Source organism: Sphaeramia orbicularis, chromosome 19, assembly GCF_902148855.1.
Source record: "Sphaeramia orbicularis chromosome 19, fSphaOr1.1, whole genome shotgun sequence".
NCBI lineage: Eukaryota > Metazoa > Chordata > Actinopteri > Kurtiformes > Apogonidae > Sphaeramia > Sphaeramia orbicularis.
Genome location: NC_043975.1, coordinates 3,298,146 through 3,442,324, shown reverse-complemented (window position 1 = coordinate 3,442,324; position 144,179 = coordinate 3,298,146). Strand labels below are relative to the sequence as shown.

At 36.6% G+C, this 144,179-nt stretch overlaps 2 protein-coding genes and 1 pseudogene across 2 annotated transcripts; all 3 read left to right on the top strand.

Moving 5' to 3' along the window:
* The window catches only part of LOC115410430 (ryanodine receptor 2-like), a 244,401-nt pseudogene extending 176,277 nt beyond the window's left edge, over nucleotides 1-68,124 (top strand).
* Nucleotides 68,125-80,066: 11,942 nt separating this feature from the next.
* On the top strand, nucleotides 80,067-102,586 carry chrm3b (cholinergic receptor, muscarinic 3b). Its single transcript, XM_030163097.1, has 6 exons — nucleotides 80,067-80,102; nucleotides 91,319-91,419; nucleotides 92,039-92,208; nucleotides 96,220-96,515; nucleotides 97,893-98,581; nucleotides 101,207-102,586. The coding sequence occupies exons 2-6, from the start codon at nucleotides 91,335-91,337 to the stop codon at nucleotides 101,737-101,739; spliced, it is 1,773 nt and encodes a 590-aa protein (XP_030018957.1). The 5' UTR covers nucleotides 80,067-80,102; nucleotides 91,319-91,334; the 3' UTR covers nucleotides 101,740-102,586.
* Nucleotides 102,587-106,864: 4,278 nt separating this feature from the next.
* On the top strand, nucleotides 106,865-137,312 carry LOC115439270 (formin-2-like). Its single transcript, XM_030163089.1, has 20 exons — nucleotides 106,865-108,882; nucleotides 111,240-111,490; nucleotides 116,487-116,674; nucleotides 119,428-119,563; nucleotides 121,019-121,030; nucleotides 121,883-121,938; nucleotides 124,181-125,118; nucleotides 126,485-126,638; nucleotides 128,628-128,715; nucleotides 129,014-129,075; nucleotides 129,193-129,284; nucleotides 129,364-129,493; nucleotides 130,704-130,850; nucleotides 132,579-132,638; nucleotides 132,812-132,932; nucleotides 134,000-134,092; nucleotides 134,768-134,819; nucleotides 135,070-135,219; nucleotides 136,490-136,571; nucleotides 136,686-137,312. The coding sequence occupies exons 1-20, from the start codon at nucleotides 107,219-107,221 to the stop codon at nucleotides 136,710-136,712; spliced, it is 4,503 nt and encodes a 1,500-aa protein (XP_030018949.1). The 5' UTR covers nucleotides 106,865-107,218; the 3' UTR covers nucleotides 136,713-137,312.
* Nucleotides 137,313-144,179: the final 6,867 nt, after the last annotated feature.

Here is a 144,179-nt window from a genome sequence, read left to right as displayed (position 1 = left end):
CCTTTTGGGATCAGTAAAGGCTTATCTTATCTTATCTTATTCATTTCCACTGTGTCCTTAAGTATAAGATAAGATAAGATAAGATAAGACAAGATTTTATCCCACTGTGGGGACATATCACAGGTAACAGCAGCAACATACAACAAAGAAATTAAGCGAATATTAGTAAAGATAATAAAACAAGCAAATACTAATATTATTATTATTATTTTATTATTATTTATGTCATTTTTAGTCTCTTTAGCCAGAAATGTGTGTATATAAATATAAATATAAATATATATATTATTAATATATATAATATATATATATATATATATATATAATATATATATAAATTGTTTTTTTTTTTTTTTTCAATCTTTCTATTGTATTTGAAGCATCTTATCTTACCTTATCTTACCTCACCTTATCCCAAGTCAGCTGTTTGCACACGGCACAGCACCTGTCCTTTTATGGTCTTTAGTGGGTGTGGTCACATATGCCAATTGACCACGCCCATTCTTTTTAAATAAAGACAGGTTCATCACACCAGGTAAAAATGTTTGGTTTATTCCTTTAATTTTTCTTTTAAATATAAGACTAATTTAGGAGAATGTTTGTACATGAGGCTCATTGTTATCTACCAGGATGTGATTGTAACTGTGGTTTTGCGTTGATGCTTCTTCCTAAATGTTTTATCCTTCTGTTAAAATATAATAATGCTGTTTTCATTGTTCTTCGTTCTTCCAGCTCTAGGTCTTCAGGGTCAGGTCAGCGAGGTTTGTCCTCTGATCCCAAACTTAGAGAAGTCTCTGGAGGAGATCATGGAGTTGGCAGAGTCCGGTATGAGGTACACCCAGATGCCCCACGTCATGGAGGTACGACCGCAACGAATCAGTCATTTATTAAAATATACACAACAATGACACCACAATAAACACATAATGAACACAGACTCATATTCAGGAGTTCAGTCTGTATACACTATTATTGACAACATCCAAACATCATCTAAATCTGAGTTTGGGTTTTTCTATTGGGCTGTAACACTAAGGGTAGAGGTCTGCATTGGCTGAGGGGGAGGGGTGGAAGTGGGTGGAGCATAGAGCAGCAGAGTGCAGTCGGTGAGAGAGAGATGGATGATTTGTATTACTTTTAGCAACGTTTTAGTGGTGTTTAAATAGTGAATTCATGTGAATAATTGTATATAATAGTGATAGTGTTGTTTTGGAGTGTTCTACTAGTGTGTTTTGACATGTTTTTGTCAAGTTCCCCTCCTTTTTTCACCTTTTTGACTTTTTTCCTGTATTTTTCCAGTTTGTGTAGTTATAACTGTGATATTGTTTATACACCTTATATTCAGTAATTGCACATATATCATACTGACACCCATACATTACATATTTATGTAATATTTTTTTTCTCTTGGTAATTGACTATTTTAACCTTTATTTAACCAGGAAGTCCCTTGAGATAAAATCTGAATTTCAAGGGTAATAGTAATTAGTAGTAATAGTAGTTTATATTTTATTTTCATTCTTCCTAGTTAAATTATTCTCTTTCTATTTTATACATCTTAAATTCCCTTCTCATTCAGTGTTGATGTCAAAGTAAGATTTTCATTGTAAAGGGAAACCTGTTCCTTTACTGTACACATAGTGTTAAAATGCTTTGAATCTTGAATCTTGCTGAATCAGCTGTACATATTATATAAATACATGTATATTTATATGCATTCAAATGACTGATTATTGACAAAATCCAAACATCATCTTTTATCCGAGATTGGGGTAGAGATCTGTATTGGCTGAGGAGAGGGGTGGAAGTGGACGGGGCTTAGAGCAGTACAGTGTAGTCGGTAAGAGGACATGGAAGATTTTATTACTTTTAGCAGCATTTTAGTGGTGAATTCTAGTTTTAAAAATGTGCCTTTTTTTCCACTGTTTTAATCTGTATTGTAGAACTAGACAGAAAGTGAACAGATACTATCGCACAGGATCAAAATGACTAGAAAAAATTAAAATTAATAAGAAGAACATGGACACAGAATAATCTAGATAGATAGATAAGCTTTATTTCAGACTCATGGTCCACATTAAACAGCAAACAGATACATACGAACACAATAAAATAAAATAAAAAAAAACTCAACAAAGATAAACTCAAATGTATGAAAACATGGAAAATAGTTAAAAGTTTATTTCTGTAATTCCATAAAGTTTCATTATAAACATTTACAGTAGTTTTATATAATAAATATGATTTTTTTTTAAAAAATCAAGTCAGTTTTTATTATTTACTGAAACACACTCCTCTAGTTCTTCTTCCTTCTTCTTCTCTCTCTACTACTTCTTCTAATAATGATAATTAATGGACAGATATTTAAAGTTAAGAGCTTCCTGAAAAAAGCTCAGAAGAAGTCCTTTTCTGACACTTTATTGCAGAAACACCCTAAATCGTCCTGTTCAAACGGTAGTCCTCATGGTGTTAACAGTGTACATATGTGTTTGTCTTTATTTCCTGCAGGTTGTGTTGCCCATGTTGTGTAACTACATGTCCCACTGGTGGGAACACGGACCTGAGAGTACCCCACAGAAGGCCACAGAAGGCTGCTGCACGTCCGTCACATCTGAACACATGAACACGCTGCTGGGGAACATCCTGAAGATCATCTACAACAACCTGGGCATCGACGAGGGTGCCTGGATGAAGAGACTGGCTGGTAAGTGTGTGTGTGTGTGTGTGTGTGTGTGATCTCTGTCAGACCTAAGTCTAACCGGCCAATCATGTGTCTGCTCTCAGTCTTCTCGCAGCCAATCATCAGTAAGGCCAAACCTGAGCTGCTCAAGACCCACTTCCTGCCTCTGATGGAGAAACTGAAGAAGGTAAAGAGTGTTTATGACTGAGTAGAAGGAAAACCTGTGATCTGTGTTTACTCTGTAGAGTCTGGTTAATGTTATGGTTGGTTTTGTTCTTCTTCTTCTTCTGATTCTTCTTCTACTTCTTCTTCTACTACTATGTTTCAGGTACAATATATTTTCCAATATTTATTATTTGTTAGTTGCATTTTCTACACTTTTAGGGAACAAAACAATTTGGTCAAATTTAGGAAAAAAAAGCATATTGGTTTAAAACAGGCAAATTTTTTTGATTATTTTGTAATTTTTTTTCATGTTGGTTATTTTGCTCTTTATGTTTATTATGTTGTTTATTTTGTTCTTTTTTGATTATGATGTTCTTTTGTGGGTTATTTTGTTTATTTTGTCATTTTTGTTCATTTTGTTGAATATTTTTGTGCCTTTCTTGCTTATTTGTTCATTTTGTTAATTATTTTGTTTCTTGTTGCTCATTATTTTGTTGATTTTGTTGATTTTTGTTCATTTTGGTGAATATATTTGTTCTTTTTGCTTGTTATTATGTTCATTTTGTTGATGACTACATTTTTATGATTGTTTTGGTTATTTGTTCATTTTGTTAATTATTTTGTTCTTGTTGGTCATTATTTTGTTGATTTTGTTGATTTTGTTCATTTTGTTGAATATTTCTGTTCTTTTTGCTTGTTATTATGCTCATTTTGTTGATGACTTCATTTTTATGATTGTTTTGGTTATTTGTTCATTTGTTAATTATTTTGTTCTTGTTGCTCATTATTTTATTTTGTTTATTATATTCATTTTTGTTCATTTTGCTGGTTATTTTGTTCATTTTTTGTTTTGTTGATCATTTTGTTCATTTTTGTTCATTTGGCGGGTTATTTGTTCATTTTTTGATTATTTAATTCATTTTTGTTCATTTTGTGATTATTGTGTTCATTTGTTGATTATTTTGTTCATTTTTGTTCATTTTGTTGATTATATTGTTCATTTTGTTAATGATTTCATTCATTTTTGTTCATTTAGTTTGATTATTTTGTTCATTTTTGTTCATTTTGTTGATGCTTTTTGGTTTTGTCGAGGTTCTTTTGAGGATAATTGTGTAATCGTACGTCTTCTGCTGATGTTGATGCAGTATTCGTCCTCTCTGAGCTGAATCCTTGCGTTTCCAGAAAGCCGCGTGGTTCTGATGGACGAGGAACACAGTAAAGCCGAGGGGAGGGGGGAGATGTCTGAGACCGAGCTGCTCATCATGGACCAGTTCACCATCCTGGTCCGAGACCTGTACGCATTCTACCCTCTGCTGATCCGCTTCGTGGACTACAACAGGTATGGATACCCCACCGAGGCCATTAGCTCCTCCCACTCCTTCCACCCACATGAACGCTGTGGTTTTATCTCCGACCGTCCAGGGCCCGATGGCTCAAAGAGTCCAACCCGGAGGCCGAGGAACTGTTCGGATGGTAGCCGAGGTCTTCATCTTCTGGGCCAAATCCCACGTGAGGAAAAACACCAACCTTCTATGGGTTTTAGAACCGGTTCACACCCACAGTCAGGGTTAGGAAAAGAAAACGTATCGGCTTAAAACAGACCGATAGGGATTATTTTGTTGTTTTGTTATTTTGTTTTTTTGTTCATTTGCCCATTATTTGGTTTATTTAGTTGATTCTATATTTCTTTCTGTTGTTATTTTGTTCATTTGTTGATTATTTTGTTCATTTTTAAAAATTATTTTGTTCAACATTTTGTTGTTTTGTTGATTATATTGTTCAGGTTTTGTTATTTTGTTGATTATTTGTTCATTTTGTTGATTATTTGTTCATTTTTGTTCATTTTGGGATTATTCTGTTCTTTTTGTTGGTTATTTTGTTCATTTTGTGCATTTTTTGTTTATTTAGTTGGCTATTTTTCTTTTTTTTGGGTTATTTTGTTAATTTTTAAATTTGTTCCTTTTGTGATTGTTTGGTCATTTTGTTCATTTAGTTGAGTATGTTTTTCTTATTGTTGATTTTTATTGATCATTTTGTTATTATTTATTGTTTTTTTGTTCATTTGTTGATTATTTTGGTAATTTGTTAATTATTTTGTTTATTTAGTTGACTATATTTTTCTTTTGTTGGTTATTTTGTTCATTTAGTTGATTATTTTAGTCATTTTTGTTCATTTTGTCAATTATTTTTATTTTGTGTATTATTTTGTTACTCAGCTATTCAGTTACACAGTGCCTCATAAAAACACAAAAACTAGTTAATATAAATGCAATAACATATGATTTATTAAACATTCATCTATAAACTCAGATCTAAAATGCGTTTACCTGTTTATTTCAATGTGCGGCTTTATTCTCAGAGAATATTCATTTTTCTTCTCATCATTAACTATTTAAGTCTTGAAAAAATGTAAGTTTTTTCTATGAATATTACCCCCTCCCCCTGATAATAAAAGGATTTTTTTTCCCCAAATTGACAGTGAATGTTAAACATATTTTCCTTCATGTCGTTTCTTGGCTGAATGTGTTGAATATTGAAGCCTACTGAGATAAATAAAACCCAGTCCATGTTTTTTTTTTCTTTTTGGTTTAATGGATGTTGTCTTGTTCCTGCAGAACTTCAAGAGAGAAGAGCAGAACTTCGTGGTCCAGAATGAAATCAACAACATGTCGTTCCTCATCACCGACCCTAAGTGTAAGATGTCGAAGGTAAGAGACAGAAACAGGTTTAAAGTTTATATTCAGAGGTTATTATCACGTTCTGTGTGTGTTTTTAATGTTCATTTCAAGAAGAAAACTAATATTACTATTTTGTTCATTTTTAAAATTTTTTCTTCATTTTGTTGGTTATTTAGTTTACTTTTTTTTATTATTTTGTTCATTTTGTTGTTGATTTTGTTAAATATTTTGTTCATTTTTGTTCATTTTATTGAGTCTTTGTTCTTTTTTCTTGGTTATTTTGTTCATTTGGTTGATTCTTTTGTTTATTTTATTGATTATTTTGAATATTTTATTGATTATTTTGTTATTTTTCTTGGTTATTTTGTTAATTTTTGTTGATTCTTTTGTTTATTTTGTTGATTGTTTTGTTCATTTTGTTGATTATTTAGTTATTTTTGTTATTTTGTTTATTTTTTTTATATTCATTTTTGTTCATTCGAAGTACAAACGATTATTACTATATACTGTTAAATATAAATGAGAACGTGGTAAATCCTGGTTCTTCTTCCATCCGTTCTCCGTCTCAGGGCATCGTCTCAGACCAGGAGAGAAAGAAGATGAAGCGAAAAGGCGACCGCTACTCAATGCAGACCAGTCTGATCGTAGCGACGCTGAAACGGCTGCTTCCTGTCGGACTGAACATCTGCGCCCCCGGAGAACAGGAGCTCATCACCCTGGCCAAGAACCGCTTCACCCAGGTAGAACACATCAGAACACCCTAGAATACACTAGGACACCGCTAGAACACACCAGAACACCTCTTCACTCAGATAGAACCTAACAGAACACCACTAGAATACACTAGGACACCGCTAGAACACACCAGAACACTGCTAGAACACACCAGAACACCACTTCACTCAGGTAGAACCCAAACAGAACACCACTAGAACACACTAGAACACACCAGAACACCGCTTCACTCAGGTAGAAACCCAACAGAACACCACTAGAACACACTAGAACACAACAGACACCGCTTCACTCAGGTAGAACACAACAGGACACTGTTAGAACCACACCAGAACACCACTTCACTCAGGTAGAACACACCAGAACATCGCTAAAACACAGCAGCAACAATGTCTCTAATAAATATTTATTTTGTGAACAGAAAGGACACAGAGGATGAAGTCCGGGAGATCATCAGGAACAACCTGCATCTGCAGGGAAAGGTAGGAGAACCATGAACCAAGGTCTGGGACTAGGTCTGGAACCATGTCTAAATCAAGTCTAGAACCAGTTTTAGAACAAGGTCTGGAACTAGGTTTAAAACCAGGTGTGCTGGAACCAGGTCTAGAACCAGGTCTGGAACTGACTCTAGAAACAGGTCAAAAAACAAGGTGTGGAACCAGGTCTAGAGTCAAGTCTAGAACCAGGTCTGGAATTAGGTCTAAAACCAGTTCTGGAACCAGGTCTAGAACCAGATCTGGAACTAGGTCTAAAAACGGGTCTGGAACCAGGTTTAGAACCGGGTGTGGAACCAGGTCTAGAACCATTTCTTGAGCTAGGTTAACACCGGGCCTGGAACCGGGTACAGAACTAGGTCTAGAAACAGGCCCAGAACCAGGTCTAGAACCAGGTTAATTCTCATTATTTCATATTATATAATTTCATAGACTGTCTCTGTGAAAATACCTCCAACGTTTAGACTGACTCTATATTTATTAGTGACTCAAACTCAGTAAAATTTTACACTTTTGTTCTGGAGGTTTTTTCTTGTTGAACCAGTGAAATGAAGGATAAAGACTGATCTGATCTTTGTACTATTTTACATTGTGACTCAGTGTTTCTAATCGGTTTGTGTGCCTTGTTGTGCGTTTGTCGTACAGTTGGAGGACCCGGCGATCCGCTGGCAGATGGCTCTGTACAGGGACCTCCCAAACCACTACGACGACTCGTCAGACCCAGAAAAGATAGTGGAGAGAGTCCTGGACATCGCCCACGTCCTCTTCCATTTAGATCAGGTGGGTTTAAGGAAAATGACAAGAGGTTTTGTAATATTTAATCTTTATTGTCATTATCATCAGAATATGAGGAAAAGAACAGTGATGAATTGTGTTAAAGATGTTAATGGTTTTCATTTAACATGCTAAGCAGCTAGCACTAGACCTGTAATACCACTTTGTACCAGTAGAGTGAGTAGAGAGTCAGTGTAGCATCGAGTCTGCCCTCACTTCAACACAAGAAGAAGAAGTTGGCTGTTTGTGACTGTGATGATTAAAGAACGTACAGTCCAATGGAAAAGTATTATTCCACCTTTATCTTTATTTTTTGGGTTTTATTTTTAGAAATATTTGACACAAGTTGAATAAAAACAGATTATTGTGGTAATTTTCAGTCATTTTGTTGATTATTTTGTTCAGTTTGCTGATTGGATTGTTCATTTTCTTTCAATAATCAATGTTCAATATTGTATAATTCAATAACCAATGTTTGTTTTGTTCATTTGTGTTCATTTTGTTTTGTCATTTGTTGCTGTTTTTTTGTGCATTTTTATTGACTATTTTGTTAATTTGTTCATTATTTTATTCATTTTGTTGGTATTTTGCTTATTTTGTTTAATTTGTTGATTTTTTTTCTTTGGTTCAAATGATTTTGTTCGGTTTTGCTTCATTTTGCTTATTTTATTCAATTGTTACTGATAAAAAACATCACAAAATTAAGACCATAGTCCCTATTTTTCCTCATGGTTTCGTTGTGTTTTCCAGGTTGAACATCCTCAGCGCAGTAAGAAGGCGGTGTGGCATAAACTTCTGTCCAAACAGAGGAAGCGAGCGGTGGTGGCGTGTTTCAGGATGGCGCCGCTCTACAACTTACCCAGGTACGACGTCTGTAGTTATAACAGACAGACACACACATGTAGAGGTTGATGGTTTGAGTCTGAACTGGACGGTTTGTGTTTGTGTTTCGTTTCCAGACACCGGGCTGTGAACCTGTTCCTACAGGGATACGAGAAGTCCTGGATCGAGGCTGAGGAGCACTACTTCGAGGATAACTCATCGAGGACCTGGCTGTGAGTTCAGATGTTCTACAGATGAGACGCAATAAAAATGTATCAGAATAAAAAGGAAAAAAATTTGATCTTCTGCAGTTGCTCATACACGGTGGCTCGTTTTTACCCTCAAGGCCCAAGCAACCCAAAACATCTACTGATGTAAATGTTTAATACCTGTTGATCCACTAATTCTATCAATACATGCCAATAATTCAACAGAAATGCACTTTCCCAGTGTCACCACACACATGGGCTTTGGTAGTCTCATTTCTTCTCTTCTAATGATTTGGCATAAATGTGGTGCGTGGTATTATTGGTGTAAAATACAGGTTCTTCATTTTTTCATGGTCATCAGATATGTCCCATTTGGACGTTCAGAGGCTACGTCGTTACCATGGAAACACTGTCATCTTGTACAACATTGATTCACCAGTAAAACCCATAGAGTTGGATCAATGACAGTGGATGGACACACTTGTTTTTATATATGTTATATAATAAACAAAATTAACAATAAAACATTTACAAAATAATACATGTGAAAAAAAAATCAAATGAAGTAAAAATGAATAAAATAAGCAACAAAATGAGCAAAAACCAGCCAAAGTAATCAATGAAATGAACTAAAATGAATAATAAATCACAGACTAAGTAAAACAAACAAAATAAGCCTCAAACTGAAAAAATGGAAGAATATATGGGAAATAGGCAACAAAACAAATAAAATAGAAAGTAAAATGAATAAGAAATAAGTGCCATAAACAAATATTGATGTAGACATTGTTTTTATGTTCAGTTAATATTTTGCTGAAAGGTCACTTTCTTTATTTTTTTCTGTTTTTACATCGTAACTTTTGATATTAATATTAAAATAAATGGTGATATTTCACTTAATAAAGGTTTAAATGTGGAGAAAAATTCCACCACAGGAATAGTTCTGGGTCTTGAATGTTTCATTTCAGTTCATGTAGATGTTAAAGGGCTGTTCCACCTGAAAACCACAGATCTAATCTAACAGAATTGTGTCTGAAGCTGTAATTTTCCTGTGAATGGGTTTGTGCTGATGTGAAACTGTGTTTTAATGGTAGAAACCAGGAGAACAGGAGCCGCCGGAGGAAGAGGAGAGTCTGAAACACATCGACCCCTTACATCAGCTCATTCAGCTGTTCAGCAGAACCGCCCTGACTGAGAAGTGGTGGGTACCGACCGAACCACACCTCTGGGTCCCAGGGGTCAGAGGTCAGAACCACACCTCTGGGTCCCAGGGGTCAGAGGTCAGAACTCCACCTCTGGATCCCAGGGGTCAGAGGTCAGAACCCGACCTTTGGATCCAGGGGTCAGAGGTCACACTCAACCTCTGGACAAAGACTGCATAAAATACAAGTAAAAAAAAAACAAACCCTGTAAAAAAAAAAAAATGCAAATATGTAAATGCATTAGTTTCTCATCGTCTCTTCTACATCACTTTTGTCTTGTATCTTTTATGTTGTTTTATATAGTTGCATTTTCTTGACTTTGTTTTGTGGTGTCTTTTGTTGATCACTTCGTTTTTGTTTGCTGTGTTTTATATTGTTTTTGTCTTGTGTCCTCATTGTAATTTTTTCTTGTCTCGTTTAGATTTTTTTTTTTCTTCGCTTTAGTGTATATGTTTATGTCTTTTGTTGCTTTAGTTTATATATTTTTGTCGTCTGACCTCTGTGCTTTTTTGTTTTGTAGTGTCTTCTACATATTTTTGTCTTTTTCCTTCTCCTGTGGAACTTCATCTTTTATAAACTCTGCTTCTGTCTTATTTCATAAAATAAATCCACACATTATTTGTGTATATTTTCTTTTGACAGTTGGCGACCCAATAAAAACAGCTCCATGACCTGTTTTGGGTCCCGACCCTGAATTTGGGCAACACATTAGCGACTTTTTTAGTTTTTCTTTATTCACTAAAACAGACAGTTTTAGTCACAAAAAAAAACCATAAAAACAGAAATCAGTGGTTTGTAAACATACATTGACCGGTTTCTGCTGTATTTTTCATCAAATTCACCTTTAACAGTCATTTATTTTATGTTAATGTCATATTTTCAGTCACTAGTAGATGTTTTGTGTCTGTTTTGTTACAGTAAACTGGATGAAGACAACCTGTACATGGCCTATGCAGACATCATGGCGAAGGTACGACCTGAAGAACCTTCTCAATTATTCATGATGAATGATGATGATGATGATGGTCGGTTCTTCTATATGTTTAATCTGTCTCTTGTTTTGTCAGAGTTGTCACGATGAAGAGGATGAAGATGGCGAGGAGGTGAAGAGTTTTGAGGTAGGTCTTTCTATCCGTCCATCTTCGTGCGGGTCTTATTTTCAGACTGACGTGTTGGGTGGTTTGGTGGGTTTTTTGGTTTGTTTGTTTTTTCTCGGTGAACAGGAGAAGGAGATGGAGAAGCAGAAACTGTTTGTATCAACAGGCTCGACTTCACGACCGCGGAGCTGCAGAGATGGTTTTACAAACCATCAGCGCCAGTAAAGGTGGAAGAAAAAATTACAAAAACAACACCGAACAGAAGAGAAAGAGATGCACTGAAGTCTGAAAGTGAAGCACTGACAGAAGGAAGGAAAGAAAGAAGGAACCAAGGGAAGGAGAAAGGATGGAAGGAAAGAAGGAAGGAAGGGGGGAGGAAGGATGTAAGAAAAGAAGAAAGGGCCTGGAGGAAGGATGGAAAGAAAGAAAGGAGGGGTGGAGGAGGGATGGAAGGGAAAGAAAAGAAAGAAAGAAAGAAAGAAAGAAAGAAAAGAAAGAAGAAGAAGAAAGTGCCGGAAAGGTACAGAAGGAAAGGGGTGGAGGAGGGATGAAAGGTGTGGAAGGAAGGAGGGAAGGGGTGGAAGGAAGGGGTTGGAAGGAAAGAGGAAAGAAAAAGGACGGGTGAGGAGGTGGAAGGGAAGGGGAGGAAAGAAAGAAAGAAGAAGAAAGAAAGAAAGAAAGAAAGAAAGAAAGAAAAAAGAAGAAGAAAGAAAGAAAAGATGCAAGGAAGGAAAGAGGCAAGGTAAGAAGGAAGGGGTAGATGAGGGATGGAAGGTAATAAAGAAGGGGTGAAAGGAAAGAGGGAAAGGAAGGAGGAGGATGGAAGGAAAGAAGGAAGGGGAGAAGGAGGGAGAGAAGGAAAGAAGGAAGGAGCAGAGGAGCGATGGAAGGAGGAAAGAAAGAAGGAAGGGAGGAAGATGGATGAAGGAAGGAAGGAGCAGAGGAGCGATGGAAGGAAAGAAGGAAGGGAAGGAGGAGGGATGGAAGGGGAGAAGGTAGGGAAGAAGGAAGGAAGAAAGAGGGAATGGAAGAAGGAAGGATGGAAAAAAAAAGAAAGGGGTGGATGAGGGATGGAAAGAACGAGGACAGAAGAACTGCATGTGTTTCCTGTTTTTTTTTTTCTGGTTCAGGTGAGATGGTCCGATGGTGGCGTCCACTCTGAAGCTGGGCATCGCCATCCTGACGGAGGGAACTCCACCGTCCAGCAGTACTGCACTCAGTAACACTGGAACTGACCTACAGTCTGTGTATGTGTGGGTGTAGTACCGCTGACGGCCACGAGAGGCGCCTCCCACAGACTGACACGGAACCTCTGTTTGGCAGAAAATGGCTGGATTATCTCAAGACAAGAAGGACGTGGGCTTCTTTCAGAGTCTGGCTGGGCTGATGCAGTCCTGCAGTAATTTACATACCTGTTACCACAACTGTTACACACCTGTTACACACTGTTACACAACTGTTAGACACCTGGTTACACAACTGTTACCACATCTCACACACACCTGTTACACAACTGTTACACACCTGTTACACAATGGTTACACAACTGTTACACACCCATTACACAATCTGTTACACACTGTTACACATCTGTTACACACCCATTACACATCTGTTACACAACTGTTACACATCTGTTACACACCCATTACACATCTGTTACACAACTGTTACACATCTGTTACACACCATACACATCGTTACACAACTGTTACACATCTGTTACACACCCATTAACACTGTTACACAACTGTTACAACGTCTCACGTATTGACTGTATGAAGATGAACTGAACAAACATTCAAAGGGGAAGGAGCGGTTATACAGATCGGTTGCTTTTACAGATCCCCGATCCAGCTAAAATTTTGATATTGGAGCCGATATCTGATCCTAATGTCGGATCAGTGCAACCTTAAAACAAATTGTGACAAATAGTATGAGTTTCTATAACATGAAGTGCTAAGTGTGCATAATATACTCACTTGGATACTGGAAGGGTTATGAAAGAGTAGATTATAGTCAGAACAGTGGCATGTAACAGGGAAAGATTAACATTATAACGCGAAAAATATTAGATTATAGTAGAATTACATTACAGTAGATGAGATTAGACTAGATTAGATTAGATCTGATTAGATTATTTTAGATGAGATTAGATAAACTAGATTAGATTAGACTATTTTGTATTACATTAGGTTAGATTATTTTAGATTAGATCAGACTAGATTAGATTAGACTAGATTATATTACATTAGATTAGATATTTTAGATTAGATCGAACTAATTACAGTAGATTAGACGAGATTCAATTAGAGTAGATTAGAGTAGACTAGATTAGATTCAGTTAGAGTAGATCTAGACTACATTAGATTAGATTAGATTAGATTAGATTAGACTAGATTAGATTATTTTAGATTAGATCAGACTGTTATTTAGATTAGATGAGACTAGATTAGATTATATTACAATTACTTTGATTTGTTTCAGTTGACTACATTAGATTATATTAAATTAGATTAGATTCGATTATTTTAGATTACATTAGACTATTATTTTAGATTAGACTAGATTATTTTAGACTAGATTACATTGATTCAATTCAATTAATATTAGATTAGACTAGATTAAATAGATTAGGCTAGATTATTTATTTTAGACAGATTAGATTAGGCTTGATCAGATTAGACAATATTATTTACATAGACTAGATAGAGTTGATTAGATTAGACTAGATATTTTAGATAAGATAGACTTGACTAGATTATGTTAGATTAGATTAGAGACTTGATTGATCCACAATGGGGAAATTCAGTGGTCGAAGCAACAATAGAATGAAATGCAAGGAAAAAATGTGTATAGATAGTGCAAAAGACAAACAATAAAACAATAATAATAATAATTGTACTAACTAGTAAAACTCTACAGATTATGTACATATTTACAACATATGTAGACATATCATTTAGTATGTTGATACAACTTGACTAGATTATGTTAGATTGTATTTTGGTACATGATACTGCTTATTTTTTTTTGTTTTCCCCAGCAGTAATACACCTCTGTAACTGTCAATAAACATAATTAATGTTTCCTATACAGTGGATTTATGGTCTTATTTGAACAGGTTTTTAGAGGAAACACACGTAACACATTGACGGTTCGGTTTTGTTGTAGCGTTCTGGATCTAAATGCGTTTTGAGCGTCAGAATAAAGCTGAAGGTCTGGGGGATGGTGACGGAGGAAGGCTCAGGTAAGATTCACCTTCTGTATAATATGAAATATACTCCCATCATCTGATTAAAGTCACACCGATAGAAACGTCCACTCAACACCACCCTTAAGAACCCAAACCAGGGGATTTGACCTGATTTTCCCGGAGCAGGTGAAACAGCTTGAATGTGTTCTAAATGAAATCAGTGGAAAAATGGCGGCTGGAATCCCAGATTTCAGCATGTTTTGGCTGATTAATGACGTAGAAAATCCTTTTATTCATCACTTTTTACTGTGTTTTTCACTCTTATTCCATGGAAGTTGTTTTTTTTTCTTTTTTTAGCCCTTCGTTATTCTGCGTTGTCTTATTTTCTATTTTTCTTCCATCTCTTTGGTTTATCGGTTGTAAGCAGTATCGACCTGCTGTTCAGTGCTTTATCATTTATTTCCTCATGTGTCTGTGCTTATGATTTGCCCGTTAAAACCTTCTGTATTTACACATTTATTACAAACGCTCACAGTTGAAATCAGTGACCCGGTTGTGGACTCTGTAGCCCAGAAGAGTCCAGGATGGTCTTTATCCCTTTAAAACCACATTTGAAAGTATTTCTGGATAATTATGAGGGGTTATTGACGCCTGTTTGGAGAATATTTGTAATTATTGCAGTCTGTTGAAAGGAATATTTAAAGAAAAGAAAGGAGAGCAGGGTTAGGACAAAAACAAAAACCACAATAAAAAGTTTAATAAGAGTCTGACATTTTCAAGATAAATGTCAAATAATTAGAAGTCATAAATAAAGGTTAGAGGATGAATTTTGGTCCAGAGTAAAAATGTGAAGTGAAGAAACTAGACTATTTTTTTTTTTAATTTTTATCTTTAAAAATGACACAGTAACAAAAAGTTAAACAAGTAAGTTAAAAAAAAGCCAAAAAATTACATAAAATAAAAGAAAAAAATGTAACAAGATGGAAATGCCTTAAAACAATGTACAATAAAAAAAACATTTAAAAAAAAACAAAAACCAATACATGAAAATGTTGGAAAAATTTAACAATACAAAACATAAAAGATGAAAATAATGTAAAACGTAAAAAAAAAGATGAAAGTGACTAAATGACAATATGTAATGAATACTATGCATAAAAAAAGAGTATTTTACTATTTGCAGCATCACCCACTAGATGTCACTAAATATTACGCATTGAACCTTTAAATATTCACTGTCAAAAGAGCATGAACCCGTCATGGAAAAAGTGGTTTAATTAAATGTACATTTAGTTGAAAATAATAACATTACAAGGTGGTAATAAGCAGATACGATCATAATAAAGTGATAATAAGGTGATAATAAAATGGTAAAGTGACAATAATAAGTTGATAAAGGGATAATAAATTGATAATAAGGTGATAATGTTAATAAAGTGATAATAAGGTGATACTAAGTGATAATAAGTTAATAAAGTGATAACTAGAAGCACTCGGAGAGCGCAGACCTCCGCCAAGGTTGATCAGTGGCCCCCCCTGTGGGCCCCCAAGGAGGTTATGTTTTTGCCAGGGTTTGTTTGTTTGTTTGTTTGTTTGTCTGTCGTCTGTCCGTTAGTGTGCAACATAACTCAAAAAGTTATGGACAGATTTTGATGAAATTTTCAGGGTTTGTTGGAAATGGGCCCCCCCCGTGGACCCCCCCACCCCCGATCACCACCAAAATTTAATCATTTCTTCCTTATCCCATTTCCAACAAACCCTGAAAATTTCATCAAAATCTGTCCATAATTTTTTGAGTTATGTTGCACACTAACGGACAGACAAACAACAGACAGACAAACAACAAAAACCCTGGCAAAAACATAACCTCCTGGCGGAGGTAAGGTGATAATAAAGTGATAATAAGTTAATAAAATGATAATAAGGTGATAATAAGTTAAAGTGATAATAAGGTGATAATAAGTTAATAAAGTGATAATAAGATGATAAAATGATAATAAATTGATAATAAGGTGATAATAAGTTAATGAAGTGATAATAAATTGATAATAAGGTGATAATAAAGTGGTAATAATGTGGTGACCCTAACGACCTCCTAATTATCTGTAAATAGTTTCGGGCTCTTCCTGCTACTCGTCCACATCCGTTTCCGATGTTATATTTTCGATACTACCACTCTTCACTCGTACAGGTTTTCTGTCAACACATGCTTTTGTTTAGTCTTTTTTCCATGTTGACCAAACAAATGAATTCGGAAGTTTTTGAAGCTCTTTTCCCTATATGTAATCTTTTTTTCTTTGTTTCTTTCTTTGTTTCTTACTTTCTTTCTCTCTTTCTTTCTTCCCCCTGTTTTTCTTTCCTTTTTTTCCTCATTTTGGTTTTTATACTGCACTTTTCTTCCTTCCTCAGTCATCACTCATGAAGCGTGGTAATTATGCCTTCTGCCATTTTCTTGTGTGTTGGTCGGTCTCTCCTCCTCTTCCTCTTCTTCTATGGTTGGTTTTAGTCGTTGTGTCAGTTCTGTCCAGGTCCTGAGTGTAGATCCTCCAAACCCTCGTCCTCGACTCGCTCTCTGCTTCTAGCTTCTTTTGTGCCCTTCCCTTCCCGATACTTTTGTTTGTTTCTTTTGTTTTGTTTCGTTTTTGTTTTCATTAGGGCAAATTCCTAAGCTGCTCTCTGGCTGGTTTTCGTAGTAGGTCTTTTCTAATACTGATACAAATGTCAAAACCTGAACATGTTTCTGGTGATGTTTTGGATTTTACCGAGGTTTTAGAAGTGTAGCTGTAGTAACAAAACCCCGCCATCTAAACCTGATACCCCCACCCCCCCACCCCCTCAGGATTTGTACAGCATCTGGGACATTGTAAATATTACTAATTATGAGTATTTATCCCTCCCCACCTCCATCGTCTACCTCCACCCTCTGTCATCCAGGTCAGCCTACAGTCAGATGGGTTGTTGTGTCTCGGTCATGAAGATGGTACTGTGTCGGTGATTTCTGTCGTGAAATGTGCGATGTGTTCTCAGCCACTTCTACTGTCTTCTCTTGACTCAATCTCTTCAAGCTGCAATGAAAAAAACGAAGAAGAAAATGTGCAAGAATAAAATGGGAGATGTCTATAAGAGCTAGATTAGCAGACTGCTAATTAGTAGCTAGCCAACTGAGCCTTACTGCTAACCTTATTTGTTCAAGTAACATGCGTTCTAGGTTTAGTTATCTTTCTCTTAACTAGTGGTTAAAATAGAAGATAAACTGAATTGGTTAGCTGCCGTAGCTAACATTTGCTGCAGTTATTTTGTTTGCTGAACTTAACTTACTAGCTACTAATGTTAGCTGATTTTGGCTACTTAAAAAAATACAAATTAAACTTTTATGTATTTGATCGTATAAATCTTGCATTTCTAACTACTAAAACCAGTGATAAAAAATGTTTATTTTCAAAGGTAATATTTAATATTTTGTCTGCTGTAAATTTTGGCGGATTTCTTGTGTTTAAATAAAATTGCTAAGAATTTTATAAGTTATAAAAGGTAAGATTCACACTTCTGTCTTCTCTCGACTCAATCCTCTATAAGATGCAATGGAAAAACTGAAGAAAACATGCAAGAATAAAATGGTAGATGTCTTTTAAGAGCTATGCTAACAGCTAGACATGCTAATTAGTATGCTAGCATCTGATCCATACCACAAATTTAGTCAAAATAAATCAAAATGTGTTCTCGATTTAGTTATCTTTTTTTACTAGCAGTGAAATAGAACTGGTAAGCTATTGTTAGCTAACATTAGCTGGTATTATTCTGTCACCTAAAGTTCGCTCACTAGCAAGGTAAAGTTAGCTAATATGGGTACTCAAAAAAATAGAAATTAAACTTGTATGTATTTGATCGTATGTCTTTAGCCCAGAATCTGCTGTAAATGTTGGCGGATTTCTTGGATTTGAATAAAATCACTAAGAAATTCACGCTTCTGTCTTCTCTTTGCCTCAGTCTCTTCAAGTGGCAAGCTAGACATGTAATAGTTAAATGCTAATTAGCATGCTAGCATCTAGCCCCTACTACAAACCTAATTTATTGAAGGTAAAACGTGGTCTAGATTTAGTTATCTAAAATAGAAGATGAACTGAATTGGTGAGCTGTCGTTAGCTAACATTAGCTGTTGTTATTTTGTTTGCTAAATTGGCTAACAAGCAAGCTACTGGTAGCCGATCTGGCTACTCAAAAAACATGATTAAATGGAGAAGTGTTTACGTAAATATATAAATAAAAGTAAAAAGTCACAACAATAATAAATAAATACTTAATAAATGCATCAGTCTGGATCAGGGATCTTTGTTAAACCTGTCAAATGCATCATAAATAGTGGTTGCAGCGCTGCTCCTGTCATTTTCACTTTATGTCTGTTCTGTCTTCATCCTGTCTTTACTTCTTCTTTTCTTTTCTCTTTCCCTGTTCATGTTTGGACTTTAAAGTGGTTGTTATTGGTCTGATGGAGGGTGAACTCTGATCTGTCTTCTAGTTCTTTTCCCTCTTCTTCTTGCTCTGTCTCCTTTTTCTTCTTTGTCTTTTTCTCCTTCCTCTTCTTCTTCTCTTTGTTTTTCTTCTTCCTTCTTCTCCCTCTTCCTCTTTTCCTTCTCCATCATCTTCCTCTTTGTCTCCTTTTTCTTTTTCTTCCTCTTTTTTGTTTCCTTCTTTTTCTTCATCTTTTTCGTCATCTTTTTCTTCTCCTTCTCCTCCTACTTCTCCTTCTTCATCTTCTTTGTCTTCTTTTCCTTCTTTTCCTCCTTTTTTCATCTCCTTCTTCTCTCCTTCTCCTGTTTGTCCTTCTCCTTTTCCTCCTTCCTCCTCCTCCTCTATCTTCTTCCTCTCTTTTGTCTCCCTCTTCTTCTCCTTCTTCTTCTCCTCCTGTTTGTCCTCCTCCTTCTTCTCCTTTTTCTTCTTCTTCTTATTTTTTTCTTTGTCTTCTTCCTGTCCTTCTCCTTCTTCTTCTTCCTCTTCTTCTTCTCCTCCCCCTTTTCCTTCTTCTCCTTCTTCATCTTTGTCTTCTTTTCCTTCCTCTCCTCCATCTTCTTCTTCTTCTTCTTCTTCTTCTTCTTCTGTGTTTACCGGCTGAGCTGTGTTCTGTAGTCAGTGCTCTTGTCCTCCATGATTGTTTTACTTCCGTGAAAACCTTTCTTTCAATAACCTGTTCCATTTTCTGATGAGTTTTGTTTTGATATACTTTCACTTAAATACAATGTTGGATTGTAGTCACATTATAAAGTATAATCCATTCGTAGGTTTTTGATAGACCAGAGGATATTCTTTCTGTGCTGTCACATACCATTAGTTTGTCATTTACATCCATAGACACAAACTTTCAAATAAGTTAATCTGTTCTCATTGTTTTGTTTCAGTTGTGAACAATGAACACCCTTCATCTGGTTTATCACTGTGTTGAAAAGAAGCCTCAAAGTGCCTAAATACGATCACACCACATGAACGGAATTACTCGTTAAATCTCTTTCACTAAAAAAAAAAAAAGCATTATAAAGTGGCAGACGTTAGGGAGCATCTCACCCAGCAGGATTTTGGGTAGGGGGGGTGGTTTTGGCTCTAGGTTGAGGGGAAAAGTAAAGGTTTAAGGACTTGAAATGTTGTGGAACATCTTTGGGGTAAGTCGGCAAGTTTGTTCAAAGAATTGGGAAATATTGATATTTGAAATTTTTAGGATTTTTGAAATTTTAAAAATCCCCATTGGTTTATAATGAGAATAAAGTGAAAACAGTGGAAGGTATTGATATAATTCCTATAAGTAATAGGTAGGAAGTCACATATGGGCTTTCATTTGGTGCCATGACCTTTGACCTTGAGTGACCTTGAAATTTCTAGAAGGAAATCTGGATATAGATGACCTTGGGTCGACCTTTCTTCTCCAAAACCATCAGCCACAATCAATTGAAATCACAGCAGAGGTTCCATGGGGTAAGGTCTACCACGCTTGTTCAAAGAATTGAGGAATGTTGATTTTTGATTTTTTTTTTTTTTTTTTAATGAATTTTTTAAATCTTAAAAAACCCCATTGGTTTATAATGGGAAAAATTCAAAGTGCTATAACTTAAACAGTTGAAGATATTGATATAATTACTATTGGCAATAGCATAGGTAGTCACATATGGGCTTTCATTTGGTGCCATGACCTTTGACCTTGAGTGACCTTGAACCTTCTAGAAATCTGGATATAGATGACCTTGGTGTCTGACCTTTCATCTCAAAAACTATCAGCCACAATCAATTGAATTCACAACAGAGGTTCCATGGGGTAAGGTCTTGCCAGTTTGTTGAAAGAATTACTGGTACATACCAATTTTTTGATTTTTTTTTTTCTTTTGGAATTTTGACATTTAAAAATCCTCATTGGTTTATAATGAGAAAAATTCAAAGTGCTATAACTTAAACAGTTGAGATATTGATATAATTACTGTTGACAATAGATTGGAAATCGCATTGGGCTTTCATTTTGGTGCCATGACCTTTGACCTTGAAAGGTCATATGAATGTTAATTAATGTCTTTAAATATGCCGTTGCACTACAAGACCCTTGGTCCTATTTTTTTTTACCAACTTAAGATCAAATTGGTCTGGATGTGGAACCTGAACTTAAACATATTGAACACCCTTGGCTTACTATGTCTTCAGTGTAATTTTTGCACTTTGAAATAGGCTCAAATGGATTTGAAAACAGACATGATGAGATGTTATCACTAACAAAATTATACTTAAATATTGTTAAAGTATTAAAGACTTTACTAATTTCCATTATCACCAGCATTGATGAGCTTCACCACCTTCACTTTGCACCTTAAACCATGTTTTACTGTGTGACATCACTTTAATGGTTAATAAAACTGTAACTGAATCCTGGGGTGGGGTCTTACTGCTGCTCTCCATGCTTTAGGCTTTAAATTTTATGCACATACAAGAACAGGGATGTCAAACAGTGCATTTCGACTACTCCCCTTTTCTAAGTAGTTATGAGTATGACTCGTACAGCAGATGCGTTTAATTCGACCCGTAGTTCAATAATATTCTACTAAAAGTAGTTAAAAGTGCACTTTGAGCCTGTTTCCGACATCAGATTTCTCTCCCTCAGCCCAGTCAGTTCGTTGTCATCCCTCTATGAATGTACTCAGCTGTGGTTTCTATAGTGTGTCACTTCCGGTGCAGTGTCTCATCCTCCTCTATGACCCTGTTTTGTTCTGTTCTATTTCTTGTTGGCATTTTACGGTTCAAAGCAGCATTTTAGCACAGTCGCTCCTCCATAACTCCCACCAAAGAAAGCAGTATAATCAGAGGCCCCTACCACCATGTTAAATGCTCTGAGAAGAGCTCCGCCCTATGTTCCATTCCTATCACAGGTACCAGGGAACATAGGTACTGGGGAACATAGATACTGGGGAATATAGGTACCTGGGAACATAGGCACTAGGGAACATAGGCACCAGAGAACATAGGCACTAGGGAACATAGGCACTGGGGAACATAAGTACCGGGGAATATAGGTACTGGGGAACATAGGTATGGGGAATATAGGCACTGGGGAACATAGGCACCTGGGAGCATAGGTACCAAGGATAGGTACCGGGAACATAGGCACTAGGGAACATAGGCACCAGAGAACATAGGCACTAGGGAACATAGGCACCGGGGAACATGGGCACCTGGGAACATAGGCAGTAGGGAACATAGGCACCAGGGAACATAGGCTTTAGGGAACATAAACACTGGGGAACATAGATTTTAGGGAGCATAGATACCGGAGAGCATAGGCACCAGGGTACATAGGCACCAATGAATATAGGCCAGGGGAACATAGGCACCAGGGAACATAAGCACTAGGGAACATAGGCACCAGGGAACATAGATACCAGGGAGCATAGATACCAGGGAGCATAGGTACTGGGGAACATAGGCACTAGAGAACATAGGCACCTGGGAACATAAGTTCTAGGGAACATAGGCACCAGGGAACATAGATACCAGGGAGCATAGATACCAGGGAGCATAGGTACCGGGGAACATAGGCACTAGAGAACATAGGCACCTGGGAACATAAGTTCTAGGGAACATAGGCACCGGGGAACATAGCTAGGCTACCAGGGAACCTAGGTGGGCCTCCCTGCGTCCATGCTGAAAGTGCAGACCTGAGTGTAAAATGCTGCGGTTGTCGACCTCCACCGCCCATCCACAGCCTGTGTTGGTTTGTGTGTTGGTCTGGGATCAGAGCGCTGTTCCTCTGGTCGTACACCGTTCACTGACTGAAAGACGACGCTGGGGGTTTTCCTCCCATTAACACTTCTTCACTCTCCATCTTCTTGTGTGTCTATCCTTGTCCTACTTGTGGTCTTCCGTGTTCCCTGACTCTCTTTATGTGTCCGTGTGTCTGTCTATATGAATGTGTGTGCATCCATGCCGTGTTGTGGCGTTGCTTGTGCCTACGTGTGCGTCTGCATGGGCGTCTGTCTGTCCGTCTGTCTGTCTGTGTGTTGGTGTGTGTTTGTGTGCGTGTGCATGTATGTGCGTGTGGATGTGTGTTTCTTCTCTCTGGCCAGGTGAGAAGGTCATGCAGGATGATGAGTTCACCTGTGACCTTTTCCGCTTCCTGCAGCTGCTCTGTGAAGGACACAACTCAGGTGTGTTCACGCGGAACCGGGACGCAATGATTCTGGAGGTTTGAGAGGAAATATACAGGAGAGGAGTAGAGTTCGCAATAGTCGCTTTTCCATTGGACATCTGTGCAAAACTTTACCGATATTTACTAAATGTTGAAAAAACAGAAGTGCGTAATGTCGGTTTTTCCATTAAATCACAAATGCAATGATTTGTTTATTTATTATTGCGAGATGACAAGAGAGGTCATTCCGTAAACATGGCGACAAATGTAAATATGGTGTTGATTTACAGATATATTCATTATTATTATATATTACCCCTCTATCTCGTACTAACTTAAAAAATGATTGGGTTCCTGGTGTGTCCATGTTTCTTTTAAAACTCTTCACTTGTTGTAACATCAGTCAGCTTTTTGTTTTTTTTTTTATTCACGACTCTACTTGTGGAAAAAGGTCTTTCCATCGCAGTTTTGAGTGATAAACCAATTGCGCACGCCCAAAAAAACGCCTCTTACAAAAACTATTTATCAGAAAACAGGAGTTTTGGTGAAATTGTTGTTTATCCATTAGGTAAATTTTTATGCGCAAGTTATATTCACGCAATCTGAGGGTCAATGGAAAAGCGACTAATGACAGGAAAGGATTTATCAAGAATTAAGTCATAATATTTAGAGGAAAGAGTTTCAGTCTTATGCAGATAAAGTCAGGTGATTTTAAGAAAATGGCAAGAATATGTTTTTTTTCCTGGAATTATTTTTATAAATTGTTACTATATTTTATTATTTTATTTTATTTATTACTATAAATAAACATTTTTTTTTATTCTTTAACCCATTATAGTTCCCTCATAGAAATACTCTGAAATCCAAAATCAACCTTAGTGTGTATTGGTGGACATAACAAGACTTTATTACTTTTGTGAAATTGTTCAAAATATTTTATTGTTGTAGAAAATCAAGGTCAGTGAAGTTACCATATTTGGTCCCTTACCGTAAGTGGCCAAAATAAAGAAATCAAATGTGAACATAAAAAAATACAGGAAAAACACATGTAATATAAAAGGAACATGTATTTTAGAACCTTAGACTCCCATGTGTGCTGGTCCAGACCCCTGTCCACATCCACGTGACCCCTTTGAACATCATTCCTTACATTAGTACCTTTACTTCATGGTACTGAACATGGCAGGTCCACTCACTGTTCATGCACAGGTGGACCTTACAGACCCTGGAGACCACTTTGGACCTGAGATTGGTGACTTACTCTAACTGTTGATGTCACAGTCTGTAATGTGTGGAAATTACCAAAAAGGTCACTTGATTAAAGGTTAAGGTTAAATGTTAAAGGGTAACACACTCTACACTCCCCATAACACACAGAACATAGCATTAGCATTAGCACATTAGTAGCACTGAGCTGATAATGAAGATCTATGATGGGGGCCGACTCCAGATCTTCATCGGCAAAGATTTAACTGTGTTTGATGACTTTTGTAATATTGTGACATTTTTCCAGAACATTAATACTTTTACAGCTTTATTCTTTTAATATTACCATTGAAATTGTGACTTTTCATGAATTAACTTTTTTTTGCGAAATGTTACAATTTTATTTCCAGGATACTGCAACTTTTTACCCATATAATTCAGACTTTTTTCTGTTAATGCCAAAGCTTGATATTTGCATTATTGTGACTTTTTCCTCATAATATATGTTATATTTAATATAATTATATTATGGTGCTATCAGGCAGCTCATCTGTCAACCTATCAGTCTGCAGTTAACCCCATTAACATCCTGCAAAAGAATAAGGAAAACACAGAAAAGGATACTTTGGTCACAACAAAAGTAATTGAAGTAATTATTTCAGATACAGAATGTGGTTGACAGGTACGGAAGAGGATTAGGGCCACCGGGAAAAAAACAATTAAGGTCAAATATGTTTTTGTATTATTATTATTTTATTATATTATTATTATTATTGTGAGAAAAAAGTCAGAATTCTGAGGAAAAAGTCAGAATTCCAAGATTAAAGCCAAAATTCTGACTTTTTTCTCATAATAATAATAATTTAAAATTAAAAATATGTTGGACCTTATTTTCGATTTATTTTTTTCCAAGTGGCCCTAATCCTCCTCCTTGGACAGGTGCCTTCATAATGGTCATATTTTAAAAAGTCTTCAGAAGAGCGTCCGCTTTTATTAATTTTATTTATTTAACTTTTAGTCTATGAAGACATGCAGACCGACTAAATCACCCAGTTCATTCTAATAATTAAGATAGAATTAAGTCAACTGCTGACATTTCTGTATTTTTACACATTTTAATACATATCACAGAAAAAAAATGACTTGTATTTGCTATGTTTAAAGGTGTTTTTGCCATTATTAGCACTCGTTTCTGACCCCTTGTTACCCTGTTAATTTTCAGTCTAATATTACTCACATATATCCATTGTTAAAATAAAATAGACACTAACTGGAGAAAAAAGTCAGAATTCTGAGAAAAAAGTCAGAATTCCGAGATTAAACCCAGAATTCTGACTTTTAAATTTAATAATAATAATAATGATAATAATGATCATAATAAAGATATTGGACCTTAATTTTTTGGGGTTATTTTTTCACAGGCCCTAATCCTCCTCCATGGACAGATGCCTTCATAATGGTCATATTAAAAAAAAGTCTTCAGAAGAGTGTCTGCTTTTATTAATTTTATTTTATTTAACTTTTACCGTCTATGAAGACATGCAGACCGACTAAATCACCCACTTCATTCTAAGAAATAAAATATAATTAAGTCAACTGCTGACATTTCTGTATTTTTACCCATTTTAATACATATCAGAGAAAAAAATGACTTGTATTTACCATGTTTAAATGTGTTTTCCCATTATATGCACTTGTGTTATTTAATTTTCAGTCTAATATTACTCACATATATCCATTGTTCAAGTAAAATAGATGCTAAATATGGCTCCTCTCCATTTAATAGCAGATGTTATCCAGTATTCAGGTGCATTACAGTTAGGTCCTATGTTTGTTAATATCCCCTTAACTAAAAAAAAAAAAAGCCTAGACAGACAAATAACACAGACTGTAATGAGGGATTTTTTTATGGGGAAGTTTAGTTGCAATCTCCAACTTCACCACTAGACGTCACTAAAAATCACATATTCTGATAAAAATAGCAGCCGACAATTTTCCACAGTTTGTATGTTTGATAAAATTTAACAACACAAGTCAGAATCCTGGAAATGATTATGAGTCATAATATAACAATCCTGTTGTAGATTTCCAGAACTACTTGAGGACGCAAACAGGAAACAATACGACGGTCAACATCATCATCTCCACCGTCGACTACCTCCTCAGAGTCCAGGTTATTGTTATGATTATATATTATTTAACACTTAATTTTACGATGGAATTTAGGTTTTATTCATTGTTTTTCGAAGGAGTGTTGAAAATATTGTGTTTTGTGCAAATAAAGTCACACTTCGGAGGTTGAAACTGTATTTCCATTAGAGATGTACCTTATGTACTTATATATTCGCTGATTGATGTTTATAACCATCATATCTGATTATTTTCTTCTTTTTTTCTAACATCCTCCTCTGACTCTGCTCCAGGAGTCGATCAGTGACTTCTACTGGTATTATTCTGGAAAAGATGTCATAGATGAACAGGGCCAGAGGAATTTCTCCAAGGCAATAAACGTGGCCAAGCAAGTTTTCACACCCTCACAGAGTACATCCAGGTACAGCAATGAAAAGTGTAACAGTAAAAGAACGAACAGCTTAAATATATGAACTCAAGTTTTTTAACCCATAAAGACCCAAACAACCACTGACAAACAAAGTCATTTACCATTAATCCTATCAAAACATTTAAATAATTGGTGTAAAATACAGTTCTTCATCTTTTCATGGTTATCAGATATGACCCATTTGGACGTCCAGAGGCTCCGTAGTTACCGTGCAAACACCGTCATCTTCTACAGCATTGATTCACCAGTAAAACCCAAGGAGTTGAATCAATGACAGTGGATGGACACACAAAATGAAAAGAAAACAAAATAAATAAAATTACAAATAAAATGAACAAACAACTATGAAAATTTACAATATAGCAATTAACATGGAGAAAATAAGCAAAAAATGAACAAAAAACCAATGAAATAAGAAATAAAATGAATAAAAATGAACCAAATTAATTAAGAATGTACAAAACAGAGGCTCCGTAGTTACCATGGAAACACTGTCATCTTCTACAGCATTGATTCACCAGTAAACCCATGGAGTTGGATCAATGACAGTGGATGGACACACACAAAATGAAAAGAAAACAAAAATAATAAAATAACTAATAAAATGAACAAAAACAAGTATGAAAAATTACAATATAATCATTAACGTGGAGAAAATAAGCAAAAAAAATGAACAAAAAAATCAATGAAATAAGAAATAAAATGAATTAAAAATCAACAAAATATGGTTGCAAATGCAGTTTCTATATCCAGTTAATGATATATTTTGAAACACCGTCATCTTCTACAGCATTGATTCACCAGTAAAACCCATGACAGTGGATGGACACACTTGGTTTACGTTCAGTTAATGATAAATTTTGTTGAAAAAGTCACATTTTCTTCATTTTTCTCTGTTTCTATTATTCTGATAATTAACTTTAATCTGAGCTTTTATGAATATCTACATGATCAATGAATTAAATCTGGGAAAATACCTGATTTTTATTGAAGAAATGCAAAATGCAGAGGATAATATTATAAATGGTGATAAATTGCGTAAGAAATGTTAAACAGAGAGAAAAATTCATTTGGGAACTGCCAGAAAAGTAACACTGGGTCTTTATGGGTTAAATCAGGTTATTCAGTTATTAAAGCTGTTTTATGTCCTGATTTATTCCTTATTCCTCAATAGTCAAATACATCTTATTTAAACTTTAAGATGCTGTTAGTGTGTACAATATTCGTCCAGTTCTGATTCCTCAACCTGATGTGTATGTGATACTGGTTGTTTTCTGCTGTTTCAGGGTCCTTGTACTGGGAACCAGCAGAGTTTAGCTCACAGTCGTTTATGGGACGCTGTGGTCGGTTTCTTACATGTCTTTGCTCACATGCAAATGAAACTGTCCCAGGTGAGTTATTGTGTTAAAAGTGCAACAACCCCAAACACTTCCTTGTCCTGTGTGTGACTGTTAGAAAAGCCTTAAAAAATATCTACTCTTTGTCAAGCTTCAGCCAGTCTCATTTAGATTGAATCAGAGGATCTGGGAAATTCTCGCCAACAGTCATGTGGACAGTTCCACAAATATTCCACTGCTTTAGCGGATACAAAACCATTGCAAATGAGACCAAATATAGCATGAAATTCACAAAGAACCTGCACAAAGTGGTAGTGTGAGTACGGCATGATCATAAATGATGTAAAATCCCAGACATATGAGACAAACTCATGAGATTTTATACAAATCCCTGTTTACTGATGTAAATGAAGTTGGTGCCTTTGCCTTGTAAATGCATGAATGAGCACAGCCTCTGTTGGAGTTTGGAGACGCTGTAACACAAATTCAACTATGACACCAAACAGAATGTCAGAACTGATGTTTTTGTGAAATCCTACATAAGTTCAGCGACACTTGACATTATTTTAAGAGTGAGAATTTAGTCAAACCCGTCTCAGACCTGCCTGGATTGGAGTTTATCTGTCGAACGTCAAGTAAAGGACAAGCGTAAAGCAGCTGAAAAAGATGTCAACAGGTAATCAAAAGAAATATTTAGAAAGTGATTTTTCCTCCTGTATTTTTTTTTTTTTTTCAAATGAAGGATTCCAGTCAGATTGAGTTGCTGAAAGAACTGATGGATCTGCAGAAAGACATGGTGGTGATGCTGCTGTCGATGCTGGAGGGTGAGTTACAGTCCTTTAATTTAAAAAGAAAACAAGACCTGAGACCAGGGGTGTGAAATATAGGGATAGTCAGGTGGAAGTTAATCCTCTCCTGTTAATCAGACCTGAGCACAGCCTCTAGACAGCAGAACACTTCAGAAATACAGATTTACAATAGAAAAACATATAAAATGCATCAAAATGTATGGATTAGTTTCTTTAAATACAATTAATTTGTAGGTCACTCATTGAAATACTCTGAAATTCAAAATTTCAACCATTGTATGTTATTGGACATCGTCATCTCACTCTTTTTACCATAAAACATCTGAGCGGCACTTGCTAAAAAGTAAACACATGCAATAAAACATCTGTTTTAAGGTCATAAACTGACAAAAATCACTCATATTCACTATTTACAGCTTCAAAATTTCAATAAAATCTCTCAGAATTACTCTATAGTTTTATCAAAACCAACATGATTCTGGACCTCACTGAGGTATGGGATTGGCCTCGTATTTAATGTTTGTGGAAATTACCAAAATAGTCACTTGCCTGATAAAGGGTTAATGGGTGGTTTGTCTCTTAGTCCTGTGAAATGCTATGTAAAGTGCTGCTCTAAAATTAAATTAATTGGGTAACTTAATTGCTATTTCATAACTGTAGCCAAAATTATCATTACTATTAGATTGTGTCTATTATCTGTTGCTGATTGTTACCTCCGCCAAGGAGGTTATGTTTTTGCCAGGGTTTGTTTGTTTGTTTGTCTGTCAGTTAGTGTGCACATAACTCAATAAGTTATGGACAGATTTGGATGAAATTTTCAGGGTTTGTTGGAAATGGGATAAGGAAGAAATGATTAAATTTTGGTGGTGATCGGGGGTGGGGGGGCCCACGGGGGGGGCCACTGATCAGCCTTGGCGGGGGTCTGCACTCTCCGAGTGCTTCTAGTTGTTTATGTTGTGTATGACAAAATGATGAATAACTAATAAAAACTTAGTGTAAAAAAAAAAAATCCATCAAAATGTGTAGAAGTGAATCAGTGTTTTAGCTGATAACACAGACCAGAGGTGTCGAACTCACTTTAGTTCAGGTTCCACATCCAAACCAATAGAGCTGAACTGGGCCAGACCAGTAAAAATAACTTAATAGCTTCTAAATAATGACAACTCCAATATTTCTCTGTGTTTTAGAGTGAAAAAAGTGAAATTACCTTCAGGAAAATGTTTACATCTACATGCTAACCTTTAAGAAAATGTGAATAGTATGAACAACCTTAAATTTCTTCAGAAAAATCAGTGCAATTTTAATGATATTCTGCCTCAGTTTATCATTTACACATATATATTATAACTTACAGATCCCAGTGGATCTACAAATACACAGCACTGTTAATAACAGGCAGAATATTGGTACAATTGCACTTCTCTTAAGTCATTTCATGTTGTTCATGTTTGTACAATTTATTCTCTTTTGTTTGTATGGAAACATTTTCATGTAATTTTTTTACAGTAAAACGAAGAGACACATTTGTAGTTTGTAGTTGTCATTATTTATATATTTTATCATATATTATCTTTGAAACTGGAGCCTTTATTGGTCCTTCTGAACAACCAAAAATGTTTTTTCAAATATCAGTTTCTATGTATGAGTTTCAGTTTTGTATCATATTTGATCCATCGGGTCTCAGTGCTTAAATATTATTATTTTTAAACAAACAAAACATAATATAACCAGACATGTCTGACAAATTGGTCATTCCTTTTCTAAATGGTCCCAGTTCTTCCTCCTTCCTCATTAATGACAGTCTTGTAGTGTCACTGGAAAGGTGTCTGGTGAATGAACTCCTCCCCCTGGTGGATTATCTGTGTATTACATGTATCTATTGTATACATCAGTTTTTTCAAGAAAAATATCACACTGATCATGTAGAGGGCTTCAAAATCATGTTTATCAATCGTATATGTTTGGTGTTACAGGGTTAACTGGTCGTGACCCACTTTAGATCATATTTGTTTGTTTGTAGAACCTGGATTAAAATCACTTTTTAGTATGTTCAGTGTAGTTTTTTGCTTTCCATAAATTCATCCCACAGGCTGGACTGGGCTCTTTGGCGACCCAGTTTGGTCCCCAGGCCGTATGTTTGACAAACCTGTGGTATAGACAACATACACTCAGTCCATTTTGTGCTGTTTTTTACCAGGAAATGTGTGTGAATGGAACCATTGTGAAGCAGATGGTGGACCTGTTGGGGAATCCTCCAACAATGTGGAGATGATCCTCAAGTTCTTCGACTGTTTCCTCAAACTCAAAGACCTCACCTCGTCAGCACCCTTCAAGGAGTACGACCCGACGGAAAAAGGAAGGATGGGCTTTGATTGATCTGATTAAACACTGGAAGAACCAGCAACATAAATGCAGATAATGAAAACCAGGGTGTTTGAGCAGGACTGGAAAGTCCTTAAAAAAGTATGGAATTTTGAAACATGTCTGGAAAATTCTTAGACCACCCCTTGTTTTCTTCAGTTTCTTGTTCATTTTAATGCCTAGTACAACTAAAGGTCCATTATTTGGACAAATATAATGATAACAAAACTAGCTCATCGTAGTTTATTTCAGAGCTGATATCTATCCATTTACAATGTTTTCTTTCATAATAACCAAAATCACTTCAGTTCTTCCATCAATATAACGTCAATGTACTGACAAAACAGTGCTTTTAGACATTCCATGTTTTCTTTTCTGTCTGTTTTAGTCACATGACACACACAGGAGTTAGGACTGGATTGCATAACCATGGTTTTTCGTAACTTTGATGGTCTAATAATTTCTTCTGCGACTGTACATGAGGAAAACATATAAAAACCCTAATATGATTTAATTTACCAGTTGATACTGGAATGATTCTGGTGAAACTTGTTTGGGTGATATTCATGCACTTTTTTGATTTTCAGTTTTAAAAACGTTTCTGTCAGTAAAACATCATTTATTGTGAATTATGCATCCATTCATTCCTATATTTTAACGTGAACTGTTCTACTACACACAACAGGTACAATCTCAACCCAAAAAGAAGTAATGCAAATATAAAATACATAAAGTCGAGGTCTGGGGGATAAAAATAGCAGTTTTGAAAAAGTCTGGAATTTTTATTTGGATAAAGAGCGAACACCATATAAAAGCAGGAAGATCTGGCTAATGTCCAACTGTGACCCGACAGGCGTCATCTCTAAGAGGGACTTCCACAAGGCCATGGAGAGTCATAAACACTACACCCAGTCTGAGACGGAGTTCCTCCTGTCCTGTGCAGAGACCGATGAGAATGAGCTGCTGGACTATGAAGAGTTTGTGGAGAGATTTCATGAACCAGCAAAGGTATGACGTTATTGTCACAGGATTTATTACCTCCGCCAAGGAGGTTATGTTTTTGCCAGGGTTTGTTTGTCTGTCTGTCTGTTTGTCTGTCCGATAGTGTGCAACATAACTCAAAAAGTTATGGACAGATTTTGAAATTTTCAGGGTTTGTTGGAAATGGGATAAGGAAGAAATGATTAAATTTTGGTGGTGATTGGGGGTGGGGGGGCCACGGGGGGGCCCATTTCCAACAAACCCTGAAAATTTCATCCAAATCTGTCCATAACTTTTTGAGTTATGTTGCACACTAACGGACAGACAACAGACAAAGACAAACAAACAAACAAACCCTGGCAAAAACATAACCTCCTTGGCGTGGGGGGGCCCACGGGGGGGGGGCACTGATCAGCCTTGGCGGAGGTCTTCTAGTTTATTTATTTATTTATGAACCTTCATTTAACCAGGAAAAAATCCCATTGAGATTAAGAGCATGGGCATGTGGGAAACAGCTGGACTAGTGAACTCCTGCCAACATGAGGAAATTAGTGTAGACCTGGAGTTGATCACATCCAAGTCTGTCCAACTACACATGCCTGCACTCTAAACTGATCATCTCAAGTACAATAAAATAATAACATAATAATAATAATAATAATAATAATAATAATATAATAATAATAAACAAAGTGCTTGACACAAAAACTTGGTCAACAATTTTATGTAAATTATTTTCTGGAGGTAAATCGCTGTAAAATGTGTTAGTAATGTTTGAGGATAATAGGAGGATTAAGCACAAATAAATGACACCTTTAACACTAAATAGTTGGTAAAAAAAAAAAAAAAAAAAAACCTTTCCAAGCTTGAACTTAAACACTGTGACTGAAATAAAACCTCCAGTGGATCCTGACCTAGTGTTTGTTCATCAGTACACCTCGCAGAAACACTTACACACTGGTGACATGTTTTATTGTGGTGTCATGGATCTGACTTCAGCTACGTAGACGTCTGTGTGATGCTGTAAAAGTCCAACTCTGTGTTTTGAAGGACATCGGCTTCAACGTGGCAGTCCTGCTCACCAACCTGTCGGAGCACATGCCTCATGACACCCTCTGCAGACCTTCCTGGAGCTGGCGGAGAGCGTCCTCAACTACTTCCAGCCGTACCTGGGCCGGATCGAGATCATGGGCAGCGCCAAACGCATCGAGAGGGTCTACTTCGAAATCAGCGAATCCAGTCGGACGCAGTGGGAGAAACCTCAGGTAAAGACGCGTCCCTTAAACCGACCGGTTGGGTGAGTTCCCAGCGGCTTTTCTGAACCTCATGACCTCTGTGTCCAGGTCAAAGAGTCCAAGCGCCAGTTCATATTCGACGTGGTCAACGAAGGAGGGGAGAAGGAGAATGGAGCTGTTCGTCAACTTCTGCGAGGATACCATCTTTGAGATGCAGCTGGCGGCGCAGATGTCAGACGCCGGCGAACGCTCGGCCGTGAAGGAGGAAAGTGAGCGCGAGAAACCAGATGAGGAAAACCCAGAGATGGGCTTCTTCTCACTCACCACGGTCCGCATGGCGCTGCTGGCACTGAGATACAACGTCCTCCTGCTCATCAAGGTGAAAGAGCACAGAGTAGAGAAAAAAAAAAGACACTTTTATGATTTCCATCAACAGCATGGAACCCTTCATTGAAGTGCACTATCAGCTTATTTTTTTATGTTTTGGTTTTTCAGTAATTGTTTTTGAGTTTTTTACAGCAGTAGTGCAAAAAACATATCTAAACAATAGGAATTGTTGTTTTTATACAGAAGAGAACGTGTACAAAACACACATTCAACAAAAAAAAAAAACATCACAAAGCAAGCCACCTATCGTCCTGAACAAATGTAACGCAGTTTGTGAGACGCAAACTTATATTTAAACATAAGTACAAAATATCACTGAGAGAGGAGAGAAAAAAAGGGAGGTATTATACATCTACATACATACATACATATATCTATACGTGCATACACACATATACATACACCTACGAGGGCTGTTCAATAAGTTCATGGCCTCACCCAGAAATACTGGTTGTTATATACAGGATGTTACATTCTTTCATGATGGAATAGTGATGCTTGAACATCGATGGACCAAGTGCATTGCTGTAAATGGAGATTATGTTGAAAATAAAATATAAATTATCAGTCTGTGTTGTTCTGTTCTGGGTGAGGCCATGAACTTATTGAACGGCCCTCGTAAGTACAAATGCATACACACACATATGAAATGCGTCATGATGTATATGTATCCCCCATGAACATATGTACATGTAAGCACATATATATACATACACACATAATATACATTCAGGTTCATAAGTATTTGGACACCAGTGTTATAATGTTGTTCACCACCACAATGGATCTGAAATGGCACAATCTACATGTGATTGAAGTGTGTACGTTCAGCTTTAACTAAAGGGTTTAACAAAACACTGCATTAACCGTTTAGGAATTACAACTGTTTTAAATGTAGTCTTTCCATTTTCAGAGGCTCAGAAGTTACTAGAACACTGTCCACATGTGTCCTGTTCCCTGGATGTTCTATGACAAATGAAGCAGATAAAAAGTCTGGAGTAAAACTTAGTGTCCATGTACTAATGGGCCTGACTGGACTTATGTAGGACTTCTGTTTTAGACTAAACTTCAGAACATCTAAACCTGTGTAAATACTGTTAGTTATAGTGCAGAATGAAAACTACTCATACACTCATACACTTATAGTATTTTCCTTTTACACTTTAAATAAACTTAAGTCCATACATTTAAGAGCCTCTTTTTTGGATGTTGGGTTGTGTGACAGACTGTGTAAATGTTGGGGTTCCATTTGCAGGTGCTGTCCATGAAGAGTCTGAAGAAGCAGATGAAGAGGATCAAGAACGACGTGAAGGACATGGTGACCACGCTGGTGTCCTTCTACTGGTCTGTGCTGCTGGGACTGCTCCATGTGGCCTTCAGCGTCGCCAGAGGGTTCTGCAGGATCTTCTACAACACCTTCATGGGTGGAAACCTGGTGGAGGGCGCCAAGACAATCAAGGTGATTAGATTAGGTTAGGTTAGATTAGATTAGATTATGTTATGTTATGTTATGTTATGTTTATGTTATGTTATGTTATGTTATGTTATGTTATGTTATGTTATGTTATGTTATTAGATTAGATTCGATTCAATTTGATTAGGTTATGTTAGATTAGATTAGTTTAGTTTAGATTAGATTAGATTAGATTAGATTAGATTACATTAGATTATTTAGATTAGATTAGGTTAGATTACATTAGATTAGATTAGGTTAGATTACATTAGATTATGTTACATTAGTTTAGATTAGATTAAATTAGGTTAGATTAGATTGGATATTACGTTACATTAGATTACATTACATTACATTAGGTTAGATTAGATTAGATTACATTAAATTTGATTTGTTTTGATTAGATTATGTTACATTAGGTTAGATTAGATTACGTTACATTAGATTAGATTATGCTACATTAGGTTAGATTAGATTTGATTAGATACATTAAATTAAATTAGATTAGATTACGTTACATTAGATTAGATTACGTTACATTAGATTAGATAGAATTTGTGTAGATCCATCAGGAAATTAAGGCTCTAGTCACAGCACAACACCAAATGGTGTGTGTGTGTGTGTGTGTGTGTGTGTGTGTGTGTGTGTGTGTGTATATATATATATAAGAAATATTACAAGACAACAAGGAAAGAAAATAGTAATATCAATAGATATATAAATATAGTATATATCTATTGATATAGTAATATCAATAGATATATAAAAAAGAAAATAGGCAATTGCACATTAAAAAGTAATAGTGGAAAAAAATAGAAATAATAATAAAAAAGTAATTAAGTGATATAATAATATGCATAGTTTGTATGTATGTATGTGTTTGTATATTTTAATAATAGCAGAACTACTAATAATTATCATAAAGTGATGATAATGATAATAATACTAAGAGAACTAAATTACCAGCAACAACAAACAACATTGCACACTAGAATACAACTTAAACAACACTGCAGATATCTCATTATCGGAGGTGTTTGTAAAGTCCTGATCCGATGAACTCCATCCATCCCCAGGTGTCTGAGCTGTTGGCCAACATGCCCGATCCGACCCAGGACGAAGTCCGGGGCGAGGGGACGACCGAGACAAGAGAGCCTCGGACCGGAGCTCTGCCAAAGAGGACCTGGCCGACCTGGCGGTGAACACCAGCGAGACGGAGCTGCTGTCGGACATCTTCGGTCTGGATTTGAGGAGGGAGGGGGCCAGTATAAGATCACCCCGCACAATCCCAACGCAAGTCTGACCGAACTCCTCAACTCCCCGGTCCCTCCTCCAAACCCTCCGACACCGGCCACAGCGGCCCCGCCCGAGCTCCGACGGAGGCACCAGGTGATTGACCGAATCCAATGTCATCTTTTAGCTGAGATTGGGTTCTTTCTATTGGTCGATAACACATAAGGGTGGGCGGGGCTTAGAGGAGCAGAGTGCAGTCAGTGAGAGAGGGATGGAAGATTTTATTACTTTTAGCAACGTTTTAGCAAGGTTTTAACAGTGAATTCTTGTAAATAATTGTATATAATAGTAAGTTGTTTGGAGTGTCCTACTTGTGTTTTGACGTGTTTTTGTCGAGTTTCACTGTTTTTTTTTTTACTGTTTTTATCGGTATTTTTCTGGACAGACAAACAAATCAATGCCGGCAAAAACATAACCTCCTTGGCAGAGGTAATAATTAAATAATCTAAATGCTATTGCAGGGTATAAAACCATAGGAGTTAATAATTTAATATCTTTTTTAATCATTTGTTTTAGCACCTTACCAACGTTTGCAAAACTCAGAAATCAGCTTCCTTTTTCATGTAATTCATTATTCATTTAGATAGATGAAAATGAAGAAACAAGCAGTCACTTTTTCAAGAGACATTCTTGTGCGAGAAGTCAATGAACAACTTCGTATTTGTACGGCATAAACACAATGGATGAAAGTTTATTCTGTAATCTCATAAAGTTTCATTATGAACATTTATAGTTTTTCATAATGAATATGATAAAAAAATTAAAGTTTTTTTTTTTTTTTTTTGCTGTTTTAAACATTTATTACATGTAATAATGATAATTAATCTCCAGATGTTGCAAGTTAAGTTCTTCCTGAAAAAAAGAGTTGTCGAAAAAAGACATTATCTGACACTTTTATTGTAAAAACAACATAAATAAATGTTCTAACGATAGTCCTTATAGGGTTAACCACTGATCAGTCTCAGCATAAGGTCTACTTCTGTGTAATTAAACTCTTAGACAGAACCAGTTTGCTAATGTCACCTGTAAATACCCGTAAAAATCTGTTGAAATCTGTGTTTTTTTCATTAATTCTTCCATTTTCCTTTCAGTCGAAGAGTTCTACATCAGAGGAGAAGGAAGCAACGCCTGCGACTGAATGTGAACCAGAGAAAAAATCTGAGTATGTTCAACTTTTCCTTATGTAATTTTACTGTTAAACTATTGAAAAAGACAAGCAGATGTTGGACTCGTTATTTCTGCCACAATTAAATCAGACAAAGGGAGAAAAAAGCATAGCATCCTCCAGTTTTGGTCCCTGATAAACACATTCACACTGAAGTGGAAGGTGGTGATGCTGAGTAATGCATTACGTTTATCATGTGGTCATTTGTGATTGTAGTGAAGGACACGTAGAAAAACAAGAGAAACCACAAACTGTGAAGACAGAGAAGCTGAAGCCAAAGTAAGACGGCATCATAAAGAAGTCTGATGAACCGGATCAGCAGGAGTCTGCCTTCTGGAAGAAGATCATCGCCTACCAGAGGAAGCTACTGGTACACACCACTTCTCTGTTATTATTATTAGTATTGTTGAAGTTGTTTTTTTCATAAGGTTTCATGCAAGCCCCAGTGTCTTGTAACATTTTGCCTATGAAGTGGCATGAATAGAAAATTTAAAGGACACAAGAACGGAACCCTGTGGAACTCCTAATGTTACTGCTCTAGTGCTGTTTGATAATGCCCATTGATAACCTCTGTAAGAGAAAACAAAATGATACAGATTTAAACAAATTTGCGAATCTTCTTTGTGTTTTTTTTTTTTTTTTTTTTTTTGCAGACTACTTTGCCAGGAACTTCTACACCATGAGGATGCTAGCTCTGTTTGTCGCCTTTGCCATCAATCTTCATCCTCTTGTTCTATAAGGTAACGTCAGTACAAAGCTAACAATTTTATAATCATAGAAACAAAGAAATGAATAGTTTTAAAGCGTAGTGTGTTGCTCGATGCAGGTTTCTACAGCCTCCTCGGTGGGTTGAGGGAACGTGAAGTGGTCTACAGCCCAGAGGACAGCAGCGTTCAGTGGGATCCTCTGGGTGAGAACAGAGTGGTGGAGGTGAAGGAGGAGTGTGACGGATGAGGCCGGGGAGCCGCTGAAGCCCGGTCACAGTGCGCTTCGTCCTGGAGGAGAGCAGCGGGTACATGGAGCCCATGCTGCGGATCCTGGCCATCCTGCACAACCGTCATCTCCTTCTTCTGCATCATCGGATACTACTGTCTGAAGCACGCCGCTGCTACTGCACAGAAAAACAGAAAATAATAATAATAATAATAATGATAATAATAATAATAATAATAATAATAATAATAATAATAATAATATAATAATAATAATAATAATGGCTTAGATTTCTGTAGCGCTTTTCAAGGCCACCAAAGCGCTTTACATTATTGATCCATTAATTCATTCGCTACTCCATCTTCATTTCACTTTCACAGTCACCACTTTCTCGTGACCCCCAAACAAATAGGTAAACTCATGATGTAATTTCAGTATGTAAATCCAACTGCTGTTTAGGGATGGAAATCGATAAGATATTAAACGATTCCAATTCCATTATCGATTTTGCTTATCATCTGATTCTTATCAATTCTCATTGGGTGAGGGAATAAAAGAGTACAAACAGTGTATTTGCATTAACTGTCTTTTATATTCATCTGCCAGAAAATATAGCATATACAGTATGGACAAATAATAATAACAGATGATGCCGGGCCTGGTTTGGGGGGGGGGTCTGTTGTGCACCTCATTTCCTTTCCCCTACCTTCAGAAAATTGTATTTGAGGGGATACGACATGTTTGCCGGAACTGGGCCCAGATGACGGCCTGGTGTTCATTCTGCCGCTAGATTCACAAGCGCCGCTAAGTAGCAAATCAAATACGTGACATTCCTATAAATTAATCACATGCTGTTGGCAAATGTTTGGAACATATTCCACCCTTTTGAAGACATGGGAGCTTTGACAGTGTTCCAGTGGACCTCGTGTCATCATTTAGACATTTCTGCCTCAACACCATGTTGGCTACGTTCTGACCAAACAATGCAGTGTACGCGTGACGTCATCGTGCATGCTCAATGAAGGCGTAATCGATAAGGAGAATCTCTAAGCAGGCAGGCAAACGATTCCAAGGAATCAGCTACTGGGATCCAGTTCTCAAAAAGAACCGTTCTCAATTCCCATCCCTACTGCTATTGTAATTTTTTTGTATCATAGAAAATAGTACAGGCACAAGAATGGATCCCTGTGGAACTCCAAGGTTTATGTTCTCAGGAGCTGATCGATAATTACTAGTTCCTCAGAGAATCTTCTCTTGAGTAAAAGAATAAAGTAATTGTTACTTATAACAATATCAATTTCTGTAAAATCATGAGGAATTTATCAGATTGAAATCACAAGATTTTGTAGTTTAACAATCAAGATGCTAGTTGAAGTCTAGTCATTGATGTTGTCCTGTTTTCTGTCACTGACTGTACATTTGTGTTTGGTTTTAAGGTACCGTTGGTGATCTTTAAACGGGAGAAGGAGGTGGCCAGGAAACTGGAGTTTGATGGTCTTTACATCACAGAACAACCGTCTGAGGACGATATTAAAGGACAGGTGGGACAGACTGGTAATCACACACAGTGAGTAAAACCTGTGGATGGGATGGAATTAATACAGTCCTGTTGAAAGCAGGATGTTCAACTGTACAATTAAGCACCATCATTCATCCTAATACACACAACACCTAGCGTTAGCATTAGCATTAACATTGAGCTGCCATTGAAAGCACTCAACCACATTAGATCTAGAGAATTAAGCTTTATAGACCTGCTGTGTTTCCAAAACTCTGGTGGAAATGCAACAAAAGGAATGCAGTTAAAACTAAATATAACTAGATATAACCACAGAATTTTTAATACAATAATGTTTTTAGTTCAGTTTATTTTCAGTCATATATTCATTTCAAAACAGCAGAAGAACAGAGAAATAATAGAATTTAACTGAAAAAAAGGCTCAGGCAGAAGCAAAGCTTATTAATGTCACCTACTTTACAGCTTAAGATACACAATACATTTATTTAATTATTTGTTTATTTATTATTTATTTATTTGTAATTACAGCCATAACTCTCAAATATAGATGCATGTAATGCTTTTTTGAATTTCTGCACACTTAATTATGTATATTTCTTTGATTATCACATTGATAATATATTGTCTGGTACATATTGTACACATTTCTGTTCTAATTGTGTCTTATAGAGTGTTTAAATGTGTATATTTAGTATGTTTTGGGGTTTTTTTGGGTTTTTTTGTATTGATCATTTTTTCCCTGCTACTTTTATTAAACTTGAATGGACTGTAACACACAATAATTTCCCCTTGGGCTGAATAAAATTTATGATTCTGATAATTCTGACAGTATGACTTCAGTTTGCAGGTGAATGTTAATTATTTTCAGGTATTGATGCTTCATTAAGGTCTTTGTCCTTTGATTTCCAGATCGTTCCCGAATAACTACTGGGATAAGTTTGTAAAGAGGAAGGTATGTGCAACTAATTATTTAACCAAACTCCTGTTACTGTGTATCTGCTTTTAATGATCATAGTTTGAGTGATTAAGTAATTTATTTAATTGGAAAACTTCCACCATGGTGTTAGGTTTTTAGACATTGTTATCATCTGTAACTGGTGTTTGATAAAATGATGGTTAAATGGATTTTATCAATGTTGCCGTTTCTCTGTGTTTTTCTTGCAGGTGAATGGATAAATATGGGGAGTTTTACGGCCATGATCGTATCAGTGAGCTGCTGGGAATGGACAAGGCTGCTCTGGATTTCAGCGACGCTCACAAGAAGAGGAAGCCCAGGAGAGACAGTTCACTGGCCGCCGTGTGAGTATTTTGATCCTCAAATTGCACGAGTATAACTTACCTAATGGAAAAATGACAATTTCGCCAAAACTCTTGTTTTTCATTTGAAAGTTTTTGTGCTGGCAAGAGGTGGTTTTTCAGGCATAGCGCAAATGGTATATCACGCAAAACTGCAATGGAAAGACCGTAACTAGAGTCATGTGAATAAAAAAAACTGTTGACAGACGTTACAACCAGAGAAGAAGAACAATTTTAATAGAACAGGGTGCGGTATGTGTGGACAAACCAGGAAACCGAGACATTTTTTAATTTAGTTCGGGATAGAGGGCTAATTTATAATAATAATGACATGTTTATGGAATGACTTCTCGCGTCATCTCACGATAATAAATAAAAAAAAATCATCACATTTATGATTTAATGGAAAAACTGACATCACGCACTTCTGTTTTTTTGACATTTAGTAAATATCAGTAAAGTTTTGCGCAGACGTCCAGTGGAAAAGTGACTAGTGTTTATCATCAAACACAATATGATTTTTGATGAATAAACAAACCTCAAATACAAATACAGTCACATAGTCTAACCCAAATGGACAGAATGGGCTCTGTGCACAGCCCCACTACTTCCTGACTTCAGGTGGGTCCTTTATTTCCTGTCTTTAATTATTGGACACACTGATTAATCCAGGTTGTGCCTAATTAATCAGTAGTCACAACAAGAAGTAGCAGACACACCTGGATTAATCACTGTGTCCAATAATTAAAGACAGGAAATAAAGGACCCACCTGAAGTTCAGGAAGTAGTGGGGCTGTGCATAGAGTTCATTCATTATATCATTATATAAAGAATGAACCAGTTATTTCTCATGGAATCAAACAGTTAACTCACTCCCAACGAAGAAAAGAACCTGCTGTCAGCCAGGTTTATTTATCCAGAAGGAGCTGTTAGATGACATTTATAGACTAAAGGCTAAAAAGGTTAAAGGTTAACTCACATGGTCAATGCTTTTTATCCATAATACATACACTGTAGCTAGCATTAGCATTAGCATTTGCACAAAATCCTCATTTAGAATTAATCTAGAATTAATTTATTGGGTAAAAGGGCCCCTTGAGGTCCTTACAGAACATGGTTTATTCATATCGTTATGTGGTATTAATTCTTTTATGTATTTTGTTCATTAGTTTGAGGGTTTATGAGCACCTTAGTAAAGCTGAGGTCAGTCCAGGCTGATGTTATTGATCATTTTCTCACCATAGACTCAACTCCATCGATGTCAAGTACCAGATATGGAAGCTGGGCGTCGTATTCACCGACAATGTGAGTGTCAGCGTCTTCATCATCATCATCATCATTAGTGGAATCACTGCAGAATATCATGTTCATTAAACATAAGAACAACTGTTTACTGTGAAATAAAAACACTTTTTCTTTCACTGTTGTTGAAAATACCTTTAATCCATTAAATATGAGCGGAAATAATTTTCTAGGTATGATTTTGTAAAGTATAAAACAGGAAAAACCAGTTAGATGAGATAAAACTCTTGACTCCAACATATGATCTCACTGTTTATTCTAATTCCATTAAAACAAACTGACAAATTGCTTATATGTTAACGTACACTATATGGACAAAAATATGTGGACGCGTTGAATTCAGGTGTTTCTTTTCTAACAGGGGTCTGGGATACAAAACATAATGACGAATGTCAGAATATAGTTTTATATTATGGATAAATATCATTGCATTGGTTAGTTTGGTTTAAATTCTTTTCTTTGTCTCCAGAATAGTAATTAAGTAAAGTTTATTTATAAAGCGTTTTTTACAGATAAAAATCACACAGTGCTGAGCATTAAAATGGATGCAATAAAACAACATCAGAATAATTTCATAAACAGATAAAAAGGATAAATTCGTCAACCAAAAGCTTTCCTAAATAAAAACGTCTTGCCTCAGAGATGGTTTTTACGTAATTTCTCTCAACATTTTTTTTTTCATTATCAGTGACTATGATTTTAAATGTTCTTCCTCTAAATTTCTAAAATATTTTTCCCGCTCTGACTGTAAATAATAATTTTCTACCACATCTAACCATCTACTTTCATCACATCTGACTGAGGAAGAAAAACCTAACATTGAACTATAAGGAATATTGATGTTTTTATCTGTAATCCTTATGAACAGGACATCTGACAGCTGCAGGCATGATGTGTAACAATAACCAATGCAATGATATTTATCCCATAATATAAAACTCTAGTCTGACATTATTGTTGTCATTATTGTTTTGTATCCCAGACCCCTGTTAGAAAAGAAACACCTGAATTCAATGTGTCTACATACTTTGTCCATATATTGTACTAATGTGTTGTAATGGTTCATGGTTTGTCATGTTTTAGGGTTTTCTTTCTGTTTCTGTTGTTGAAAGGCCTCATGTTTAATTCAGGCCTCGATGAGAAACAAAAAACACAACCACAGTTTGTTGTTTGTTTGTTTATTTATTTATTTATTACTTTTATTGAAGCTAGAACAATGACAAGATAAAAAAAAGTCCTATAGAGTATCCAATATATGTGGGGGGGGCTGCCTACTTAATATTAAAGTAATCTGTGAAGGGCTGCCAAATTGAATAAAATAACTTTCCATTATCTTTTGGTGAAAAAACACAGTTTCTTTTTATGTCCCGGTGGTCGACATTAAACGGTTCTGTGTTGAACTCCAGTGTAAACACTGAGTCCGTAACCGTCCTGGTGTCTCGTCCTTCCAGTCCTTCCTGTATCTGGCCTGGTACATGACCATGTCCATCCTCGGTCACTACAACAACTTCTTCTTCGCTGCTCATCTTCTGGACATTGCCATGGGCTTCAAGACGCTGCGCACCATCCTGTCCTCGGTCACACACAACGGAAAACAGGTAAAAGGAACAAGTATGGAGCGTGCACATGGGGTACTTTTGTGTCCACAGCTTTACATCCTTTTCACAGACAGTTTTTTTTTTTAACCCTTTCATGCATAGTGGTCACTCCAGTGCTATTCTACAGCAGTTCTCTTATCATATTTTCAAGGATTTTATTATTTTAGTTCCATATCAACCAACACAGTGGACACTTAAGCATCATCCCATACACTGCAATCCATGCCATTACTGTAACTTTGCTGTTCTTGATAAACCTGATCTGCACTAACATGTTGAGTGTAAATCAGGTGATTGTTATTGTTGTTAGACTGTCATTAATGTTCATTATTGTTTTTTGGGGGGTTTTTTTGCATATAATCCCCATAAAGTATGTTAAAATGTGACAAAACATCAGATTAACAACATTTTAAAAAATGTTTCCCAGTTTTCAAACAGTGTATCGGTAAAAACATGTTTCTTTGCTTCAAAAATTAAACACATGGTGTCCAGCTGAGTAGACATTTTGCTACTCCATTAAAAATAGGTTTATAAAAAACTATTTCAATCACGTTTTTTTTTTTTTTTTTTCATGTCTAAAGAGGCATAAAAACACGCAGGAAAAAACAAATCTCAATTAAGGTTCTCACAATTCATGCATGAAAGGGTTAATAGAATTTTATTTTTCAAAAATGTTTTGTGCAGAAATAAAAGTAAAATAGCAAGAACATTTAAAGAGGGGTTTACATAATCAAATAAATTACAAAAACAATATACAGGGAGATACAGTTTCCTAAAGAAAAGAGAATGTATAAATTAAAAAAAAAAAAAAAAAGATTTACGCGATGTCCAGTCGTCTTAATATTCACATACAGTTTTTAACATTGTTTCTGTCCAGGTTATGAAACATCTGTGATAAACTGAAGGATGAAGTGTTTAATTTATGGTTTTAGTTCTGAATAATCCTCCTTCATTTAACCAAAAATACATCAATAGGTCAAAATGACATTTTCCTGAATTTATTACAACCCTCATGAGCTGAAAAAAACATGAATGAACAGAAAAAGCAAAAAATAAATAAGTAAATAAAAAGACTGTCGCAAACAATCAATGATCAATGCTGAAAAAAAAAAGTAATTGGTGATTAAAATACAATCAGAATCAGAATACTTTTTTAATACCAGGAGAATTAATGTGTGTTACAGTAGTTCCATTCAAATATAATGAAAGTAGCAGGGAAGAGATGATGAAAAAAGAAAAATAGACAAAAAATACATATATACATACATATATGAAGCTCTAAACATGCAATCGTATATATAGCTCTGAATATATATACCTATTTATTTTTAATGACATGACTTTTATACCGTTGATATTTGCAGAATCTGCCTCTGATATCAAACATAAAGCTTCTAAATTATAAAACAAGGACATGCCTGATGTTCAGTTCACATTTATTGATTTATTCCTTCAGATTTAGTAATTTATGTATTTATTACTTCGACTCAGATACTCTTTCTGCATTTAAATGAATCCATTCTCTGAGACCATAGACCTGTTGGTTTGACTGTAAACAATAGTTGTAGTTGTAAAGTGATGTGGTTGTACTGCCCCCAAGTGGCCAAAATATAAACTGCACTGACTGTTTACTGTCCTGTTTTATGCTGTTATTTTAACCCATAACGACCCAGATACTTTTGTGACAGTTCCCAAATGAATGTTTGAAGTGAATGTTTAACATTTCTTAAGTGATTAATCACTATTATTTATAATATTATTCTCTATATTTTGTGTTTTTTCAGTGTGAATCAGGTTTTTTCTTAGATTTAATTCACTGATCATGTAGATGTTCATAAGAGGTCAGATTAAAGTTGAGGGTTATTATATCAGAAACAGACAAAACTGAAGAAAAAGTGACTTTTAACCCAGTTTGTCCATCCACTGGCATTGATCCAACTCTATGGGTTTTGCTGGTGAATCAATGTTCACATTTTTTATTTATTTTGTTGCTTGTTTTCTTCATGTTATGTATTATTTTGTACATTTTTGTATTCGCTTTGTTCATTTTATTAATTTAATTTCTTATTTTACTTGTTTTTGTTCATTTTGTAGCCATTTTTAGAAAAAAAAAATCTTCAAATTTATTCAGTTTGTGGCTCATTTTGTTTGTGTTAGTTATTATTCTGTCGATTTAGTTTCCATTTTTGGCTGTTTTATTGATCTTTTCAGCTGTTTCTGGTCATTTTGTTGCTTATCCTTTTTAAATTTATTTTAGCAAATTTTGTGCTTATTTTCTCCTCATTTATTTATCATTTTGTTGGTTTTTTTTATGTGTTTTTGTTCATTTTATTTATCAATTTATGCATAAACCCAGTGTGTCCATCCACTGTCATTGATCCAACTCCATGGGTTTTACTGTTGAATCAATGTTGTAGAAGATGACGGTGTTTCCATGGTAACTACAGAGCCTCTGAACGTCCACATGGATCATATCTGATGACCATGAAAAGATGAAGAACTGTATTTTACACCAATTATTTTCATGCAGTGATAGAATTAATGGATCAACAGGTATTAAACATTTTGGATCAGTAGGTGGTTCCGGTCGGTGGTGGTGGTTTGGGTCTTTAAGGGTTAATCTGTGTGTATTTGTTGGGTTTCAGCTGGTGTTGACGGTGGGTCTGCTGGCCGTGGTGGTTTACCTCTACACTGTAGTGGCCTTCAACTTCTTCAGGAAGTTCTACAACAAGAGTGAAGACGGAGAGCTGCCAGACATGAAGTGTGACGACATGTTGACCGTAAGTGCATCGACTGTTGGTTTCACAGTTTGACGGAGCGCTGTCGTGGTTTTAAGTTTGTTATTGTTCAGTTTGGTGCCGCTGGATCAGGTTCCACATTCAGACCAATGTGATCTCCAGTGGATCAGACCAGTAAAATACTAGCATAATAAGGTATAAATAATGACAAACTACCCATTTTCTCTTTGTTTAGTGCAAAATATTCAGTTCAGTTTATCTTGAATATGCAACAAAACAAAAGTAATCCTTAGTTCATGAATGAGGGGTGGTTTTACTAGTTTAGCATTTTTTACAGATGGAGGTAAACTCTGGATTTTTTTTATTTATTTTTTTTATTATTATTATTAGTCTTAATCTATTATTATTAATCTAAAATCACAACAACAAGAAACTATAAGTCACCAGAAATACTAAATAAATAAATAAATAAATAAAAACAATAAGCAAAAATGAGGGAAAAACAAACCCTGATAGATGACAACAGACAAGAACCAAGACAATAGACAAAAATCACAAGAGAAAAAAAAGAAAAAAGATAATAGATAAAATATCAGTTTATCATTTCTACATGTGCATTACAGGTTAGATCTACAAAGGCACAAAACATTTAGCACCAGGCAGAATATTGTTGATATTGCACTTAATTTTCTTAAGATGAACCTACATTTAGAGGTTATTCACATTTTAGTTTTAAAGGACAGTTTGTAAATGTAAATATTTTCATAATTTAATGTTATTTTGTTCATGAAAACAAAAGGGAAAATTTAGAGTCATTATTTCTAGGTTATTATGCTGTTATTTTATTTATGATCATATTGGTCTGAGCTGGGGCGCTGCAAAGGGGGGAGCAGTGGAGGGGGTCCAGTGGATACAGGTTAGAAGTTGTGAAAATTTCATCCAAGATCCACTGAATAATAGACGAACAGAAGCTGGGAGTCGGACGTTGAAAGCATGTTAAGTTTCAGTTTCGCTTCACGCCAGCGTTAGTTACATTAGTTATGGAGCGCACCCCCACGTATGTAACTGCCCCCCCACACCGCCCACTGCTCCAACTAATCAACAAGATACTGAATTTTCTAAAGTGCCCAGAACATTTAGCTTTCATGGGGCCCACAGCGGGCCGGTTTTGGCCCACGGACCATATGTTTGTGGTTTTTTTTAACTAAACTTTCTTTATTGGAAGCAATGTCACAGGCAACAGCATGACAGTACAATGTGATAGAAAGGACTTCCATTCTTTTTTTTTCTCCTTTTTTTTCCTGTTTTTTTCTTTTTCTTTTTTTCTATTTTTTAAATTTTTTTCCCTTTTTTTTTTTTTTCTTTTTCCTAAAAAAAAAAAAGAACTTCCATTCTTTCATTTTTCTATTTATCCCTCCCACAATCCCACCTTACCTGAAAGAAGACAGTTCTCAGTGCAATCCAGTACCGACATGTGATCAGTGCAGAATACATACGACAATTGTCTAATTAAGAAAATAAGCAGCTTTCATAGCTTGAATTAATGGTGCTAATGAAGCACTCTCCATACCTGGTGTAGCACTGCCGACTCTGAAAAACATACTTTAAGTTAATTTTGCCACTGGCTCTGTCACCTTAGTGCCTCCAAATGTCAGGTCCCCTCTGTTTTGTCTATATATGTTTGTGTGTCTGTATGTTTTGTGTGTTCATGTGTGTATTTATGCGTAATTAACCTTTTTTTGTTTTTTTCCTTTTATTACACTGGGTTACAAAAAAATGTTTTTTGCAAGTTGTCTAGGTTTTTTCAACTGAATTAGGACCATTTTGCACCGCTGAATCCAAAAATGACATCTGTTTTTCTCAATCAGGTCAGGTTTTTTTGCTAATTTGATTTTTATTTTATTTATTTTTATTTTATTTTATTGAATTTTTATTTTGGTCACCAAGTTTAATACCAAAATAAGATTGGTAAGCACACTTTATGAAACTTGTGACTTGATTCCTGTTCGGTACAATGGTGTATTCACCGCAGATGGAGCAGAATACGTCAGGCTTATTTTTGCAAGATCTTCTAGTTGAAGCCATTTCATTCACCTGTAATATTAAAAAAACCATTAATCATAAATTGGCAAAAGTAAAATCTTCAGAACTCGTTTATTGCAAGAAATATGAAAGAATTTTGTATCATATGATGTGAAAATGCCCATAAATGTAAGCAAAAATGTTCAAAAGCCAATATGTAGCATAGTTCAGAAAGTTGACCTGATTGAGCAAAATTAATGTGATTTTCGGATTCAGCACACCAAAATTATCCTAAATCAGCTCCAAAAACTTAAACAATACATTTGTTGTTGACCAGTGTTATCATCATACTATCACTGTGTTCTTTGGTGTATCCCATGACACGTTCTTATGTCTTGGGCCCACTGTTGGTATTCTGGTTCTGAGACTCCATTCCAGTTATATTGTGTCCCCTGAAATACCTCTGTTGGACTTGATTTGTTAAATAATATGAAAATGAAAATTAAAAAAACTGATTGCAAAAAAGAAAAATAAGTAGCTAAAATAAAATAGAAAAAAAAAAAAAATTTAAAGGGTGGGGGGGGTGTCAGTCCTCACAGTCCAGGGTCCGTTTGTTTCTGTTTGCCCCCCTGCAGCAGACGCTGGCCTGTGTGGTGTCCTTGTTCAGAGTCAGTGGAAGTCAGTCCCATTTATGGACAGACGGACATGGATCACAGCCTTCACCCACAGGCGCAGATTCCATTGTCTTTTCTGTCCGTTCACGTCTGGAAGCCTTTAGTTTCCTCTGAAAACGCCAAATACAGCGTCCTCACAACCTTACCTTTCAGCCTCACTTTGGATCAGAATGGGAGTTAACCCTTTAAGAACCAAAGTCATAATATTGTGACACGTAACATCCACTATATGGACAAAAGTATGTGGACACGTTGAGTTCAGGTGTTTTTTTTTCTAACAGGGTCTGGGATACAAAACAATTATGACTAATGTCAGAATATAGTTTTATATTATGGGATAAACATCATTACAATGCTCTGACTGTAAATGATACTTTTCTACCACATCTAAACATCTACTTTCTTCACATCTCACTGAAGAAGAAATATCTCCCATTAAACTTTATGGAAATATTGATGTTTATAAACTCTATCACTGCACGTTTGTCCAGTCAGGTTCATACTGTCCACTGAAGATACAAAGACGTCCTTTTCTTTTTTTTGTCAGACAGATAAACAGAGGTTGATTTGTACCTTTTACATGTTTCAGCTCCAGCCTGTAGCTCTCCTCAGAAGGGTCATGTGATTATTAGAAGAGTGGAAGTCTTATTTTCAAATGTGGGTCAATGATATGTTGTCATTGATACAGATGGAAAAGCTCAGGTCTTTGAGAACATGTTCTGTGGACACTTTTTCAAGTGCTTGGACTCTGTTTCTCACATACTTAGAGGAAGTTAAGTTGGACTAAGGATTACACTGGTCAACAACAAATGTATTGTTTAAGTTTTTGGAGCTGATTTAGGATAATTTTGGTGTGCTGAATCCAAAAATCACATTAATTTTGCTCAATCAGATCAACTTTCTGAACTATGCTACATATTGGCTTTTGAACATTTTTGCTTACATTTATGGGCATTTTCACATCATATGATACAAAATTCTTTCATATTTCTTGCAATAAACGAGTTCTGAAGATTTTACTTTTACCAATTTATGATTAATGTTTTTTATAATATTACAGGTGAATGAAATGGCTTCGACTAGAAGATCTTGCAAAAATAAGCCTGACGTATTCTGCTACATCTGCGGTGAATACACCATCGTACCTAACAGGAATCAAGTGATCAAATGATTTTTTTTCTCTTAAAACCTATTTTGGGTGAGAACTACGAGGGCCGTTCAATAAGTTCATGGCCTCACCCAGAACAGAACAACACAGACTGATAATTTATATTTTATTTTTCAACATAATCTCCATTTACAGCAATGCACTTGGTCCATCGATGTTCAAGCATCACTATCCCATCACGAAAGAATGTAACATCCTGTATTATAACAACCAGTATTTCTGGGTGAGGCCATGAACTTATTGAACAGCTCTCGTATGTAAAAAATCAACTGATAAAGTCACAAAAATGTAATCAATTTTGTGAGAAGATCAAATTTTTCAAAATCAAATTAGCAAAAATACCTGACCTGATTGAGAAAAACAGATGTCATTTTTGGATTTAGAGGTGCAAAATGGTCCGAATTCAGTTGAAAAAACCTAGACAACTTGCAAAAAAACATTTTTTTTCACCCAGTGTTTTATGTGTCTACCAGTGACCGTCCTCTGCCTCTGCCCCTCTGTCTTTAAGTGAGGACTAGGGATTATCTGATCTACAGGTTGGTATCGGCTGCTAGTGGCAGCTGCTACAGACACGAGGCGGAAACGGCAGGAGCTACCTTCCCTCTATGCATATTCCTCCAGCTGTTTCCGCGTTTCAGACGTTTCCACATGTTTTTTTCATCCATTTAATATCATATAGATGAAAAAAACATGCGCGGAAACGTCCATATAATATCATATGGATAAACAAAAAACATGCCACCGCCTGACAGCAGCAGCGGCAGCCTTTGCTTCCCGCAATGCACGTCACAACAAAATTCCAAAGATGCCCGAGTTACCTCCCAGCTCTGTTTGTAAGCACATGGTTTGCTTACGGTGGCTGGCACTTCAAAATTGTTCAGCGTAATGCAAGAGATTCAGGTGAGTAATGACAGTAAGACTTACAGATTCATGATACTGAGGATATGACTGAGGTTTGACAGATCTGAGGAAAAGTTGGTCACGAAAATCTCCCACACCTTTAATTTCTCTGATCAATAAAAGTGTCTAATCTGATCTGATCTAATCTAATCTGATCTGATATAAGGTAGATATTTCCATAACTCCTCACGTTAGCGGCGGCAGTAGGTCAAAGGTCGTCAGTTACCGTATCATATGAGTGACATGAATATAAAATAATCCGATTCCATAGACGGCGACAAGAGGAGGAAGAGTTGGACCAAACAGGTGAAGAAGTGAGGAATCACAGCCCAGACCTTTAACAGAAAGACTATATAAGGCCTTTACAGTCCCTGTGTGTGTGTGTGTGTGTGTGTGTGTGTGTGTGTGTGTGTGTGTGTGTGTGTGTGTGTGTGTGTGTGTGTGTGGGTGTGTGTGTGTTCTGGGGGTGGGAAGGAGTCACCCGGAAATTTGAGGACACACACTCTAATCCCCTCAGTCATCCACCCGGAGCATTCCACCGACTGCAGTGTTTCCTATTAAGGGTCTGGGTGGCACACATGATGGTCCTGTTCACATGGAGGTTAAAGGGGGGTGGGGGGGTTTGGACCGGCCTGTTTTTATGTGTAGAAATCCCTTAGAATAACACCGAGCTGATCCGGCCTCTTCTGTTCACTCAGGTTTTCTCTTCACACTTTAACGTTCGCTTCATTTGTCTTATTCTCCGTTTCCTTGACGACCGATCCGATCAATCCCCCAGACTCTGTACTCCCACTAATTCCATTCATTCTCTGGATTATTTTCAGAATCAGTTTGTTCATTTTTGGTATAGTTTTTTCATTTTTTTGTTCGTTTTCATAATAGTTTTGTTCATTTTCAGAATAGTTTTGTTTATTTTCATAATTTTGCCAATTTTTTGTTCATTTTTGTGTTGATTACCTCCGCCAAGGAGGTTATGTTTTTGCCAGGGTTTGTTTGTTTGTGTGTTTGTCTGTTTGTTTGTCTGTCCGTTAGTGTGCAACATAACTCAAAAAGTTATGGACAGATTTTGATGAAATTTTCAGGGTTTGTTGGAAATGGGATAAGGAAGAAATGATTAAATTTTGGTGGTGATCGGGGGTGGGGGGGCCCACGGGGGGGCCCATTTCCAACAAACCCTGAAAATTTCATCAAAATCTGTCCATAACTTTTTGAGTTATGTTGCACACTAACGGACAGACAAACAAACAGACAAACAAACAAACAAACCCTGGCAAAAACATAACCTCCTTGGCGTGGGGGGGGGGCCCACAGGGGGGGCCACTGATCAGCCTTGGCGGAGGTCTGCGCTCTCCCAGTGCTTCTAGTTTTCATATGAATTTTGTTCGTCTTCATTATAATTTCTTGTCAGGTTTTGTTTATTTTCAGAATAATTTTGTTCCCTTTTTTGTTCATTTTAATAGAAATTATTTCCAATTTTTTGTTCATTTTCATAATTTGTCCATTTTTGTGTTTACTTCGATATTAATTTTGTTCATTTTAGGTATAGTTTCTTTTCACTTTTTTGTTCATTTTCATAATGATTTTCCTCATTTTTTGTTCATTTTCAGAATAGTTTTGTTTATTTTCATAATTTTGCAAAGTTTTAGTTCATTTTCATAATTTTGTTCATTGTTGTGTTGATTTTCATAATAATTAATTAATTAATTAATTAATTAATTAATTAATTAAAATAATAATTAATAAATTCTTTTCAGGTTTTTGTTTATTTTCAGAATAATTTTGTTCCTTTTTTGTTCATTTTTAAAATAATGTTATTCATTTTAATATAATTTTGTTCCTTTTTTTGTTCATTTTCATTATAAATTTGTCCATTTTTGCGTTTACTTTGACATTAATTTCGTTAATTTTCATTAGAATTGTTTTAGTTTTTTGTTCATTTTCATAAGTTTGATTATTTTGGGTTTGGTTTTACCAAAGTTGTAGCATCCCAAAAGTAGTGGAATATATGAATAAAATAACAGGTATGTGTAGAAACATGTCTATAATAAAAAATTTTAATACCATCTTTTGATCCTAAATGTTTTGTCTTCTATTTTCACCAAATGTTTGTAATGTGAATAAATTAGGCTGAATAATGACATTATATCACAGATCAACAGTTACTAGATATGTGAAAATGACACAGGACTATTATATTATATTAGATATATTTACTAAAAACATAATATTTAATATTTTCCTACTGTGTATTATTTTTTTTTTAGTTTTTTTTATTCCATGCAGTAAAACGTCGGGGCTCATCTCACTGTGGACAGGTTTAAAGTTCCAGCTGTGGGAGTTAGTTCTGTTCACACTTTGATGTTCGGTTGATTTGTCTTATTCTCCGTTTCCTTGACGACCAACCCTATCAATAACCCCGACTCTGTACTCCCATGTTATTTAGTATTTTAGACAGATTCAGTCCCGGTGCATTCCACAAATACCAGGATGTTCATGCAGACGGAAAGCAGCCATTTTCAGCCTGTTCTACTTTATTTTATGGTTGTTGTTTTTTTAATTTGTATTTGTTTATTTTCCATCACTTTGGATTGTGATAATGGGTGAGAAAAGAGGGAGGGTGCTCATAAAAAAGTAAAAGAAGTATGTGATTTATCATCTGTTTTTTTTTTTCTTCTTATGTCAGTTTTTCTGTTTCTATTTGTTCATTTCGTTGTGTTAATGCGTTAAATGTGTGTTTCTGTGTCAATGGAGCTGGGGTTTTTTTTTCCCTCATATTAACTCTCTCCGTTCTCCCTCCTTTTTCCACAGTGTTATATGTTCCACATGTACGTGGGCGTGCGAGCGGGCGGCGGCATCGGCGACCAGATTGAAGACCCGGCGGGCGACGAGTACGAGATCTACCGCATCATCTTCGACATCACCTTCTTCTTCTTCGTCATCGTCATTCTCCTGGCCATCATCCAGGGTGAGAGGTCACAAACAAACGCACACCAACATGTTTTCAGGTGTCGTCTTTTTATTTAACCCTTAGTTGTACGAGTGTCCGGACCCCCCTTATGGTAGTAAAACAAAAACTAAAGTTCCATCGTTGGAGTTTTTGTAAGCTGCATCGACCCCGGTGAATTAGTGCTGATGTTTCTTGATGTGGAGGACGTATTTAAACCTCCCACAGCTCTTTATGAGTCATTTTCAAGCAGCCGTTAATTCTGACAGATCAGACCACATATTCAAACAGATAATAGTTTATTTTGGTCACACTGTTAGGATAATGTTAGGTGTTCCAGCTTCAGCTTTAACGTGCAGTTGGTTTCCTTGAACTGCTGACATGAATAGCTAAACTGTGTACAAACCTCAAGCTCAACCCCAAATTCTGACACATAGAAATTTAACCCTTTAAACACCAAAGTTGCAATATTGTAACAACTAACATAACTGACTGAAACAGACCATAATAACACCAGATAGTAACCAAATGTTGTTACCACCTCCCACCAACAGATGGCGGACATGTGCTCCTTCAATCCTAACACCATTTCAGGGCATATTTCTATTCAAAGTGAAGAAGAAAATCCAGTTTAAAGGCGTTTTTATCCCAGGGCCATAATTACACTGAATAGTACTGGACTTTTATTAAATGTGTGGAATGTTGTCCAGAGTATATGATGATGTTTTATAGAGCTGCAACTGATTAATTGGTTAGGTGCTTGAAGTGAATGCAAAAATTCACGATTCGATTAATCGACTCGAATTGGTTGAAGGGAAATATTCTATTGCAGTTTTCCTGAACTGAAGCTTCTTTGTGCGTCACAATAAGAAACACAACAGTGGAACCAATGTTTAGCAGCAGAGAAATGAAGGAAACAAAGCTTTGAGTCAGGAGAACTGTGATTGAATGATTTTTATGGATCACTTTGAGTCGATTTTTTTTATTAGATCTTTATGCCGTCAGGGTTTTTCTTTTATATTTTGGTTTTCATACTCTTTTATATACGTTATTTATACCCTGTGATGTCATACTATGCAAATTAGATTAGTACATTTACTCCCATCATAAACTTTGGGTCATAATCAATATTTTTCTCGTTTACAGTATAAGTTTATCTGTAAACACTTCCAAGATACAGCTTTTTGAACTCTTCATATCAAACTTCAATGTTTTTGTTTTTTTTAACTCCAGGTTAAATGTCATATTATCAATAACATGTTTTTTGAGGAATATCTGGAATATGAAATAATAACTTGATTTTGTAGATAGATGATCTAAGAAAACCACCTCCGCGGGTCATTTTGACTCATTTATGCAGCTAAGGGTTAAAACCATGAGAATAATGAATGTTCAGTGCTGATTCTCCAGGCTTTTCTCCTCTTTTTCTTCTTCTTTCCTGTCCTTATTCCACCTCTTTAACACAAAAAACCATCATCCAGACAGGAAACAGATGGTATTCAACAGCAGGAACTAATAATTCTCAACCCAAACTGTGCATTCACATTTGAAGTTAAAGCCGTTGACCCGTTTATGGTCCAGTGTGGAGGTTGTACGTACTGTCCATATATGGGCGTCAGTGCTTCCTTCCATTTTAGTCCGATCATTAATATCATTCTAACAGAGCACACTGAACACTATCATGTTCTCTTCAAACTCTAGTTGCCATTTGTTGAAGTCGCTCCAAAAATGGACGTGGTTTAGTGGAGTTTTATATATGTTTGACTGAAGGTGACGGATGGACGTTAGAGGAGACAGTCGATCTGTCTTTGTCCACGTATTTCACATGGAAACCTAGTAACACACTAAAACACACTGACTGATGCATGTTCATACGAGGGTTTTTTAACCCATAAAGACCCAAACATTCACCAGGAACTAAAACCGTCTACTGATCTAAACTGTTGATCCACCAGTTCTACAAATACTGTCAATAATTGGTGTAAAATACAGTTCTTCATCTTTTCACGGTCATCAGATATGACCCATTTGGATGTTCAGAGGCTCCGTAGTTACCGTGGAAACACCGTCGTCTTCTACAACATTGATTCACCAGTAAAACCCATGGATTTGGATCAATGACAGTAGATGGACACAGTGGGTTTATGTTGAGTTTATGAGAGATTTTATTGGAAAACTCACTTTTTCTTCAGTTTCCTTTGTTTCTGTTATAATAACCCTCAACTTTAATCTGAGCTTTAATGACCTTGTACATGATCAGTGAATTAAATATAAGAAAATACCTGATTTACACTTAAAATATGCAAAATACAGAGGGTAATTTTAAAATAAATGGTATAACTGCATTTTACGCCAGTTATTTACAGGGCGACATAGTGGTGCAGTGAAAGTCCTGGGTTCGATTCCAACACCAGTCGACCTTTCTGTGTGGAGTTTACATGTTCTCCTCGTGTCTGCATAGGTTCTCTCCGGGTCCTCAGGCTCCTCCCACCATCCATACACATGCACTGATAGGTTAATTGGTTAATCTAAATTGCCCATAGGTGTGAATGTGACAGTGATAGTTTGTCTCTGTATGTTCAGCCCTGTGATGAACTGGTCACATGTCCAGGGTGAACCCCACCTTCACCCATAAGTAGCTGGGATAGGCTCCAAGCGACCCCCATGACCCTAGTGAGGATAAAGCAGGTTCAGAAAATGAATGAAAGAATATTTACATGTATTGATAGGATTAGTGGATCAACAGGTATTAAACAGCTCCATCAGCAGATGGTTTTGGTCGACGTTTTGGTGGATGTTTGGGTCTTCAACCTTAGTGTGTCATTGGACATCATCATCTAACTCCTTGTCGGTTGCCATGACAACAGTCTCCCTCTTGCCATAAAACATTTGATCAGCACTTTCTAAAAAGTAAACACATGCAATAAAACAACTGTTATAAGATCATAAACAGACAAAAATCACTCAGATTCACTAGTTACATTGTCAACATGTGTATAAATCTGTCTGAATCACTGTATGTTGTTATAAAAACCAACATGCTTCTGGACCTCAATGAGGCATGGGATTAGCCCCATGTACTGTGTGTGTGTGTGTGTGTGTATATATATATATATATATATATATATATATATATATATATATATATATATATATTTTTTTTTTTTTTTTTTTTTTTTTTTTTTTTTTTTAAATTTATTTATTTTTTTTTTTTTATTTTCACCCATTAAACATTTTACAGTGATACAACAGGATAGAATTTTTTTTATTATTATTATTAACTTTATTGAAAGTAATTTCACAGGCATGACAGTGCAATGTGATAAAAAGGGCTTCCATTCTTTCGTTTTTCTTTTTGTCCACAATCCCACTCTACTCAAAAGAGGACAATCCTTAATGTAAATCCAATGTTGACAATTAATCAGTATAGAATAGATAAAACAACTGTCTAATTAACAAAACAAAATAAGTAGCTAAAATAGAACAAAACGAACAAAAAACAAACAAAACAAAAAAAAGAATGTATATGTGTGTGTGTGTGTGTGTATATATATGTGTAAAATCTTTTTGTCTTTTTTGTAACTCACTTTTTATTGCTTTTTTTCTTTTCACCCATGAAACATTTTACAATGATACAACAGGATAGAATGCTAAGAAAATATATCAATAAAAATATGAAAATCAAATGTAAAAAACACAAAAAACACACACAAAAAAAAACAAGGATTGGCCCCATATTTAATGTTTGCGAAAATCACCAAATATAGTCACTTGTTCGATAAAGGGTTAACTTAGACACAGTGTCAGCAAAAAACCAACACAAACATCACATATTCATCACATACTTCCACCAACATATGCAAATCTTACATGTTGAAGCTTTAACAATGAATTAAAACTCACCTTGACGCCAGAACCATAAAATAATACTAAAACCAGATGAAAAATGCTCTGCTGTCAGAGCCCTGTGTTCTATAGACAAAACATGTCTTTGTAGTCGTGTGAAATACGTCCTGACATCACGGAGGTCAAATGTGAGTCTGGAGTCAAGTGATCTATTTAACACCGTCTTCACGAACCCACGAAGACGAACAGCACATGTAAAAATAGTCCAAAAAATGACTGATGGTGCGTTACATAACCCAGTCCACCATCGCTCTTATTTCTGAACCGTCATTTGTACTTTCAGTTCGAACACTTAAAAAAAACCAAAAAAAACAAGGCGTTCAGCTGCCAGTGTTTACATACGAACCAACCTCCTGATTTACTCTGGAAAGTTCTTACAGGAAAAACAGGTTTTATTGAAGCCAAAAGCAAAGAAACATGGATCCTGTTTTGAGAATACACGTTCTGAAATGAGTAAAAAGACAGCGTTTGTGTTTTCAGTGCAGGTTTACATCCACAACCTCAGCGTTTTAACAGAAGGAAAACATGAAGCAAAACAAACACCAGAGGTTCAGCTTTGTTTAAAGTACTTACAGTCACAGAAAAGAATTATTAGACCACCCCTTATTTTCTTCAGTTTCTTGTTCATTTTAAGGCCTGGTCCAACTAAAGGTCCATTTGTTTGGAGAAATATAACGATACCAACAAAAATAGCTCATAGTAGTTTAATTTAACATCTGATATCTATGCATTTAACATGTTTTCTTAATAAAAACCAAAATCACTTCAGTTCTTCCATCAATATCTATGGCATCGTACTGACAAAAACAGTGCTTTTATTCATTCCATGTTTTCTTTTCTGTCTGTTTTAGTCACAGGATACACACAGGAGTTAGGACTGGATTGCATAACCATTGCTTTTGATGACTTTTTTTTTTAACTCCTTTATTCATCATTTCTCCATAATGACATTGACATCATTAAAGCAATTCTTACAAAACTGATGAACTTGCCCCCCCACCCCCCATCCAGGTGGCATCCTCACACATGTATCAAATGGGCAAACAGAACACCAAAACAAAAGAAAATAAGAAATATACACAAGTACAAAAAAAGACAAAAAAAACTCAAACCAATCTGTGTTGATCATTCTGGTCGTACCACCAACATTCTGCACCTCTAGCATAAGCCAAACCAAAAACAATACCGCAAAACACAATTAAAGTAAAAGGGAAAGAAGAAACAGGTGGAAAATTAGCATTAAATGTCCGATTTTAAGATAATATGACAAATGAAGTTTAGAAAATACACAAAAATAAACAAACTATGTAGAAAAAGTAGTTTCCAATTGTCCCGATTCAGCCATTATCCCTGCAAATGAAATGTTTTTGGGATTTTCCAAGTGTTTTATCATCATCAACAAAAATCATTAAATTGATAAAAATCATTTCCACAACAAAACTCTGCGACATATGATAGAAAATCATCCAATTTAGTGGAAAATCTTATTTTAAAGATAAGTTTACTCATTAGTAGTAATAATACTAATAATGATGATCATCATGATAATAATAATACTTGCCCAAACAGTTAAATGTGACAAAATTCATTAGAACTATACTGAAGTAAATACTGTGCCCTTGTGTATATACTTTATTTTTTCTTATATTATTTTCTTAATTTTTTTTTATCGTATCTTGTATTTATAATTTACTAGAGACAACATCTGCCAGCAAAGAATTCCCTGTGTTTATTTACATACCTGGTGAATAAAGATGGAAGGGGGGGGTAATGAATACAATTACAGACAAATAAACACAGACAAAACTGAAAGAAAAAAGACTAATTATTGAGGAAGAAAAAGAACAAACCATCTAAAACCATGTAACACACACATATATATAACATGTATGTGAATGAAGGAGTGAATGAACAGTCTGAGTTTAGACGACTGCAGGTTCATTAAAGATGACATATTATCTGTAGTTTGTGTTTTTTCATGTAACTCCCAGACGTTGGCAGGAAAAGAAGTGAAGCCATAATTCTGTGTGAAATCAGTTGACGGGTCCGTTCATCATCACAGACGGATGTTTGAAATACACCGAAATAGAGTCTATAGAATAACATCTGACAGGAAATGTCAGGCAAATAAGTCATATTCATAACAGAAGAAGAAATGAATGAAAAACAGAAGGGTTTTTATTCATATATTAAACTGAGGTGAAGTGAAAAATTCTGCACCTACATGGAAAAAAAGGTGGGAAAACAGGAAAGATTCAGCCTAAAATTAAAACAAATCACAGAGTTAATACAGTTGTCCAATGCCATGACAAGAATGAAAGAAAAGAGGTACCTGATGTAAAGTTAACAGAAGGGTTTATTATAAAGGAACGATTGAAATGATAACAAAGACAAGAGTATGGGGTGTGAGTGTCAGTAAGTGCATGTTGTGGGTCTGAAAGCGAGGTGTATGTGTGTGAAAGTGTTAGAATGCATTAACTAAAGAATAACTAACATCATTGGACTGGTGCGTCTGCAGGGAACACAGGGCTGAAAGGAACCGCAACTAACACGAGTCTGACACTGTTGTTTTAATCTGAAAGAAATTAATCACATTTACAAACTGTCTTTTCACAAAAATGTGAATAACCTGAACAAATATGAACATTTTTTTAATTTTAACATTTATTATTATTATTATTATTATTATTATTATTATTATTATTTTATTTTCTCTGTCAACTCAACATATATTTTTATTAGTAAGTCTTGTTTTTGTTTTTGTTTTGTTTTTTATCAATTACTAGAAATTTCAGGTGACCCCAAGGTTGAAAAACACTGTTTTAAAGGGTAGTTTGTACATGTGAACATTTTCATTATTGTGTTCATTACCTCCACCAAGTCTGTCTGTCTGTCTGTCTGTCCATGTGCAAGATAACTCAAAAAGTTATGGACGGATTTAGATGAAAATTTCAGGAAATGTTGATACTGGCACAAGGAACAAATGATTAAATTTTGGTGGTGCTCAAAGGGGGGGGGTACTGATCTGCCTTGGCGGAGGTCTGCACTCTCCAAGTGCTTTTCTAGTTTTGTTGCTTATTTGATTCTTTTTTTTACCCTATAACTGCTTTATGGAGTTAAACAGGTGTCAAAAAGCAGCTGCACTGATTTAGAAAAGAAAGAGCCCAAAACTAAAACTACTGGCACCAAATTCAAATACTGGATGATTATTTTGTTTATTTTTTTTTACTTCATGTTCATTTTTACCTCCGCCATGGAACGGCGAAGGTTATGTTTTCATCAGGGTCTGTCTGTCTGTCTGTTTGTTACTAAAAAACTTATGGAAGGATTTTGATGAAATTTTCAGGAAATGTTGATACTGGCACAAGGAACAAATGACACAATTTTGGTGGTGATGGGGGGGGGGGGGCTGATCTGCACTCTCCAAGTGCTTATCTAGTTTATTATTACTTTTTTCACTCTAAAACATAGAGAAAAGTTTGGAGATGACATTATTCCTAGGTTATTTTCTTGACCTGAACTGTCCTAAACTGAGTCCCACACCCCTGGACTAATGGGATCTGGACGTGCATTTGTACAGTTTCATCTGTCAGCAACATCCTGACCTTTGACCCTCGTTGCTGATCCGTGCATTTGCTTCTTAATCGTTCCAGGTTTGATCATCGATGCGTTTGGTGAACTGAGGGACCAGCAGGAACAAGTCAAAGAAGACATGGAGGTGAACATACGCTCAGAAACGTTAGCGTCCAGACGCTTCTGTTAGCGCTGCCTCGTCCGTGCACGCCAACCCACACCCAGAAAGAAAGGCTTTTTTCCCAGTTTGGTGTGGAAAAACCTGAAGTGGCCCCAGTACGGAGCCCTGACCTCCACCCCATCCATCACCATTGGAGATGAACTGGAATGCAGAGTGGGAGCCAGGCCTCATCAGCCGGATCCTGAGGGCTGAACGGGTCCACATCCCTGAGGCTGCTTCTTCTCTGTTCTTTTAATTGATAATTAGGCTCATTTTATGGAGATTATATTGTTTTTATGTTCATTTTATTAATTACTGTGTTCATTTTTGTCCCTTTTCTGCATTATTTTGTTCATTTTTGTTCAAATTCTTCATTATGTTGTTCATTTCTGTTCCTTTAATTGATCAGTTTACCAATTTTTGCTTATTTTATGGATTATTTTGTTTATTTTTTATCCTTTAATTGATAATTTTGTTAATTTTTGTCCATTTTCTGCATTATTTTGGGGGGCTCACATTCTTGATTATTTTGTTCTTTTCTGTTCTTTTAATTGACAATTTTGCTCAATTTTGCACATTTTCCAGATTATTTTGTTTTTGTGTTCATTTAATTGATTATTTTGTTTATTTATGTCCATTTTCTGCATTATTTTGTTCATTTTTGTTCAAATTCTTGGTAATATTGTTAATTTCTCTTCTTTTAATTGACCAATTTTTGCTCATTTTCTGGATCATTTTGTTTATTTTCTGACCTTTTTATTGATTGTTTTGTTCATTTTTGCGCACTTCCTGCATTGTTTTGTTTATTTATTGTTCAATTTATTCATTATTCTGTTTATTTATGTTCCTTCAGTTGCTCATTTCTGCTCATTTTCTGGATTATTTTGTTTATTTTTTGATCCTGTCATTACCTCCACCAGGAGGTATTGTGATCACTTTGCTCTGTGTGCGTGCATGCGTACGTGTTTGCATGTTTGTTTGTTTGATTGTTAGCAAGGTAACTCAAAAAGTTATGGATGGATTTTCATGAAATTTTCAGGAAATGATAGTGGCACAAGGAAGAAATGATTAAATTTTGGTGGTGATCAGGGGAGCAGATCTGTCTTGGCAGAGGTCTGCGCTCTCTGAGTGCTTTTCCTGTTGATTATTTTGTTCATTTTTGTCCATTATCAGCATAATTTTGTTCTTTTTTGTTCAAATTCTCGATTATTTTTGTTCATTTATGTTCTTTTAATTGATAATTTTGCTTATTTTTGCTCATTTTCTGGCTTATGTTGTTTATATGTTCATTTTATTGATTATTTTGTTCATTTTTGTCCATGCTCTGCATTATTTTGTTCATTTTTGTTCAAACTATTGATTATTTTGTTAAAAGCTATTCCTTTTATTGATTATTTTGTCAGTTTTCTGCATGATTTTGTCTTTTTGTTGGTTATGTTTCTATTTATGATCATATATTGTACATGAATTCATTTATGTTTATGGAATGTGACATATTTTTTAACATCAGATTCTTGTCACAGATGTGATTTTCTATCAGTATCATTTTATTAACTTTAGTAATAACAGTCTGTATGAAAACGCCGGTGGTCATTTATAAATGCTGTTGCACTTTTCTGATATTGTAAGAAAAATGAATTGATTTCACTCAGTTTCATCTGTGTTTCTGTTTCAGACCAAATGTTTTATCTGTGGAATCGGAAACGACTACTTCGACACCGTTCCACACGGATTTGAAACGCACACGCTACAGGAGCACAACTTAGCCAACTACCTGTGAGTATGTGGACCCTCCAGGACCAGGACCTGGACCTGGACCTGGACCATAAACAGTCCATGAGGAGTATCGTCTCAGATCGAAATCGAAATCTGTTTCCTTCTTATGGACGTTAGCATAGATGTAGCATTAGACAAAGTCAAACTAAAGCTGCAGGTGGCTATAACTGGGCACCAGAGTGTTCAACAAAAAACATTTTTATTAGTTTTTACTTTAGGTCTCACGGTTAAAATGGCTAACATTAACATTCAAACAGTTCTACATATAATTTTAACCCATAAAGACCCAAACATCTACTGGAAACCAAATCCATCTGCTGATCTAAACTGTTTAATACCTGTTGATCCGCTAATCTTATCAATACATGTAAATAATTGGTGTAAAATACAGTTTGTCGTCTTTTCATGGTCATCAGATATGACCCATTTGGATGTTAGTTACCGTGGAAACACTGTCATCTTCTACAACATTGATTCACCAGTAAAACCCATGGAGTTGGATCAATGACAGTGGATGGACACACTGGGTTTATGTTCGGTTAATGAGAGATTTGCTGAAAAAGTCACTTTTTCTTCAGTTTTCTCTTTTTTTATGTAATAACCATTGAATTTACTCTGATATTTTACCTGATCATTAAGTTACATACAGGGAAATACCTTTACAAAGCAAAATACAGAGGATCATACGATGATAAATGCTGATAAACCACATTGGAAACGTTCAATGTAGAGAGAAATTTTTGTCAGAAAATAGTTACGGGACAGCAGGTAGAAATGCTATAAATGTGCCAGTCTGTGGGGGCGCTGTTGAGTCAACCATCAACAAAATCTGTGGAACTGAGTTTGTTTGGTCATTTCTGAGTTAACGAGTGTGTTTAGTTTCTCAAAAAACTCACAGGAAAAAAAAAGTGGTACAACCAGGTTTAAGGGTAAAGTTTAGGTTAAAATAAACACTTGAAAAGTTAAATATTGGATGATAAAATGAAAGTAAAAATGGAATTAAATTTTAGATCAGATGTTTAAGTTGTTTAGATGTTTTGTTGTTGTTGTTGTTGTTGAATGTGTTTCTGTCTGTTTTTTGTTGCAGATTCTTTGTGATGTATCTCATCAACAAAGATGAAACAGAGCACACAGGCCAGGTAAACCCCCTGCCCCCTCCAACCACCGTCAATGGACACCGGTCTGGAGCTGGTCCTGTTCAACCAGGTTAAACCGGCTCCTGTTCAACCGGGTTAAACCAGCTCCTGTTGAACTGGGTTAAACCGGCTCCTGTTGAACCGGGTTAAACTGGCTCATGTTAAACCAGGTCATGTTGAACTGGGTTAAACCAGGTCATGTTAGACCAGGTTAAACCAGGTCATCTGTTAAAGCATCAGTATGGGTCAAACCGGTTCTACTCAGTGTTTCCACTGGTTTCATTAATTTACACATGAAGGACAAGACCTGATCCTGATCCTGATCTGGTCTTAATGTTGGACATAAACATCTCTGAACCTTTACCTCAAACACTTCAACTTTAATCTGTGTCATTTTGTTCTTTTTTTCGATCATTTTCTCTCTTCATCTTTTTTTTTCACTTCTTGATATAATTTTGTTCACATTGACTCATTTCCTTCTTTTTTTTATATTTGCGAGATTATTTAGCTTTTCCTTTTCGTTTTCTAAACTATTGTTTCTAATAATTAATTTTGTAAATTTTCATTTTCTGGATTACTTTGCATGTGTTTGTTCACATTAATATTGTTTCCCATTTTCTTCGATTTATTAAGTATTTTGTTCATTTGTGTTCCTTTTATTGATCATTTTGCAATTTTTTTCTCATTCTCTGAATTATTTTGTTTAAATTTTTTGTACGTTACACTCAAACACACGTCTCCTTATTCCAAATAAATATTGATGAAGTAGTACAGAATGAAAAACCAGGAAAGATTATATCAACTTCATTTATTGAATTATTAGAGTGACAGGAGACAGAACTTTTTAGTTTAGATTAGATTAGATTAGATTAGATTAGATTAGATTAGATTAGATTAGATTAGATTAGATTAGATTAGATAGAACTTTACTGATCTGGGAAATTAATGTACCAGTATCAACATAACGCCATATTTAGATAGAGGAAGAATTATAAGGCAAGTTTATTTGTATAGCACTATTCACACACAGGGAAACTCCAAGTGCATTACAAAGGCATAAAAAAAAATCACAGAAGAAAAAAAAAGCAAGACATTGAAATTACATTAAAATCAAAAAAGGGAAAAAACATTAAAATCATCAGAGATAAAACATTATTTTAAAATGCATTCACAGAATAAAAGAGAAACATTAATTTTATTAAAATCATGTATTAAAATTAACATTAAAATTAAAATAGAGTAACGCAAGACATTAAAATCAAAAAAGTGCCTTTAAATGACAACATTGATTGATATCTTTATTTCGATTGTGTAAATGACAATTTAAAAACAGAAATACAAATAAATGATAATCAAAAGAATGAGAACAAAACAAAATGGTAACTTAAATATGCAATATCTTAAGCCTCAAACGGAGGAAGAAGTCGAAAGAAGATTGAAAAGAGTTTACTGATAAGCACAAGATAAAAAGGAAAAGACAATAATAATAATAATATCTATAAAAACAGTAGTAAAAACAGGCAGGTACACATTAGAAGTACTAGTAATAATAAATATTAAAAGTAGCAATAATGATAAATAACAACACTATTTTATATAATGTAGTATAATTAATATTGTATTATAATAGAAACAATAAAGTAATCATAGTAATAGTAGTTGTAACAATATATATAACTAACTAATAAGTAATATAAGTATGTAAATAATAATGTTTGTCTTTTAAACTTCTTTCAGTTTTTACTTATGATTGATTCACCTTTGTTCCAGCCTCTAGTGGCCATTGGAGGAACTGCAGCCTGGTCCTTTATTATTTTTTCAGCCTGTTTGACACATACTGACGCCTTTAACTGCCCAGTATCTGAGGTTTACGGTTCTGTTTGTGGTCCCAGTGTCATTAAACGTACATGAAGTGTGTAAACGTGCGCTTAAACCCTCTTTCCGTCCATGTGTGTCTTTGAAGGAGTCTTACGTTTGGAAGATGTACCAGGAGCGCTGCTGGGAGTTCTTCCCCGCCGGCGACTGTTTCCGGAAACAGTACGAGGATCAGCTCAACTGACGGGTTTGGGAGCAGCGGACTCTTCCCTTTCAGACTAAAACCTGATCCAGATCCATCCGGTCCCCATGCTTCTTCTTCTACTCCTTCTCCTTCTTCTTCTTCTCCAAAACCTTTGTTAAGGCTTTCTATCGAGTCCCCGACCGACCAAACAGCGGGTTCAACGTTCAGAGGATCCTCACCTGTAGGCTCCTCCGTTAGCTGGCCCATTAGCCTCCCTCCCTCCTCCTCTTCCTCCTCTTCCTCCTCATCCTCCGACCTCCAGCACACTTTGTTTGGAATGCTTCGAAGACTCTGTACATAGAAAATATCAGATCCTATACTGTATCATATGTGACTGGTGGCACGTACAGGTTTCAGGCTCAGATGATGACTTCTGTGCTTCATCTTATTCTACATTTACAAGCAAAAAAAAAAATCCAAAAAAGGAGCAAAAGAAACGGGACCGAGGCAAGGAGATCCTGAAACGCTACAGACTTTCAGGAGAACGACTGAATAAACAAAGCGCGGACAATGTTAGTATGATGATGTTTACGACTTTTCATGTGTATAATGCACGTTGCATGTAGGTACAGGAGGTGGACGCTCAAGAAACACCTACGAAAACCGACTGAAATCCAATAAAACAGCCTCCGATGAGCCGAAAAACCGTCGCCTCCGGGGCTGTTGTGCTGGATTCGGTCCAGTCCGGATGTTCTTACCGTGTCCACACTCTGTACACGCCAACACTGTGTGTGAAGGGCTCCTTAACTAAATGTTGACATCGCTCGCAACACGATCGACCAGTCAGTGGCGGGTCGGTTTGGTCCGATAAACGTCCGGCGACCCCCAAGCCTTCAGCCACAGATCGAACGGAACCGAGTCCTCCATCAGCTTGCCACTTACCTCCATCTTTTGTTTGGAAGAAGAAATAAATAAAAAGTCCCAAAATGTTTGCTTGGAAAGTGAATCCATTTTTGAGGTTTTTTGGTCAACACCCTTATGTTTTGGTTTGATTTTTGATTTTTCGTCTAAGGATGGGGGTGTGGTGTAAACATCGGCTGCCATTTAATAGAAGGGAAAACACGGATTAGTCCTTAATTGCGATGGGTTGCACCAGATATGAGTAAGTTCCAACGTGACCTTGTATGAACTAGTACTACAGACAGTTAAAGGTTGTTGAACCGGCATAAAGTACAGCTAAACCCTTTCGTAGACTGATCTCATGAAATCGCGTTGTATGTCACGCCAGTTCTTATTGCATTTGGCGTGCTATACGTACGTATTTTCATCCTTTGTTTGTTATGTCCGTGTTATTTAACGCCATTTGATCGTGTGTCAATGTACACCAAGATCTCCGGTTTACATATCCATAACCGTTAAACCTAACCGCTAATCGCACTAGCCACCAATCGCGTGTTATTTTATGTGGCGTGAACATACACACAGAAAGCTTATAACGCATACAGATAACACGCCACTTTTAATTGGTGTGTATGCTATTCATAATATCACGTTGGCCTTTAGTATAATGGAACTCCTCTTTAATGCGATGCTAATGCTAACGAAATTCTTGGAATTGTTTTGCATCTACGAACTTCTTCTCCATGATCAATGAGAATGTTAAACCCCCGAATCTGTATTGACTTTATTTATTTGTCAAGTTAATGGTGAGTAATTTTCAATTTGCGACCGTAGACAATCATGCGTTTGTCAAAATGCTGCAGTTTCCAGAATGACCAGCAGATATCACTGCGCCTGAATATTTTGGGTTCCCAGTTATCACCTGACATTCAATGACTTTTCTTAGAAATTAGAGGAACCAACAGAAATGGAAAAAATGGGAAGCTTCCACGAAAATTGAGACCCATTTATGTTTGGCGCCACGTTACTTTAGTTACGTGTTAGCGGAGAAACATGGTTGAAAGTTTTAACAGACAACAAGACTTTGAAGTTCTTAAACTGTTCAGTTCAACCAGGAGTCTCTAAAATGGAAACATTAAGCAGCAGACACGTCCAAAATTTGTGCGGAAATTTTCAAGTGCACATTTTGTTGTTATTTGCATTTAATAGCGGTTTTAGCAGTTAGCTTCCAACGACTAATGGCGTAAACATCCAGTCCAAATGGATCAACTTCCATATCAAGTCCCTTAGCCGTTAGCCATTGGAGGCTAATGGTTGTTCTCGTCACTGAATGGCCACAGGAAGAAAAAACCTTAACACCTTTAGCTCCTCAGTAGCTAGTTTTAGCATCATTTAACTTCGATTTATTGAGAGAACTTACGTATACCTGGTGCAACAGGCCACTGACATCTTGTACTGAATGTCAACTTTGCACACATGATCTCATTTTCTGATCAAAGACTGCCATGAATCACAGCTCTTTACTGACCATACAGCCTCTGGTCTAAGGCTAGCGTCCGGACAAACGCTAAAATTAGCTAAACATGCTCTAGTCAGCTGTTCTGTACGTTATAATGTAGGAAACATCAGTCTGTAGGTGCCACTAGTGAGGTTTACGCTCTTTAGGAAAACACAACGTAAATACTAGGGCTTGATGGTATATTTGTCGGGTTAATGATTTCATGAAAAGCAATACCAAAGCAGCAAAAAGACCGTGAGTGATCTACTCCAGACGCACTAGCGAGGTCATGTTAGCAGAGATGAATAAACGTTGACCGCAAAAGGAATGCAGATCTGCAAAGACAGATGATCACTGGAAGAAGAAGAAAGGAGGATTCAGTGCCTTAATAAGTCAGGGACGAGCTATGCAAGATGAAGGATGAGAGTGGATGAAAGAGCTTCGCAACGAGGAGAACATCTGCCGTCGATGTCCTAGAGTTAGCCAATAAGACGGACGAGGACGGCGGCCAAGGAGGCCAAGCCCCGCCCCTCCTCATAGACCACCGCAGGACCTTATCCAGGAAACAGTGTAGTCCGAAGGAGAACGCAGGAATTGTGCCATTATTTACACATATGTTTGTTTATGCGTTCAGACACGTTTCAAGTCGAGGAATTCCCCAGTTTGTCAGAAAGTTCTTAAAGATTCTGAAAAGGTTGAACAAGTAAGACGACACATTCAAAAGTCCAATCACCGTAACTTTACTTTTCACCACTTTCTTGTAAGCTCAACGGCATCTTCGTCTTTGTTAGCAATTTCTTCACGTTCTCAGATAAAAGCACTGGTCGGACTCGTCTCACATTTTATGTGTACCTTCCTTGGGACAAATTCCACAAAGTTTGTTCAGTTTCAAGAAATTTTGATTTTTAAGTTTTTGACAAATTTTTTTTTTAAATTTGCCTTTCCTTCTAATAGTCCATATTTTGATGGTTTATAACATGCCAATAGTTACAGATATGAAAATAGTTTCTACTGATCACTGATAGAAGTCATAAATGGACTTTCATTTGAATCCATGACCTTTGACCTTGAAGGGTCAAACTCAAGGTCACTAATGTCTAGATTTCAACAACCTTCTCTGAATCTTCTGGTCGAATTCATTTAAAATTCTTTATGTAGTTTCCTTGAGACATTGTCTACACAATGTTTGTACAGTTTTCAGAAATTGTGATGAATTTCTGAAATATTCAAAAATTTCCTTTCCTTATAATGATCCATATTTAACATGTAAATGGTCTCAGATATCAGTTTAGTTTCTATCGATTAGTAGTCGCTTTTCCATTGGACATCTGCGCAAAACTTTACCGATATTTACTAAATGTAAAAAAAAAACAAGTGCGTCATGTCCGTTTTTCCATTAAATCACAAATGCAATGATTTGTTTATTTATTGTCACGAGATGACACGAGAAGTCATTCCATAAACATGGCAACGAACGTAAATATGGTGTTGATTTACAGATATTTTTATTATTATTATATATTACCCCTCTATTTCATACTAAGTTAAAAATAATTCCATTTCCTGGTGTGTCCACACATACCACCACGTTTCTATTTAAACTCTTCTTCTTCTCGTGTTGTAACGTTCATCAACATCTGGGTTTTTTTTGTTTTTTTTTATTCATGTGACTCTAGTTGCAGAAAAAGGTCTTTTAATTGTAGTTTTGCGTGATATACCAATTTCGCTACACCCCAAAAACCCACCTCTTGCCAGCACAAAAACTTTTACTTTGGCGAAATTGTTGTTTTTCCATTAGGTACATTTTTATGCGAAAGTTATATTCACGCAATTTGAGGGTCAGTGGAAAAGTGACTTCTGATAGAAGTCATATATGGACTGTGATTGGATGAGTTGAGTTCTCCAGTGAAAGTCCCGCCCACTTCTATTGTTAGATTGATCAGTTGACCTATTTTTTTTTATCCAGAAGGAGGTGAAAAGTAAAAGTGACGCAAAAAGTAGACGGTAAACTTATTTGTTTTGTAGAGGGTTAGGGTTAGCATTACCTTCGAACCATATTTGAACGTTTGAACTGTTTTGTTAATAAAAGTAGCAGATGTTTCCTTTTAATTAAATTCGAACACATGCATTCTGGTCTTCGACGTCGTCTGAGACTAAGGCCCAATCCCATTTCTCCCCTTGGCCCCTCCCCTTTACCCCTCCGACTCGCCAACAATCGGGACACCCCTACCCCTTCATATGAATGGACAAAATGGAAGGGGAGGGGTAAAGGGGAGGGGCCAAGGGGTGAAATGGGATTGGACCTAACACTAACCCTGTTAAAGGTTAAACTGATTTGTATCTTATGTCTAAGTGATCGCACAATTCCGACTCAGAACATGTCGCACTGTTGGCTACTCTACAAAAACAACAACTTGAATCACCTGAAAATCTTCAGTTATTGCTTCGTTTACAGTTGAATATGGTGCACATAGTATTTACAACAGCTGTTTTTACTGTTCTGTTCTTTAGATGTGATCACAGAGAGCAAAGCATGATGGTTAATTTTGACGAAGAAGAAACGAACCAGTTAATACAGTTATGGTTATAGTTTTGTGGTTTTAGCCTAATGCTAACATTTAGCAGCGAAAACCACTGCGGTCTAATCCAACAGCCCTACGATAAATTCTCCACTGGTATATTTAGCGTAGCATTAGCTTTACATTTATGGTTTTCATGCTGTTAATCAGTACGTTTACACGCATGGTAATATCTCCTAAATTTTCATCGATTTCATACATAGATTAGGCCTTTTTCGAAACTAAGACATGGGATAATATTATCATGATGATGATAATATTAGTTAAATGAAGTGTAAGATTGTTTAATTTGTCGGTTAAGTAGCTCATTAGAAATAGAATATGACTTAAACCTATATGTAGTGCATGGAGACAATCAGTTCTGCTTTAGGTTCTTTCTATACCAGCTCCCAGTAAATAGCCGTTTTCTCTGACAAACTAAAATTGATAATTTTGGAGCCTGTAGAGTTTTTCTGACTGATCTGAGAATTTTTATTGTAGCGCTCTGAGATTCACTGAATGAAAAGTGTGTTATAAATAAAATTTATTATTATTATTATTATTATTATTATTATTATTATTATTATTATTATTATTATTATTATTATTAGAGGAGTTTTAGCGCCTCTGTGTCCAAAGGCCTCAGAAAGAGGGAGGGGCCTGAAATATAAATTTCCAGTTGTCATGTAAATAGCTAATTAGGATTTTTTTTTTGTCTTAGGAGTAAGAGTAAAAGCCGATATTTTGTGAATGTAAACAATCAATGTCATATTGTCATTGAGAACAGTGGCGGTCTTGCTGCTGCTCTCCCTGCTTTAGGCTTTACAAACCCAAGAAAACAGTCGTCCTGCCAAATATAGTCAAGTGCAAATAAAACAAGGCCAGTACTTTGTGCAACTGTACACTGGTAATCATTGTTGCCACTGGTGCCATCTTACTGCTGCTCTCCCTGCTTTATGTTTTACCCAGAAAATACAGCCATTTGAAAATATATAATCATCTGCAAATTAAATAATAATTTGAAGCAGTAAGTTCTTTAATTTTATTATGTACTTTGTTATCTATGTGGATCTCACTGATGCTCTCCCTGCTTTATGATTTACACAGAAAATACAACCATTTAAAATATATATATATATATATATATATATATATATATATATATATATATATATATATATATATAAATATATATATATATCAAACTGAAAATTAAATTATAATTTGAAGCGGGAAGTTCTTTGACAATTTTATTATGTACCTGGTTATCAGTGGAGATCTTGCTGTTGCTCTCCCCACTTTATGCTTTACACAAAGTCCCAGAAAATACAGCCCTTTGAAAAAATATATTAAACTGAAAATTAATTTATAATTTGAAGCCGTAAGTTCTTTGGCAATTTTATTACATATTCTGTGCTCTATGGCGGTCTTGCTGCTGCTCTCCCTGCTTTATGCTTTACCCAGAAAATACAGCCATTTAAAAATATAAAATCATCTGCAAATTAAATAATAATTTGAAGCAGTAATTTCTTTGACAACTTTAATTACGTGCTGTGTTCTCTTTGGGGGATCTTGCTGCTGCTCTCCCGGCTTTAGGTTCCACATCTAGATCAAAATGAACTAGGTTTCTTTGGATTCGATGATCCGACAATCGCTTTCTTGTCGAATTCATCACAGGGCTGTTGGGTTAGTGAGGAGGGTTGACCTTCAGCCGAGTGGATGCTGCGATACTTTGATTTCCAAATAACGCTAACTACTGCTTTATCCAACATCCATGACCCATATTCAGTCACCATAACAGTTTATATTTTTGTATTTTTAATGTAATTCATCCACTCCTCACTGGAAGCAGGAAGATGTTCAGGCGAACTGGAAGAAAAGTGCAATCGTTCAGTTTCGGTCACTTTCATGAGGGCTTTGGTACTGATAATTCAAAATATCAGCGACAAAAAAAAAAAAAACGCTTAAACCTTCATTAGTATCGACTCATTTATTTATTTTCCAGATTTCTGTTTCCATGACGTGTGTTGAATGCGAATCTTTCTAACTAAGGTTTGTTCATCCGTATTGTTTTTTTTTTTTTTTTTTTGGTATTTCGCTGCTTTTACGCAAAAACAGCACTTTCTTTTTTTGGTTTCTCCAAAAAAACACTGACAGAAATATAACATCATTGCATGTTTATTATGCAGGTTAAATGAAAAAGTATATCGAAGACACTAAAATCACCCATAAATTGTTTAATAAGAAATATTTAAGATGAATTAAGATTTATGTAATATTGTATTTAAGTGTCGTGGGCTTCATTGTAAATTTAAGCCATTTTCGCCACAAATGCATCCTGTTGAAAAGAACGGGGCTTCTGCTTTTTTCGTCACTGAACCCATCGGTGTTTTTAACGTAGAATAAAAGTTTGTTTAAGTATCATTTGGTTTTTTAAGCGCTGGCAATAGCCCGTCAGGAGCCAATGGGACGCGATGACCACTGTAAACCGCAAAAAACCAATAAAAGCTTTGCTTAACTTTTGTCAAGATTAAAATGAAATTATGCATTTATTCATTTACAGTTTACTTATTTTATTTATCTATTAAACGGATAATAAATTGAAAATGAGGTAGTTCTGTTAAATTTCTTCGCCACTCTGTCTTAAAGGTGCAATTTATATTATACAAGTTACATATTTAATTGGCTCTTTGGAGAAAATATATGTTTACTGAGCTTCTTAACATCGCAAGTATTTTATATGTTTGTCTGTTTCTTCTTAAATAAAATTTAAAAAAAAAATGACAGCTTTAGACTCTTTAGACCCAAAATGTTTAATAAAAAACAAACAAACCATGAGCTGCAAAAAAAAAAAAAAAAAACATGTTTGTATATTTGTCTATTTATTATATTAACGCGATAAATGCTGTTCATATTTTCTTCGATATCATCCGTTTTGGGTCTCCACCACTTTAGCCACGTAGGCCGACTTGCTAATATTGTCAGAACCAGAAGAAAAACCAGCTTTGGACGGGCGAACATTTGCTAATAATTGTTTGGGAAGTGTCCGCTGTAAAACTACTGTAGATTCATGACGCTGCTCAAGAGCCATTTTTACTGATTGCACCTTTAATGTTGAGTGAGGATGCATGAGTCATTTAGACGCAAACAGCACGACGGATATGACCCACATATTCACACGTGCTCGTTTCCACCGTCACGCCTACGTTTACCGAATGGTTTTCTTTTGTTTATTTATTTATTATTATTATTCTCATTATTATTATTATTATTATTATTATTATTATTATTGCAATACCACACCAGAGCGAATCCTGTCATCCCACCGTGGTATTTTGCTGATGTAAACTGAACTAAATAAATAACTCTTTTCCATGTTTACCACCGGGGGAGCATGTTTAGTTTGCCACACAGTAGTGCATTATGTAGACTTATGTGACTGTTGTTATTTCTGAGAGCGATGTGTGTAAAGAGGGAGTTTCTGAGTTCAATGGATGGATGTGCATGACTTTGAACAATAAAACTGTATTTCTTAAACTGGTGTACAGGAGAACCTTCTTATTCCTGTTGGAGACTGAGCTCATGAAACGGACAGTTCTGATGACATTTGGGGTGTTATATGTACGCATTTTGACCTTTTGCGTGTTATTCAGCACCATTTGATCGAATGTCAATTTTACACCAAGATGTCCAGTTTACATAACCCTAACCCAGTGTTTTTAGCCTTGGGGTCAGGACCCCACATGGGGTCACCTGGAATTCACATGGGGTTACCTGAAATTTCTAGAAATTGATAAAAAATTAAAACTTACTTATAAAAATTTACATTATCTAGTCTAAATGTTGCCTAAAATTAACATTTATTTGCAACATATTATAGCAAACTATTACACAATCAAAAACAAATTAATTTTAGCAAATAAAATGTCTCCGTTTTGAATGTCTGGGGTCACCTGAAATTTCTAATAATTTCTAAAAATAAAAAAAAATAATTAAAACTTACTAATAAAAATGTACATTATATAGTCTAAATGTCGTCTAAAACTAACGTTCATTTGCAACATAGTATAGCAAACTATTACACAATCAAAAATAAATTAATTTTAGTAAAAAAAAAAGTAAAATGTTCACATCTACAAACTATCCTTTAAAAAATGTGAATATCATGAACAACCTGAAATTTCTCAAGATAAATAAGTACAATTTTAACAATATTCTGTCTGTTTATCATTTACACATGTTCATTATAATGTACAGATCACAGTGGATCTACAAACACAAAACATTTAATAACAGAATATTGGTACAATAGAGGTTTTTTCATGTATGACCCAGAAACAGTTTGAAACGACTCACTGTGTTTGTCGTTTCCTCCGGTTTACTTTTCAACAGTGGCTGAGGACACATCCAAGTGTCGCTGCTGTGTGTCCTAATGAACATCCAATAAACAAAGGACACTATATTCAAGTTTTTATGGTTTTCCTTCAGATGTAGTTGAGAAGAAGAAATGAGTCGTAGCAACTCATGGAGATGAGGGGATGAACTTCAGAATCCAATCAGGAAGTAAGTTCGTATGTAACAGGTGTCCTGAACACTGGCGTTTATGAGAAGAGGGTTACCATGGAAACATCAGTGATACTGTGAAGGGAATAAAGAGGTTTAAAGTAGGAGAAACACCAGAGCCCTCTGACCGGTAACCTGCAAAAACATGCAGGGACGTATGGGCTCTATTTTAGTCTGTTCTAGGTCTGCTCCATCCTACCTTCAGACCTACATCAGTCGGAGAACCACAGACTCTTATAATCTGCGTTCTCAGGATCTTTTCTTGTTGTCTGTTCCTAAAGTTAGAACTGAACGGGGGAAAAAGGCCTTCAGGTATACGGCCCCATTCACCTGGAATGAACGACAAAAAGACCTGAAACTGAAGGATCTGGTTTGGTTGGACACTTAAGAGGATGCTGTGTGACTTAGAGAGGGAGACATCTGTCTGCAGATGTTTTACCTGACGCACTTTTGTCTACATTTCATGAGCACTTTTGAGTTGACTTTGGAAGGTTTGACTTGTCTGTGTGCTTTTTATGTATTTGTTTTATGTTTGGAAGTCTGTAACTATGTAATGTACTGCTGCCCGTCTGGGCCAGGACACTCTTGAAAAAGAGATTCTTAATCTCAGTGAGGTTTTCCTGGTTAAATAAAGGTTAAAAAAAAAAAAAAAAAGGGCTCTATGCACAGCCCCACTACTTCCTGAACTTCAGCTGGCTCCTTTATTTCCTGTCTTTCATTACTGGACACACTGATTAATCCAGGTGTGTCTAATTAATCAGTCGTCACAACGAGAAGCAGCAGACACACCTGGATTAATCAGTGTGTCCAGTAATGAAAGAGGAAATAAAGGAGCCAGCTGAAGTTCAGGAAGTAGTGGAGCTGTGCATAGAGTCCATGAAAAAAAAAAAAAAAAAAGAGTTTTTGCAGATGAAGTTAAAGGAAACATGGGTGGGTAGCAGAAAAGGAAGTGTAAAAACTGAAAAAAAAGATTGATGGATGAAAATAATTGTCAGGACATTTAATGATGGTGATCATCTAATGTGACTGTGGTTGATCCACAGCTGGATCTGAACACATGTGGTTCTCAGCTCTGTGGGTTAGGCTGGTTTTCCTATTTGAACCTCTTCATTCCTTTCACAGTATCACTGCTGTTTCCCTGGTAACCCTCTGCTCATAAACGCTGGAGTTCAGGACTCCTGTTCCACACAAACGTACTTGAATATAAAACATTCAAACTAAACCCAGTGAAGCTCAGGTTCTCTGTGATGACGAAGTGGAATCTTACAGTCGTCTCAGAACATGTCTTTTCTCTCAATTTTGTTTGTGTTTGTATGTTTCAGTGCTGCGTAAAGATCAGATTATTCTCTATTTGTTGAATTTTTTTCATACAAAATGTGCAAAATAAATAAAATCTGACTGAAGCGATGTTTAAAAGCCATCATCTGAAACGTACAAACTGAAGCTGACTGGACTGAACCATGAAAACAAACTCATTATGATGTAAAATAACATGAACCACAGCGTCGGTTCTAAACGGTTCTAATGGGTCGCAGACGAACGTCGGACTGAAACTGTCGATTCATGGAAAATGGAGCAGAACGTTATACAACAGGTCGTCACGACAACGTCCACAGACCACAGACCAGCCTACGTGGTCACAGTGGACGCTGGACAGTCGTGGACATTTTAGAATAAAGGTAGAAACAGGAAGTCGTAAAAAAACCCGACCTCTGTTTCCTGTTTGACGGTTTTACTTCCTGTTTCTGCTTCTGAAAAGTCCAAAACAAACCACGTATCTACGTTACTACATGTGTTCTGTGGCTCAGGTGGATCATGGAGGTGAGAACAGATGTTTTTTTTTTTTATAAGAACAGATGTTTTTAACCCTTTGGAGACGGTCGTGTCTCCGGTGTCACATGTTTACGTCTTTCTAATGTTCGTAACTCCTGAACTATGGACACAATCCGGATTCTTTCTATTGGTCAATGACACGTTAGAGCAGAGGTCTGCATTGGCTGAGGGGGAGGGGAGGAAGTGGGCGGGGCTTAGAGCAGCACAGTGCAGTCTGTGAGAGAGACATGGAGGATTTTTATTAGTTTTAGCAGCGTTTTAGTGGTGAATTCTAGTAAATAACTGCATATAATAGTGATGTTGAGTGGTGTTTTAGTGTGTTCTACTGGTGTGTTTTACTGTGATTTTGTCAAATTTCACAGTTTTTTTGTTTGTTTTTTTGGTGCCTTTTTTTCAGTGTTTTTATGTGTATTTTTCTGGTTTGAATAGTTCATCAATAGTTGTACTTCAGCTGTAAAAATTGTATAGATAGCTAGATAGATAGATAGATAGATAGACATTTTACTCCAACAGGTGTGAAAAGTATTAAACACTAATCTACCGTTTATCACTATTTATTACAGTATTATCATCTACATTTTTTATTTTTAAATGTAAACAGGTATTTTCTTATATTTAATTCACTGATCATGTAAATGTTCATTAAAGCTAATTTATCAAAACAGAAAAATGAAGAAAAAGTGACTTTTTTCGTCTTTAAAACAACATCTACAACCAGGGTCTGTTTCTCTCTCTCTCTCTCTCTCTTACCTTCATCACCATTTATTATAAAATTATCCTCTGCATTTTGCATTTTTGGTGACTTTTAATAATGTTTTAAATTATCTTTAGCTTTTATCAACATTTATATGATCAGTGAATTAAATATTGGAAAATTTATAGTCTATATTTTGCTGAAAAAGTCACGTTTTCTTCAGTTTTCTCAGTGTTTACTCTGAGCTTTGGTGAATATTTACATGATCGGTGAATTGAAAATAAGAAAATACAGGATTCTTACTGAAACATGTCAGATACAGAGGATGATATTAGAATAAAAGGTGAGAAATCAGTTGTTAAAGTTAAATGTCAGTAAAGGTTGATTTGGAAGTTTCCTCTTTAAGGTTTAACTTCATAAAACACGTTTCTGTTTATTTTCCTGCTTCATCAGGACTTTTTTCTTTCATTCTTCCTTTATTTTTTTGGATAATAACCTGATTTTTTCATCATTCTGCTCTTTGTCAGTTTGACTAAACTCTCCTGAATCCTTTTTTCTGTGTTTTCCTTTCTTGACCCTCCCTTCTACCCATAATCCTCTGCTGCGTCCACTCGTCTGTTTGTGCGTCCGCTGTCGGGGGCGGAGCCACAGGTTGAGAAACAGCCGAGCAGTGACAGTCTGAACAGAAGAGAGACGTTAGAGGAGCTGATGTGGACTGAGGACCAGAATCCAGGAGGCAGAGTCTGACCAGGACCAGGACCCAGAGCAGGAGCAGGACCAGGACCCAGAGCAGGACCAGGACCCAGAGCAGGACCAGGACCCAGAGCAGCACCAGGACCAGGACCCAGAGCAGCACCAGGACCAGGACCCAGAGCAGGACCAGGACCAGGACCCAGAGCAGGACCAGGACCAGGACCAGACCGGTGAGTGCACATGAACTCATGTTTCTTTGGTTTGATGTTTAATTCATTCATGCGTGGTGGTCACCACAGTGGACGGCTGTTCTCTTCTACATTCATGGATTGTTTTTTAGTTTCATATCAGCCGACACACTGAACACTTATGCACCATCCTAAACACTGACATGAATACCATTACTGAAACTTCACTGTTCTTCATAAACCTGACCTGCACTCACATGTTGGAGTGGAAATCAGTTGCTTGTTATTGTTATTAGACTGGAATTATCAACGAAAAGTGTTGTTTTTTTTGCATATTATCTCCATGAAGTGAGTAATAACTAGTGTTAGAGGATGTTCAAATGTGACAAAACATCAGATTAGCTGTGTTAAAATGTTTTTATTCCATAGCTTTCACATAATATATCAGTAAATACATGTTTCTTTGCTTCAAAAATTAGACACATGGTGTCCAGCTGAGAGGACGTTTTTGCAACTCCAAGAAAAATAGCTTCATAAATTTAAAAAAATTCAATCACATTGTTTTTTTAATGCCTAAAGAGGAATAAAAACACTCAGGAAAAAACAAAAATCTTGATTAAGGTTCTAATAATTCATGCATAAAAGGGTTAATTCATTGTTTTTTTTGTTTTTTCATTCACTTTGTTGCAGCTTTTTGTATGACAGGACTTTTCTGTTTAGTTCTAGTTCCTCCTCAGACTCAGCCATGCATTTGAACCTCTGTAGTGGACAAGAGGTTTTCACAGCTTTACTTAAAAAACATAAAAACATGTCATGAAAAGAACATTATAGAAAAAAATAAAAAATGTGTCTGAAAAAACTGTTGCATCATTCTGTTTCCAATTATTATTATTATTATTATTATTATTATTATTATTATTATTATTATTATTATTATTAATAGCTTTCTTTATATAGAACCTTTAAAAACAAAGTTTACAAAGTGCTTTTGACAGACAAAGCAGAGGGCACAACAGCAGGATACAAGATGCAAGTAAAAACACTGAAACAGAAGCAACACAATAAGAGAGATGTGGACAACAAATGCAAAAAAATAACACTTTGAATAAATGAAGTCAGTCAGAGTACAGAGGGCAGGGAGAACATGACATGATGCTGTCAAATCAAAGCAAAAATGAAGAAATGACATAAAACCACATCATGTATGAGAATATAAATTAATAATCAAACAGGATAAAATTCAAATTTAAAAAATTAAAATTAAGAATTAAAAAGGGACAGACATCACGTAAAAGCAAGTCTATAAAAATGTGTTTTAAGAAGTGATTTAAAAGAATTAATTAAGGCCATTATTTCATGTAAAATGGTGAAAATATTTACTTACTGGGTCTCAGGAGGATCTTTGAAATCCAGTGTCTTTTACTGTATTTTAAACTCCCATGATGCATTTCGCCCCTCTGGTTACCTTAGTGGCAAAAATGGACACGTACTGAAAAAAAACAAAAACAAAAACATCCTCATACATCAGTATATTTTTCATAAATCTCTTAAACAACTTCAGTTCTGCTCAAAACTATCAAACATTCACCAGTTTTCAGGGTTTGAACTCTTTAAATGTCAGTTTAATGATTAGAATTCTGAATTATTTATTACAAAACCCACAAAAATGTGATATTTTTATGTGCACTAAGTCAAACAAAATCCTCTGTTCTCAGTGGAATATTTATTCAGTATTTATTCAAATACAAATGCACTATTTTTTCTGTACGTGTCACAGAAATACATATTGTTAATATTGCGTCTTTTCGTATTTTATGTCTATTTTTATTTGATTCTAATTTAGTTCTACTCTTATTTTACTTTTTGTTGAATTTTATAATTCTATTTTAGTTTTTTTTTATTTAAATTTGCCGTATTCTTATTTTCTGACATATTGTTTTTTATTTATTCATATTGTTGCACTGACAGGAGTAGCTCTAATAATGTTATTGTCCACATTAATTCTATTAATACATGTAAATAATTGGTGTAAAATACAGTTCTTCGTCTTTTCATGGTCATCATATCGGGTGGATTGTCCTAATGTGGGACATTTTCGTATTTCAGACTTTTGTATTATATTACAATGTTAAGACAACATCATAATGTAGTAATAATAACATATAATGTAAAGCTTAAATGTCCCACATTAGGACACTTCACCCTCAGAGGCTCTGTAGTTACCATGGAAACACCGTCATCTTCTACAACATGGATTCACCAGTAAAACCCATGGAGTTGGATCAATGATAATGTAGAAAAATAAGCTAATAAGATAAAGTAAAAACTGACAAAACAAGCCACAAAATGGACAAAAACAGCCAAAATAATGAATAAAAGGAACAATAAATCAGTATAATAATAAGTAACACGAACAAAATAAGCCACAAACTGAAGTAAAAATAAATGAAATTAACAAAATGAACACAGTCAAAATAGAAAAATGTACAAAATAATAAATAACACGGAGAAAATATGCCACAAAATGAATAAAAAAACAAAAACATTGATTCATGTTTGTTCAGTTAATGATAGATTTTGATAAAAAGTCACTTTTTCTTCAGTTTTCTCTGTTTTTGATAAAATAACCTTTGAATTTACTTTAATGAACATCTACATAATCAGTGAATAAAATATAAGAAAATACCTGTGGTAAAATATTTGTAGCAGTGATGTAAAAACATTTCTGCCAATGATGAAATAAGTTAATATGTTATTGACTTTTTTTAATCCTTAGTAAATCCTGTTGAATTCCTCACTTTCTTTTCCCAAAATGCTTCATAAAGGTGTTTTTATTGGAGTCACCAACTGACAAAATAAAACATATGACAAAATAGGACATATTGTGTAGAAACTAATAATATAATAAAGCCACTAACAGAATAACTTGACAATAATGTAATAATATTTTCCTAATAATGTCATAAATTGTGATATTACTGGTCTTGCTTTAAAAAAATCCTTAGAAAATGTCAGAACTGCAGCTGATAATGTAATAATACGTAAATAAGATTTATGCATTTCATTGAAATAAAAGATTTTTGTGCAGTTTTCTGATTAAAAATAGATAAAATGGATGGAAATAGTCGTCTTGTTCATTTATCACAGATACATACGATGCAGTTCTCTATTATTAATTATAGTTTTAATGACTTTTTACACTATGGTTCAAACTTTATTTCCTTATTAGTTTTATTTCATCTAAATCTAAAATGGCCAAAATGGGACATTATTGGTTGTTACAGAACCTTCCTATTATCACTAGTTTTTTCTTGACAACACCAATTTTTCCCTTTGATTTAGTGCAAAAAACATTAAATTCTGAAAATATGTGCATTCACAAACGATCCTTTAACAATAAAATGTGAAAAACCCAAACAAATATGAACAACCTGAAATGTCTAAAGAAAATTAACTGCAATTTTAGCAATTTTCTGCCTGTTACTGAAAGTGTTGTGCCTTTGTAGATCTGACCTATAACACTGGGTTACAAAAAAATGTTTTTTGTAAGTTCTCTAGGTTTTTTCACCTGAATTAGGACCATTTTGCACCGCTAAATCCAAAAATGACATCTGTTTTTCTCAATCAGGTCAGGTTTTTTTGCTAATTTGATTTTGAAAAATTTGATCTTCTCACGAAATATAATAATTAATACCAAAATCAGATTGGTAAGCACACTTTATGAAACATGTGACTTGATTCCTGTTAGGTACAATGGTGTATTCACCGCAGATGTAGCAGAATACGTCAGGCTTATTTTTGCAAGATCTTCTAGTCGAAGCCATTTCATTCACCTGTAATATTAAAAAAAACATTAATCATAAATTGGCAAAAGTCAAATCTTCAGAACTCGTTTATTGCAAGAAATATGAAAGAATTTTGTATCATATGATGTGAAAATGCCCATAAATGTAAGCAAAAATGTTCAAAAGCCAATATGTAGCATAGTTCAGAAAGTTGACCTGATTGAGCAAAATTAATGTGATTTTCGGATTCAGCACACCAAAATGATCCTAAATCAGCTCCAAAAACTTAATAAATTTGTTGTTGACCAGTGTAATGCGTATGTATAAACGTTAAGTCGAGGCAGAATATTGATCAAATTGTACTTCTGTTTCTGAACACATTTCATTTTTGTCAGGTTATTCACATCCTTTTTGTTTGGATCATTTGTAAATGTAAATATTGGCATCATTTAATGTCATTTTTTGCACTAAAACAATTTGGAGTTGTCATTATTTATTGGCTGTCATGCTATTATTTGACTGGTCCGGCCCACTGCAGATTAACCCTTTCATGCATGATTTATGAGAACCTTAGTGGAGGGTTATTTTTGTTTGTTTTTTTTGGGGGGGTTTTTTTTTGGTTTTTTTGGAGTGTTTTTATTCCTTCTTAGGCATGACAAAACAATGAAATTGAGGGTTTTTTTCATAGATTTGCAAAAATGTCCACTCAGCTACACCATGAATTTTATTCTTCAAGCAAAGAAACATGTATTTCAAACCCAATATCATACAGTGATATGAAAACAGTGAAATGAAACCATGTTTAATGCAGCTAATCTGATGTTCTCTCACATTTTAACATATTCTAATACTAGTTATTACTCACTTCATGGAGATAATATGCAAAAAATAACAATTAACAATTGATTTCCACTCGAGAACCAATCAAGAACAGCACAGTTACAGTAATGGTCTGAATGTCAGTTTGTGAGATGGTGCATAAGTGTCCACTGTGTTGGCTGATATGGAACTAAAACAACTAAACCCATGAATATACAAGAGAACAGCTGGAGAAGAACTGTCCACTGCAGTGACCAGTATGTATGAAAGGGTTAAACTGGGCTGAATGTGCCCCCCCTCCCGGAAGAAAATGAGTTTGTCAGCCCTGATGTAGAGGACTTCAAAACTCATGGCTCAAATATGATACATTTGGTGTTATAGGGTTAAATATGAGTTAAAAATAAACCCTGGAATGGGAACAATTGTGTGAAAATGGACACAAACTGACTAACAGCCCAACATGGAAAGAGTTTATTTGGAAAGTGAACGTTAGATATTTTAAAACCCCATTTATTATTTCTAAGTTTGACAAAACTAAAACAAATTTATGCTGGAGACATTGTGGACAAATTGGAGATCACACACACATTTTTTGGGATTGTCCAAAACTTAAATCTTTCTGGGAGGGAATTAGGGGGGAACTTTCTAAAACACTACACACTTACATTGAATTTGACCCACTGATTTTTATCTTTGGAGTGCTCCCTGCTAATTTTTTAAATAAGGATAAAGAATATCTTTTGAAAATTCTTGTCTTGGTAGCAAAAAAAATGATAACTGTATAAACCACTTCCTCCAACAATAAATCAGTGGAAGGAAAGAATTGTGTGGGTCTATACAATGGAAAAAATAACAGCAAACCTAAACCTTACCACTGATTTGTTCAAGAAGAGGTGGAATACTTTGATAATCCATTTGGATTTGATATTGTAGCATTTGAGAGTCTGACGCTGGGGGGATATTATTTGTATTTTTGTGTAATTATTAAAATAATTGTAGGCAGATATATCAGGTATGCAAATAAGACCTTGTAACAGTACACTGATTTGAGGTACCAGTTTGCCGAGAAGTTATGTTTATTTGTTTATTTATTTTGTTCTTTTTATGTTATAAAAGATATGTAGCTTTCTACATTAAGAATATGTAAGGATTGTACATATTGTAAAGCTTGAAATATAAATATGAATAAAATTTTGTTCAAAAAAAAAAAAAAAAAAAACCTGATGGTGACCCCCCCAGACCTGAACCGGGCTCTCCTCTGTGCCCCTTTAATCCAGTTTCATGGTCGGACCCTCAGAGGAAACCCCCCTAAAGTCTCCTTCATGTTCCTTCTGCAGATACCATCAGACTTTATTCCATCTGACATTAAGTCGACTTAAGGTTTGCAGCGCTGTGTTTAGACTTTCAGCTCAAAGAATAACTGTCGGAGAAAGCCCACAACACGTGGATACGAACGCTTTAATGACGCGATATTGATCAGAAAATGAACTGCACATCCTCCTCCTGTTGGTTTTACTTTTATCTTCTTCTTAAATCCGTCTAATCTGAGCGAAAGTATGTTTTTCTACCAGATGGAAGGTGTTAGAGTCTGAAAAGAGCCTCAGTCTGATTTAAACCAAACACATGTTCAGTAAAACAGACCCATTTTCACTGTATTTGACTGAAAATACTCAACTTTAGATTAGAAAAGAGGAGTTTTATCGCCTTATTTCAGTTTATTTCATTCTTTTCCATCTGCACATGTGTAAAAGAAAAAATAAAAATAAGGAAATTGTAGAAAATAGAAGTGACATAGACAAACTTTTAGCTAACTGTATTATTAAGCTAACAGTAGCTAGCATTGCTAATAAAACATATGACAAAAATAGAGTATGTTGTGTAAAAACCTATAATATAATAAAGCCAATAACAGAATAACTTCACAATAATGTAAAAATATTTTCCTAATAATGTCATAAATTGTTATATTATTGGTCTAGCTTTAAAAAAAATCCTTTGTGGATGGACGCACAAAAATAAAAATAAAACAACAACAAATTATGAATAAAAAGAACAAAATGAACAAAAATAAGTAATAAAATTTACAATATAATAAATAACATGGAGAAAATAAGCAAAAAATTAACAAAAAAACAAATGAATTAAAAATCAACCAAATAAGGTTGTAAATGCTGTTTTTATGTTCAGTCAATAATATATTTTGTAACACTATCATCTTCTACATTTATTCAGCTGTAAAATTAGTGGAGTTTGATAAAGGACAGTGGATGGACTCACAAAAATGAAAAGAAAACAACAACAAATAATAAATAAAATGAACAAAATGAACAAAAACAAGTACGAAAATTTATAATTCAATAAATAACATGGACAGAATATGCAAAAAATGAACAAAAAACAAAAATAAAAGAAAATACCTCTAATAAAATATTTGTTTCAATAACATAATAACATTTTTGCTAATAATGGAAAAAGTTATGTTATTGACTTTGCTTTTTTTCCTTAGAAATTCTTAATATATTCCTCACTTTCTTTTCCCAAAATGCTTCATAAAGGTGTTTTTACTGGAGTCGCCAACTGACAAAATAAAACACATGACAAAAATAGAGTATGTTGTGTAAAAACCTATAATATAATAAAGCCAATAACAGAATAACTCGATAATAATGTAAAAATATTTTCCTAATAATGTCATAAATTGTGATATTATTGGTCTAGCTTTAAAAATCCTTAGAAAATGTCAGACCTGCAGCTGATAATGTAATAATACGTAAATAAGATTTATGCATTTCATTGAAATAAAAGATTTTTGTGCAGTTTTCTGATAAAAAAAATAGATAAAATGGATGGAAATAGTCGTCCTGTTCATTTGTCACAGATACATACGATGCAGTTCACTATTATTAATTATTAATTATAGTTTTAATGACTTTTTACACTATGCTTCAAACTTTATTTCCTTATTAGTTTTATTTCATCTAAATCTAAAATGGCCAAAATGTGACATTATTGGTTGTTTTTCAGTATATTTAACAGAAAACACTCAACTTTAGATTAGAAAAGAGGAGTTTTAAGGCTTTATTTCAGATTATTTCATTCTTTTACATCTGCACATGTGTAAAAGAAAAAAAAAAGAAAAAGAAAGGAAATTGTCAAAAACAGAAGTGACATAGACAAACTTTTAGCTAACTGTATTATTAAGCTAACAGTAGCTAGCACTGCACATGATAGCTGCTTCACTGAGCTCGTTTACATTCACACCAATACTGCGATCATTATCCGATTATTCCAGTGATCGTGTAAACAGAATAATCTGATCGGCTTTATCTGATAACAGCAGTAATCTGATTATGAGAAATCGAATTAACACGCCTAGATTTCTCCCCAATACTCCGATGTCTTCACACATGTACATGTAAACAGGCTCATCTGATTTATTTTTCTTTTTTTAACATCTGCACATGTCATCATCATCATCATCATCATCGTCATCATCATCTTTATTTCCAGACTCAGGAGTCTATTTAAAAAAACAGACAAACAAGCAACAAAATAAAAATAAATAAGAAACAGAGGTGTAAAAAAAAAAAAATATATATATATATATAAACGGAAGTTATGTAGCGACACCAAGAGTCGAAGGCAAAAACGTAAACAAACAATGAAATGAAATGAAGGATAGCAGCAACATGTGACCTATTTTGTCATCTTATTAGCTCCTCCCACATTAGGACAGCTAACGTTGACACTGTAGGCGTTGCCATGGTAACAAGACAAGACCGGATGTTTTGAAAATGACAGGAAATATGCGTCTTGTGTCATAACAAATAATGGACTGAAACATGTAAACCAGGGTTTTTCAATTATCGCATTTATGAAGTGTTTGTAAATTCGTCACATCTGATTACGGCACTTATCAGATTACTCCCAGTTATCGGATTTTTCAGACTGATCTCATGAAATTGTACATCACGCCAGTTCTTATGGCATTTGGCATCCTATACGTACGCATTTTCATCCTTTCGCATGTTATTAAAGGCCATTTGATCGCACATCAATGTACGCCAAGATCTCCAGTTCACATATCTGTAACTGCTAACCTTTACCCTAATCGCTAATCACATGGTATTTGATGTGGAATGAACATACACGCCGAAAGCTTATAATGCATAAAGATAATACACTAATTAAAAGTGGTATTTTATCGGTACGCAGTTCATATCATGTTGGATTTTTATGGTCATGTAAACAGGCTCAGTGACTCGGTGTATAGGCCGTTAGCTTAGACAGTTAGCTAAAAAATGGAGTTAGCTAACATCAGTGTATAGGCCGTTAGCTTAGACAGTTAGCTAAAAAATGGAGTTAGCTAACATCAGTGTATAGGCCATTAGCTTAGACAGTTAGCTAAAAAAATGGAGTCAGCTAACATTACCAAAAACAACAACAAAATGTATATAAGCATGAGAACCTTTGACCTTCACCAAAAATGTCAACAAACCAACCTAACATTAGTTGTTCGCAGAACTGTAAATGTGTAAACCCGCAGCTAGAGGTGGCTAAATATCCCCCGCTGAGCCTTTGTGTTTGTTTATTGTTCGTTCGGCTGTTCCTGTGGATGTTTCATGTGCTTAAACGTGGCCTTCTGAGTCTCTAGGATGGACGTTTGACAAACGAGCTGATGGTTCTGGCTTTAATTAGTACAGCCTGTATTAGTAATATCAGCTATTCTTTACAGGCTATGCTAATCTATGCCAGAATCAGCAATGCAAAGGACGACGGACGGCTGAACGGACGCTGCTGGACCCGTTTTGAACAGAACATGAAACCAAACGCTGAGCTTGTTTGGGTCGTTTTCATCGGTCAGTATTTTCCCAGAATGCATTTAGGCTAACCAATGCTGGACTGAATCAGCGCTTTAGTCACCTGACCCCGTCAACAAAAACACTAATTAAACCTCATAAAGACTTTAGCTACCATCGTATTTTTGTTTTTTTTAATTATTATTATTTCTTGGTGTTTTAATACATTCAGACCCAAAATAAGAGAATAAGGCGCTGATAAACCTGTAAAATCCCATGTTTTTAAGGAAAACTACAGGTTTTGATGAAGACTCTGATATAGTTGTTTTTTTTTAAGCTCAGTTTTTTAGCAATAAATTATTTTTGCAGTCATTACAAAACCATTTTCAATGCTATAAAACACATATTTCAGTCTGAATAAGGTAAATATCTGTGGATGCACTGTTGTACTAAACAATGCTAGAAAAAGCCATTGTCTTTATTTTGTTTTTGGTTTTTATCTATTGTTTTGTTGTTGTTATTATTATTATTATTATTATTATTATTATTATTATTATTATTATTATTATTATTATTATTATTATTATTTCTGGTGACTTGTAGTTTGTTGTTGTGATTTTGTAAGTAAAAATAAAAACGATTAATGAAATTTTAAAAAATTAAATAACAAAAAAAAGTGATGCTAAACATGGCTAACGTACTGGTATGCTAACAGTCTTGGCACATATTTTGGTGTAGTTGCAGTAAATTAACAAAACGCAGCCTCATAGCAACACAACTGAGTATTTATGTTATTGTGCTTTTTTATAAATATATAAGCCACATACAAATTAACAAAATGAACAAAATCAAATAAGAAAAATGAACAAAGTAATAAATAACATGGAGAAAATACGCAACAAAATGACTAAAAAAATGTAAACATTGATTCACATTTGTTCAGTTAATTATGTATTTTGACAAAAAGTCACATTTTCTTCAGTTTTCTCTGTTTCTGATAAAATAACCCGTGAATTTATGAATCCATGGAGTTGAATCAATGACAGTGGATGGAGATGCTTGTTTTTTTAATGGTATATTTTACTGAGAAAGTTGATATAAAGTTGATAAAATAACCCTCAACTTTAATTTGTGCTTTTATGGACTTCAGTCATAATCAGTAAATTAAATGTCGGGAAATACCTGATTTTCACTTAAGAATGGACATTACACAACATAATATTAGAATAAAGGTGATGAATGACTGAAGAAAAGTTAAAAAAATAGAGAAAAAAGTCATTTGGGAACTGCCACAAAAGTAGCACTGTGTCTTTATGGGTTAAAAAACACACATATTTATCATATTTCATATAAAAGGATCAGTCTCTTATAATGTAAAAGTGTAAAGAAGAAGCGGTCGAATAAAAACAGAACAAATGACCCATCGAACATCATTCATTCAGACGGATGTGGAGCTGATATTATTTCAGCTGTGGATGGAATCTGTACGCTCACCTCACAAATACATACTCATCTGTTCCTCTGCTAAAAATAGAAACTCCATTTTAGGTTTGAATCACTTTTTGGACCAAATAAAAATCCCCCACGCCAATGAAACTCCCTTTTTTTTAGGATTTATTGAAAGTGTGACATTTAAAGCACAATCGCTCTCCTTCAGACTCACAGTCATAAATAACAGGTGGATGTGCAGGGTTTTAGATGTGAGTTTATTTTCTCCACATGCATTTCCTTTGTCTTCATTTTTCAGCTGAAGTTGGACGTCAGTGTGAATATGACTCCGTCTGTGTTTGCTTTCAGGTCTTCACTAAATAAATCTCCAGTTTCTGTATTTGTGTTGGGTTTTTTTTTCTTCCAGATGTCCATCGGTCATCATGAACCGGACCAGTTCAGATCCAGTCCACTTCATTATGACCAGTCCTCCTGTGATCAGAGACCAGTCCGACGCCGCCATGTTAGGTACCAACCACACCAGTTTAGTTCAGGGTCCACGTTCAGACCAGTAAGATCTGAGCTGGATCAGTAAAAGAATAACCGAGAAATAATGACAATATTAGAATAATAAGATAAATAATAAATAACCTAGAAATAATGTAAATAAAAGAATAATAATAAAATTAGTAAATAACCCATAAATAATGTAAATAATAGAATCATAATATAAATAATAAATAATGTAAATAATAGAATAATAATATAAATAATAAATAACCTATAAATAATGTAAATTATAGAATAATAATATAAATAGTAAATAACCTAGAAAGAATGACAACACTAAACTTTTCTCTGTTTTGGTGTGAAAAAATTAAAATTACATGATCAAAATGTTTACATCTACAAACTGTCCTTTAAAAAATGTGAATAACATGAACAACCTTTTCTTTTTTATTTATTTTCATTGTGCATCTCCAAAAGTACAACACAAAAAAAAGAAAGAAATTCACATTTTATGATACAGGATTTTGTGACACACAATTATATACATAAATATATCTATATATAGATATATATAGATATAACTGATACGGTGCAAAAGTGTAAAATTCCATTTTTCTGTTTGTTTTTCCGTGTTCAGGCGGCTCCTACCGTGAGTTGGTCATGTTATCAGACATGTCCAGTGGATGGAAGCAACAGAATGTCAGTTATGTGTCAAGATCAGGAGGAAATGTCACCGATTCACCGCTGAACCTGACGTTAAAGCCAGAAGAAGAGTTCGATCCACTGGGAGGACACACCGTCTTTCAGGTAAGAGTCCCTTAACTACACTTTACCTTAAATATGAGCATCAGTTAAGAATAAAAATTGAGTTCAGGCTTCTCTCTCTGCATCAGTCCCACATCCCCTTCCCATGCGGTATCGGATTTCTTCAGTGTCATTATCATTAGTCGCTTTTCCATTGACCCTCAAACTGTGCATAAAAATTTCCCTAATGGAAAAACGACAATTTTGCCAAAACTCACTTTTCAATTAAATTTTTTTGTGCTGGCAAGAGGTGATTTTTTGGGGGTAGCACAAATGGTATATCACGCAAAACTGCAATGGAAAGACCTTTTTCCGCAACTAGAGTCACATGAATTTAAAAAAACGGATGTTGACGGACGTTACAACAAGAGAAGAAGAAGAGTTTTAATAGAAATGTGTGGACACACCAGGAAACCCAATCATTTTTTAATTTAGTACGAGATAGAGGGATAATATATAATAATAATGAATATATCTGTAAATCAACACCATGTTTACGTTCATCACCATGTTTATGGAATGACTTCTCGTGTCATCTTGCGATAATAAATAAACAAATCATCGCATTTGTGATTTAATGGAAAAACGGACATTACGCACTCCTGTTTTTTTGGACATTTAGTAAATATCGGTAAAGTTTTGCGCAGATGTCCAATGGAAAAGGAACTACTGATTCCTGCTGCTGCTCTCCCTGCTTTAGGTTTTCCATTTATTCACATGGAAAGACTCAGAACAGAACCAGACTCCAAATAATAACTTTCTGCAAAACAAATATGTTTTCTATTAATAAAATTGGTCCTGACTGAACTGACCTTAACACTAAAAAACAAACAAACATGTCCTATGGTGAGTTGAACGACAGTGAATGAAAACATGTCACCAGTGACACAGTCGTCTTAAAAGGGTAAATTCACTCTGGTCTGTTTCTCTATTATTTATCAGAATAATTATTTAAAATGATGGTTTCAGCCTCTTTTTCCATCAAGAGTACATGTTTACTAAAAAAAAACCTTTAACAGGTTGCAAATGTGAAAAGCTGTTTAATAAACATGTGCTTAAAGGCGTTTACAGACCTCCTGTCTGTTTTTAAATCCCTTCTTCAAACCCATCTTTTCTCTTTGGCTTTTGAAACCATGTGAGATGTTTGAAGGTACTATCTTTATTCTATTGTTTTTATTTGGTTGTGGTTTGTTGTTCTTATTTATCTATTTATTTTATTAATTTTGTTTTTTAATTGTGTGGCTTTTTATGTTTTTTAATCTATTCATTGTATTTTATTCTTTTCTTTGGGTTTTGTTTATTCTTCTGTACAGCACTGTTTTCTTTTTTGTACAGTTTCTGTGTCTTTAAATCTATTCTGTGTTTTATTCTTCTGTTTTTGGTTTTATTTATTCTTCTGTACAGTACTTTGGTCCACTGCGGTTGTTTTAAAGTGTTTTACAAATAAAGTTGGATTGGATTGGTTTTAAAGTTTAAACGAAGTTAAGTGTTGGAGTTCGTATTAATCCAAATTTTGACGCTAATATTTTCACTTGAATATCGGCTCCAAATATCGGTTACCGGCCTCCTTGACTAGTAACAACTGGTATCGTATCAACCCTGGAAAAAACCATATCGGTCAATTTCTAATTTACACACCATAGCAGAGTACCGTCCATCCGTCTGTCTGAGCATGCTGGGTAATTATGTGGCGTCGCACAATGAGTTCCATGAATTCAGTAGCAGGGAATCGTACTGGTCAGACAAACAGTGGGCTGCACGCTTCACATGGCCTCCCACCTCTGGGGACTTTAAGGCTCATTACAGATGATTCCTGAGGCCCCGTGGTCCAAGATCAACTGTGAGAGCTGTCTGAGGGAATTAAAGGATCAGTCTGGAGGGTTTGAATCCTATGGAAAAACTAACACAACTAATGAATTCAGGATCCAAACACACAGCAGAGTCAAATACCTGCACTTAGTTCCAATGAGCGGATTAAGCTCCATGTATGATCCTAAAAAGGACACATTCAGGACATTAGCGCTGACAGAAACAGGACGTTCTGATTGTTTAGTCGAAGGTCTGTGGTTAGTTTTTTTAAGCTCTGGTATTCAAACTGTTCTGATTATGTTTAAAGTTCATTTTCACTGAATACAGTCGTGGAAAAAATTATTAGACCACCCTTTTTTACTTCAGTTTCATGTTCATTTTAATGCCTGGTCCAACTACAGGTTATTATCGTTGACGAAAACTAAGGAAATGACGAAAACTAGAATTGAAAAACATTTTCATTAACTGAAATAAATAAAAACTAGAATTAAAAGAACTGAAACTGTGTTGTGTGCTTCCAAAACTAACTAAAACGGATAAAAGTTATGAATAAAATTCCCTTCGTTTTCAATTTTGTCAATGTCAGATTGAAAATCGATTTATTTCGCTCAAGCAATTTTATCTATTGGCACTGTACGACACTTCGCGGTCCGTCACTTGTGGTTTCCAGTCGTCTTCTGGTCCCCACTCTACCTGGAAACATGGAGACTAAAGTTGGGAGAAAGCAGCAGAGTCCTGTCTGGGATTTATTTGAATACGACGACAGAGAAGAAGAGAAAAGAGACGACTAAACTACACTTAAAACTGAAACTAAACTAAAACTAAGCATTTAGAAAAAAAATGAAAACTAATAAAAACTACCAAACCTGCTCTAAAAGCGAATTAAAACTAACTGAATTAGAGAAAAAAAAAGTCAAAACTAAACTAAACTATAATGAAAAATCCAAAACTATTAGAACCTTGGTCCAACTAAATGTACATTTGTTTGGACAAATATAATGATATGAACAAAAATAGCTCATAGTAGTTTAATTTCACAGCTGATATTTAACATGTTTTGTTGATAAAAAACCAAAATCACTTGAGTTCTTCCATCATCATCTGTGTCATTGTACTGACAAAAACAGCGCTTTTATTCATTCCATGTTTTCTTTTCTGTCTGTTTTAGTCACATGATACACACAGGAGTTAGGACTGGATTACATAACCACTGTTTTTGACGACTTTTCATGGTCTAATAATTTTTTTCGTCACTGTATGTGTTTTGATATGTCATAGAATTACAGATAATTCAATGATGATTTGGCCAAGCATTTAAGTGACATCTGCCACTATAACAGAAATAACATCCCAAGCTGCAGGCTTTTTGGGTGTTTTGTTCTTTCAGTATCTTAAAGATGCTAACACGTTTCAGATGTTGATGTAAATTACTTGGCATATTTCCTACTCAATTCTGTAATTTTCTAAAACTTTTTATCAATTCTATAACTCTTTTTGTTCAGAGTTGATGTTTTGGAGGTTGAGACTGTTTTCAAGACCAAAAACAAGTTGGAGTTAAAGGAAGTTAATCACTGTATGCACTTAAAGGTACAATTTGTAACATTTATAATTACATGCTAACACCAGAGGGGGCAGCATTTTACCGTAAAGGTGTGGTATTAGAGTTCATGACCAAACTGCCAAACCCAAACAATGTGGCTACGCTCAGACTACAGGCAAATGTGGCCCAAATCGGATTTTTTTGCCCATATGTGACCTGTATCCGATCTGTTAAAGACAGTTTGCATCATTTTGCAGCATTTTCGCGACATATTAGCATGTTTACTTTATTTATCTGCTGTTAAATGTCTCAATACAGATGTTCATTAATATGCGCTGTCCCACTGTCCCTACCAAATAAACTAATAAAACTGCAGAATAAGTCTCCGTTAGGGGTGGGTCATGTTGTCACGTCTGCTTCTAGTTTTATTGTGGTTTTCTTGTGCATTGTCCTCTTGTATTGTTGCATTTTCTTGAGTTGTATCTATCGTAAAAGCTAGGAATCGATGTTTCAAATTAGCTTCAGCTCTAAATGCTTTAGTCTGTGGTTAAATCTATGCTAATAAACACTAAATAAAAAACATTCTACTGAATAAACAACTTTTATCAGAGGTTTGACTGTTTTAAAGGTGTTTTTTAATGCTAATGTCTGCCTTTATTTGGCAGGTCCTTATAATAGTCTTCCTCACCGGATCGCTGTCTCTCGTCACCGTTGTTGGAAACATCCTGGTGATGGTGTCGTTCAAGATCAACAAGGCGTTAAAAACAGTCAACAACTACTACCTGCTCAGCCTGGCGTTCGCTGACCTGACCATCGGAACCCTGTCCATGAACCTGTACACCACCTACATCATCATGGACCAGTGGGCTCTGGGGCCGGTGGTCTGCGATCTTTGGCTCGCTATAGACTACGTGGCCAGTAACGCCTCGGTCATGAACCTGCTGGTCATCAGCTTTGACAGGCAAGAAAACACACCTCCTGCTTTTCATTTCATCAAATGTTCATGTTCAGAATGAAGCCTTTAGGTTTGTCCTGTAAACGGATAATAGTTCAGGTTTTGGGGAAAATACAGTGATCCCTTATTTTTCGCGGTTAATGGGGACCAGCACCCCCCGCGAAAATCGAAAATCCGTGAACTGGAGCCGGAGCCCCCCCCCCAAGCCTATCCTAGAACTCTCTCTCTCTCTCTCTTTTAACATTTTTATATAAAATAACACTTACATTAGACTCCAGCGGCTCCTTCCTTGACTGATGATGAGGCCCATGATGATGATGATGATGATGAAACACCTGTGCACTTCGATGAAGACGATGAAGATGACACAATGCACAGGTGTCAAGGGAGCCTTATAGCTCTTCTCGGGGCGCCTCGTTGTCAGATGTTACTTGAGGCGCTGGATCGTCTAGTAATGCAGCTTCTTCGGAGGGAGTTGGCGAAGCAGCTGCAGACGGGGAGGCTGGCGGGGGAGCTGAGGGTTCGGCTGATGGCTTCTGAGGGACAAGGAACATGGTGATGGGGAGCTGTTGCCGTGAATAAAATCCGCGAATAACTAAAACCACGGAACTTAAAGCGCGAATTGGCAAGGGATCAAACCAGTCAGGAACCAAACCACAGCCTTGGGGCACCTCAGGTCCATTTAGTTTATATACACTGGGGGAAATAACTATTTGGTCTCCTGCTGATTTTAGAAGTTCACCCCCTTACGAAGACATGAACAGTCCATGATTTTTATGGTAGATATCAACAAAAAAAACTACAGAAAAAAAACAACAACAACAACAACATTACATAAAGGTAACATATTTATTTGTATTTGTCGAGTAAAAGAAATAGTTGATCCTCAAGTAAAATCCTTGTTGGTAAACATATATTTCAGTTGATTTTATGTGAAGCAATTTAGAACTCCTATTTAATTATTTTTTTTCTGGCCTTTCAAGTTGAAATTCTGTCTGTGTTTAAATAAACCAACCATAAAAACCATGAAATGTTCATGTCTTAATAATCCTGTTAGGTTCATACTGTCTACTAGAACTTATGAAGGTTTCTTTGTTGTGGCCGTAACATGTCAAGATAAAAAAAACTATATATATATTTTTTTCCTTCTGTCTGACAAAAAAGAAAAAGAAATCGCCATATGTTCATGTCTATGTAAGGAGTTAACTCCTCCAAACTACAGAACCTGCTCTGCTGTTGCTGCTTATTGTAGACCAGAGCACTGACGCAGATACATGTGACAGTTTATCGTGCATCGAGTCTTTATTTCACCTGAAAAGTAACATTTAGCATTTATTTGATGGTGACCAGTCAGAGTGACCTACGCTGTTTCCTCGTCCTCAGGTATTTCTCTGTGACCAGACCTCTGACCTACCGGGCGAAGCGTACGACCAAACGGGCCATGACTATGATCGGATTAGCCTGGTCCATCTCCTTCATCCTCTGGGCTCCGGCCATCCTGTTCTGGCAGTACATTGTCGGTGAGCGGACCGTGCAGCCCAATGAGTGCTACATCCAGTTCCTGTCCGAACCCATTATCACATTTTGCACCGCTATTGCCGCTTTCTACTTGCCAGTGACAATTATGACGATCTTGTTTTGGAAGATTTACCAGGAGACAGAGAAGCGAGCTAAAGAAGTTCAAGGTCTCAAAGGATCTGGGGCCGGAAACAGCCCAAGTCAAGCTCAGGGTCAAGGCGGAAGTGTTAGCGGAAGAGACGGTTCGACCAAGAATTCGTCAGCCGTGATCCGCCAGATGAGCTCCCAAAGCTGCAGCAGCTGCGAACTAAATCAGGTAGCGTCGGACAAGGAGAACAAGGAGAACGGAAGCACCCCAGGAGCGGTGGGAGGCAGAGGGAGGTGCGCGGCATTTTTCCTCCGGTTTAAGTCACTGCTGCCGGGTCGACGCTCGTCCAAGTCTGTCACCAAAAGTCCAGAAGGTGACGCAGAGCAGAGCAGCACTGACAGCTTCAACAACAACGATGGAGCAGAAGAAGACGCTGATGGTCCCGACCCTTCGAGAACTCCGACAGGTATCTACGAACCTTGTCCTGTCGGTCTACCAATGCTATGTTTGTGGCCTCAGAGCAGTTTGTGGGGTAACATGAGGGGTTCACAGACCGAACCTTAATATGACTCATCTGGGCTGATTAGTTTTTATTTCTGTTTATTTATTCATTTATTTATTAAGGACAATGCAGTGAAACTTAGTGTCTGATGTTCTGCACTAAGAGAATTTAGCATTTAGCTAATGTGCACCTCCCATCCCTGATTGGCTTCTCAACAGAGAACATGTTTAATAATCGAGTGAAAATCTGGATGAGTCAGACCTCCACAGCCAGTGACCAGGATGGTAGTGGTGTTAGCAAGCTATCGTAGCCAGGGAAGATCTGACTCAAAGGAGGGAGGAGTTTCCGAACTCAGCCATTTCCCCACAGATGAAAATGTGACTAATAAAACTTTTGTCTCATGTATCACTTCGAGCCAAAGGTATCAGTGTTCTAAGATTTACAAAAGTCTTGTGACGCAGCAGAGCAAATTTTAATCTTGGTTTGCAAGATTCCCGATGTGTTTAGTAAGTTTAGTTGGATTTGACGTAGATTTTAACTAGGGCTGTGTATCGGCAAGAATCTGGTGATACAATACAAATCACAATACTAGGATCACAATACAATGTATCATGATATATCATGATACTGTTAAAAAGGCAATTTTTTGTTTCTTTTTTTTAATGATTATTTCCTTGAAGAATTTAATTACACCAGAAATCTACATAAATACTAAATGCATTTTTATTTAATCCCAACAGGATCTAATGCTATATCACAAAATGTTCCTGTGTTCAAACTGAAATTCTGTTTTACAGACATTACAGTTTCAGATCCTGTTCAAATGTTCAGATTCTATTAGTTCAGAACTAACATCAGAACAGGATTTTTGTGCGATAACAACAAAGGAATGAACATTATTTAATAAAAGAGTGCTAAATAAGAAAAATAAAATAAAAAAAAAACAAAAATGAACCTCCACAATATCTGCATTTGAATAAATACCTAATAATATTGATACAGTACTTTTTAATATCAGTACAGTACTGTGAAATGAAATATTGCGATACACTGCAGAACCGATATTTTCTGACACCCCTAATTTTAACAAAAGTCATTAAAGTACATGTGTTTCCAGTTACATGACTGTAGAGCTGCTGTAAATACAACCTTCCTGTTACGAAACAATTATTTTTTTGCTGTAGATCTGATCAGGTGGTGTCATTTGCTAACAGGTTTATTCAGGACTTCTTCAAGAATCTACAGTGAAACGACCTCTTTAGCCGTTATCGCTAACCCTTCAAGCTAATAAGACTAATGTTTGCTAGCATACCTTCTGAGTAAAAATCTCACCTCCTCCTAAATTTTTAGCATTTTTTGTCACAATTGACCCACTGAGATTCCAAACTCTGCTGTTTCTCCAATGGCGAAAATTAAAATTAACAAACTGAACCTACTGCCACATGTATCCTGTACAGCTAATGGTATCACTGTCTCCAACGTCACCAGTGTTCTCCTAATATTTGTCAGGCATCTTGTGGAGCAGCACAACAGATTTTTAGACTTATTGGGAGAGATTCCTGACGTGATTAGTAGGTGGTAGGAAGGTTTTAAAATGTTCTAGTTTCTTGTCTATGGATAAGATGTTAATATAAACAAATGTGTTTGTTGAGGAATCTGAGCTGCTTCTTAAATCAACTCTATTGAAGACATCACATTAGAACCTTCCCTTTAACCATTACCTTTAACTGTTGAAGCTAACAAAGCTAACAATCATTAGCATATGTTTTTTAACAGATATCAACAGGCAGTAAAAATAAAAAATAATAATAATAATAAACTTTATTGCAGACACAAGTCCATATACCACAAGCACACAAAATACAGAATAAATAGAATAAAAAAGGAGATACAGAAATTAAAAATCGCATGTCCAGTTAAGACAGATGTTTCCAACCTTTTTTGGCTCGTGACCCCATTTTAACTTCACAAATTTCTGGCGACCCCAGACATTCAAAACAGAGACTTTTTTTTTTTTTTTGTTAAAATGAATTTGTTTTTGATCATGTAATAGTTTGCTATACTATGTTGCAAATAAATGTTAATTTTAAACAACATTTAGACTATATAATGTAAATTTTTATTAGTAAGTTTTAATTTTTACATTTTTTTTTTATAAATTATTAGAAATTTCAGGCGACCCCAGACATTCAAAATGGAGACATTTTATTTGCTAAAATTGATTTGTTTTTGATTGTGTAATAGTTTACTATGTTGCAAATAAACATTAATTTTAGGCGACATTTAGGCTATATAATGTAAATTTTTATGTGTAAGTTTTAATTTTTTATCAATTTCTAGAAATTTCAGGCAACCCCATTTGAATTCCGGGTGACCCCACATGGGGTCCCGACCCCAAGGTTGAAAATCACTGAGTTAAGAGTTAAAAGCTATAAGTGAAGAACATCTGAAGATTTTCCTTCTGTGTGACCCAACCCAACAAAATCAGCTAAAATTTGAGAGTTTCAGCCTGGACTACATGTGTTACATACAAAAAGGATGCAAATATAACATGCATTAGTGTATTTTCTGTCTATCTTATTTATTTAGATGGACAGAAGCCACCGAAACCGAAGAACCAGGATAAACAACCATCGTCGTCCACCAGAAGTCAAAAAGGTCAACCACCCAGTCCTACCACGTCATCACCTGCAGACCAGTCACCGGCATCCATCACCATGAAAGACGCAGCCATGGCTAAACGTTTCGCCTCGAAGGCCAAGACGGAGATCAACAAGCGCAAAAACGAGAAGAAGGCCAACGAGAAGAAGGCCAACGAGAAGAAAGCTGCCCGGACTCTGAGCGCCATCCTCCTGGCCTTCGTCACCACCTGGTTACCCTACAACATCATGGTGCTGGTCAACACCTTCTGCCAGGACTGTATCCCTGAAACCCTGTGGGCGCTGGGCTACTGGTTGTGTTACGTGAACAGCACCGTCAACCCCATGTGTTACGCGTTGTGCAACAAGACCTTCAGAACCACTTTCAGGGATATTTTAATGTGCCAGTGGAACCAGAGGAAGAACAAGGCACAGATTCACCAGAGGAAGGCGGTGGCTTTCAGGAAATCAGACCCAATGTAGACGACGACGACGGCGGCGGCAAAATTCAAAGGGTCTGGTTTTAAGAATGCAGTTCCAGTAACTATGTTCAGAGTTGGAACGCGTGGAGCAGTGATCATCCAGTGGTCATTTTCAGGGAGAAGACGCAGGACTGAACAAAAACGAAAAGGAGACTAAGTTCAAGATACCATGACCGCTACTGGCTAAAATTGAAATGATCCCCAGAGGAGGATCATCCCTTGTAACTTGGTGACTCTTTGAGCACTAGGACCACCACCCCACAGATCTTCAATGTGGTCAGTGACACCATTAGAATTCTAAAACCAGCTGCTGGACTAATGTGGATTGTCTTGATACAAAGGGAAAACCATACTCTGGACTTTTTTGGGGCAAAGAACCTGTTAATCTCTTCGACGTCAACCCATATCTGAGGACCACCACCAATTTGACCATCACCCTAAAGCTGTTTTATCAACTGTGGAGACATCTCGCATCAAATTTTGTCTGAAATTTGGGAGGAAACCCTCTCCAAACCCATTTCTCCATGGGGGATGAAGCCATTACACTTTGATAAAAACCTTTACTCTGATTCCACCCTCAGGATTTTTACCCTCGTACCGATGAAAATGTCGTACTCTGGGGTTTAATGAACGTTGAGGACTTGTTCGTAAGTGTGCAGTGCATTAGTGCAGAATGATAGACGCACAATATTATATAGTTTGTGAAGAAAAACAATAGGTTTGGTTTGGTTTGTTGAATGTATTCTTAGACGTTTAATGAAATTTGAAGTTGTGGCAAAAGCACTAGTTTAGTAAAATGCTAAGTCGGAGCCGATTATAAAAACCCACTATGTCAGTGGAGACCGGTTTAATGATCGTATTGTTTATCCATAATTTAAGCAGGTGAAATTGTTTTTATTTTATTTAACCTTTATTTAACCAGTAAAAACAATCCCATTGAGATTAAGAGCCTCTTTTCCAAGGGAGTCCGGTCCAAGAGGCAGCATCAAATACAACATAGGGTCATTCCATCCCAAATCAACCAGATTTCAGAAAGTGCCCCACATGACCCCCTCAGAAAATTCTGAAAAAGTTCACACTTGTTCACCTACCAGATAAACGAACACATCCAAAATTTGAATGTAATAATTTATATAAAATAATTTAATCTGTAATAGTTTAGGAGATACAGCCCTTTGAAAATTAATGTTTTGTTTTTTTTTAATTTTGCAAATTTGCTTTTGGGCCAACTTTGAGGAGCTGTATCTCCTTAGGTATTCAAACCACACTGCTGAAACTGACTGTCTGGGCTCAAATCCCCCTGAAAAGACCATATCTGGCATCAAAATAATTGTAGGTGCCTTCATATTTGGTCCATGAGGCCTTGAAATCAGGCCAAAAGGCTCATTCTTCCAAATGTCCTCTCTCTTCAGGCTTGCACTGTTTCAGCAGTGTGGATGGAATACCTACGGAGATACAGCTCCTCAAAGTTGGCCCAAAAGCACATTTGCAAAATTTAAAAAAAAATTAATTTTCAAAGGGCTGTATCTCCTAAACTATTACAGATATGACATTAAAATTTTGGATGTGTTCGTTTATCTGCTAGGTGAACAAGTGTGAATTTTTTCAGAATTTTCTGAGTGGGTCATGTGGGGACCGTTGGTTGGATTGCCATGGAATGACCCCATACAATAATTTACAGGACAAGTCAAACTATGAAAAACTAGTGGAAGTCATTGAGTTCGTCTCTAGCTCTTTGGAATCCTCACTGAAGTCAAAAATATTTTATTCAAGAGCGAGTGCAACCAACAGAGAAGCATCAACGTTCTTATAATAATGAATGAAAAAAAACAAACATTGCAAATAAATAAATAAATAAAAGCAATGTAGTTATATATATATAAAAAAAGGTCAAGATTCGTAAAAAACAACTACAGGAATTATTTAGACGACTATTATCAGTATTAACAGGGTTTTCTTTGAGCCAAACGGAGATTAAGTTGTGTTTTAGCCGAATGTTAAACAGAAACTACAAATATTCCCTTTCATATTCAGTCTTTCATTACACTTTGAAATAAATTTTTATCTTCATCTAACCTAGGGCTGGATGATATGGAGAAAATCATATCACAATCATTTTTTCATATCAGATGAAATCGATATGTATCATGATATAAATCAAACCACTGTTTTTGTCCAGCTTAAATTCTCTGTTACTCATAAGTTAGCTGTGAAGACATTAGACGGTTATTTTTGATTTAAATATGATTTATTATCTCGGACAGATGTGCTGAAGAACATTATCCAACTGTTTCAGAGAAATAAAACAGGTGTATTTATTTAAAACTAAACTAAAAGTCTGACCAGCAGGAAAAAGCTTTAAAAAAAGAACAGACCATCTTCCCAGGGGTTGTGTTCCATAACTACTGGAACTAGCGTTTCGCTTTAAGGTTCGTGTGGAAAGGAGAGTGTTTGTGTTCTTCACATAGGCTCCATGTATTTGTTCGGTACACCTTCGTATTGTATTGAAAGCCTGAACCCAGACAGTTCACACCCTACTTATCAGTAACCCAGTCACCTGAGTTCTCCTTCATATTTTCTCCTGAGGGAACACTCTTTACCTCCCGCTGCAATCCAAACATTAGCATGTGTGCTGTGGGCGTCAACTGAACTGTACGTGGCTCTAGTGTGATTGGTTCGGTGAAGCACTGCTTAATTATCATTGGCTGTTCTTATTTCTGTCAAAACATGGACGAATGAATTCTATCGATCGAGCATGTCTCATATTTCTGTCGAGAAAAAGTTTTATCACAATATATATCATTATTGTTTTATCGCCCAGCCCTAATCTAACCTTTCATAAGCAAGTTACAGCCATTTATTGAGTCAAATGAATCAATTATAATGAATGGATGCTAATGCTGAAACACATTCACTACAGAACCTCAGTGGGCCGATATAAGACACATGTGGTACACCTGGAAAACTGAGAAACTACACTTTACTTTTTAGAGTTTATGAGTAGGATTAACACTTATAAAATAATCCACAGAAGTCACAGTTTCTCAGGGTTAATAGAAAGTAATGTACATGCTGTGGTCACCACTACCCATAATGCATTGTGGGATACTTTGGGCCAGCTGTAGAAGGTATAAAGAAAGCACTAAATTATTTTTAAATTGGTTAACACTCTTGCATGTGTTCAGAGGTTTGGACGCTGACAGTGAATAAAATCAACAATAGGAGACTGAACCCACATAAACCCTGGATGAGTCCTTCTGAAATACTTTAAGAAACTCCCTTAAATCCCCAATTTTAACTAAAATATGCTAAAAATGACCTGCATTTCCTGTTTTTACAGATCTGTGACCAAATGACAGATTTACATGTTTCCAAGACTTCAATATTGTATCTGGTGTTAAATCTAAAAGTGAAAACTGTGCACTTTTGTATTTATTATTAATGTTTACTTGAGTGTTTCTGCAATAATGTCAGTTTTCACTTTTAATGCTCACATATTTCTATATATTATGAGGTGAACAAGAATAAAACATGGATAAACTTTCATGTTTATTGACTGTAGTTCCTGTTCCGTGACGGTTCCTCTGGATCCATTGTTTGGTTCAGTAGCTCCATCAAGTGGCTTTAGTGTGAAAGTGCAGCCTGTAGTTTTAACATATGAGAGTATCAGTCAGATATGGTGTCATATGTGGTTAGTTTCACATCAGTTTATTATTTGTAAGTCAATACAAATAAATGCTATGGTGTTATATGAGGTTCTTAAATAGGTTATTTTTTAAGCTAAAAAGCCTTTTTGTGCTGCTGATGGTTTTTCCTTTTCAGAAGAAATGAAATATATTTACAAACAGAAGTGAATATTCTGCTCTAGAGTTTTGTTAGTCTGAACTGTGATGCTTTTTTTTTTAGATAGATAGATAGATTGATTGATTGATTGATTGATTGATTTACTTTATTAATCCCCAAGGGGAAATTCAAAATATGGTCACCGCTCGACAGGAACAATAAATAAATAAAATGCAGAGCGTAAATAGCTAAAAATAAATTAGATTATGCTACCGATCACATTACACCTAAAAACCTAAAAACAGAACATAACATTGTTCTGGTTTTCTGAACATAATGATGTGAATATACAGGGTGACACAAAAAAACCGGAACTCATGTCTGCCAATACGCACTTCAAGAATTCCCATTTTTTTGGGTCACCCTGTATATTCAGGCTGAAAATCACATCAGACCCAAAACTTGCAGAAATATTACCAGGATAATATATATATGTGTGTGTGTGTGTGTGTGTGTGTGTACGTGTATGATTGTGATAAATATACTGTGTGTGTGTGTGTGTATATATATATATATATATATATATATATATATATATATATATATATATATTAATCACAATCAGATTTATCACACAGTCAATGTTATGAAATTCAGATGCACAATAATTTATTTCTGTGTTAGTGTGACAATAATTTCAGATTTTGGGGAATATAACTGCAGAAATTAGTAGAAGAATCCAAATTCTATTTGAATTCTATATATATATATATATATATATATATATATATATATATATATATATATATATATGTACAGCAATTCCCGTGTAGCCAATATTTGATCTACGTACTCCTTCTTCTACTCAAATAAAATTCAGAATGATTTGTGATTTTTCTGCCAACACACGAGCACAGACTGAAAAAGCCTGATTATAAGAAATGACTCTTCATGTGACGAATAATGATAATTTTAAAAAACAAGACATTTATTGTAAACACTGGTGTAGGTACTCATAAAAAAATAACTAAAATATGAAATGTGTTAAAGGGCTCATGGTGCAGGTTGACTGGAGGTCCCTCTACAGACTGACACACTGCACTATGGGTAATGTATGCAGGAGTCTGGGCCTGATGGGAAATAGAGTGAGGAAGTGGGTAATTAGCTGCAGTGACAGACACAGACAGTCCAGCCAAGACCACCCCCCCCCCAGCTGACCCGTCCACCTCCCCCCTCGGCCTCACTGTGGCCGCCAGCATCTTTATTCCCCTCAGGTCTATATGTGGCCGTTTTCCCAGCAGCCTTTGCCTTTGTGCGTCCATCCCAGTCTGAGCAGAGGCAGTGTGTGTGCGTCACTCCCATCAGCAGATGGAGAGGAGGGGGTGGGGAAGGTAAGGCAGAGAAGAGAGCAGAGCAGAGCAGGGGGGTGGAGGAAACGGAGCTGCATGTTCCTCCTGCATCAGCGTCAACATCACTGCCACGCCAGCCTTCGTCACCGGAAAACACAGACGGAGAAAGAGCGATAAAAAACAGCGATACCAGCAGCTCCTCCTCCTCCAGCACATCCACCCATCGGGCCCAGACGCTCCCACACCTTCCCCTGGCATCTGGACGAGCCCCCCCCCCCACGTCACAAGGAGCCCTCCCAGGCATGACCTGAGAGGAGAGGCTGCTGCTGTCAGACGCTCCGCAGAGACATGGGCAACCAGGAGGCCAAGCAGAAAAAAGCTGCAGCGGCGTCGGGTAATGGAAGCTACCCTTCACTGGACGAGGGATGGAAGGAGGGAGGAGGGGACGGGGGGAAGAAAGGAGGAAAGAAAGTCCACGGTAAGCATGGAGGAGGAGGAGGAGGAGGGGGGATGCATGGCACAGGACCAGGCAAGAAGAAAAACAAATCGGAGTCCAAGTCGTCTGTGTTCTCCATCCGGAAGAAAAAGAGTAACCTGAAAGGGAAAGGAGACACATGTTCTTCTGTGAGCGGGTCCAAGGAGGACGTTCTGGCATCGCAGCATGAGCTGGACACCAAAACCCCTGAGCTGTCTGCAGACGAGCTGGGACAGTCCGACACCGAGGCTTTCACCGAGAAGAAGAAGAAGAAACCAGAGCCAGGCAAGAAGGAGAAAGATGGAGGAGGTGAGGAGAAGAAGCAGGAGGTGCAACGCAAACCGTCGACGGCGGCCACGTCTCCTGCAGAAGACGGAGGAGGACCGAAGGGGGGGAGCTCAGGTTCCGACACCGACATCTACAGCTTCCACTCGGCGGCGGACCACGAGGATCTGCTAGCGGACATCCAGCTGGCCATCAGGCTCCAGCAGCAGCAGCAGCAGCAGCAGTATGGGGGTGGGGGGGTGGGCTCCACCGTGGAGAAGGAGCTGGGCTGGGGGGCAGAGGGGAGGAGGAGGCAGAGCAACGGGGGAGTCAAAGTGACTCCTCCAGAGGTGCTGGACCTGACCCCGGAGCTGGAGCTGGGCTCGGACGCGCTGTCCTTCCTGGAGACGGGGGCTCTGTCGGGGTCCGTCAAGCCCCCGGTCCAGGGTCCGGGTCCGGGTCTGGGTCTGCAGCTGCACCTCCGACCAGAGGAACCCCTGAAGACCCAGGAGGAGCAGGAGGAGCAGGAGGAGGTGGGACGTCCAGGGGGAGCCCAGGAGAAAGAAGCCCCTCTTTGTGTGGATGCAGGCACAAAAGAGCAGCAGCATGCCCGGGTGCAGCAGCCCCCCCACACAGATATCACCATGGCTACTGCAGGAGGGGGGGCGGCAGCAGTCAGCCCGGTTGCCACGACGACCAGTGGTAACAGCTTCCCCGATCTCACATTTGACAGCACTTGGAGAGCCACGGGGGAGCAGGAGGAGGCAGGAGGGGGGAGCCACCATGAGGAGGAGGAGGAGGTGGGGGAGGAGGGGGAGGAGGTGGGGGAGGAGGTGGAGGTGGGTGTGGGTCCTCCAGCTGCAGACTCGTGTCCAGAACCCACCGAGGGTCCGAGCCCAGGGGCCGGCTTCGACGAAGGCGAGGGTCTCCTGGGCTCGGGTACCAGTGCAGAGTCCCTGGAGGACTGCCTGAGCGCCGGGTCCGAACCCAACCAGACCACCCCCCCCAGCGCCGGGGCCTCCCCCTCAGGTCCGTGCAGGAGGAGCAGCTTCGGCTTCACCCCCGTGCCCCCCCCCCAGGAGAGCCCCACCTTGGCCAAGCGGCTCCTCAGGTCCAACCACTCGTCCTCCACCTCCTCTGGGCCCACGGTCAAACCCTACCCCCCCATCTTCCCCTCCTACATCAAGACCACCACCAGACAGCTGAGCTCCCCCGGACACTCCCCCTCCCACAGCCCCCTGTCCCCCCGCAAAGCCCACCACCACCTGCACAGGTACATGGCACATGTCACCCCCACCTCTGGGCTTTTTCACTGGAGTCACTGGGATGTTCCAGGAAAACAGTCTGTGTTTATGGATGAATACGCTTTTTTGTTTTATACTGTTTTGAATGTTTGTTTCTCAACAACAGCAGTAGGCAACAGAAGCAGTAGAGTCATTATGGGATGCACTGGTGAACGCTGTACATTTACCAGCCTACAGTGTCGCTGATTTTCAAAGATATAAAGAAATAATCAACTTAACATCCGACGATACAAACTACAAAAGAGCTGAAGTAGGCCGTTCAGGTTCAGGTTCAGGTGTGGACCAGATGACCCAGTTTAACCCTTAAAGACCCAAACCATCACTGATCTAAACTGTTTAATATCTGCTGATCCATTATTCCAGTGGTTTCCAACCTTTTTAAACTCCTGACCCCATTTTAACTTCACAAATTTCTGTCAACCCCAGACATTCAAAACAGAGAGTTTTTTTGTTTGTTTTTTTTTGCTAAAATTAATTAGTTTTTCATCATGTAATAGTTTGCTATACTATGTTGCAAATACAGGTTACTTTTATTTGACATTTAGTCTATATAATGTATATTACTGTGGGCAGAGGCAGTAAATCCAGGTGTAGATTACTGCACAAAGGGAGAATTGGATTTTCCTTGGTCAGGATCTGTCCAGTCAGTCCAGCTGTGATTTACAAGGAGGACAATTAATACTGAACAAACAAGAACTGAAACTATGAATTATGAAAGAGCTGCAGCATCTGAAACTGACCACAGTGAACATTTGACAGATAAACAGAACCACAGGGCTGCAGTTTCACACCCACAGTTTGTCTGATATGGATTGGGATTGGCTCTGTCACCATAGATTTTTTTTTTTTTTTAGTTTTATAAGTTTTTATTTTTATTTTTATCAATTACTAGAAATTTCAGGTGACCCCACATGGGGTCCTGACCCCAAGGTTGAAAACCACTGCATTAATCCTATCAATCCATGTCAATAATTGGTGTAAAATACAGTTCTTCATCTTTTCATGGTCATTAGATATGACCCATTTGGACGTTCAGAGGCTCCGCAGTTACCATGGAAACACCATCATCATTGACATTGATTCACCAGTAAAACCCATGGAGTTGGATCAGTGACAGTGGATGAACACACTGGGTTTATGTTCAGTTAATGATAAGTTTCACTGTAAAAGTCACTTTTTCTTCAGTTTTTTGTTTCTGATAGAATAACCCTCAACTTTAATCTGAGCTTTAATGAAAATCTACATGATCAGTGAATTAAATCAAGGAAAATACATGATTTTCACAAAAAACGGCAAAATATAGAGAATAATGTTATAATAAATGGCGACAAATCACTTAAGAAAGGTTAAATTTAGAGAAAAATTCATTTGGGGACTGACACAAAAGTAGCACTGGGTCTTTATGGGTTAAATCTAAATAAATTAAACAGTTTCCAGACTTTCTTATGAATTAAACTAAGTCCTGGTATCTCCATGACATTAAACAAACTCCTATAAAAACTTTAATTCTGCTTAAATCAGCTGATCATGAATGAAGGTGATGGTTTTTCTGACAGGATGAGTGGGACCATCCACAGCAGTATTGTGTGGAAACAGTTTAATGGAAGTGAAGGCGCTGAGGGGTTGGTTTGTCGGTCAGTTTGGATCAGAACCAGGACCATGAAGCAGCTGCAGATCCTGTTGGGTCTGTGTTTATGTTTGTGTTTGTGTGTTTGTTTGTGTTTGTTTGTGTTTGTTTGTGTTTGTTTGTGCGTGGTGGGTTTGAGGGCACATCAGGGTTCCATCTCCTGTGGAGGTGAACGGTACGACGCTGAGGTAACGCTGAGAAAAGATTCTAAATATAGCGTACACTTAGTGATATTGATTCGTATATGTAGGCCTTTTCGGCGGTAAAGCGGTTCAGTAGATCCACTCAGAACCTCATGTAGTTCTGCAGAAAATAAAATTCTTGAATTAAGCAAAAAATAGAATAAAATCTTGAATTAAGCAAAAAAAAAAAATATTGATTTAAGCAAAAATAATCTGCCAGTGGAACAAGTGAAAATGATCTGGTTCAGATTTGTTGAAATCAGATTTTCCAGATCTATCGTCTATAAATCAGTTCTTATATTTCACTGAAAAGTTCCTCTTTAGGTGATTCTGTCTGATTTGAAGTGTGATGAGATATTTGGACTAGAAATGACACAAACACACGTGGTCAGACTTAGATGTTTTTCCAGTGTAAAGGAAAACTCAGTGGATCCTTACAGAAGTGAACATGTTCTTCTTCTACTCCTTTAATACCATCCCTCTGTTTGTCTTCACTTGGATCCGTGGTCGCCTACAGGACGCTGGCCGAGGGCCGCCACATGCGGCGCCAGCGTTCCCGGAGCCTCAGCGGACCATTGAGTCGATCGGCCGACTGGACCGAGGAGCTGGAGAGGAGGATGAGGAGCAGAGAGGAGGACGACGGAGGCTCGGTGGGTTCAGGGGAGTACCTGGGGGGCTACAGAGGGGGGGGCAGCCAGCCCATCTGCACCACCAGACGCTCCTCCTGTGGACAGGTGTCCACATGTGGATACCAGGACGTCTTCACAGGTGAGTGGACACCAGGGGTCAAGGGGTCATCGAAGGAGTCCTGATGCTCACTGGTTTGACTGGACTGGTTCACAGGATGTGCTTTACTGGGATAATCCTGCTGTTGGGCGAATGTTGGAGTGGACAGGCGACAGTTTCCTCATGTCAGCATTTACATCTAAAGGTGAAGACACGCCAACCCGACTGCCGACCAGTACCAGAAGTGGTAGTCCAACTGATCAGTTGGTTCTAGTCTCCCCGACGTGGTCAAAAAAGTGTGAAGAATACACCAGATGGACCACCGACTCAAATGTCTGTTCTGCGCGTGTGCGAGACATAAACCTGGAAATGACGGAACATCCCTGTAGAACCCAGAGCTCACGGTTGTCAGCCACTGTTGTCCGTATTGAGTAGTCCAGAAGGGTTGTTGTTGTTGTTGTTGTTGTTGTTGTTGTTGTTGTTGTTGTTGTTGTTGTACGTGTTGAACAGACGGTTAGTAAGAAGATACTGGTGTTGTCAGCTCTGGGCTTCTTCTGTTGGAAGAAGAAAGATGTCGCAGGCGAAAACTGAGGAGATATTGCACTATGCTAACAATGCTAACAGTGTTGACTTCACTGAATGAATGAAGTCCATAGTCGACACTGACTGTCACTCATTCAGATCTGACCTGAGCAGTGAATGGACTATAATAAAAGACAATAATATGCCACGTTTCCACTACGTGGCATCGGCTCGACTCAACTCGACTCGACCTTTTTGGTTTCCACTACGAAAAAGGACCTGAAATCTGGTACCCGGTACTAGTTTTTTGGTATCACCTCTGCTGAGGTTCCAGGACTGGGGACCAGATACTAAAGGTGACGTGTAAACACTGCAGACCACTGATTGGTCAGTCGTCTCTGTGACCCGCCCTTTTACAAAAACCAGATGCAGAAGTTGACAGTAAATCTGTCGGTAGGTGAATCCACATGATGACAGTCTGTAAAACTACACCATGGTTTGTCCAGGAGGGTCAGACTTAAAAATTCAGCATGAGCTTGATGAGACAATAGTGAGTTTATCAGTGACTCTCTGAGCTACGACACAGAAGTAACGCACTGCATCACTATGACGACCAGGTACTGTCAGGTCTGTAGTGTCCTGTAATGGAAACAGTCTGCAGGAATAGGACCTGGTACCTGAGTCGAGTCGAGTCGAGCCGGTTCCACGTAGTGGAAACGTGACAATAGTGTGCAGTACTTTGGCAGAACTGGATTCACATGTGAACTTCTCCTTCACTCTTTCACTAGTCCAGGACTATCCCTCCACTAATCAGACTGGTCCGACTGAACGACAGGTAGAGGACGATTACACATGTTGAATCAGCTGAAAAGACAGGAGACGACATTAACGACGGCCGATTGAACGGAACACAACAAACAGACTCATGTCAACGACCTCACCAGACTGACCGATGACGTCCGACCGTCGATAATTGGGTTGGTGTGTCTTCGCCTTTACACTTCGTCTTCTCTCTGTTCTGGTTTGGATCTGAGTCTACAGTCAAACTTTCATCTGTATGAACGTGTTATAACTCTGTTAGGAAGGTGAGATTCTGTTGAACTGAGTTGTTACGTTTATTTTACAGTTTTCAGGAAAACAAAAACATAATTAGTCATAGAATCACCTGGAGTGTGATTGAAGCTGATGGGACGTCCCACCTGTTTGATGTCATGAGGTCACATGACTGGGCCACTCCTGTTCAGAAATGGGCAAAAACAACAGAGGAAAAAACTTTTTTTTTGCTAAATTTAATCTGATGTAGTTGAAGTTGTAATACATCCACTTTGTGAACCCAAACGCTGCAGTTACTTGGTGGTGTTTGACAGATCAGTAGTAGTTAGTGAAGTCTGTCAGGATCCAGTCCAGTCAGAACCATGTGTTACTTCCTGTCACTGCAAATATTAAAGAGTTCCTAAAACTTAAACACATTTATCTTTATAAATGTTTGATAGCTGTTTTAGCAGTTACGAAATACATGGTTAATTCTTAATCAAACACTCTCACGTTTTCTTTAACCAATCAGCCACGATTAGCTAATGAGCTAACGACAGCTAATGGTCGCTAATGGTAGCTAACATTAGCTAACAACAGTTTGTCACTTCAGTCAGACTGGGGGAAAATAAAAAGTTTTTATAAGTTATTTAAAAACCTAAAACATCCTGAATTTTTCAGAACTCCTTCGTGGCTGCAGCCCCAGTTTATTGGATTATTTAATTATTACTTTTATATATTATTTTATATTAGTACAGTCTTTATTTTTATCACAGGAGTCACATAAAACTCACTCTTTATTCATGTTCAACAGCATTAATTAAGTTGAACTGAATTAAACAAATGTAGCTAACCTTGTGTTTCATTAACAAAAGTAAAGTGTGTCTTTTATTCTAAATGTGTTACTAATAACACTAGTACCACTGTCATATACATAGTTCTGGTACACATATGGTACTAGGTACTAGCTTGGCAAGATTCAGTCCTCATTCCACTTTTATTGTCCAAATATGGTCACTTTTTGCTCTGAAAAACCAAGACAGTGACATAGGAGTTGAAACTGTCAGTTCATGAAGCAGAGGGTGAAGTCTGATACGAACAGTTCTGTCCTCGTTCACAGTTTGTCTTTTCCTCATCACAGAAACAGTCTGGAACAGTTACCTGAACACACAGGAATTTACACTGAGTGTGTGTGTGTGTGTGTGTGTGTGTGTGTGTGTGTGTGTGTGCGTGTGTGTGCGTGTGTGTGTGTGTGTGTGTGTGTATCTGTGAGTGTAGTTTTGTGTGTGTGTTTCTGTGTGTGTATCTGTGTGTATGTGTGTATATCTGGTATGTGTGTGTGTGTGTGTGTGTGTGTGTGTATGTGTGTATACCTGTTGTGTGTGTATCTGTCTGTATATCTGTGTATGTGTATACGTGTGTGTGTGTTGCGTCTGCGTTCCTGTTTGAAACCAGATTACTATAAAGACATTGAGGCAGGAAGTCCGATAACATGTGCACACACACACACACACACACACACACACACACACACAGATGATGGGCTCAGTGTGAGGCTTTGTCAGACTCAGTCCTTCACACACTGACTCGTCCATATGTTGACGTTCAACAGAAACCAGGTTAGCGGCAAAAACACGATCAATCCAATCAATTCCACACGTCACCCTGGTTCCACGAACTGTGTGTGTGTGTGTGTGTGTGTGTGTGTGTGTGTGTGTGTGTGTGTGTGTGTGTGTGTGTGCGTGTGTGTGGGTGTGTGTGTGTGTGTGTGTGGATGCAGCGGTCCAGTCATCTGACCTCATTCTGGTTTTTATTTGAAGTCGCACCACAATGAGTCCTGAAAAAAACAAAGGGACATATTTTTAGAGAAAAGTTCAGTATGGATCTCTGGGATTCAGGAGAGGCCATCTAGTGGTTGTCTGTGGTATTACACTTAATGATATTTCGACAGTGGATTCACTTTGGTCCTTCCTCCTTGAAAAACAGACCGACTGTAGAATGAGTCCGACTGATTATATCTATATTTTTACATGATATAGTTCCATTTCTGGAGCATTTTAATTCACTATCCATCAATACAACCCTTAGATGTGTATGTAATAAGTCCATACTAACTAAATAAATTCATAAAAAGTGTAACAAACCACAAAAAAATGAAATACTTTTTCACACATATTTTTCTAAGTATTACTGGATCCTCCAAAATTGTAAATGTAAAAAATATGCATAAAATCTGACATAATTTTTGATACACTCATTTTTATAAACTCTATAAACTTGCATATTATGTATTATGTAGTTTGCATGTGCATCACATCCATGTTAATGAACCATTTACAACAGTGACATTAAATCTTAAAGTGACACATAATTATGAACAAATATATCTTCAATAAAACCATGTTCATCCAGATACAGTCCAATAGTCAGACTGTATAGAAGAACCTGAGACCCGTAGAACATTGAACTATTGTAAATAGTTTATTTTGATGCACATGTTGTATTTTTGCTCATCTTACCTTTCTCTGTATAGTTATACCTGATTGTTTAAGTCAAAGGTGTCAAACTCATTTTAGTTCAGGTTCCACATTCAGCCCAATATGATCAGAAGTGGGTGAGAAATAATCACATAATAACCTGTAAATATCATCAACTCCCAACATTTCTCTCAGTTTTATAGCGAAAAAGTCAAATTATTTTATGAATCTACAAACTATGCTTTAAAAAATGTGAATAATATTTCAGGTTGTACGTGGATGTTCAGATAATTCATATTTTCATAATTAAATATAAAAGCAAAGAGAATCAATCATATTATTATTAATAGGTTTTGGTGTTATTATTTTACTGGTCTGACCTGTTTGAGATCGTCCTGGTCTGAATGTGGAACCTGAACTAACATGAGACGTTTAAGGTCCAGTAGAGAATCTAGGGTCTGAATAAACCAGACCTACGTGGATGATGTGGTCGTATTTAAGCAGAAACCATCAGGATGTTTTTGTTTGTTTTTTAATCATACATTTACATAAACATGTACTTAGACATAAGGAACCACACAGACACAATACAAAAAAATAATTATGCAACAAACCTACTGACCTATTAAACCCAAAAAAGAGAAAAAAAAACACAACAAAAAACAACAACAACGAAAATAAATACTATAATCAGCTCCTCTTTCCAATGCTCAGGGCTGATTTAGAGTTAATATAATATAAACGAAGAACAAATGTCTCCATTAAGAGGACACAGGAGACAGCAGGACACAGACAAGGATTCCACTGTTGATAAAACACATGAATGTTCCACAAACAGAAAACTTAACCTTTTCCAACTTTAAAAAGGAAAGTACATCATGCACCCACCGGACAGAGGTGGGTGGCAGAAGTTCCTTCCACTTAAAGACAGTCATGTGACGGGCTGATAGGGGACAGAACCCACCAGGATGTTTGACAGACGTTTTTGTTTCTTTGTGTGTGTGGAGGTCGGACTCTCCTGGAGAAGCTGTTCCTCCAGCAGCAGCAGGAGGAGCCAGAGGAGGCTGAGCGGCTGTGCTCCAGGATCCTGGCCATGGGTCTACTGCTGCCCTTCACAGACTGCTTCAGGGAACAGCTGGGAGGAAGCAGCGGACACATCAGCGGACACATCACCTCCACCGCCACCAGATTCGACGTATGTCCTCCACCTTCACACCGCTGTGGTCAGAGTAAACATGCAGAGTTCATTTCATCCTCCCACTGTCCACGTCCACATGTTCTACACGTTTTATTACATTTATTAGATCCAAGTGTCTCTGTCCATGGTGCTGTTGGACTACCTTAGTCATGTGTCTGTTCCCTCAGATCCAGTCAGTGTCCTGGTTCTGTCCAGTCCAGACTGGTCACCTGTCCTCCTGCTGACACAGGACTGGGCCAGTTAGTGTTGGATGGATCTACGATCCGATACTGTGTGAAATTCAGGCTGGTATCAGCGATACTGTTCTGATACCAATACTTTATACAAATACACTTCTAAAAAAAAAGGTGTATTTCAAATCATAACTTCATAAACAAAACAAGATGGGGGAGGGGCGAGGATGAACAGGTGTGCAGGGATCCTTAAAGGGTGTGGGGGGGGAGGCATGTGTCGGCGAACCAGGGTGGGCTGAACTGTAAATGTGAGGGAATGAAACTTAACATGCTCATTAGACAGGGGTCTCTCTCTCTGAGGTACTGCAAACACCAACGCAGTGTGCATTGTGCAGGCGCCACGGCCAAAAATAGTAAAACAAATAGTTTGTTTCTATTTTTCATGGTCGATTACACAGACTAAGTTGACTAATCGTGGCAGCACTACTCTGTATATGAACACAGTTCTGTGGCAACAGGAGGACAATGAGTTCATGGACAGGATCCATGATTGGCTCTGGGACAGTAACATGTCCTACAGGTCCTGCTGCTGATTGGCCCAGGACAAATGAGAACCTCTGATTGGCTCTGTGGAAATAGACACACCCAGATTTCATACCACAGTACAGTTTCCATTGTTTTATTATCTCTGCATGTTCCAGCGGTGTGGTGGTCTGTCGGAGACACAACCACCACAAACCCAGGTCCTCGTTCCTGTTCATGCGTCAACAAAACCATCAGCTGTGGATGTAAAAGGAGAACCAGTCGACTCTGGAGCCAGAATATTTCCACCATGTCCTGGTGTCTCCTGTGGACATCAGGTCCTCCATGTCCATCCTGTGGACGTCAGGTCCTCCATGTCCATCCTGTGGACATCAGGTCCTCCATGTCCATCCTGTGGACGTCAGGTCCTCCATGTCCATCCTGTGGACATCAGGTCATCCATGTCCATCCTGTGGACATCAGGTCATCCATGTCCATCCTGTGGACATCAGGTCATCCATGTCCATCCTGTGGACGTCAGGTCCTCCATGTCCATCCTGTGGACATCAGGTCATCCATGTCCATCCTGTGGACGTCAGGTCCTCCGTGTCCATCCTGTGGACATCAGGTCCTCCATGTCCATCCTGTGGACATCAGGTCCTCCATGTCCATCCTGTGGACGTCAGGTCCTCCATGTCCATCCTGTGGACATCAGGTCATCCATGTCCATCCTGTGGACGTCAGGTCCTCCGTGTCCATCCTGTGGACATCAGGTCCTCCATGTCCATCCTGTGGACATCAGGTCCTCCATGTCCATCCTGTGGACATCAGGTCATCCGTGTCCATCCTGTGGACGTCAGGTCCTCCGTGTCCATCCTGTGGACATCAGGTCCTCCATGTCCATCCTGTGGACATCAGGTCATCCGTGTCCATCCTGTGGACGTCAGGTCATCCGTGTCCATCCTGTGGACGTCAGGTCATCCGTGTCCATCCTGTGGACGTCAGGTCCTCCGTGTCCATCCTGTGGACGTCAGGTCCTCCATGTCCATCCTGTGGACGTCAGGTCCTCCATGTCCATCCTGTGGACATCAGGTCCTCCATGTCCATCCTGTGGACATCAGGTCCTCCATGTCCATCCTGTGGACATCAGGTCCTCCATGTCCATCCTGTGGACATCAGGTCCTCCATGTCCATCCTGTGGACGTCAGGTCCTCCATGTCCATCCTGTGGACATCAGGTCATCCATGTCCATCCTGTGGACATCAGGTCATCCATGTCCATCCTGTGGACGTCAGGTCCTCCATGTCCATCCTGTGGACATCAGGTCATCCATGTCCATCCTGTGGACGTCAGGTCCTCCGTGTCCATCCTGTGGACATCAGGTCCTCCATGTCCATCCTGTGGACATCAGGTCCTCCATGTCCATCCTGTGGACGTCAGGTCCTCCATGTCCATCCTGTGGACGTCAGGTCATCCATGTCCATCCTGTGGACAGTCAGGTCCTCCGTGTCCATCCTGTGGACATCAGGTCCTCCATGTCCATCCTGTGGACATCAGGTCCTCCATGTCCATCCTGTGGACATCAGGTCATCCGTGTCCATCCTGTGGACGTCAGGTCCTCCGTGTCCATCCTGTGGACATCAGGTCCTCCATGTCCATCCTGTGGACATCAGGTCATCCGTGTCCATCCTGTGGACGTCAGGTCATCCGTGTCCATCCTGTGGACGTCAGGTCATCCGTGTCCATCCTGTGGACGTCAGGTCCTCCGTGTCCATCCTGTGGACGTCAGGTCATCCGTGTCCATCCTGTGGACGTCAGGTCCTCCGTGTCCATCCTGTGGACGTCAGGTCCTCCATGTCCATCCTGTGGACGTCAGGTCCTCCATGTCCATCCTGTGGACATCAGGTCCTCCATGTCCATCCTGTGGACATCAGGTCCTCCATGTCCATCCTGTGGACATCAGGTCCTCCATGTCCATCCTGTGGACATCAGGTCCTCCATGTCCATCCTGTCTCAGTGTGAATAAGTGTGTGTTGTTGTTCTTGTCGTCTTCAGCATGACCAGCTGTACACGTGGGCAGCGGTCAACCAGCCTCCACATTCACTGGAGACACTACCAGGTCCACTCAGAGGGCCCTGGACCCCCAGACCAGGAGGGGACGCCAGGACCACACTCAGATCCACAGAGGCCGGTACGGACAACGCAACACGATGCAACGCAATGCAAAACAACGCAACACAATGCAATACAACACAACACAGTCAACACAATGCAATGCAACACAACGCAGTCAACACAATGCAATGCAACACAACATAAGGCAGCGCAGCACATTACATAACATCACATTCCAACATATTCCAAAACATGACATAGTGTAAGTTTCATAATGTTGTTTTTAATGGTTCAGTCTAATCATGTGTTTTTAACGGTTCAGTCTAATCATGTGTTTTTAACGGTTCAGTCTAATCGTGTTTTTAACGGTTCAGTCTAATCATGTGTTTTTAACGGTTCAGTCTAATCATGTGTTTTTAATGGTTCAGTCTAATCATGTGTTTTTAATGGTTCAGTCTAATCATGTGTTTTTAATGGTTCAGTCTAATCATGTGTTTTTAATGGTTCAGTCTAATCATGTGTTTTTAACGGTTCAGTCTAATCGTGTTTTTAACGGTTCAGTCTAATCATGTGTTTTTAACGGTTCAGTCTAATCATGTGTTTTTAATGGTTCAGTCTAATCATGTGTTTTTAACGGTTCAGTCTAATCATGTGTTTTTAACGGTTCAGTCTAATCATGTGTTTTTAACGGTTCAGTCTAATCATGTGTTTTTAACGGTTCAGTCTAATCGTGTTTTTAACGGTTCAGTCTAATCATGTGTTTTTAACGGTTCAGTCTAATCGTGTTTTTAACGGTTCAGTCTAATCATGTGTTTTTAACGGTTCAGTCTAATCATGTGTTTTTAATGGTTCAGTCTAATCATGTGTTTTTAACGGTTCAGTCTAATCGTGTTTTTAACGGTTCAGTCTAATCATGTGTTTTTAACGGTTCAGTCTAATCGTGTTTTTAACGGTTCAGTCTAATCGTGTTTTTAACGGTTCAGTCTAATCATGTGTTTTTAACGGTTCAGTCTAATCGTGTTTTTAACGGTTCAGTCTAATCATGTGTTTTTAACGGTTCAGTCTAATCATGTGTTTTTAACGGTTCAGTCTAATCATGTGTTTTTAACGGTTCAGTCTAATCATGTGTTTTTAACGGTTCAGTCTAATCGTGTTTTTAACGGTTCAGTCTAATCATGTGTTTTTAACGGTTCAGTCTAATCATGTGTTTTTAACGGTTCAGTCTAATCATGTGTTTTTAACGGTTCAGTCTAATCGTGTTTTTAACGGTTCAGTCTAATCATGTGACTCAGTTCAAGCTCAGTTTCTTTTAGTCGTTTATGGAGCTGAAGTTGTGTCACAGATGTTTTAAATGACTGTATTTAATGAACTTTATTAAACTCATCCATTTGTCTTCATCGTCAGAGGAGAACAGGACATAATAACCTCACAAACCCAGTAGAACAGTTTAACGTAGATGTGTTTTCTGAAATAATGGTCTCATTCTGTCTCTGTCTGTGTTTTTTCTATTTCCTGTCTCGGTTTCTGTCAGAGGACAATCAAGGTGAGTGGACGTTTGTGTTCGCTGTGGGTTTGACGTTTGTGAGTCAAAACTGGTGAAAATGCAGACGACAGATGTTCAGCCTCAGGAAAACACACGTCTGACGCTACGATAACAGGATATGAACCCTCTGATGCCCCGCCCATAGAGGCCCTTTATAACCAATGAGAGCGCAGAATCTGCACAGTAGAGGAGTAATGGCAAAAAAAAAAAAAATCATACAATTTGTTTTTATCCATTTTTTACATTTTGTATATTTGATCAACTTGAGTCATAAACAAAAATACCAAATACTCAATAACTGTCTTTTTTTTAACCCTTTAAATGCCATATTTGTAATGGAAACTAGCCATTTTTTTGATGCAGAAAAAAAAAAAAAAAAAAAATATATATATATATATATATATATATATATATATATATATATATATATATATATATATATATATATATATATTTTTTTTTTTTTTTTATCCTGACATATGTCAGTGATTACCTCCAACATTGGTTAATATGTATTATTCTTTGTGCTTGGTCAAATTTTCTAAAATGTGTCAATGAGTCCATAGAAAGGTGTTAGTGTAGGAATTTAACATTGTTTTTCATACAGTTTATGCAGTCACATATTAATGACACACACTGATGTAATAATAATAATAATAATAATAATAATAATACATCACACTTATATAGCGCTTTTTTTTTTGGACATTCAAAGACACTTCACAAACAGTATATGTGAACAGTACATATGGAAATGACATGGATTTGACCAGAGTGTCAGAATAAAGTGTTGGATGACAGCCTGTGCTTCCTGTAAATGTAACTCACACTTTCATTTTTGCTTTTCTACAGAACAGCAGACGGCCACGACCGATCTGAAACAACAACAGGAGAACCAGGAGTACCAGGTCAGTCTGACATCAGCTGCTTTTATTCAGTGATACTGTTAAACATACGACAGTTCCAGAACAAATCCTAGTGTTCCAGGTGGAGATGGTCCGTGGATCTGTGGGGAATTGGATTTTCTTTTCAGAACAAAAAGAAAAACTAGTGATTCATTGATTTTCATTTTAAAATAGAAGAATTAAAATTGAATTTCAAGGCATTTTTCTTTTTCAGTGTCAAAACAGATAAACCAAAATTTATTATAAAAAAAATCTTTTTTTTTTTTTTTTTTTTTTTTACCTCTCTGTGACCTTTCCTTGAAAATGACAACATCCGGTCTCAGAAAATGGAAAAAAAAAAAAAAACAGCTGTTTTCGGTATGTTTTTCCATTTCTGTCCGGTAGTAACTTTCTTTTTTGTTATTAGAAAGAGAAAATGAAAATCATTCTGATTTTTAATTTTGGTTTATCTGTTTTGACACTGAAAAAGAAAAACGCCTTGAAATTTATTTTCAAATGAAAATCAGTTAACCACTAGTTTTTTTTAGTTTCTGAAAAGAAAACCTAATTACCAACAGATACACTGACCAAAAACAGACGTTTGAAAATGACAACATCCGGTCTCAGAAAATACAAAAAAAAGCCATTTTTGGTCCGTTTTTCCATTTCTGTCAGGTAGTAACTCTCTTCAGATTTTAATTTGTCTTTTTAAAAATGAAAATCAACTAATTACTAATTTTTCTTTTGTTTCCGAAAAGAAAATTCAATTACCAAAAGTGTTAAAAATATGACAGTTATTGAGTATTTGGTATTTTTGTTTATGGCTCAAGTTGATGAAATACAAAAAAAGTTCAAATCAAACTGTATGAAAACTTTCATATTCCTCTGTGCAGATGACGTACTTTGGGGATCAGACTTAAAGTTGGGGTAGGGGATGTTTTCCTGGAGCATTTCTTACTATACTATTTAAAATCCCCTTCACACCCTGATTACAACCAATTAATTAAATGCTCTAACACAAAAATAAAAACATTTATTCACCTGTGGAACAGACAGGACTGAAAAAACACCATCCAATTATTTTTAACCGGCCCATCGAAATGATTGAACGGAGATATGTCAATCAAACTCAACTCCCATATGCCCCTCCCCTCTCCCCCTCTACAGTCCAGTTCTCTGGAGGCGTGGCTTCGAAGGGAAGTCTGAAGGAAGGTTCTAATAGTTCTGGATTTTTCATTATACTTTAGTTTTATTTAGTTTTAACTCTTTTTCTCTAATTCAGTTCGTTTTAATTCATTTTTAGAGCAGGTTTGCTAGTTTTTATTAGTTTTAGTTTTTTTTTTTTTTTAATGCTTAGTTTTAGTTTAGTTTTAGTATTAATTACCTCCACCAGGAGGTACTGTGATCACTCTGCTTTGTGTGTTTGTGTGTGTGCATGCGTGTTTGTTTGTTTGTTTGTTAGCAAGATAACTCAGAAAGTTCTGGAGGGATTTGCCCCCCCCCCCGATCACCACCAAAATGTAATCATTTCTTCCTTGTGCCAGTATCGACATTTCCTGAAAATTTCATGAAAATCCCTCCAGAACTTTTTGAGTTATCCTGATAACAAACAAACAAACAAACAAACACACACACACACACACACACACACACATACACACACACACACACAGGAGGCAGATCTGTCTTGGCAGAGGTCTGCGCTCTCCGAGTGCTTTTTTTGTTGTAGTTTAGTCGTCTCTTTTCTCTTCTTCTCTGTCGTCGTATTCACATAAATCCCAGACAGGACTCTGCTGCATGTTTCCAGGTAGAGTGGGGACCAGAAGACGACTGGAAACCACAAGTGACGGACCGTCCAGGACTGTGTGGTGCCAGCAGCTAAAACTGCTAGAGTGAAATAAATTGATTTTGTATCAATCCGACATTGAAAAAGACGAAAACAAAGAGAATTTTATTCATAATTTTTATCCGTTTTAGTTAGTTTTGTAAACACACAATACAGTTTCAGTCAGTTATGTTTTTTTCCTTTTAATTATAGTTTTTATTTATTTCAGTTAACGAAAATGTTTTTTCAGTTCTAGTTTTCATCATTTCGTTAGTTTTCGTTAACGATCATAACCTTGGTCTGAAGAAAGGGGTTTGGACTTTTGAATTATGTATTTTCCAAATGTAACTTGCTCGAACCGTTTTTCCAGGACCTCCCACCCCCCCTTCAATAAAACGTGTGTATATATTTGTCTTTTTTAATATTTTGTCTTCTTTTCAGGATGAGTGCGTCCTGAAAACGGCCAAACTCAAGGAAAAACACGTTAACGTCATCCAGCAGCTGGAACAAACCATCGAGGACCTCAGGACTAAGATCGCAGAGCTGGAGCGCCAGCCCCCCCTACCGGACGCCGCCAAACCCCCCGCCGTCGCCACCACCGACCGGGAGTGCGGCGGTGAAGACGGCCTCCTGCGGGTGCTGTGCGACGCCCACCTGCAGACGGAGGCCAGCCCCGCCCCCTGCTGCCTGGAGGTCAAGTCGGTGCAGACCTCGCCCATGGACGACAGCTTTAAGTTCAAAGTGCCTTCGTCTGAGGGGGAGGTGGGCGGAGCCGGCGGCCTCCTGCAGCCGCCCGCCACCGCGCCTGCCGGGTTACAGTGTTCGTGTCAGCTGCAGGCCCCGCCCCCACCGCCACCCCCGCCTCCACAAGGACTATCAGTACCTCCTCCTCCGCCTCCTCCACCGTTACCAGATGGATCCATGCCGCCGCCTCCTCCTCCTCCACCGCCTCCTCCGCCAGGTTCTGGAGCTCCACCCCCTCCTCCGCCCCCTCCCCTCCCTGGTGGCCTGGCTCCTCCTCCTCCACCTCCTCCTCCTCTTCCTGGAGGCCTGGCTCCTCCTCCTCCACCTCCTCCTTTACCAGGGATGGGAGCTCCACCCCCTCCTCCGCCTCCTCCCCTCCCTGGTGGCCTGGCTCCTCCCCCTCCTCCGCCTCCACCTCCTCCCCCCGGCTGCGGCCCTCCTCCCCCCCCTCCTCCCCCTGGCTCCCTGTGTGCTCCTCCTCCTCCTGGCGCTCTGGGCTCCCTGCCCCCCCCCCTGCCGTTGGGTTTGTACAGTCTGGGTCTGGCCCAGGACAAACCCCCCAGGAAGGCTGTGGTGGAGCCCCCCAGGCCCATGAAGCCCCTGTACTGGACCCGGATCCAGCTGCACTCCAAGAAGTACGAACACCCACCACCACCCACAACACACCGCAGTTCATCTGCACCTAATCTGAGTTTAATCTGAGTTTAATCTGAGTTTAATCTGAGTTTAATCTGCACTTTATCTGATCTGATCTTATCTGTATTTAATCTCATCTAATTTTATCTGATCGGATTTTATTTTATCTTTGTTTAATCTTATCTCATCTGTATTTAACTTTATCTTATTTTATTTAATCTTATTTGATCTGTATATAATCTTATCTCTAGTTTATCTTTTTTTTTTATCTTATCTTATCCTTATCTTATATCCTATCCTATTTTATCCTTATCTTATCTGTATTTAAACTTATCTTATCTGTATATAATCTTATTTTATCTGTATTTAAACTCATCTTATTTTATTTTATCTAATCCTTATCTTATCTTATCTGTATTTAACCTTATCTTATTTAATTTAATCTTATCTTATCTGTATATAATCTTATTTTATCCTTATCTAATCTTACCTGTCTTTGACCTTATCTTATTTTATTTAATTTTATCTTATCTTATCTTATCTTATCTTATCTTATCTTATCTTATCTTATCTTATCTTATCTTATCTTCATTTTATCTTATCTTATCTTATCTTATCTTATCTTATCTTATCTTATCTTATCTTATCTTATCTTATCTTATCTTCATTTTATCTTATCTTATCTTATCTTATCTTATCTTATCTTATCTTATCTTATCTTATCTTATCTTCATTTTATCTTATCTTATCTTATTTTATAACTGACAAAGCCACTCTTTCTTCACTTTTCTCTCTTTTTAATATAATAACCCTCAACTTTAATCTGAACTTTTATGAACATCTAAACGATCAGTAAATTAAATATAAGAAAAGACCAGACTTTCACTGAAAAAAACAAAACTCCAAATAAATAAGATAATATTACAATAAATGGTGATAAATCCCTTTGTATAAATCAGTTTATTTATTGTTTATTTGTATTTACTTTTATCTACTTTTATGTACATTTGTATGACTGTCTTTTACATGTATTTATTAGTTTATTCCTTCAGTTATTTTAGTTTATTGTTGAACATCTGTCTTGAACATCAGATGTAAATATGATGTTTTTTTATGTTCTGTAACTGACTCCAGTTCAGTTCTATTTGACTTCATATGCTGCTCCTTCTACTGTTTGTGTTGTTGTTTCTGTGTGTATTTATTTGTGGATGTGTTTACACCTGTGTTTTCTTCAGGGAACATGTGAATTTTATTTCAAACCTCAGATAAATGTAGATTCTACTTCAGTTTTTCGGATAAACCTACTCATACCTGACAGAACAGTTCAGAACATGAGTCTAAATTCTCTTGTTTTTTTTTTCTCAGGGAGGTTTCTTCGTCTTCTTCTTCGTTGGTGTGGGACACCATCGAGGAGCCGGAAGTGGACTTTGACGAGTTCGTAGAATTATTCTCTAAATCTGCCGTGAAGGAGAAGAAACAGCCTCTGTCGGATACGATCACCAAGTCCAAGGCCAAACAGGTCGGACTGACCAGTATTATAGATAATATTATTATTATTATTATTATTATTATTATTATTATTATTATTATTATTGTTATTGTTATTGATATTCTTATTATTAGTGTCGTATTAAAGTAGCACCAGGACAGTTAGAATGTATATGTTTACTGTAAAAAATACATTCATCCTCTAAAATATTGTGTCAAATTCTACTCTATGGTTGCACTGATTTAAGCTAAAAATGTTCAAAGGTTGTTGCTTTTTTGTTTTGTTTTGTTTTTTTTCCAGATATTTTTTATTCATTTTTAAATTTAGGCTTTAGGTTCTTGCTGTTTTGTTTTTTGTTTTCTTTTCCAGATATTTTTTAGTAATTTTTGAATTTAGGTTTTAGGTTGTTCCTTTTTTTTCTCCAAATATATATATTTTTTATTAAGTTTTAAATTTAGGTTTTAGGTTGTTGCTATTTTGTTGGGGTTTTTTTCCAGATATTTTTATTAATTTTTAAATTTAGGTTTTAGGTTGTTGTTTTTTTTTCAGATGTTTTAATTAATTTTTAAATTTAGGTTGTTGCTTTTCAGAGCTACAAAAGTTAAAAAAAAAAAAAAAAAAAAAAAAGTCAAAAATCACACTTTATCCTGTTAAATGTGAAGTTTTGTCATCACTCACATGTGAATTCTTGTATTCTGAGTAAATCCTTCTCTAACCTCAGCTCCAGTGAAGCCAATGCTGCAGGATCATACAGTTGTAATACCACCTACAGCCACTAGATGCTGCTATAACCCTCTGACTCACATAGACTTACATTATACTAAACTGTAAAATACAGTGGTTTTATTCTGTTGAGTCTCATTCTGGTTTAATTGGTTTTATTTGGATCCTCCAATCACTGATCTGTAACTTTTTTTATTCCATTAATCAGATTTAGCTTTAATGTTTGCTTTATGATTTTTATTTAAATTTTTGTAAATATATTTTTATACTTTTTATGTTTCTTTCTATCTCTACCCTGATGTAACACTGATAACTTTCCCATTGTAAGATTAATCTTTATCTTATCTTATCTTAATTTCATCTTATCTTTATTTTATCTTATTTAATCTTTATGTAATCTTAGCTTATCTTTATTTAAGCTTACCTTATCTTTAACTTATCTTATTTATCTTATTTTTTCTTTATTTAATCTTATCTTATTTTCATCATCTTATGTTTATTTAATCTTATCTTAATTTAATTTTATGTTATCTTTATCTTATTTTATCTTATTTTTTCTTTATTTAATCTTATCTTATCTTCATCTTATCTTATCTTATCTTCATCTTATCTTATCTTATCTTATCTTATCTTCATCTTATCTTATCTTATCTTCATCTTATCTTATCTTGTCTTATCTTATCTTCATCTTATCTTATCTTATCTTCATCTTATCTTATCTTATCTTAATCTTATCTTATCTTCATCTTATCTTATCTTATCTTATCTTCATCTTATCTTATCTTATCTTATCTTCATCTTATCTTATCTTATCTTATCTTCATCTTATCTTATCTTATCTTCATCTTATCTTATCTTATCTTCATCTTATCTTATCTTATCTTATCTTCATCTTCATCTTCATCTTCATCTTCATCTTATCTTATCTTATCTTATCTTCATCTTATCTTATCTTATCTTATCTTCATCTTATCTTATCTTATCTTATCTTCATCTTATCTTATCTTATCTTATCTTATCTTCATCTTATCTTATCTTATCTTATCTTATCTTATCTTATCTTCATCTTATCTTATCTTATCTTCATCTTATCTTATCTTCATCTTATCTTATCTTATCTTATCTTATCTTATCTTATCTTCATCTTATCTTATCTTATCTTATCTTATCTTCATCTTATCTTATCTTATCTTATCTTATCTTATCTTATCTTATCTTCATCTTATCTTATCTTATCTTCATCTTATCTTATCTTATCTTATCTTACATTATCTTATCTAATGTGTGTTTTTCCAGGTGATGAAGCTCCTGAATAACAAGCGTTCTCAGGCCGTTGGAATCCTCATGTCGTCGCTGCATCTGGACATGAAGGACATTCAACACGGTGAGTTCATCTACGACAGAACGGCACTTTTATTATTTACTGAATTACTCTATAATGTAAGTCCATTTTTGGTCTTTTGTTTTTTTTTGCCATAAAATGTTTCTATTGGTCCGTCTTCACGTTGGCCTGATGGTTTTACAAATATTGAACCAATGAAAAGTGTTGAAACGACATCTGAACTGTATTTATTTAATTAGAATAGACTTCGTTTTTTCAGTTTCCTGAAAAAAACAACAGGTTTCCAGTGTCTGACTAAATTCTAATCATGAACTCTGTCTGTGTGTCCGTCCTGGTCCAGCCGTCCTGAACCTGGACAACACTGTGGTGGACCTGGAGACCCTTCAGGCCCTCTATGAGAATGTAAGACCCACAGCAGTCCTGCAGTCTGGGGGGTTTGGCTTCTTAAATCAGTAAAAGTAGGTTTTATCTTCGCTGTTGAACTGTTTTTTTTTCTGTTGTTTATGTTTTTTTTCTCAGAGGGCCCAGCAGGAAGAACTGGACAAGATCGAAAAGCACATCAAGTCGTCCAAAGACAAGGACAGCGCCAAACCTCTGGACAAACCCGAGCAGTGAGTGGATGATCCGATCGCACCGTTCAGACCCAGCGCAGAGGATTATGGGATATGAAGTTTTCTTCCTGTGTTCCAGGTTTCTGCACCAGCTCTCCCTGATCCCCAACTTCTCCGGTCGAGTCTTCTGCATCCTGTTCCAGTCCAGCTTCTCCGAATGTATGTCAACTTTACTGAGGAAACTGGACCTGCTGCAGAGGGTCTGCAAGGTGGGCCGAAAACAGGGGTTTGGCTGGTTTTTGAGACGTTCTGGGGTGGTTTTTTTAAGTGGTTTTTGAGAGGTTTTAGAGAGGTTTTTGAGTATTTTTGGAGAGGTTTTTTGGTGGTCTTTTGGTGATTTTTTAAGTGTTTTTTGGATATTTTTTGAGAGGTTTTTGGGTGGTTTTTTGGTGGTTTTTTTGGATGTTTTGCAAGTGTTCTTTCTTCGTTTTGTGAGTATTTTTTGCGTGTTTTTTGAGTGGTTTTTAAGAGGTGTTTGAGAAATCTTTGGGTGTTTTTTGCGTGTTTCTTGAGTAGTTTTTGTGTATTTTTTAAGTGTTTTTTGGGTGTGTTTTTTGGGTATTTTTTGAGAGGTTTTTGGGTGTTTTTTTGGTGTTTTTTTGGATGTTTTATAAGTGTTCTTTCTAGGTTTTGTGAGTGTTTTTTTTGTGGTTTTTGAGTATTTTTTGCGTGGTTTTAGCGTGGTTTTAGAGAGGTGATTGAGAAATCTTTGGGTGTTTTCTGGGTGGTTTTTGAGTGTTTTTTGGGTGTTTCTGGAGTAGTTTTTGTGCACTTTGAGTGTTTTTTCAGTGTTTTTGGTGCATTTTTTGAGTGTTTTTTGTGTGTTTTTTGAGTGTGTTTTGGATGATTTTTAGGTGTTTCTAGAGTGGTTTTTGAGTGGGGTTTTTGTGTGTTTTTTGTGTGTTTTTTGAGTGTGTTTTGGATGATTTTTAGGTGTTTCTAGAGTGGTTTTTGAGTGGGGTTTTTGTGTGTTTTTTGTGTGTTTTTTGAGTGTGTTTTGGATGATTTTTAGGTGTTTCTAGAGTGGTTTTTGAGTGGGGTTTTTGTGTGTTTTTTTAGTGTTTTTTGAGAGATATTTGGGTGGGTTTTTTTGGGTGGTTTTTGGATGTTGTTTGGTTGTTTTTTGAGTGGTTTTTGAGTGTTCTTTGGATGTTTTTATCAGTGTTTTTTGAAAAACATGAAAATTATGACATAAGCCATAATTTTAAGAAGGTGACAAAAAGTAAAATTCCCCCTAAAGACAAAACATCCAAAAATATCATGGCTCATCACGTCACTGTTTTTCATTCTGCTGTAACTTCTTAATTAATCATTCTTCAGGGTCTCTTTATTCACTCGACATTTGGACACATTCTCGTCTATAAATGCAAAAGAGTTTTGGTGAATTCTTTTCCTCATGCATCTGTTCATCTGTTGCAGACGTTACAGGACAGTGAGAGTGTGAAGAAGGTTCTGGGTCTGATTCTGGCCTTCGGGAACTTCATGAACGGCGGGAACCGAACCAGAGGCCAGGCCGACGGCTTCTCACTGGACATCCTGCCCAAACTCAAAGACGTCAAGAGCAGCGTGAGTATGAACCACTGTATGTGATCCACTATATGGACAAAAGTATGTGGACACGTTGAATTCAGGTGTTTCTTTTCTAACAGGGGTCTGGGATACAAAACAATAATGACTAATGTCAGAATATAGTTTTATATTATGGGATAAATATTATTGCATTGGTTAGTTTGGTTTAAATTGTTATATTTGCTTCCAAAATGACTCAGAGATGGTTTGGACTTAATTTCTCTCAACAATGATTTATTTATTTTTATCCATGACTGTGATTTTAAATGTTCTTCCTTCAATAACTGTGATTCATTAGTCCTTTGTTGGTGGTTCTGTCTTTCCCCACTTCCTTGTAATTGCTTTTTTGCAGCCACTAAAAGTATATTAACCAAGTATATGTCATTTCCCGCTACATTTTCATGTTTTGCTTTGTTTTGTTTTTTATCCATGTCTATGATTTTAAATGTTCTTCCTCTAAATTTCTATAATATTTTTCCTCCTCTGACTGTAAATAATAATTTTCTACCACAACTAACCATCTACTTTCATCACATCTGACTGAAGAAGAAAAATCTACCATTAAACTTTAAGGAAATATTGATGTTTTTATGTCAAATCCTCATGAACAGGACATCTGACAGCTGGAGTCATGATGTGTCCCAATATTTTTGTCCATATAGTTTAGAAACATCAGAATTTCTAAGAAGCTAAATAACATTAGCTTGTTTAGCACCTGTTGCTAGCATAGAAAGGTGGCCGGATTTTTATTTTTTAATGGTAATAATGGTAACATGAAGTTAGGTGTTTTTGTGTCATTTGTTGCTGAATAAATATTGTAAACAGTGTAAAAATAAAACACTAACAAGATTTTTTCAGACATTTTTTTTCATTCTTTGCTAGCAAGGGTGTGCTAAACGAGCTAATGCTTGCTAGCACCTTAGCTATGAGTAAATGAAGGAGTTTTTATAGATATTAATTAACGTCAGTTTGTGAAAGTAACTCTAAATATATATCACAATCATTCTGGTTCATGTCCACAGTATTTAATAACTATTATTTCAGATATTTGACATTATTTCTGACCTACAGTCTGGTGTAAAAGTCTGATTCCACCTTTATATTTGTTTGGACGTCACCATTTTAGATCAGCAGGACACAATCAGTTTTTTACAATTTACAGGATCCGTTAAATATTAACACTGATAAAAATATAAATGAATGACTGACTGTGTCCTTATGGGCACGTTCAGCTGCTGAATTATTATTATTATTATTATTATCATTATCATTATCATTATTATTATTATTATTATTATTATTATTATTATTATTATTATTATTTTGTGTCTAACTTAAAGTCTTTATTTACTCTGATTCACATGAAAAATCACACAAAAACAATATCAACTGAACCAGAGTCCTGACATTTGGTATGGCAGTACAGAAGATGCTTCCAGTTTGTCTGTATGTTAAACACTGTTCATAATAATGTGTAATAACAGTGGATGTACGTTAACTCCACAAATGTAGTAAAAATGTGCAGCTTTTAAAGTAATAATCTCACAAATGTAACAAATGCAATAAAATGCAGCTGTTTAATTATGACTAGTGATAAAAACTATGTTGTAATGTTTCCAGGTGATACATTTAATCATTATTCCTACTTATGATTTTATTTACTTAGTTACTTATTTACTTTACTTTTTGCTTACTTTTGTGTTTTTTTCTTTTCTCTGTATTCAGGACAGCACAAAGAGTCTCCTGTCCTATATTGTTGCGTACTACCTCAGACACTTCGACGAGGTAAGAGCTTTTATTTACTTTATTTGCACACGTATACAATAAATACGTCATATTAACAGTGAAATGTCTGAAGTAAACACACCTTGTATTTTTGTATTATTCTTTCCTAAATGTACCTGTGTTCCTTTTGTGTGTATTAATTGTGTAAATAGTTAACGTGTGTGTGTTGTCAGGATGCCGGCAGAGAGACGTGCATCTACCCTCTACCTGAACCTCATGAACTGTTCCAGGCTTCACAGATGAAGTTTGAAGACTTTCAGAAAGATCTGACCCGTCTGAGGAAAGATCTGAGAGGTAAAAAAAAAAAAAAAAGAAAAAAGAAAACGTCCAGTTAATCCTGACTCATCTCATCAAACCAAATATTAACATCTGTTGTACCTTTATGGGATGTTTACTCATTTTTTTCCACATTTACATCTTCCAAACATTATTTTCAGCCTATTCCAGATGCTGATAAACCGACTCCTTGTACATTTTTAAATTGGTTTCATCATTTTATCACAAATTTTTTGGAATAATAGCTACAATTTAAGAAGAAATTTCGCTAATTGTTTATATTTTTCTTGTAAAACATTAATTTCCTTGAGTAAAATTTGGATTATTTTATAAAACTTCCAATTAATTTGTAAAATATTTCTGAAAATTATTTGTTTTAATGAGTATATAGAGCCTGTAACAGATTTTTTTTTTTTTTTAACATACATTTCAATACACTTTCAGGCCCATAAATAGATTAATGACCTTTGACTCCTGCATTAGATTTGTCACCATCTTATTTTGTCCACATGGATTGGCGTTTCTAAACTATATGGACATAAATATTGGGACACATCATGTCTACAGCTGTCCTGTTCATGAGGATTTGACATAAAAACATCAATATTTCCTTAAAGTTTAATGGTAGATTTGTCTTCCTCAGTCAGATGTGATGACAGTAGTTGGTTAGGTGTGGCAGAAAATCAGAGCAGGAAAAATATGTTCGAAATTTAGAGGTAGAACATTTAAAATCATAGTCATGGATAAAAAAAAAAAAAAATCAATTTTGAGAGAAACAAAATGAAACCACCTCTGAGGCATTTTGGAAACAAACATAACAATTTAAACCAAACTAACCAGTGTAATGATATTTATTCCATAATATAAAACTATATTCTGACATTAGTCATTATTGAGTTCGTGTCCACATACTTTTGTCCACATAGTGTATATGCTAATGCTAATGCTAGGTACTGGTCCATATGTTGATTCCTTCCAAACACACATGTATTTCCATAGTCACAGAGTATTTTCTCAGATTCCTCCCTCTTCTCTTCTGTTCTGTTGTTGTAAATCCTGTCCTGACTGTTCGTCTCCTCCGTCAGCGTGTACGTCAGAGGTGGAAAAGGTTTGCAAAGTGTCGGACGAGGAAAACCTGCAGCCGTTCAAAGACAAGATGGAGGAGTTCATCGCAGAAGGTACTCGACTTTAAGCCTTTCATGCATGAATTAGGAGAACCTTAGTGGAGCTTTTGTTTTCTTGAGTGTTTTATACGTCTTTAAACATGAACAAACAATAAGATTAATTTTTTATCTTTTTTTTTAAGAACCTACTTTTCATGGAGTTACAAAAACATCCACTCAGCTGATATTGTATTTAATAAAGCAATATCAGAAAATGATGAAAACTGTGAAGAAAAACATTTTTAATGCTGCTAATCTGATGGGTTTTTCACATTTTAACATATTCTAATAATAGTTGTTACTCACTGGTATGACTGCCTCTTGAAAGTATCGAGGTTTTTTTATTGTGGTTTTTTTAAAATTAATTTATTAATTAATTAATTTATTTTTTATTCTGTTTGTATTTGTCTGTTTGCTTTTTAATGTGGACCATGAGTCTGTAATGAAGCTTGTCTATCTATCTATGAAGATCATATGCAAAAAAATAATCATTCTTTATATTTATAGTTTAATGAGGATAGTTTAGGTGTAAAAATGACAGAACAGTGTGAACAGTAAAACAAAAAGATGGATTTTTACATCTTTTAATGTTTTTTTTTTTTTTTGTGTGTGTGTGTTACACGTCCAAACACTTTGTCGTGGTTTATCGTTTGTATTGAACCTGTGTTGTGTTTTATCGTCTGTTTTCAGCTAAAAGTGAACTGGAAACCCTGGATACTCAACTGAGCAGCACTCACACACTGTAAGAACGACCACATTTATCCACTTTATTTAACTGTTTCACCTTTTAATGTCCATCTGTTCATGGAACTTTAACACTTAGTGGATGCTCATAAATGTTTCTAACAGAATAAGGACATTTTCACTCTTTAGGGTTGATTTTTCTGTTTTCTATTGTCAGCATTTAGTTGGTTTTATTTAGTTTATTTATTTCCTCCATTCATAAGTATCTGTATCAGAGTTAACTTTAACTCTTGGTGGTGTTCTTTCAGGTTCCTGGAGCTCACGGTCTTCTTCTCGGTGAAGGCCAAGTCTGGTGAGAAGGAAGTTTCACCAAACACCTTCTTCACCGTTTGGCACGAGTTTTCATCCGACCTGAAGGATCAGTGGAAGAAGGAGAATAAAGCCATTCTGAAGGAGAGGTACGACGACAACAACAACACACACACACACATCTGGAATAGGGACAAATATCACATGAAAAGATGTTAAACGTCAGGGAACATGGGATAAATAAGGTTTTATATCCTGGAGTTTTAAAACATTCTCCACCAGTTATTGGACATGATACTGCACTGATGAGGGAAATGTGTTTTACATTTATTTTTATGTTGAATATCAAAAACCAAAAAACAAGGGAAAATTCTTAAAAAAGTAAAAAAAAAAAAAAAAACACATTCGAAAAGGAGCGGGATGAAGTACAACTTACATTGTCCTGCCCCGTACCCCGTCTTTTTCTACTTATCACTAAGTCTCATGTCAGTTCCTCAAAGTAACAACAAATCTTACGCATGTCAAAATAAATTCTAACCAACCCTCCACAAAACACAAAAATATTAAACATATCAAAAATAAACTCCATCCATTTCATAGCCGTATTATACTTATAGACAGACTTCACTTTGAACATAATTAGGCAAAAGAAATTCCAGATCCTAAAGGATGCTCCAATATATAGAAATAAATCAACCCAAAAAAAAAAAAAAGAAATATCACGCAAATTTACAACAGTTTCATTAGTGGCTTTTCCATTGGACATCTGCACAAAACTTTACCGATATTGACTAAATGTCGAAAAAACAGAGGTGTGTAATTTCTGTTTTTTAAAATCACAAATGCGATGATTAAATATGGTGTTTATTTACAGATATATTCATTATTATTATATATTACTTCTCTATCCTGAACTAAATTAAAAAATGATTGGGTTTCCTGCACCATGTTTCTTTTAAAACTCTTCTTCTCTTGTTGTAACGTACATCAACATCCATTTTTTTTTAATTCACCTGATTCTAGTTGCGGAAAAAGGTCTTTCCATTGCAGTTTTGTGTGATATACCATTTGTGCTACGCCTGAAAAACCACCTCTTGCCAGCGAAAAAACTTTCAATTGAAAAATGAGAGTCTTGGCAAAATTGTCATTTTTCCATCAGGTAAATTTTTATGTACAAGTTATATTAACGCAATTTGAGGGTCAATGAAAAAGTGACTTTGTTGACTCTTCAACAACACCTCAATGTCTGAAAAGGAACAGGAGGAAGTGGAGCCCACATTGTCCCGCCCTAATTCCACATGACAGGACATGAAGTCATGAAGTGAATATTTTATTTTCAGAATCCAAATGCGTTATTAGTGTCAGAGGTAAATGTTTGCTACAGTTGCTCCATTCAAGTCTAATAATAATGTTTTTCAGGTTGAAAGCAGCAGAGGAGTGTTTCCGACAGGCCAAGGAAAAGGCTTCGTACAGCGTCAAACCCAAACACGCCTCTGGCATCGTAAGTGGTCCTCATGTCTGTCCACCGTCCACTTCTGTTCAGTCCGTCATTACAACCACAGCTGGAGCAGTCATCAGTTTTCAAACCTTTACGATGTTTCCTTTTTTTCTACAGAAAGCCAAGCTCGGGATGAAGATCTGACTGGGTGGACTCATTTCCCAGACTTTTGGCACCAGCAGTGAGTCACGTAAAACCACCGGAGGGAAAACGTAAAGACAATGCAAACATGAGTGACAGATCTGTGCAGCTGAGCCCACAGTGGACGTCGGAACATCTCCATTGACTTGTGTTTTTGCTGTTTGTTCAGTTCGTTGCCTTACATTACAGGACTCAAGCGAGCGCTTCATTCCAGAATCACACCGACGCAACGGTTTCAGGAAATCAGTCGAGTGTTTTCATGATCACCACGGCTCATACTCAGCCCTATGCTTCTACCAGAGCACACAGAAGGAACACACTACTTCTACTGCATTACAATCAATATACTGGACAGAAAAAAACACACTGACGGCACCAAGAACAATAACCTGACACAGTATTATATTATTACTAGTTTATATAGAGCAATGCATCCATAAGGTTTACACATATAGAACCACTGCAATAACCTGAGAGTGGATTAAAGGGGTTCGATGTAGTATTTATGTTCCAAAGTCCAAACCACAACACACCAGTACCAAGAAAACCACCAACAAACATGTTTCCACACACTGAACACATCTGTATTATTATTATTATGGTATGTAAGTCATTTATCAGACCGGGGAGTGGTTTGTTTACCTGCTTAACTAGTGTATTTTTCTCATTTCTAGTCCAAATATCTCATCGCACTTAAAATAAAACAATCACCTGAAGAGTAACTTTTCAGTAGTCGCTTTTCCATTGGACATCTGCACAAAACTTTACCGATACTTACAAAATGTTGAAAAAAACAAAAGTGCGTAATGTCAGTTTTTCCATTAAATCACAAATGCGTTGATTTGTTTATTTATTATCGCGAGATGACACGAGAAGTCATTCCATAAACATGGCAACAAACGCAAATATGGTGTTGATTTACAGAAATATTCATTATTATTATATATTACCCCTCTATCTCGCACTGAATTAAAAAATGATTGGGTTTCCTGGTGTGTCCACACATAGCGACACGTGTTTCTTTTAAAACTCTTCTTCTTCACTTGTAACGTCCATCAACATCCATTCTTTTTATTCATGTGATTCTAGTTTCGGTAAAAGGTCTTTCCATTGCAGTTTTGCGTGATATACCATTTGCGCTACACCTGAAAACTCACCTCTTGCCAGCGCAAAAACTTTTAATAGAAAAACTACAGTTTTGCCGAAATTGTTGTTTTTCCATTAGGTAAATTTTTATCCGTAAGTTATATTCATGCAATTCGAGGGTCAATGGGAAAGTGACTAGTGAGATGTAAGAACTGATTTTTAGACAATAGATCTGGAAAATCTTATTTCAGGAAATCTAACCAAGATAATTTTCACTTGTTCCATTCACAGATTTTTTTTTTTTTGCTTAATTTCAGCAAAGAAATCTGCCAACGGAACAAGTGAAAATTATCTTGGTAAGATTTTTTGAAATCAGATTTTCCAGATCTATTGTCTAAAAATAAGTTCTTGTATCTCACTGAAAAATTACTTTTTAGGTGATTATGTTATTTTTTTGTATTTATCTTTTTTTTTTGTCAGTCAGAGTTATCCTATCAGCATTTTACATCATGTATATAACTTCTATATATGTAAAGAAAAATAAACAAAAAACAAAAACATACTCATACAGGGGAGCATTGACAGAAATAGTAAAAAAAAAAATATACACAGTAACCTAAAATAGATTTAAAGGGAGATAACAAGGATTATGTCTTATTTTAAGTGTGATGAGTGATAAGTCTCAGAATCAAACTGACCCGTGTAGAAGAAACTCTGACATTTAACCATCCAACTCCATTCTGTTCATTTACAGCTGAGTCCAGTAGAGGAAACAACAGCTTCTGTTTGTATCATTTCTTTTCTTTGACTCTAAAAGTTGCTGATTACAGTTCTTATCCCAACATTCTAATGATAAGTTTCACTAAGAACTGGTAACAAAGCTGTTTCTTTTCAGTTCTCATCCTTTACTCAGCCTTGGCGTTAGTTTTCGTCACCATGTTAGACCGACAGAGTGACTCCCTACTCCCTCTAGTGGTTACATAAATCCACCAAACGGTCACTGTAAATAAATTCACTTCATATTTCTACAATCCAATACATGAACATCTTTAGCAGAACTTCACAGATATTTAATCTAAACTCCCTAATCATAATTTTAGATCATTTTTAAAACATTTTAAAGCAGAAATATTACATTTAACCCCTTTAAAACAAGTGACAACTCAACAGCAACAGCCATGAGAACAGAACATCTACTGAATCCAACCATTCTGGAACCAGGACTCAATGAGAATGTCAACACACATGCCTTGTGCTTTAGTGCGGAGTTCAATTCTGGTTAACGGAGGGCTATTGTTGTTGTTTTTTTCTTTGTTAGGGCGTTTTCACACACAGTACTTGAGTCTGTATCCGAGTCCGTTGGACCCCAAAGTCCGCTTACTTTTATCCACGTGAATGCAAATGTTCCATGCTCGAGTACTGTACCTGAGTCCAGTTGAGAAGGTGGTCCTGGGTACGGACTGCGTGGACTCCAGTACGATATGTTGCCGTGTGAATGCGATCCGTGCCCGAGACTGGACGTAACCTAATCACCATTCGGACAATGGAAGCAGGTTAAGCACCACGAGACCACAGACGAAGCTCCTGTCATCTCCTGAAAAAGCCTCGGATCTGTGCGACACGGGTTCGTCTTACCGACCGAACCGTTCGGTGATATATCAGAGACAACGAAGGTCGCTCTGCTTCTCTTTGCCTCAAACTGGCTAACGGACAGAAAAGTAGAGCCTGTCCTGCCACCGCTGTAGACGAAGGCCATTTCTCAATACCAAGAATGCAGAGTACAGTCTTGCAAACTCGGCGAGTACAGTCCCAGCGAACATACTTCCCAAGAACGCAAGTCTATCTGTAATTGGAACTTGTGAACTTTCCTTCCTGTCTCCGTTGTTTTTCACTCATCAGCTCCAGAACGTATTTACCTCAAATCACCACAATGTCATTCGATTTGATTTCAGTACATTTGTACAAGTATTTACATGTCACTTACACATTTTGTATATTTTTCAAAACTCTAATACATTTTGTCGGTTCAGCCGGGCACAGCCGCCCGGGTTCCACTTGAGCTGGCACATACTGCATCTTGGGCATTATTTCCCAGTCAAGTCTACACGAGTCACCAACCAGTGCATCCTTGGTTTAAGCTAGCTGACAAGAATAACATTCAGGTATTCCATGCGTTCTTGGTTAATGTGAACTTGCAACTGGAACGTACTTGGGCTGTGACTGATGATGTTTCACGAGAACAGAAAAACAGACAAGAACGCATATTGAGAAACGGTCGTTGTCTCCTGAAAAAGTCTTGGATCCATGCAGCACGGGCTTGCCTTATCAACCGAACTGCTTGGTGATTTATCAGGGACAACGAAGGTCGCTCTCAAATACCGTGTTTCCATTTTGTGGTACCGGCTCAGCTTGACTCGGATCAACTCGACCCTACTCGGCCTTTTTGCGTTTCCATTACGAAAAAGGACCTGGAATCTGGTACCCAGTACTAGTTTTTTGGTATCACCTCCACCGAGGTTCCAGGACTGGAGACCAGATACTAAAACATGACGTGTAAACACTGCAGACCACTGATTGGTCAGAGTCATCTCTGTGACCCGCCGTTTTACAAAAAACAGATGCAGAAGTTGACAGTAAATGTAGCGGTCGGTTAATCCACATGATGACAGCCTGTAAAACTACACCATTCAGTCGGGAGATTCAGTCTTTGGTGGCCGACCAAAAAATTCAGCATGAATTTGACAAGACAACACGCAATGAGCGAGTTTATCAGTGACTCTCTGAGCAGACGACACAGAAGTAACATGCCGCATCGCTATGACGACCAGGTACTGTAAAGTCGGTAGTATCCTGTAATGGAAACGGTCTCCAGGAATAGGTCGAGTCGAGCCGGTTCCACATAGTGGAAACGCGGCAAAACTGGCTAACAGATAGAAAAGTGGTGCCTGTCCTGCCGCCATCGTAGACGAATGAACAGAACAGTCGCTCGGTTGATGATGTTAGGGTTTGTCTTCTTCTGACTTTCACATTTGTTGGATAGCGACAGAATTTGTTCCACACTTCTACCTACTGTTTGGGCCCTTGAACACCCGTTTGTACTCGGTCACTTGTGTACGCAATATCTGTATGAAAGGTGTGAGCGTACCCCAGTACAGTCTGGACTGGAGTACACAGTGTGAAAACGCCCTTGGTGTCTTTGCTCAGCGTCGGCTCAGCTCAGTGAATGGACCGGCTCTGATCAGCAGTACTTCGGACTCTGGTTCTCAGTAACAGAACTGTGTAGAAACATGGACGTCGGTGGACATGCAGTATGTGTACTTTCTTTACATGGACTCTCACATTTCCACAGTACTGTTTTAACCCTAGATCCTCACGGTCCAATCAGACGTAGCCTCTCAGTAGGAGACGTACGCATCTGTACAGCTGAATGTCACCGTAAAAAACACACAAATGTCATTTTACTGTTCGTTCAATAATCCGTCATATCATCGCAGGTACCAGTGGATGGTTTTCACTACTGAGGGCTACGCGACGACACAAAGGACATGTACAGCTCATCCAGTTCCACCTTTATCCATGGAAAGTAATAAACTGTTTTAAAAGAAATGTTGCGAGACACATTTTGTGTTTCTTACGTTGATGTCCTCTCCTGTTTTGGCTAGCATGATAGTCCACACAGGAACCATTTCATGTGCAATAACTGTTTGTAGACGTAAATGAGCAGGATGCATGGGGCGTGGGAGTGTAATGTAATTTATGTAAAATAAAGAGCATTGATTCTGCGTTCTTTGGGTTTTATGGAGTATTTTCATAACAGGATAAAGTGGACTGATGAACGGTCACTGCTGCTAGTGAAGGTCAGTATGATTGGTCTGTTTTGATGATGTACACTTTATTATTTGTTTATTTTACTTGTCAATACTTAGGAATATTTACATACAGAATAGAAATTCAGTTAAAGGTAAAATATACAACAGTTCTTCACGTTTGGCCCAGAGGTTTGTGAATTTGTGTGTGTTTTACCCTGAGTTTTGTCTCTCAGACATGTGTTTATATAAGCATAATAAGCTGAATTCTGCTTTTATAAAATTCTGTCTGTATGATGCTGTTATTGGCTAAACCCAGTATTTCACCAGTGGTGTTCTACCTGACTTAATTTATCTTTTAATATCAATTTTATACCATCACCAAACATTATCTGTAAATGCTTTTTATAAGAAAAAAGTGACATAATTTTTGCTTAAATTATAAATGTCAGTTAAACTGTGTGAATGATAAACTGAGCCATAATACTGATAAAATTGCAACAATTTTTCTTATGAAATTTCAGGTTGTTTGGGTTATTGATATTTTTAAAGGATTGTTTGTAGATGTAAACATTTCCTTCGTGCAATTTTATTTTTTTCACCGAAAACATACAGAAAAGTTTGGAGTTGACATTATTTATAGGTTATTATGACAGTATTTTACTGGTCTGACCCATATCAGGCTGAATGTGGAACCTGAACCAAAATGAGCTTGACAAAATGAGCTTTCATTATTTTACATAAAAGAAACAAAACAAAACAAAAAAAAAGTGATTTTGTGGGTTATTACAATGTTAACGCTGCAAAACACTCATTTGAAAATATTCAGACTGACGTTAACTTCAACCCTATAACGCCAAATGTATCATATTTGATCCATGAGTTTTGAAGCCCTCTACATGATCAGTGTGATATTTTTTTTCTGGAAAAACCTGATGTATACAATCCACTAGGGGGAGGAGTTCATTCACCAGAGGCCTTTCCAGTGACACTACAAGACTGACATTAATGAGGAAGGAGGAAGAACTGGGACCACTTAGGAAAGGAATCACCAATTTGTTAGACATGTTTTGTTTGTTCAAAAATAATATTTGAACATTGAGACCTGATGGATTAAATATGATACAAAATACATGGAAACTGATATTTGGAAAAAAAAAACAAAAAGTTTTTGGTTGTTCAGAAGGACCAATAAAGGCTCCAGTTTCAAAGAACTGGAATTTTCTGTCAATGATGGAATGGTTCAGGCTTTACAGGGTTAACTAATTTCCCATTTTAAAACATATATTTGATCAGTGAAGTTCTTTGTGAAAATTATTTTGGTAAGATTTCTTGAGATCAGATTTTCCAGATCTATTGTCTAAAAAAACCAATCATCTCTTATATCTCACTGAAAAGTTCCTCTTTAGGTGATTCTGTCTTATTTTAAGTGTGATGAAATATTTGGACTAGAAATGAGAAAAATACACGTGGGAATACTTAGATTTTTGCAGTGAACATCAATGATTGACATTAAATCTTCAGCGGTATAGCAGTGAACTTTTTTAACACACATTAAATACATAAATAAACTAATAAACAACAGTGTCTCTGCCCATATTCCTACCATGTAAATACTGGATTAACAGGAAACTGATGATCGACCATATTCAAGGACATAAACACAAGTCAAACTGTTAATTAACAACCTCATAAAGACAATTCATGAGGATATTAAGTGAAAAATGTTGGTTTTAGTGCTAATATGTGACTGATTTTAACACTGTTAAAGTAGTAGAGTAAATTCTGGGAAACGCTGCATCTTTAAATAGAAAAATTGTGAGGCAACAGTGATCCAAATAGTGAAACTGTCAGATTTTATGAAGCATATGTAGGTTAATAATGCAACCTTCTGCCTTATTCAAGTTGCTAAATTAACATTTTATATGTTATCACAGATATACATGTATAATAGATGATATCGTCTTAGTATTTTTTAATGAACTGAGTTGCCTGCCAATGAAATAGTGTTACAGGAAATTAATCTTGTCATATTATTTATCCATCGTCTACAGAACATGATCACTGTTCCACAAATATAGCTTTTAACATTGAGTCAAGTCAAAGCAAAATGTTACCTAGGCAACGCAAAGACAATAGTATGACAGTATGATAATGGAAACCAAAAATCAGTTTAAAAACCAGTTACTGTTCATCGACTCCATTCTTTTCATGGTATTAGTCCAATGTTCATCAGGAGCTGCTGGTTTCCATTGGCACTGGGCGGGGGGGGGGGGGGGGGGGGTACTTTGTGTGTCACAAAATCTTGTATCATAAAATGTGAATTTCTTTCTTTTTTTTGTATTTGTACTTTTGGAGATGTGCATTGAAAAGAAATTAAAAAATTGATTTAAAAAAAAAAAAAAAAAAAAAAAAAGGAGCTGCTGGTTTCATCAAGAATCCCAATGAGTCTTCAAGGAATCACCAAAAACCACTCTGAGACGGCGGCCATTTTCCTCTGATGTCATACTCAGGATAGGACGCTCTGTGATAAAGGATAAAAACATAATCTGTTTCTCAAAACACGTTCTTGTCTGTT

What these genes read in the sequence shown, in the direction of transcription:
- LOC115439270 (XM_030163089.1), top strand. Translation starts at nt 107,219, where the DNA reads ATGGGCAACCAGGAGGCCAAGCAGAAAAAAGCTGCAGCGGCGTCGGGT. An exon ending in CCAAGTCCAAGGCCAAACAG is followed by an intron (nt 126,639 to 128,627) that starts GTCGGACTGACC and finishes GTGTTTTTCCAG; the next exon opens with GTGATGAAGCTCCTGAATAA. An exon ending in GGAGGAGTTCATCGCAGAAG is followed by an intron (nt 134,093 to 134,767) that starts GTACTCGACTTT and finishes GTCTGTTTTCAG; the next exon opens with CTAAAAGTGAACTGGAAACC.
- chrm3b (XM_030163097.1), top strand. Translation starts at nt 91,335, where the DNA reads ATGAACCGGACCAGTTCAGATCCAGTCCACTTCATTATGACCAGTCCT. An exon ending in GTCCGACGCCGCCATGTTAG is followed by an intron (nt 91,420 to 92,038) that starts GTACCAACCACA and finishes TTCCGTGTTCAG; the next exon opens with GCGGCTCCTACCGTGAGTTG. An exon ending in CTGGTCATCAGCTTTGACAG is followed by an intron (nt 96,516 to 97,892) that starts GCAAGAAAACAC and finishes CCTCGTCCTCAG; the next exon opens with GTATTTCTCTGTGACCAGAC.